The 127,233-nt window shown below is 44.3% G+C and overlaps 2 protein-coding genes across 6 annotated transcripts; both read left to right on the top strand.

Moving 5' to 3' along the window:
* Positions 1 to 20,905: 20,905 nt before the first annotated feature.
* On the top strand, positions 20,906 to 90,969 carry SMIM14 (small integral membrane protein 14). Of its 4 annotated transcripts, none has more exons than XM_075859293.1 (5): positions 20,906 to 20,993; positions 62,745 to 62,844; positions 64,251 to 64,299; positions 75,372 to 75,520; positions 86,028 to 90,969. In XM_075859293.1, exons 2-5 carry the CDS (start codon positions 62,770 to 62,772, stop codon positions 86,064 to 86,066), a joined length of 312 nt encoding a protein of 103 aa, XP_075715408.1. In that variant the 5' UTR covers positions 20,906 to 20,993; positions 62,745 to 62,769; the 3' UTR covers positions 86,067 to 90,969. The 4 variants fall into 4 exon arrangements, with proteins under 4 accessions (XP_075715408.1, XP_075715400.1, XP_075715417.1 ...); XM_075859285.1 differs by lacking the exon at positions 20,906 to 20,993 and adding an exon at positions 21,174 to 21,477; XM_075859302.1 differs by lacking the exon at positions 20,906 to 20,993 and adding an exon at positions 41,082 to 41,121.
* Positions 90,970 to 99,804: 8,835 nt separating this feature from the next.
* On the top strand, positions 99,805 to 119,042 carry UGDH (UDP-glucose 6-dehydrogenase). 2 transcript variants are annotated; one of them, XM_075859272.1, is made up of 12 exons: positions 99,805 to 100,028; positions 104,604 to 104,772; positions 108,390 to 108,491; positions 109,149 to 109,349; positions 110,276 to 110,473; positions 110,827 to 110,974; positions 112,368 to 112,462; positions 113,666 to 113,796; positions 114,651 to 114,784; positions 115,321 to 115,412; positions 116,025 to 116,135; positions 117,928 to 119,042. In XM_075859272.1, exons 2-12 carry the CDS (start codon positions 104,611 to 104,613, stop codon positions 118,036 to 118,038), a joined length of 1,485 nt encoding a protein of 494 aa, XP_075715387.1. In that variant the 5' UTR covers positions 99,805 to 100,028; positions 104,604 to 104,610; the 3' UTR covers positions 118,039 to 119,042. The 2 variants fall into 2 exon arrangements, with proteins under 2 accessions (XP_075715387.1, XP_075715378.1); XM_075859263.1 differs by lacking the exon at positions 99,805 to 100,028 and adding an exon at positions 103,569 to 103,692.
* The last annotated feature ends 8,191 nt before the right edge of the window (positions 119,043 to 127,233 follow it).

The raw sequence follows: 127,233 nt of genomic DNA, 5'->3' as shown, positions 1-127,233 counted from the left end.
GGGCCCAGTCTTTCCTAGTTACGCCCCTGCTGCCCATTACCAGGTAGTAGCGGCGCCACGGCACATAAAGGGTTAAATCATTAGTGCGCTGTGTGGCAATGGGGGCTTAGGGGCCCATCGCAACTGCGACCCCTATAGCTAAGCCACAGCTCCCTGTGTAAACAGGGGTTGTGTTGCCGACAAGATGCAAATGCACGGGGTGTACTATCGTATAACTCTTGTTCGTCCCCATACTCCCGATAATTGTCAGGCTTCACAAGCTCTATTGTCAATCAGCGCTCATTAAGGGTGGTTAAACATGGGAAAATTTCTGCCCCTTTAAAGCCACCTTAAGAATATAGTGTTCCAGTAAGGAAATCTGAGATGAACTTAGTCAAGAGGCAGAAGTTATTCTCTATAGCACGAGTGCAAGATTCCAGATAGGAGCAAGAGATCTGACATAAGGCCTCAACAGCTTTAAAAATATCTGAACTCTTCAGACAAGATGAGAATTTGAAAATGTAATGTCCATAAAAGGCCCCATGCACACGGCCGTAATTTTGACCGTAATGGCTGATCAAAGTACGGACCCATTTATTACAATTGCCAGGCCGTACATAAGACCCGCAAAAAATAGGACATGTCCTATTTTTTTATTTTACGGACCATGCTCCCATCCTTTATAATGGGATCACGGACCGGGGACGTCATGTGTATTCAGAATCCTGACACTTCTGAATCTTTTCTGTGAGATTTCCAGCAAGGGAAACGAAATCTCGTTTACCTCCGTAATCTCGCGAGATTTCGTTTCCCTTGCTAGAAATCTCAAAGAAAAGAGTCAGAAGTGTCAGGATTCTGAATACACATGACGTCCAGGCTGGATTTCATGTGTATTCATTATCAGGACACTTGATTAACGTTAATCTCTGTTTATGTGGCTGCACATCGCTGCTGTGTAAATCAATGGAGATGAGTGTATGATGCTGACTGGTCACTGATTGGTCAGCGTCATACGCGTAAACACGCCCAGTTAAAAACACAATACATGCCCAGTTGGACATAACGGAAAAAAAACGCCCAGTTGTCCATTTCAAACCTCATTTGCATATATATAAAATAGCTCATAACTTGGCCAAAAATGAACGTTTTAAAAAAAACAAAAACGTTACTGTTATCTACATTGCAGCGCCGATCACATGCAATAGGAGATAGGGATTTTAGAATCTGGTGACAGCCTCTTTAATGATCTAATTTGGCGGGGTAAACAAGTACGTGTCAAACTCCAACAACTACAGTTACCCATAGAAAGGGGAGGATTGGGAATTCTAAATATGAAAATGTATTTTCTGGCCTCCCAACTAACATATATTATGGACTGGGATAATTTGGCATTTAACGATTTAATTAAAAATAAGTATATAGACACTCAATCATGGAGTATCTTTCAAAGATTAGAGTCGGGTCAATTCCAGGGTTTGGTTTATAGTGGTTATTGTTTTTGTTTGTTAATGGTCAAAGTATGGTATGAAGTTAAAAAAGGACTACAGCAGTCTGAATTCTTTTTGGATTCATCACCCCTCTGGTTTAATATTTTTTTTCCAGAACTTTGAGATGTTGATCTAGCCAAATTCTTGGAGGAAAAAGGGGTTCTTAATATCTCAGATGTATATAGAGGGGGTAAAATTAGCGAGTTGGCAGAGATCCTTGAAGCTGAAGTAATTACACGGAATACCAAATTTAGATATATACAATTATCTCATGCACTTAACCACATTATAAGAGGGAAAAAATAAATAATTAGTACATTTGTGGCTTTTGAAATTTTAGTTGCACGTGTTAATAAGGGTTTTATCTGTAAGGTATATGACTGTTTGATGGTTAAAAGAATCACAACAGATATCTATTAGTTCACGTCCTAAATGGACAGGAGATTTGGGTACTGTCTCAGATGAGGAATGGACATAAATTTATAAAATTTCACATAAGGTTATTTTAAATGGGGCACATAAAATTACTAAATTTTTGATTACACAACGCCTTTACTACTCTAAATACTTTCTACACAGAATAGGTTATTCTGACTCTCTGAATTGTCCTAAGGGGGAGTTCACACAGAGTTTTTTTACCTAGTTTTTTGACGTGGAAACCACGTCGGAAAACACGCCAAAGAACGGCCAAAAATGCCTCCCATTGATTTCAATGGGAGGCGGAGGCGTTTTTTTCCCGCGAGCGGAAAAACCGTCTCGCGGGAGAAAGAAGGGATATGCCCTATCTTTGGGCATTTACGCCTCTGACCTCCCATTGACATCAATGGGAGGCAGAGAAAGCGTATTTCGCTGCATTTTTTGCCCGTGGCGCTCAATGGCCATGGACGAAAATCGCGGCGAAAATCGGCGTGCAGGCAGAGCAAAATCTGCCTCAAAATTCCATTTGGAATTTGGATTTTCCGCCTACAAAAAACTCTGTGTGAACCCAGCCTAAATGTGATTTCCCTGATTCTAAATGGATACATTTAATTAGTTGCTCGCTCAGATATTGGACAGATATAACAAATTAAATTAGTTGGATCTATAAAATAAACCTCTGTATGTGTCTAAAAATCTATATACTGGACGATCCAGGTCAGCTTGCGGTTATTACTCCAACAATTTTGGGGATATTAAAACTTCTGTTTGTTGCTAGAAAATTAATTGATTCTGATTCTGTAAGAAAGTTACAACTCTTAGGCCAGATTCACACAAACGTGGGCAAAGTGAAAAATTTGATGTTTCTCACGTCCGAGGTGCCCCGTGTGAGTTCCATTTTCATGGATACCCATAGACTTGAGTCTATGGAGGGATTTGTGAAAACGGAAGAAAATAGGACATGTTCTATCTATCAACAGACACTTCACACGGTCCATCGAAACAACGGCCATGTGAATGGCCCCATTGATACACGTGCGTCCATTGATACACGTTGTTTACTCTACGTTCGTCTGAATTCAAACTATGGAAATCTGGAACCTCTAAGTTGATGTTATACGAGTTTCATATTTATAAATCTAGAGGGTGCCTGCAGAATTTTTGGAATATTTGGGAAAAATGGACTGATATTGTCAAACCTTATGAAATGGTTTTTTTTTAAATTATAAACTGGAGAAATTATGGAATAATTTTCCTGTGGTATGGAGGGTGGAGGGAGGTAGGGGTGGAGTAATGTATAATCTGTGGTTCACTTATTATATAAAAAATCTTGAAAAATAAAGATAATAAAAAAATATATAAAGTACAGTATTACATACTAAATACATATCTACAAATAATGCAAAATACTCTGTGGAAAAAAATAAAAATGCATACTCAAAAAAACAAAACAAAGGAACAAAAAAAAAAGTTTAATGTTGCTCCTGGAAGCTATTAAGTCTATTGTAGGCAGCTTCCACTTTTTGGTGATCATCTGAAAAAATGTTGTCTTCAGCTACCATTCTCCCGGTAAGGCTGTTTTCACATCAGCATTGGTTTCCGTTGAAGGGTTCCGTCTGAAATTTCTGTTGGAGGAACCCCTCAACGGAAAGGCATACGCAAACCATAATAGTAATGCTTCTGTTGCTAATAATTTCCGTTTGTCACCGTTGTGTAAGGTTTCAGTTTTTTGACGGAATCAATAGCGCAGTCGACTTAACAAACACCAATTTAAGGCCTGTCTGCTTTGAGTAGGGACTAGAATCTGATAATCTAGAAGGGCAAGGTCCTTGTCCTAGGAATGATTGTAGAGGTCTGAGATGGGCTTACGGCATTAATCGAGAAAGTCAGGTACCACAAAATTCTCATCACGGACCTGAGAGATATCTGGGGTTTTGAATTAGATAGGTGCAGGAAGTTAAGGTCAGAATCTTTCTTTGTGGCAGAAAGAGTTTCATGGCCCCTCAGTTTATGATAAGGCCCAGTAATTTCACATATTTAGCAGGCATTAACTGCAACTACTGAAGATTTATCAAAAAACCTGGATGTGGACTAGGAGAACTGCTTTGGAGGGAGGCTTTATGAACACTGTATGTGTATCTACAGGGGCCACTGTGTGGCACTCTCTACATGGGGCACTGTGTGGCACTCTCTACAGGGGGCACTGTGTATGACAATCTACAGGGGCACTGTGTGTGGCGCTTTCTACAGGGGGCACTGTGAGTGGAACTCTACTTTCTACGGGGGGCACAGTGTGGTATTTATTATAGCGGGAACTGTGTGCCACTCTCTACAGGTGCAGTGTGTGAGGAACTCTACAGGAGGCACTGTGTGGCAACATACAGACGGCACTGCATGTGGCACTCTTTGTGGAACTCTAGAGGGGAGCTGTGTGACACTCTACAGGGGCACTGTGTGTGGCACATTTACAAGGACACTGTATGCAGCTGTCACGGTGCAGGGGTGGACCCACTGAGCCATACCGCGTAGCGGGATAGCAGCTGGCCAAACAAGTACAGTACAAAGTCTATAGTCCAGAAAGGGTACCTGAGGCAATGTAGACAGTAGTGGTGATTCAGGCTGAAGATAAGGCTCCAGCAGTAGATTGACACCCGGTGGTGTGTGACACAGTAGATGCAGCAGAAGACACAACTTGACTTCAACTCTAGACGGCACAGAGGCATGGTAGCACGGGATACAGGGTACAGGCAGCAGGAACGGGTAACACTGGGAACTGGAAAACACTAGGAGACCATTTGCAAGACAAACTTTAGGTACACAACAAAGCTCAGGCAATGATCAAGAGGGCAGAACACTTTTTACAGTCCAGCAGCATTCTGGACTGATTGCAGACTTCCTGCAATTGTGTGCGCACAGGCCCTTTAAGGCCATGCACGCGCGGGCGGGCACGTACCCTGCGGGAGACAGTATCAGATCCAGGAAGTGAGTGTCGGCGTCTCACATGAGGGAGACGCCGCAAAGAACTCACGTGTCCATGGCCGCGGCCGTCTGAGGGTAAGTCAGAACGACGGGCCGCGGCCATAGACGTAACAGTATCCCCCCTCTTACGCCCCCTCCTCTTGGGGCCAGAGCGGGAGAGAAACTTCTTAACAAGGACAGGAGCATCGATTTTCTCCTCTGGCTCCCAAGACTTCTCTTCTGGACCGAATCCCCTCCAATCCACCAAATAAAACGTCCTTCCTCCCACTATCTTGGTGGCCAGGGTCTCCCTTACTTCGAAAGTCCCTGACGAGCCGCCAGGAGCCACTGCAGAACTAGGAGTCCTGGAGTAGCGGTTCAGGACCATGGGCTTCAGCAGGGAGACATGGAAGGAGTTAGGGATCCTGACTGTAGGAGGCAGCCGAAGCTAGTAAGACACAGGGCTAATTTGTAGCAGAATCTCGAAGGGTCCGAGGAACCTGAGAGCAAATTTGCAAAACGGCACCCTCAGCTGGATATTCCTGGAAGACAGCTATACCTTCCTACCTGGAAGAAACTGAGGAGGTTCTCGTCTTCTAGTGTCTGCCTTTCTCTTCATGCGGTCCACCACCAGCAGAATAGAAGATTGGGTCTGTTGCCATATCTGCAGAAAGTCCCTGAAGGTAGAGTCAGCTGCAGGCACCTGGGCAGTGGCGGATTAAGTAGACCATGGGCCCTGGGCTGTTACCCAAACTTGGGCCCCCCTTCCAAACCGCCGCCCTGCCGCGCCGTAACTATTTTTGACACTACTTTTTTGGGCAAGCATTAACAGTGTTACGATTTCCCTTGTCACAGGGCTGTGTCCCTACATACTGAGAGTATCACACTGTGCAGGGACACAACCTCCTGACAAGGGGAATTGTCTATCAGTCCTGGACTGCAGAAAGACTTTTTGTGAAATACAAGGATTTCCTATAATAAACATGTCAGGAGAGGTGACAGATTCTCTATAAATCTAGTGACTCACAGGTGACGACGTCTCAGATTCTAGTCGTTTTTTTCCTCTTTTCTTCTCCATCCGGTCCAGCGCTCATGACGACTTCTCCCGGCCATGAATCATTTCTGCAGAATTTGCCACTCAGACGTCTCCTCACTTTTCCAACATTTCCACACCTATAAACGAAAATAAAGTTATCATGGTGCCACATACTATGCCCCTAAATATAATAGCACCAAACACTGCGCGCCTGAATATAATAATACCACACACTGTAAAACACCACATACACACAGCCCCCTGTACATAGTGCCACACACAGCCCCTGTAGATATTACACACCCCCATAGATATCGCCATACACAGCCCCCTCTATATATCACACATCCTCCCCGTAGAGAGCGTTACACACAGCCCCATATAGATAGTGCCATACAGCCCCCTGTAGAGAGCGCCACACAGCCCTCCCCCTCTTGTAAATAGCACCAAAAAGCCCCCCCTATAAAGAGCGCCACACACATACCACTGTGGATAGCACTACACAGCCCCCCCCTTGTATATAGTGCCACACAGCGCTCCCCCTTGTATATAGTGCCACACAGCGCTCCCCTTGTATATAGTGGCACACAGCGCTCCCCCTTGTATATAGTGGCACACAGCGCTCTCCCTTGTATATAGTGCCACACAGCGCTCCCCCTTGTATATAGTGCCACACAGCGCTCCCCCTTGTATATAGTGCCACACAGCGCTCCCCCTTGTATATAGTGGCACACAGCGCTCCCCCTTGTATATAGTGCCACACAGCGCTCCCCCCTTGTATATAGTGCTACACAGCGCTCCCCCTTGTATATAGTGGCACACAGCGCTCCCCCTTGTATATAGTGGCACACAGCGCTCCCCCTTGTATATAGTGGCACACAGCGCTCCCCCTTGTATATAGTGGCACACAGCGCTCCCCCTTGTATATAGTGGCACACAGCGCTCCCCCTTGTATATAGTGGCACACAGCGCTCCCCCTTGTATATAGTGCCACAAGGTTATGTACACATTTAAAAACTTTATATCATAATTTTATATATATATATATATATATATATATATTACCCAATTACCCTAATATAGACATGTAATATATTACAATTTACGGTAAACAATGACGATTACAAATAAAAGGTCTATTTTAGGGTAAAACTATGTTATTACCAAAAAAAATAGCTGAAACGTAAAAAAGCTTATTTGTTTACTATTATTTTCAAACTTTATGAATAAAAATTGTAAAATAGCAAAAAAGGTGTGTATAAAAACGATAAAAAACGAAACCTGCATTGTCTACGGAAAAAACGTCGCAAAAATCACGTCGTTTTTATTTATTTTTTATAAAAATGTGTGTTTGGTGCAACTTTGTAATTACGTTTTATTAAAAAATATTTTCACTTTTTGAGATACAGCTGCTTTGTATCCTGTATCCGTCAGGTCAGCAGGACTGATAGGATCAGTGACACGCAGGATCCACCTCAAATCTATCACATCTAAGATTATAATTTAGCGCAGGGCCCGTTTCACTGATCCCGTCAGTCCTGCTGACCTGACGGATACAGGATACAAAGCAGCTGTATCTCAAAAAGTGAAAATATTTTTTAATAAAACGTAATTACAAAGTTGCACCAAACACACATTTTTATAAAAAATAAATAAAAACGACGTGATTTTTGCGACGTTTTTTCCGTAGACAATGCAGGTTTCTTTTTTTTTATCGTTTTTATACACACCTTTTTTGCTATTTTAGAATTTTTATTCATAAAGTTTGAAAATAATAGTAAACAAATAAGCTTTTTTACGTTTCAGCTATTTTTTTTGGTAATAACATAGTTTTACCCTAAAATAGACCTTTTATTTGTAATCATCATTGTTTACCGTAAATTTTAATATATTACATGTCTATATTAGGGTAATTGGGTCAGCGCTAGCGTTACAACAATGATTGGCGGGGGGGACGACGGTTTTTATTGGGGTGGGTATTTTATGTGTATTTATTATTTCATTTTTTTTTGCACTTTACTTTCCTATTTTTTTATTACTGTGGTCTGTTCCTCAAAGGTCAAAAAAGACCTTTGGGGAACTTTATATATATTTTTTCTTTCTTTTACACCATGTTTTTCCACTGTAACTGGAGCTGCACAGCAGCCCCAGTTACAGGGGAAATCAGCCCTCTCATAGTGACGATTGTCACTAATAGGGCTGTGCTGGGTCTAGTTAGACCCAGCAGCAGCCTGTCAGTAACGGCACCCGGCGATCATGTGACCAGTCACATGATCACCGGGAGGAATAGAGACAGCGCCGCTGCTGCTGTCTCTATTCCTATACACAGCGTTCATTGAACGCTGTGTAAGAAGACATCGGAGAAGACAGAAGCAGCGAAAGCTGCTTCTGTCTTCTCCTCAGGGTCCCCGGCAGTCACTGACAGCCGGAGACCCGACATTCAGCTGCCCGATCGCGCGGGCAGCAAGTTAAAACCCGAGCCGTAGAAAGTCTATGGCTCGGGTTTTAAGGACCCGTCCCTGACCGCTGGCCGTAAAAATACAGCCAGCGGTCGGGAACCAGTTGGGCAGGAGGATAAGCCTGCTGTACTGACCTCAGCACCGGTGACCGACCGCCCGGCTCTTGTCTTGCAGATTCGGAGTAACAGAACAGCCGTCCGTCGCTGTTCTGTTACTCAATGGCGGCGGCCCGCACTTGTCAGGGAGGCGTGTCCTACCCCTTTCCCGGCCAATTCCCTGCTCCTCCCCTCCTCATCTTCGTTAGTTAGCAAGATGATGTGCGATTCGGGCTGCCATGGGCCCCCTGGGAGCCTCGGGCCCCGGGCGGCCGCCCGAATCGCCCATATGATAATCCGCCACTGCACCTGGGACATAGTAGAGACAGGAAGAGGTATTTGAGGATGTTTGCCGTAGACGATGAAGAACGGACTGGAGGTGGTGGACTCACTAGTATGGTTATTATAGGAGAACTCAGCCCACGGGAGCAGCTGCACCCAGTCATCATGCTGCCTGGAGACAAAGTGCCGCAGATAGTTCTCCATAATCTGGTTAACCCTCTCGATTTGTCCATTTGACTGGGGATTATAGGCCGAGGAGAAGTCCAACTTTACACCGAGGAGGCCGCAGAGTGCTCTCCAGAACTTCGAGGTGAACTGGACCCTTCGATCCGAGACAATATGCAGGGGAAAGCTGTGCAGACAGAAGATGTGTTGAACGAAGAGGTCGGCCAGTCGAGCAGCAGAAGGCAGGCCAGTCAGGGGAACAGAATGAGCCATTTTGGAAAATCGATCCACCACCATCCAGATCACACTGCATCCAGCAGAGGGAGGCAGATCGGTAACAAAGTCCATCGCAACATGCCACCAGGGGGCATCGGGCACAGGCAGTGGCTGAAGCAGACCAGCTGGTCTGAAGGGGGCAACTTTATTTGCTGCGCATACCGTACAGGAGGAGACAAAGTCCATGACATCTTTGGGCAGTGTGGGCCACCAGAACTGATGGGCAATTAGGTCTCGGGTCTTACGGGCATCCGCGTGACCTGCCAGCTTGGAACTGTGACCCCAGCGAAGGATTCTTCCTCTGTCTGCCAGCCATACGAAAGTTTTTTCCTGGAGGAATGTCTCTAACCTGCAGAGGGTTAACAGAGTAGATGCAGGAAGGATCGATAATATTCTGTGGGGACTCCACAGAGTCCTCTGTCTCAAATGACCTAGACAAGGAATCGGCCCTCACATTCTTGTCGGCACGTCGGTAGTGGAGTTCGAACCGGAACTGGCAAAGAACAGCGACCACCTGACTTGACGAGGATTCAGCCGTTGAGCCGTCTGAAGATAGATCAGGTTCTTGTGGTCCGTAAAGACCAGGATAGGATGAGCTGCGCCTTCCAGTAGGTGTCTCCACTCTTGCAGGGCCAGCTTGATGGCCAGTAACTCCCAATCCCCAATCGAGTAGTTGCACTCTGCGGAAGAAAACAGCTTAGAATAGTACCACAGTCTTGCCTTTCGAACCTCTTTGGAACAAAAGTGCACCAGCACCAACAGAGGAAGCGTCCACCTCTAATGAAAACTGTAGGGATACATCAGGGTGATGAAGAACAGAGGCTGACGTGAATGCCTTTTTTAGGGTTTTAAATGCGGCTTGTGGATCTTCTGCTTCCGGAGTCCACACCTTGGCATTCATGCCCTTTTTAGTGAGGGTAGAGATGGGAGCTGTCAATGAAGAGAAGTTGGGGGATGAACAGGAAGCGTTGTATGGCCCTTAAGCCTTGGGGGCGTGGCCATTCCAGAACCGCCTTTACCTTCTCAGGGTCCATTTTGAGACCTTGATTGGAGATGATATAGCCCAGGAAGGGTAGAGACTTTTTCTCAAATACGCACTTCTCCAGCTTGGCATAAAGGGGATTCTCTCTTAATCGAAGCAACACCTGGCAGACATGACTCTGATGAGTTACAAGATCTGGGAAAAATATCAAAATGTAATCGAGATACACCACAACACAGACATAGAGGAGATCATGAAAAATGTCAGTGACAAATTATTGAAACACAACGGGTGCGTTACACAGGCCGAAGCGCATGACCAGGTATTCATAGTGACCATCACGAGTATTAAATGCAGTCTTCCACTCGTCACCCTGACTGTAGGCCCCCCGCAGGTCTAGTCTAGAAAACGTTTTTGCCCCCCGTATGCGATCAAATAGTTCTGAGATCAAAGGCAATGGGTACCTGTTCTTCACTGTGATCTGGTTGAGACCCCGGTAGTCAATGCATGGCTGGAGGGATCCATCTTTCTTTTTGACAAAGAAAAACTCGGCCCCGGCCGGGGATGAGGATTTACGTATGAAGCCCCTCTCCAGATTCTCTTTAATGTAGGCCAACATAGACTGGGTTTCAGGCAAGGGGAGCGGGTATACTGTACCGCGAGGAGGAGACAAATCAGGAACCAAGTCGATAGGACAATCATATGTTCGATGTGGTGGCAACGTCTCTGCTTCCTTCTTGTTGAAAACATCTGCGAACAGAGAGTAACAAGGAGGCAACCCTGCCAGTAACTGATGCTGAGGAGACTGAGGCGGATGGATATGCCCCAGACAGCGGTCGAGACACTTTGGACCCCACTGAAGAACTTCTCACTAGTAGTCTCAACGGCTTGGTCACAGACAAAACTGGGTCAGGCAATGGCAGTCCATCTACTGAAGCAACGATCAACGGCCTTTCCAGCAGAACAGTGGGCAACTGAAGAAGATCCACAAGGTCTTGGCAGATGAAATTGGCTGCAGAGCCAGAGTCCTGGTAGGCAGAGACCGGATGGGGCCTCTTGCCAGCGACGATGGTCACAGGAATGAACAGTTTGGAGGAGAGTTCTCTATTAAATGCTGTGACGCCCAGGGTTGTCTCTCCAAAAAATCCTAGGCGTTGGGGTTTTTTTGATTCTGGGGACACAGATGCACGACATGGCCAGCGAGGCCGCAATAAAGACAGAGTCCAGAAGTGCGCCTGCGCTATTTCTCCTGAACGGACAGTTTAAGCTGATCCACCTGCATCGGAAACCTCGGGTGGAGAAGTAGAAGAAGGCAAGAGGGGTTGCTGGAAGTTGGGCGCCAGTCTAGGAAGCCATCTCTCCTGTCGAACCTCTTGTGATCTCTCTCTGAGCTTTATGTCCACTCGAGTAGCAAGTAGAATCAGGTCGTCCAAGGCAGATGGAAGCTCTCGAGCAGCAAGTTCGTCCTTTATCTCGGGCGATAGGCCATGCCAGAAAGACGCTACCAATGCCTCATTGTTCCAGGACAGTTCTCCTGCCAGGGTCCGGAACTGGATGGTGTATTCGCCCATGGAGGCATCCTCCTGGCGAAGGTTAAAGATAGCAGTGGCTGCCGCACGAACCCCTGGAAGTCTCAGGTCCCTGTCATTGCCAAATTGTGTTCGCCCACGCCAGGGCATTGCCGGCAAGTAAAGACATAATAAAGGCGATTCTGGCTCCGTTTGAAGGAAATGCTCCGGCGTGCAGGGAGAAGTGGATATGGCATTGGTTCAGAAATCCCCTGCACGTACTTGCGTCTCCATGGAAACGAGGTGGCAATGGCAGCGAGAACCGAGGATCCGAACGTGTGTGTAGCAGTGTACACAGTGCACTGTGTATGGCACTCCCTACAGGGGGCGCGTTGTGTGTGTTTGTTTAGTTACTTGGTGAAAATTAACATTGGGAATAATTTAGCTTTTCCTGTCAGGTTTCATCTGCAGCCTTCTCACCATTATCAAAACGCCACCCAAGCCCTGTGTTATGGCCAGCAGGTTGTGAACCAACGGGCTACTCCACCAGTTTGGCTTAGGACCACCTCTAAGGGCGTTATCTAAGTAGCCCCCCCCCCAGTCTTCACCCTTTAACCCCTATACAGGGATCTGGTCTTCACTGCGGGGAGGCTACCTGGTCGCTACCTTTTGAGGAGGTCCCGGCGGAGTAGCTGCTGGCCAAGTGGACTAGAAACAGGCACTGGCTGATGGTAACTTAAAGAGGCTCTGTCACCAGATTTTGCAACCCCTATCTGCTATTGCAGCAGATCAGCGCTGCAATGTAGATTACAGTAACGTTTTTATTTTTAAAAAACGAGCATTTTTGGCCAAGTTATGACCATTTTTGTATTTATGCAAATGAGGCTTGCAAAAGTACAACTTGGCGTGTTGAAAAGTAAAAGTACAACTGGGCGTGTATTATGTGCGTACATCGGGCGTTTTTACTTCTTTTACTAGCTGGGCGTTCTGACGAGAAGTATCATCCACTTCTCTTCAGAACGCCCAGCTTCTGGCAGTGCAGACACAGCCGTGTTCTCGAGAGATCACGCTGTGACGTCACTCACAGGTCCTGCATCGTGTCAGACGAGCGAGGACACATCGGCACCAGAGGCTACAGATGATTCTGCAGCAGCATCGCGTTTGCAGGTAAGTCGATGTAGCTACTTACCTGCAAACGCTGATGCTGCTGCAGAATCAACTGTAGCCTCTGGTGCCGATGTGTCCTCGCTCGTCTGACACGATGCAGGACCTGTGAGTGACGTCACAGCGTGATCTCTCGAGAACACGGCTGTGTCTGCACTGCCAGAAGCTGGGCGTTCTGAAGAGAAGTGGATGATACTTCTCGTCAGAACGCCCAGCTAGTAAAAGAAGTAAACACGCCCCGATGTACGCACATAATACACGCTCAGTTGTACTTTTACTTTTCAACACGCCCAGTTGTACTTTTGCAAGCCTCATTTGCATAAATACAAAAATGGTCATAACTTGGCCAAAAATGCTCGTTTTTTAAAAATAAAAACGTTACTGTAATCTACATTGCAGCCCCTATCTGCTGCAATAGCAGATAGGGGTTGCAAAATCTGGTGACAGAGCCTCTTTAAAGGGTGGAGGCTTTAGGCTTGACAATGACGGTAGGAGGCAGCTGGACACTGGCAGACAGCGGATAACTGGATACTGGCTAACAACAGACAGCAACAGTGGACTGGATATTGGCTGATAGCGCATAACTGGATACAGGCTGACAACAGACAGCAATAGCAGACTGGATATCAGATCCATACAGGAGCCTTCGCAGGATACAAACAAGGCTGTTCCAACATTGCTCAGGCACCTTGTTGATAGTGGAGGTGCCTTAAATAGTCCTGGGGCAACATGGATTGGTTTGGTGACTTTTAAATTTCGCATAGTGGCCCTTTAAGAGGCCGCTAGCAGAGAACAATAGTAGACGCTGGCAGCCTGGAAAAGAGGTACCTCTCTCCCAGGCTGCAGGAGGAGGAACGAGACCCAGCGGGGGCCACTGGCAGGAGCGGGACTTGCCGGCTGTGTTACACCCTACTGCTTTTAGAAATAATGCTATTGCTAATGGCAGTGATGCTGGGTGAGCCTGCCTTTTTCCTGCTTCGGCTGCCCATAACATTCAGGATGAGATTCTGGGATCAGACAAATGCAAAGTTCAACAGGAACAACATGACTGGCCTAAGTAGAGTCGTGTGCTAATTGACCATGTTAACCTTTTATTCCCCTTTCCCTTCCAATAAAGACACGTGACAACCGAGGTTGGATGTGAAATGGCCACAGCAGCCGTTTATTAACTGACATTATTTTTAAATGCAATTTAATCCGAAACATTCGGATAACTCCTTTAGGAATTCGACCAGAGAATTCCTCCTATAATTCTCATGACCCAACATGGGTCAGAATCAGAAATAACAATCAACATCATTAACACTTATCAGAGCAGGGGAAGTCCTTGAAGCCCTTTTAACACCGGATTTCCTTTAAGTTAGCCATCTGCAAACCACCACCAACTCTTTACCTCCAGCCGTAAACCAGCTCGGAGGCACCGCTCACCTCTGCAGATGGCTCCAACCACCAGAAGACCACTTCAAAGGGATAACACCCGATGAAGTCTTCAAATGATATACCTTCCACCAGAAGACCACTTCAAAGGGATAACACCCTATGAAGTCTTCAAATGATCTACCGTTTTGGGGGACGCATACCCCCGATGCGCCCCCCCACCATTTTGTACTGACCAACCTCAAGGACTCCCCCCGCCACAGCGAAACAGGCCTTGACCACCTTAAGACTGTGAGTCCTCCAAACCACCACCACCCTCTCAATTCCGTCTGCTAAGGCCAGGCTCCCCAAATCAATTCCAACCTCGGTCAAATGTACCCCATCACTCCTCCAATGATTTCCGACTCCTGACTCCAGGTCCCTGTGTCGACACAAATGCCCCCGTTCTTGGCAACAAAACGTGACACCGCCCGGTTTACCTTAATGCGGGCTTTGTTCACCCACTCGGCTGATCTTGCTAAATGCCAAAACTTCCTCGGAACTATGTCCGACCACACAATCACTAGGTGAGGATAAGATGCCCATAAACACAATAAATCGTGTTTAATATCCCGCACTGACTCCCGAAACGGGCGCACCCCCAGATCATTCCCAGTGCACAAAAGAGTGTCCTAAAAGCCACACTAAACAAGGGCGATGATCTGAAAAGAAAAACAAGCACCTCATATGAAAACAATCAAAGCAACATTACCCACACACAACAAATGAGGGCGCACGTAAGTCCGAAACCTATCGGACTCCCATCGGCCAATGCGACGCACACCCTCATCATCCAACCCCCAACCCCCGCTTCAGTAGCAGCGCCGATCCTGAACGAGTGAGACGAGTACTACCCCTGCCCCACGCCAACCTCAGCCAAGCATTTTTAACATATAGCACCAAATTGATACTCGGACAAAAACGAGCATGACGGAGCAATGGCAACTCCGGCACCCCACCCCGTGGCTGAAAAGCAACCATACAAGCAACCGGACACATCGCCGACCCCGGAGGGGCAGAACACTACCGACCCACTTGATCAGTCTTGGACCGCCGCAAAACAACTCTAGTCCATCCCCCCACGGACCCACATCTGGGTTATATCTTGGACACATCCTGGAAACATCCTGGAAACCCCGTCATTTAAATCCAAACGCCAAACCAGCAACAAAACGATTCACTTTAGCCAGGGAAAAACCCCGCCTCCCCATCATCCCCCCAACCAGTACAACCATGCTACCAACCTGTCCTTCTCCGTGCTGACGTTACTCAAACTCTTACCCACTCCTCCCACTGCTGCCAACAAGCCGAACAAGCCCTCCAAGTCGCACTAGCCAGCGACCGCCCAATCAACCGTTCCCCGGTACCAAAATCAGATCCCAGAGATGCTCCGGGCAAGCCAAACCGAACAGCTCCACTGCCGGTGCCAATTGATGAAATTGATCCCACTGCGAAATCGATCCCACTGAGAAAGAGCATCAGCAATACAATTGGAAACCCCTGGTACATGCACCGCAACTACCCGCGGGTTTAAAAACAAGCACACCAAAACTAGGTGACCCAAAAACTGAAACCACAGGTGGAGAAGAAGCTGATAAGTTGTTAATTGCTAACCCACCCCCATGTTATCGCAGTGGACCCAAACCTTTTTATCCCTGAGCCTGTCCCCCCAAATGGTCAACGCAACCACCATGGGGAACAGCTCGAGCAGGGCCAGATTCTGCGTAAGACCACTGTTCACCCAGCTGTCCGGCCAGTTCCCCGCACACCATTGACCTCCTGCATATGCGCCAAAACCACCGGCCCCGCCGCATCAGTAAACGGCTCCAACTCGCTCATATCGTGTACCGGTGACATCCACAGCGATCTACCATTATATTGCCCTAGGAACGCACCCCAGACCTGTAGCTCAGCCCTGTGATCCAAACCAATTCTCACAAAATGGCGGGACGCCCGGATACCCGCCGTCGCTGCCGCCCATCGCCTACTAAAAATTCTACCCATTGGCATAATCCGACAGGCAAAGTTCAACTTCCCCAGCAGCGACTGGAGATCGCGCAAAGTGATCTTCTTCAATCATCAAGCCCGCCTCACCTCCTGCCGCAATGGCAGTAATTTTTTCTCAGGACGCCTGCACTGCATTGCAACTGAATCAATTTCGATCCCTTAAAAACAAATGGTGGAAAACCGGGCCCTCAGATGTACCAGGCGCCAGAGGGATTCCAAACTCTGCCTCAACCTTCTGCAATGAATACCATACGTTACCGCAAACAGGGGAACCACTAGGGCCGACGTACAAAAACCATCAAGCTAATATATTAATGAATCCACCCCAACTACGCCCTTCGTCACCCATTCCACGAAACTACTAAATTCCTCGAAGCATGCGCAAGAAAGAGAGCATCCCATTGGAAGACACCTATCGACATAAAACCACCCATTCCAGAAGCAACCCAACAGCCGTTGGCTCTCTGGATGTACAGGCAGCAACCGAAAAGCCGCCACGATGTCAGTCTTTGCCAACAATGCCCCGGGGCCCGCCTACCGCACCGCTGTGTTGAATGACCCGTAAACAACCGAGAATAAGTCGTTATCTATCCCGTCATTCACGGACGATCCCCTGGGAAAAGACAAATGCTGAATCAGGCGGAATTTATGAGGCTCCCGCTTTGGCACAAATCCATAGGGGGATACCACTAGATTCTCTATCGGCGGCTCGGCAACAGGCCCGGACCTGCGACCCAACGACACTTGATTCAAAAGTTTTCCCGAGACGACCGCCGAGTGCAAATAAGCCAATTTAAAGTTGCGTCGGGTAACCGGAACCTCATGTGGAGGAGGAGGGATAACAAAACCACACAAAAACCCTTCGTAAATTAACCTGGCTGCAACTCTATCCGGGCACTCACTTAGCTCCTGGGCCATCCTTTCCACCCTCACCGGCAACTGCCCCTTGACCAACGGCATAAGACTGAGGGCCCGACCGCCTACCTTTCCGCATGCATTTTTGTGGCCCCATGCGAGGACCCGTTGCACTCCGAACAGATGTGCTTAACTCTACACGTGGCACCAAACTTACATTGGCCATGGTTGAATTGCCAGCAGAACCCCAACTTTGACCCAGAGCCCTGTCCGGACTGACTAGACTGACCACCTTGGCCAACGCTCCCGGGAAAGGACTGCTTAACCGGGGCCGTAACTCGTAACCACAATATCCTTTTGATCCCACCTGATCGCCGGCCGGACCGCCTTCCGCTGGCGAAATTGCTCGTCGTACCGCAACTAAGCCTGACCCCCGTACGCCCGATAGGCCTCCCCGATGGCATCAAAATAACAAAACAACGCCGAGCAATTTTTCGGCGCCTTTTCTCCGATCACGCTTGCCAAAATAGCAAAAGCTTGCGACCAATTGACGAACGTCTGCGGGATAAGCCTATACCGCCGACGTTCCTTTTCCTCCTTCTTACTCTCATCCCGCTTGCCCTTATCCAAATTGAATTTAGCAAGCGGCAGAAGAGAAACATATTCCACGTACTCGTCCTTCAAAATCCGGTCACGGACCTCCTGCTTAAGGTGAGCCCCTAAAGGGCCCTCAAAACAGACATAAACCTCGCCACGAGCCTGATCGTCAAGCCGAACACTATCCCCATCCTTCGGCGCCTCGGTTTGGACAGACACTGCTACCGCGTCCTTGGCCACCCCGGAACGTCACCACCCACGGACCGCGACTGTACCTCCCGAGGACCTTCCCAAACCACCACCGGGGACCCCCCCGGAACTACAGGCGCCGCTGCCTATCTAAGCGCCCGACCAACTCGCGCAAACAACCCACTAAATCTGATAAGCCATCGTGCCCGATCACGCCACCACCGACAGCCGATACTTCCACGCTCGCTGCCCCACCCCCAACACCCGACATGAAAATTGCTGGATACGGTAGAGTAGGAGTTATACACTCACCAGGCTGCCCAGGCGCTGTGTTCCCGCCAGCCGGAAAATTCTGACCACGTTGCGACTCATCCAGCTCTCCATCTTCCAGATCCTCTCTTGCTGCCGATTGGTACTCGCACCGACATCTCCGACACGGGGATCCAGGCACGCTGGCAGAGGGGCCGACAACCTGCCGCCCGACCTCAGGGACCCAGACTTCCGACCGAACCTGTTGCCGCGTCGTCGTTGCCGATCTTGACGTCCTCACCGATGCTCTCGAGGAAGCCTGCCCCCTGGCCGAAACATCACCATGCGGGGCGGCCGTGGACTGCATTCCGACAACTGTCTCTGAAGGTGGAGGCGTGACAGGGAGCCCGGCCTGCGACTCCTTGTTAACCGCCGAGCTCCGTCGCGGCTGGGGATTCCTGCCAGGACGCAGGCCCTGGGAGGAGGCGCCCGTCCCAGCAGCCTGGCCTACAGCGTCCTTAGAAGGGCTCCCCCTGCGACGCCAGGCCCGCGGGGCCACATCCGGAATCAACCGTTCAGGTGGGTGGGACCTCCGGGAGCGGCGGGGTGACCTAGCCTGAGCCACTGCCGCTCCCGCCAACACCCTCTGCTTTATCGGAGCAGGGGCAGTAATCATCAACTCTCCCCCCACCGCCCTGTGACCAGCGTCTGAGAAAGGGGCGGGGGAGGGGAGCGCATCCACGCGGGCCGCCGACACAGAGCGCCGGGCTCGGCCCGAAGACGGGCCCGCCTGAGGGATCCGGGCCAGCGTCGCCACTGACTCCTCCAGCCAGCCCGGATCGTGATACACAGCTGCTGCCCGCAGCTGCTCAAGCAGCAAGACCAGAGACGCCATCAGGTAAGCAGGAGCAGGGGAGCTGATTATCTTACTTGTTGTTCCTCCCGCTGCTTCCGGCTCAATGCCGAAAACAGCGGGAGGAACGGATAACACCCCCGGCTCCTCCCCGCTCCATCTCCTCCCTCTCCCTGCCTCAACTAACCCTCTCTTCGCCTATTGGCTGTCCCTCCTATGGCAGTCATGGAGGCTTACCGTTAAGCCCTCCGTGCTACCGTCCAGCCTCTTCTAGAGTCTTTCGAAAAACAGCAGCTTTTCTCTAGCCAAAGCCAGGAAGCAGAAGGTGAAATATGAGGAAATCAAAGAGACACCTCTTCGGAAAATGACAAGGAGAAAATAGGAGTAGAGTCACCTGTGGTGACAGGGTTTAATTGCAGGCTTAAGGGCTGGGGTCTTCAACCTAGACCCTGACCTCTTCTGCTATCCTCCTCACGGGTTTCAGCACGCAGATACAGTTGAATCCAATGGTTGAGCAGGAAGCCGTCAGCTCCCTGCTCCACCATTCACTTTGTAACGCCAGCCTTCAGCAACTTGGAGCGGAAAGGCACAATGCAGTGACATCATTGGCCCATCTGCGCTGAGCCACACATAGCACAGACTGGAGGAGCAGAGGGATCTCCACTCGTCGTGGGAACGGGGCTAGGTATTTGTTTTATTAGGCACTATGGGGGCATTATACTTGGTAAGGGGAGGCACTATGGGGCATTATACTTGGTGAGGGGAGGCACTATGGGGGCATTATGCTGTGTGGGGAGGCATTATGAGAGCATTATACTGTGTGGAGAGGCACTATGGGGGCATTATGCTGTGTGGGGAGGCATTATTGGAGCATTATACTGTGTGGAGAGGCACTATGGGGGCATTATACTGTTGGGGAGGCACTATGGGGACATTGTACTGTGTGGAGAGGCACTATGGGGGCATTATACTGTTGGGGAGGCACTATGGGGGCATTATACTGTTGGGGAGGCACTATGGGGGCATTATACTGTTGGGGAGGCACTATGGGGGCATTATACTGTTGGGGAGGCACTATGGGGGCATTATACTTGGTGAGGCACTATGGGGGCATTATGCTGTGTGGGGAGGCACTATGGGGGCATTATGCTGTGTGGGGAGGCACTATGGGGGCATTATACTGTTGGGGAGGCACTATGGGGGCATTATACTGTTGGGGAGGCACTATGGGGGCATTATACTGTTGGGGAGGCACTATGGGGGCATTATACTTGGTGAGGCACTATGGGGGCATTATGCTGTGTGGGGAGGCACTATGGGGGCATTATGCTGTGTGGGGAGGCACTATGGGGACATTATACTGTGTGGAGAGGCACTATGGGGCATTATACTGTGTGGAGAGGCACTATGGGGCATTATACTGTTGGGGAGGCACTATGGGGGCATTATACTGTTGGGGAGGCACTATGGGGCATTATACTTGGTGAGGCACTATGGGGGCATTATGCTGTGTGGCGAGGCACTATGGGGGCATTATGCTGTGTGGGGAGGCACTATGGGGGCATTATACAGGGGCCCAGTAGGTAAGGGGGGCCACAGTCACCTTAAAACAGCATTTTTTCTGTAATTAGATTTCATGTAAATGCCTGAGCCAATGAATTGTATGGCTAACAATTACTGATAGATTGTTAGAGACATAGGGGTGGGGGTTATGACAAGATATTGGAGAGCAAGGGGCCCATATACTGTTCCTGCACAGAGGCCCTTAGCTGTCTGTGTCCACCCCTCGGGCATGATACTATGTGGGGGCACTATTAGGACATGATAATGTGTGGGGGGCACTATACTGAGGGAGGGTATGATGGCGACATAATACTGTATGGGCTGAACTGGGTGTGTATGAGCGGAGATAAGGCGGAGTTGTGGACGTGGCTCAAAGAAAAGAACAGCAGTGCGCACTTCAAGCGCTGCAGGAGTTGTCCCTCTTTGTAATGCTTGAAAGTTCGGTGGTATGCAGATGTAAGGCTACTACTTTTTCATTTCTGTATTATTATATTGAGATATTCCTCTGTTATGTCATTGTTATGATATCTGGGATGTCATGCAGCTCTTCTGGTGACATTGCTCTCCTGTAGGACGGTATTAGCCCTGCCTAGGTGACAAAAAAGCGCCTAGACATTGCACACAATCCACAGCGACCCCTTGTGGACAGATGTCAAAGCCCAGTTCGGTCCATCCAGCTCTGGCAACCTCTGATTGGTCGCTCTCAGCCCCTCCCATACGCACAGCCCCTCTTACCAGTTGCCTGATAGGATTGGGACAGCAGAAGCGCATCACATGCAGGGGGCGTAGACGAGCGGCAAATGAAGGCAGCGGGGTCGCGCAGGCTCTGAAGGGAGTGCGCGGGGAGATCCGGGTTTGAGAACGAGCATGACGTGTACAACCAAATCAAAACAGAGCAGGTGCTGCACACTGGAGGCTCCCGTCTGAATCTCGCAAACAGGTGAGTGGCACATTACCCGGTCCCGGCTGGGCATGCATGTCAAATAAACTGGGGTGTGGGAAGGTCTTGGTATATTGGAGTAGTCGGGAGTCGTGCTTGCCTGTAGAGCGCCACAATTCTCTTCTGCATCACGTAACTTAGTATATAGTGCAGCATTAACATCTGGTTACGCTGGCGTTTGCGTCGGGTGTTTACTTGTTGTGATGGTTCTGGTTGTTCTCTCAATGCTTTCCTTCACAATGAGGATTTTCTGTCATCTCTGCATAGTATGCATACGGGGTGTGCCGGGCATTTTGCAAATCAGATGGCATCTTGTGCACTCCTGTCCCCTTATGGACTCCTAATGAAGAATATACCTGTCATGTCTATTGAGAAATTACAGGCGTTTTATGATGCCATAGAAATATGTCTGAAATAATGGAGAACGGTTAACATTTTCTTCCCCGGGTGGACCGATCATTGGACATATTGGCTGGATTTTGTCTAAGTATCCGGATGACTTCACTCACAAGCCGGTAGTAGTTTGCCACCCATTTTTTTTTTTTTTTTCCCCTAAACCCGGATCTAACCGGGAAGAGACCTATAAAACAACAATACCTCTCTACCCTTTTGGATCAATTCCCAGTTCTGGCACCGCAACCGCCAGTGTGTGCCCACATCTTCAATCAGCTGATCGTTATTTAGGCTGTTACCCCATCATTTGTATTATTGGTAGGCCAGTTTTTATTGGGTCAGTAGCTTTTTGTGTAACAGAACTTTTTACTTTAAAAAGTCTTTTGAGATGCAACTATTGGTAGGACGCAGAGGTTTGTATTGGTGGGATTATCACCGGAGAAGAACGTGCTTCGCTATACCGGCCCTGGTCTGAAGAAAACACCGGGACCTCTAGGGAAACTGGTGCGAAAGGAGTTGATCCTCTGCATAACTAACACCAAATTTATCAGAGATCCCATTTTTTTTCCTACTTGAGTGTCTTTAACCGGAGCCCTAAGGCACAGAAGAGATGTCTTCATTTTTAAATGATGATGTTCTCCCTTTAAGAGATCACGCGGTGCGATTAAATCACGGTTTGTTGCTGGGATTGCTGTACGATGCTATAGTGACCTGTAAGAGGAAAAAACGGAGTGGTTCCGTTCGGTTAAGGGTTGTACCGCGGTTATATAATTCATTTATGGGGCACAGCTGTTTTGTCTAGAGCTTTGTAAGGAATGTTTGTGTCTCCTTGGGAAGTATATGTCTTTTTCTTTTGTATAATACTAGACTTTCTTGGCCGATCTGTACTGTTTGTTTGTGATCGTTTTGACATTTACCTCTCATTTGTCCAATCTTTTCACAATATTGCAAAAAGAAGAAATACTGAAAGTTCACAATAAGGCAGAAAAGAACGCCATATGAAAGGGTACATGCATCTTATTGGCATTGGTGGGCTCCAGTGAATTTAATGGAAAGTTTATGAGGATAGTTTGGAGAGTGCAGAGAGTCAAAGTGGCCCTATACTCAGAGTGCCACGACTGCTTGGTCGTTGGTAGGGTCCCAGCACACACTATCTTTTGACGTATTCCTGTGACTTGTAACAACAACGTTTCAAAAGCGATAGAATGGCCACCATTATAGTTTCCATATGTCAGAGTTTTCCCAAACATCTGCGCAAAGAATCCCCCCCCCCCCCTAATTATGCTGCCAGGGGAGCATAGAAAATGTAAATGCCTCCTGGTAACTATTTTCCGTTCGGGAGTCTGAGAAAGCTGGATGACGACGCTTGTGGGAGTTGTCACCGTGGCCATATTCGCTGTCTCAAAACTGCTCCTGAAATTTATATAACCAAGAAATAGCAGAGAATGGTTTTTAAGAATTTGACAGGACAAGGACACCTCTAAAGGCGTATACAGACGAAAAAAGACATGCAGCACAAAACATGACAAAACTGCACCGTGTGAATACGTCCTAAGGCTGGATTCACACGAGCGTGTGCGTTTTGCGCACGCAAAAAAACGCTGCATTTTGCGCGCGCTAAAGGCACTTAACAGGTCCGTGTGTCATCACCATATGATGCGCGGCTGCGTGATTTTCGCGCAACCGCCATCATTATGACACTGTTTGTATGTTTGTAAACAGAAAAGCACGTGGTGCTTTTCTGTTTGCAATCATAGTTTTGACTGCTGTTGCGCGAATCACGCGCGTCCCACGGAAGTGCTTCCGTGTGGTACGTGTGATTTTCACGCTCCCATTGACTTCAATGGGTGCGAGAAATGCAGAACTATCGGACATGTCGTGAGTTTTACGCAGCGGACTCGCTGCGTGAAACTCACGGACAGTCTTCACTGCCCCATAGACTAACATAGGTCCGTGCGAGGCGCGTGAAAATCACGCGTGTTGCACGGACGTATATCACGTTCGTCTGAATAAGTTCTAAGGCTGAGTTCACAAGTCACAGATTTTCAATGCAGATTTTAATCTTTGCAATGCAAAAATATGATCTGCTGAAAAACTTGCAACGAATCTGTGATGTGAAAACTCAGCCTAGGTATCTTTATTTGCTGGGGATTATTTTTTTTTCGGTTAAAAAGCTCTATATTTTAAAGGGGTTGTCCAGTCCCTAAAAATAGATGGCCTATCCTTACAATATTTTTATTATGTGTGTTCTTTCTTCCCTTTTTTCTCTATTTTGTGACATGAATGATTTAGTGGAATACAGTCATTTTTTTTTTTTTTTATTACTGTCTTTCATTCCTTACACTCTGGTTTTAGCCTGACATCTGACATGATGCATTTTATTAGATTGCAAAGTTGTTTGTCCTTACAGAAGATGAATGATGCAACTTAGTTCCGGGAGCAGATTTCATACGTGAGAGACCTGTGCAGAATTGGTCAGTATTTTGCATCCCTTTTTCTAAACAAGGACTGAAAGTTAGAAAACTTATAATGGAAAGTTTTATACTTTCTTTTTTTCTTCTTTATGCTCTCCTGGTTTTGGCTTAAAAATATGGATGCAAAATACTTTAAAATTTGACACTGTGAATAAAGCCATGGCAGAGCCAAATGCACAGAGGATGTCAGCAGCATGGGGAATCCCTTCAGCTTTGCAATGTGGCTGGTAGGCACTCGTGTGCCGCCATATAATGCATCCTTGAGGCACTGTATTGGCACATGGAAGCTTCTAGGGAAGAATATCCCCACGGTAAAATAAACCGTGTTGCATATCGTAATTTTTTTTCCCCCATTCATTTATACGGAAGCAGACTAATGTGCGCCATAATATGGATCTGTAACACACCGAGGCGTTATGTGGCAATGTGTATGAAATCCTAAAGCAATATTTACTTGGATGTGGCTTAAAGAGACTCTGTCACCACATTATAAGTGCCCTATCTTCTACATAAGGAATGTAATGTAGGTGACAGTTAGGCCTCATTCACACGACAGGGTCCGAGTGTCGGCCGGGAAAATCGGCCGTTTTGCATCCGGTTTGCTTCCGTTCCGGGCCGAGTTGCCGTTTTTACCGGCCGATTTGGACCCGATTTGCATCCGGTTTTTTCCCTGACCGTTTTTTAATCGGATTAATTTTTTGCACTTTACTTATTTTTTTATTATTATGGTATGTCCCTCAAAGGTCAAAAAAGACCTTTTTGGAACTTTTAATATTTTTTTTCTTTCTTTTACACCATGTTTTTCCACTGTAACTGGAGCTGCACAGCAGCCCCAGTTACAGGGGAAATCAGCCCTCTCATAGTGACGATTGTCACTAACTGGGCTGTGCTGGGTCTAGTAAGACCCAGCAGCAGTCTGTCAGTAACGGCACCCAGCAATCATGTGACCAGTCACATGAACACCGGGAGGAATAGAGACAGCGGCGCGGCCGGCCGCTGCCTCTATTCCTATACACAGCATTCATTGAGCGCTGTGTACAAATCATCAGAGAAGACAGAAGCAGCGAAAGCTGCTTCTATGTTCCCCTCAGGATCCCCGGCAGTCACTGACAGCCGGAGACCCGACATTCAGTTGCCCGATAGCGCGGGCAGCAAGTTAAAACCAGAGCGGTAAAAAGTCTATGGCTCAGGTTTTAAGGACCCTGACCGCTGGCCGTAAAAACACAGCCAGCGGTCGGGAACCGTAACAAGCAGGGGAAGGGAGCCAGCGCAGCGCTCCCTTCCACCTGCTGTACACCCCGGCCCTGCCACACAGTGTATCTCCAGCGTAGCCATTCGTCTGAATGGCATCAACTCCTCCTCCTCCTCACATGCACTCTGCGCTGTGAGGAGGAGGAGAGCGTGCAAGAGCGACGGTAGACCCGGCCATCACTCGGGGCACATTCCGGTGATGGCCGTGTATTACCCGGCCCCATAAACTGCTATGGTGGCCGGGTACCCGGCCGAAAATAGGGTATGTCCCATTTTTTTTGACGCCCGGTTTTCCCGGCCCGTCAAAAAATCGGTCGTGTGAATAGCCCCATTAGGGGTGTATTATTCCTAATGCAGCCGGGTGCCGGCCGATTTATGAACGGCCGGCACCCGGCCGGGAAACCCTGTCGTGTGAATCCCGCCTTAGGCCTCATTCACACGACAGGGTCCGAGTGTCGGCCGGGAAAATCGGCCGTTTTGCATCCGGTTTGCTTCCGTTCCGGGCCGAGTTGCCGTTTTTACCGGCCGATTTGGACCCGATTTGCATCCGTTTTTTTTCCCTGTCCGTGCCACCCAGCCCCCTGGTAGGCGATGCCACCCAGCCCCCTGGTAGGTTGCACCCACCCCCCCCCCCCCCCCTTCCAGGAGAAGTCACTGACTTCAATGTCCATATATGGACAGTGTAGTCACTGACTTCTCCTGGAGAGGAATTCCCTGCCACAGGTCGGGAATTCCGCTTCAGAAGTGAGTGACGTCACTGTGTCCATATATGGACAGTGTAGTCACGCACTTCTCCTGAAGCGGAATCCCCGGCCATAGAGTCGGGGATTCCGCTGCAGAAGTGAGTGACTTCGCTGTGTCCATATATGGACAGTGTAGTCACGCACTTCTCCTGTAGCGAAATCCCCGGCCATAGAGTCGGGGATTCCGCTGCAGAAGTGAGTGACTTCGCTGTGTCCATATATGTAGGCACCCGGCCGAAAATAGGGCATGTCCCATTTTTTTGACGGCCGGTTTTCCCGGCCATCAAAAAATCGGTCGTGTGAATAGCCCCATTGGGAGTCTGTTATTCCTAATGCAGCCGGGTGCCGGACGATTTATGAACGGCCGGGAAACCCTGTCGTGTGAATCCCGCCTAATGCTTTTTATTTAGAAAAAAGATCTATTTTAAACCACTTTATGAGCGATTTTTAGCTTTATGCTAATGAGTTTCTTAATGCCCAAGTGGGCGTGTTTTTACTTTAGACCAAGTGGGCGTTGTACAGAGGAGTGTATGACGCCGACCAATCGGCGTCATACACTTCTCTCCATTCATTTAGGGCTTATTCAGACAAACGGGATATACGTCCACGCGCATTGCACGGACCTATATTAGTCTATGGGGCCGTGCAGACAGGTGCGTGATTTTTATGCTGCGTGAGTCCACAGCGAAAAACTCACGACATGTCCGTTCTTTGAGCGTATTTCGCGCATCACGCACCCATTGAAGTCGATGGGTGCATGAAAATCACGCGCACCACATGAAAGCACTTCTGTGGGACGCGCGTGATTCGCGCAACTGCTGTGAAAAGGGTGAATGAAAACAGAAAAGCACCACATGCTTTTCTGTTTACAAACATCCATACGGAGTATCATAATGATGGCGGCTGTGCGAAAAGCACGCAGCCGCGCATCATACGGGGCTGACACACGGAGCTGTCAAGTGTCTTTTGCGCGCACAAAACACCGCATTTTGTGCGCGCGCAAAATGCACACGCTCGTGTGAATCCGGCCTTACTCTGCACATAGTGATATATCTATATCGCTATGTGCAGCCTCATATATATATACACACACACACACACCTGCAGTGTCCTGACCATGAATATACATTACCTCCAGCCAGGACGTGATGTCTATTCAGAATCCTGACACGTCTGAATCTTTTCTGTGAGATTTCCTGCAAGGCAAACGTAATCTCGCGAGATTACGATGTAACCTGTCATTTCAAACGAGATTACGTTTGCCTTGCTGGAATCTCACAGAAAAGATTAAGAAGTGTCAGGATTCTGAATACACCACGTCCTGGCTGGAGGTCATGTGTATTCATTATCAGAACACTGCAGTAATGTTAGTGTGTATGTAGCTGCACACAACGATATAACTATATCGCTAGTGCAGTGTAAATGAATGGAGAGGAGTGTATGACGCTGATTGGTCAGCGTCATACACTTCTCTGTACAACTCCCACTTTTTCTAACGTAAAAACACACCCATGTGGGCATTAAGAAACGAATTACCATAAAGCTAAAAATCGCTCATAACGTGGTAAAAATAGATCATTTTTCTAAATAAAAAGCATTACTGTCACCTACATTATAGCGCCCATCTCCTTATGTAGAGATAGGGCACTTATAATGTGGTGACAGAGCCTCTTTAAAATCTGCGTGAAACATGCAGATTTTATGCCATATCCAAGTAAATATTTGTGCAGATTTCAGCCTATGCATAGCAAAGGGTGAAAACTGCAGTGAAAATCACCAACAGAATAGACCCGCTGCGGATTAGAAAAGTCGCAGCATGCCTTCAATTCTGTGCTCATTTTTTTTTCCGCTTTGTGTGGATGAGGTTATGAAAACTCTATACACATGTATTGTACTGTAAATTGTCGTGGATTTTCAGTGCATAATCTGCATTGAAAAGGTTTCTGCATTTTAGAGGTTGGTAGCAGATTGAGACTAAAGAATAATGAAAAAAAAGTTGTAAAATAAAGTTTCAAGTATTAAAAACAAAACGCAATTGCCGTTTTTCCCTTATCAAGTCTTATTAAAAAAAAATAAAAAGAAACCATACCTATTTGGTATCACCGCATCTGTAACGGCCTGGTAGATTTTATGACCCCATTAAATCCCCCCCCCCAAATTTCAACCCTCTAACGCATTATCTAGGGCTGTGTCGCATTATCTACACAGTGTCCCCTGTAGATACTCCCACACACCCACCCATAGTTAATTCCGCAGTGCCCTCTGTAGGTTTTTTCCCCAGTGACCTCTGTAGGTGGTGCCAGACACCCCCCCCCCCCAGTAGATGGCTCAATTGGGGCTCCCTCTAGGAGTGGAATCACCAGCCAGAGCATTGTCAACGCTTTGGCCAGGAATTCCTCTGCTGGGGGAGCACCTGACATCACTGTCCATACACAGTGATGTTCGGAGATCCTCCTCGACCGGAATATGTCAGGGGTAACCCCAGAGCCGGTGTCCCAGAGCGGAGCATCGGAACTCTGGGGAAGCCACTGACATCAGTGTCCATATATGGACAGTGATGTCAGGGTCAACCCCAGAGCTGGAGTCCCGGGCATATTGTTACTAGCGCTCCTACTGGGATTCCAGCTGTGCTCCTGACATCGCTGTCCAGCTCTGGGGAAGCCCTAGACATTGCTGTCCATATGTGGACCGCGATGCCCGGGGATTCCACAGAGTCCCGGAGCAGAGCCTATACTAGCGCTCTGCCCGAGACTCACTATGTTTCTGGTGTGGCAGTATTATTCAGTAACCGTATGGAGATATTATTCAGTCACTATGTGGTTATGGTGTGGCGGTATTATTTGGACCATATAGTGTTATTATTGTTCATATAATAGTTAAGTGAGTTGTGTTCAGTAACCGTATACAGGTAATATTTAATCTGGTATGATGTAATAACTGTATATTTTATATAGATAATTGTTTTTGTTTGAGGTGGGGACAAATGCTATTTGGGCTTGCAACACTCCTGGATGCACTAGAAATCAGCGATGCAGTATGCTACACCACCTTCTGAATTGACTATTCTTGATACAGTTAGTGTGTGTTCACATCCGTTGATTAGTGTCTGTTTCCGTTGATGGGTTCGTCAGACCTTTCCGTCGGAGGAACCCATCAACGGAAAGGCAAACGTAAACCATAGCTTCCGTTTGCATTACCATTGATTTCAATGGTAATGCATCTGTTGCAAATGGTTTCAGTTTGTCTCAGTTCCATAAGGTTTCCGTTTTTTGACGGAATCAATAGCGCAGTCGATTTTTATTGGGTTCCCCTGACGGAAAAGTCTGACAGAAGCCATCAATGGAACCCCGACGCAGATGTGAACAGGCCCTAATTCAGCATTTGGGGCCCCTCTTTTAACTTTGCCCAGCGCCACACTTTGTCTAAAACCAGCCCTGGTCCTGGGAGTCGGACCCCGACCCATCAGCTATTGATAGCCTATCCTCAGGATATGCCATCAAATTTACTGGCTGGAAAGCCCCTTTAACATTGTCACGATGTTATAGTTACCTTACCTAAGTTTCTATACTTTTTGCTTATGGCAGTTGAAACTTAGTGAAATTTACCACATTTTGTGGTCTATGTAAATTACTTTTTATTGTCTGTTAATTATCAAAGCTGAAAAGAGGAACTGGTGTAATAGTATATGAGGAAGTTTTTTGTTTTTTTTTGGTCCTTTGCGATACTTTGTGTGTGTGTATTGCTTTTTTTCAGACTTGATGATCAATAATAGGATAGTGCTACTCTCACATCCTCATAGTGAGTAGGGTTTTCTATCCAGCTGCCTTGTATTAAATTTATGGTGAATGCTGTTTAGGCTCAATTCACACTGGCTTTTTTTTCTGTTACCGATAAAGGGGTTCTCCCAAGATCAACCTTTCTCACCTATCCCATGTAAAAGGGCCTCAACTTTTGAAGCCAGGAAATAGTTTACTGCAATCTTGAAAGGATCTTAACCCTTTCCTGACATTTGTCGTATGGATACATCTTGGGAAGTGCTTCCCGCATTTTGCCGTATCCATACAACAAATGGTGGACACCGGCTCAGAAGCTGAGTCCGTGCCACCATCCCTGGGTGTCGGCTGTATGTTACAGCTGGAGCTAGCTCAGATTCCTGCCATTAACCCCTTAGATGCAGCGATCGCTTTCGATCGCTGCATCTTAGAGGTTGGTAGCAGATTGGGACTAAAGAATAGTGAAAAAAAAGTTGTAATAAAAATAAAACAATCGCCATTTTTCCCTTATCAAGTCTTCTTATTAAAAAAAATAAACCATACCTATTTGGTATCGCTGCATCTGTAACGGCCTGAACGATAAAAATATATATTTTTTCCACGCGGTGAAAAGTGTAAAAAAACAACTTAAAAAACAATGACAGAATTTCAGTTTTTTTGGTCACTTTACCCTACAAAAATTAAAATAAAAAGTGATCAAAAAGTCGCAGATATCCAAAAATGGCACCTATAAAAACTATGGCTCGTCTTGCAAAAAAATATTCCCTCATACGGCTCCGTCGAGGAAAAAATTAAAAAGTTATGGTTCTCACAACATGGTGACAGCAAAAATACATTCTTTTTACAAAAGTAATTTTATTGTGCAAAAAGTCGTAAAACATAAAAAAGTGCTATAAATTATGTATCGCCGGAATCGTACTGACCCGCAGAATAAAGTTAACATGTACTTTATAATGCATGGTGAATCCTGAGCCTGGTCGAATGTCCAGGCAAAAGATTAGGGCCATATGTAGGGTGATTCTAAAACCAGGAAACACTGCATAATAATTGAGAGCTGTCTTGTTATGGTGGCACAAGCTGGGCACCACATATTGGCATATCTATGGAAAAAAAATCCCATTTTCACTATGCAACATCGAGTGCACACTAATTTCTGCAAGACACCTGTGGGGTTAACATGCTCACTACACCCCTAGGTGAATACCTTGAGGGGTGTAGTTTCCAAAATGAGGTCACTTCTGGGGGGTTTCCACTGTTTTGGTCCCACAGGGGCTTTGCAAATGCAACATAGCAGAAACCAGTCCAGCAAAATCTGTGCTCCAAAAGCCAAATGGCGCTCCTTCTCTTCTGATCCTTGCCGTGTGCCCAAACGGCCGTTTATGACCACATATGGGTATTTCTGTACCCCAGAGAAGTTGCTTTGCAAATGTTGGGGTTCTTTTTTTGCTTTATTTGTTGATAAAATAAAAAATTTTTTAGCTAAAGCTACGTCTTGTTGAAGAAAAAGGATTGTTTTTATTTTCACTGCCCAATTCTAATAAACTCTATGAAACACCTGTGGGGTCAAAATGCTCACTACACCCCTAGATGAATTCCTCAAGGGGTGTAGTTTCCTAAATGGAGTCTCTTTTTGGTTGATTCCACTGTTTTGGTCCCTCAGGGGCTTTGCAAATGCGACATGTCCTCCGCAAACCATTCCTGCTAAATTTGCACTCCAAAAGCCAAATGGCACTCTTTCCCTTCTAAGCCCTGCTTTGTGTCCAAACAGACATTTATGACCACATGTGGGGTATTCTTTTACTCAGGAGAAATTGCTTTGCAAATGTTGCAATGCTTTTCCTCCTTTACTCCTTGTGGAAATGAGAAAAAATTGCTAAACCTACATTTTCTTTGAAAAATTTTTAGATTTTAATTTTTACGACTAACTTCCAATAATTTCTGCAATAAACCTGGAGGGTCAAAATGCTCACTATACCACTAGATGATTTCCTTGGGGGGTGTAATTTCCCAAGTGGGGTCACTTTTGTGGAGTTTCCACTGTTTTGGCAACGCAAGAGCCCTTCAAACCTGACATGGTGCCTAAAATATATTCGAATAAAAAGGAGGCCCAAAATCCACTAGGTGCTCCTTTGCTTCTGAGGCCTGTGTTTCAAACCATTAGAACACTAGGGCCACATTTGGGATATTTCCTAAAACTGCAGAATCTGGGCAATAAATATTGTGTTTGTGTTTCAACGTCTCTAAAGGGTTAAGAAACGTTGTAAATGCTGTTTTGAATACTTTTGAGGGGTGAAGTTTTTAAAATGGGGTGACTTATTGGGGGTTTCTAATATATAAGGCCCTCAAAGCCACTTCACAACTGAATTGGCCCCTGTAAAAATAGCCTTTTGAAATTTTCTTAGAACTTTAGCAGCAATTTCTCACATTTTTAATTCTTTGTAACGTCCTAGAAAAAAAAAAAAGGATGTTAAAAAAAAAAACCATGCCGATCTAAATAAGACATATGGAGGATGGTAATTAGCAACAATTTAGTGCGGTATAACTGCCAGTTTTACAAGCAGATACATTTACATTTTGAAAAATGCACATTTTTGCATTTTTTTATTTTTTGGGCCAAATTTTGGTGCTTTTCACAATTAGATACTAAATGTATCGAGCAAATTTTGCCAGTAACATAAAGTCCAATGTGTCACGAGAGAACAATCTCAGAATTGCTTGGATAGGTAAAAGCATTCTGAAGTTATTACCACATAAAGTGTCAGATTTGAAAAATGAGGCTCTGTCGGGAAGGTCAAAAGTGGCCAAAGCGGGAAGGGCTTAAAAGGCACAAAGTTTCCAGATAAACGGAGGTGAAAAGTGCAGACCTTAGATACACCAAGAAGAATAGGATTAAAGGTGTTCTAAAAGTACAAAAAAAATCCACAAAATCTGAAGTAATAAACTAAAAACATTACTCATGTGGTCCTCCTCCAGTCTTTGTTTATATTCCAGCAGCGATGATATCCCGTACCAGCACGTAATGCTTCCGCCAATAACTGGCCTCAATGGTCACATGCCGTACTTACCTGCATCACTGGTATTAACATTTTCTAGTGCAGTCTTTTTTTTATTTTATTTTTTTTGGACTCTGGAATACCCCTTTAAAGATTTGTGTTTAAAAAGGAATACCGTTTTATAATAGATTTTAATGTTTTTGTTAAAATGCCTTGTTCTACTAAAATCAAGTATTTTTAGTAAACTTGCCATTAACTTGCGTTTTTCCTCTGCAGTTTTACACGTTTTTAATGTATGAAGTGAAATATGAGAAACTACATACATAGCTTTTTGGGGCCGGACAGAGACACAATTAAACACTCCTCCTGGAGTGGAATGCCCCCATGACGACCCTGTCGATATATTCTGGTTTGATCTGGGTAGTCGTTTTGAGTTATTCCAGGACTGCTGCTTGCCGAATTCATTAGGAGTTCAGCCGAGATATCCCGTGCAGGTTCTGCTGACCCATCTAAAGCTCCTAGCCTGGTAAGAATGTGGTTATATTTTCTATATAACCCTCTCCCTCTGTAAGCCTCAAAATATTTGACTGAAAATACTTTATGTTTGTTTTTCAGGGAGGTAAAGAGAATTAAAAAGATCCAACCTATTAAGAAGTGTGGAATTTGCAAAAAATCGCTTCCTACCACACATAAGAAAGCGCTATGCCAGAAATGTTTGGAGAAAGTTGAGCGAGGTGTCCCCGTCACTTCTACAAAATATCAGAAGTATGATACCAGAGGAGATGGATATAGCGCTGTCTCAAAGCCGCCCACCATTTCCCATGCCCTCTACTTCTAGATCCATCCCGCAGGAAATGTCGGACTCTGATATCCATCAGGAAGAGGGGGAACTAGATTCTGACGATTCATCAGATGATAATGGTGGAAGACCTTTATTTTTAGCAGAGGACATCGATCTGCTTCTCAAAGCAATCAGGGCCACGATGAAGGTAGAGTATATCAAGAAGCACAGGTCTGTACAGGATCAGATGTATGAGGGACTGGATTCTAGAAGGAGATGAGTTTTCCCAGTCAACAAGAATATCAAGAAGTTGATTAAAAGAGTGTGGACAGCGCCCTGAGAAAAGGCTATTTATTCCCAGGAACTTCAAGTGTAAATACCCATTTGCGGATGAAGATTCAGAGAAATGGGATAAAACCCCCAAAATTGATGCCCCGGTAGCGAGAATTTCAAAACTCACTTTTCTACCCTTTGAGGACATGGGATTATTAAAGGACCCTATAGATAGGAAGGCAGAGGGTATCCTTAAACGAACTTGGGAGGCAAGTATTGCTGTGACATGTACTGCAAGATCTTTAAAGATTTGGATGGAGCAGCTAGAAGATCATCTAAGATCCAAGACTCCAAGAGATCAGATTTTAGCCTCCATGCCAGTACTTCAGAGGGCAGTCGATTTTTAATTTCTGATGCATTGGCCAATTATGTCAGGCTTCATGCTAGAACACCCGCTCTCTCCAATTCTGCCAGAAGAGCTATCGGGTGTCGTTCCTGGGCAGGTGACACCGCTTCTAAATCCAGATTGAGTTCCATAGCCTGTGAGGGTGATGGGTTATTCGGCTGCAGGCTGGACGAAAGCCTCGGACAGAAAGAAGGTGTTTCCTTCTGAAACCTGTTTCTTCCATCAAAGACGGCCCTTTGGAACCAGAGGAGAAACCCTCAGGAGGTTAAGAAAAGAGTGCAATCCAAGATGGCAAAATCAGAGGCAGAAAAACAGAGGGTTTATGTTTAATGCCAACGCCGGTGAAAGCCCCTTCAGAAATACAAAATGACGCCAGAGAGTTTGTGGAGGGGGGGGGGGGGGGAGATCAAGATTCTTCCCCCATACATGGTCAGGGATTTCTTGATGTTCATGGATATTGAAGACTGTATCTCAGGGTTATCAACTGGAGTTCATTTCCCTTCCCCCAGAGAGCTTTATATTAACCCCCTTTCCACGTCCGCACGAGTTGGAGAGAGAAATGTAAATCCTCCTGCAGAAACGGGTGGTGATTCCAGTCCAGACTTCACAGCACAGCCAAGGTTATTATTCCCCTTTATTTCTAGTCCCCAAATCAAATGGGAGATCCAGAGTGATAATAAACCTGAAGCGTCTGAACGTACATATCCAGTTCAAGATGGAGACTATTACTTCCACCATCAATCTGCTTCATGGCCTCCATAGAGCTACAGGATGCGTACTTCCATATACCAATACATCCAGACTCACCGATGTTACTGCAAAACTCAGGAATCTTTAAGAGGAAGATTCATCATCTTCAATTCCAGGACAAGCCATTTGGCCTCTCGTCTGCCCCCAGGATCTTCGGATTATGGTGGCAGTCACGGTTTATCTTCATCACTAAGAGATATTAATCAGCCCATACTTGGACGATTTATTAATATCAACAGAATCTCATCAAAGATTAAGTTACCATCTAAAGACGATGCAACAGCTTTTGTCATCCTTGGATTAACCTAGAAAAATCAGACCTGACACCAGAGCAATCAAAGGTATTTCTAGGGATTCTCTTGGATTCTCAGGTCCAGACTTCGTTTCTTCCAAGGGAGAAGAGAGTTGTGTTACTCCAGACGATCACTTTCTCCATTTCTCGAACAGCCGCTTCTATAACAGAGATCATGTCCGTGTTTGGTTTATACTAACATCTTCCATTGCAGCAGTCCGATGGGCCCAGGCACACGAGAATTCTCCAGCGCTTCCTTCTGTCATGCTGGGACAAGAAGCAGGAATCTCAAAATAACAAGAGAAGGATTCCTTTCAGGGTAAAACAATCTCTGATGTGGTGGACACAAGAAGAAAATTTATCAAGAGGTATCCCGTGGTCACAGAGGTACCAGGTAGTCCGAACATGATCCGGGGAGCATGGAACCTCTCTCTATCAAGAGCTTCATCAAACTTAAGGGGCTCTGTCACCACATTATAAGTGCCCTCTCTCCTATATAATCTGATCGGCGCTGTAATGTAGATAACAGTGGTTTTTATTTTGGAAAACAAACATTTTCGAGCAAGTTATGAACAATTTTAGATTTATGCTAATTACTTTCTTAATAGACAACTGGGCTTGTTTTTACTTTTTACCAACTGGGCGTTGTAAGGAGAAGTGTATGTTGCTGACCAATCAGCATCATACACTTCTCATTGTTCCAGCCCAGCTTCTTTCACTGCACAATCACACTGTAACAATCATGCTGTGCAGTGAAAGAAGCTGGGCTGGAACAATGAGAAGTGTATGACGCAGATTGGTCACTGATTGGTCAGCGTCATACACTTCTCTTCACAACGCTCAGTTGGTAAAAAGTAAAAACACACCCAGTTGTCTATTAAGAAAGAAATTCGCATAAATCTAAACTTGTTTATAACTTGGTCAAAAATGATAGTTTTTCAAAATAAAAACCACTGTTATCTACATTACAAATATATATAGAGAAAGAGGCAGCACCATTGGGGATTTACAAGTCGGATCCCTGGAGGCTTGCACCCGGATACCCTGGAGGTTCTGCTGTGCTGCCCATATACCTTTCTTTGGTTATCTACATTACAGTGCCGATCAAATTATGTAGGAGATAGGGCATTTATAATCTGGTGACAGAGCCTCTTTAAGAGAACTAACTGAGGTCTGGGAAGCTCTGAAAGCCTTACATAGTCTACTAAAGCGCAAAGACATCCGAATATTCTCCGACAATGTCTTTACGGTAGCATACCTGAACAAACTAGGAGGAACGAGAAGCCTTTGTCAGGTATCAGAACAAATTTTCATCTGGGCCGAGCAAAATGCGAACATACGTCTAAGAGGAACAGAAAATCAGGTGGCAGACTACCTGAGCAGACCGACCTTGTTTCCAGGAGAGTGGTGTCCAAATCTGCAGATATTCAAAAACCTTATCAGAAGATGGGGACAGCCAGAGATAGATCTGTTCACAGACAGGAAGAACAGAAAGGTAATAAAGTTATTTTCCCTGTCCTACAAGAATAATCTATCAGGAGTAGATGCCCTGTCTCAAACCTGAAGGGCAAACTCCTATATGCTTTTCCTCCATTCCTTCTCATCCCCAGGGTACTGAAGAAGATGTTGGAGGAGAAAGTGGGAGTTCTTCTAATAGCCCCATATTGGCCCAAGAGGTCATGGTTTCCACTATTGCTGAGGATGTCTCGAAGCCCCCTGGCGTCTACCTCCCAGGCGGGACTTGCTGTTCCAGGGACCATCCTTCACCCAGAGGTGAACCAACTTCATCTTACAGCTTGGATGTTGAACAGAACATGTTACTGGAGATGGGGCCTTTGAAAAGATACATTATTGAAGAGCAGGAAAAAGGTCACCTCCAAGATTTACCACAGGGTTTGGAGAACCTTCCTCTCCTTCCTGAAGCAAACCGCTTCAACTGATTCTTTTCTCCAACCCAAGATATCCACTATCCTGGATTTTCATCAGTCAGGTCTCGATTAGGTTTAAGAACCAGTACCTTGAAGGTCCATACTGCAGCTCTCAGTGCCTTCCTGGATCAGAGGCTAGCAGACCATCCGTGGGTCAAGAGATTCTTCAGAGAAACTTCTTGTATGACGGCCCCAAATGTTTCCAGAGTCCCTCCTTGGGATCTGAATTTAGTATTGACCGCACTTACCAGACATCCTTTTGAACTAATTCAGGATGCTTCCTTGAAATTCCTAACATTGAAGACTGTTTTGCTTCTAGCATTAACATCTGCTCGCAGAGTTGGAGAGATACAATCCTTCTCATCATCTTATCCCTATTGAACATCCTGGAAGATAGAATCATTCTAAAGCTCTTACTATCTTTTCTTCCAAAGGTAGTGTCCAGATTTCATTGTCCGCAAGAGATATCACTTCCTTCTTTCTGGTCTTGCACTAAAAATGAAAAAGAGGCAGAATTTCATACATTGGATGTCAGAAGATGTATCCTCCCCTATCTAGACCGAGCAAAATCTTTCAGATGTCAGGAGCAATTGTTAAAGTGTAGCTAAACGTTTGACAAACTTCTGACATGTCATAGTGACATGTCAGAAGTTTGGATTGGTGGAGGTCCGAGCACTGAGCCCCCCCCTCCCCCACCAATCGCCAGAAAGAATCAGCTAAAGCGCTCGCGTGAGCGCACAGCCACTTCGTGTCTGTTCGGCTTTTTCCGGAAAGCCGATGTATCGGAGTACGGGCTCATAGACTTTCTATTGAGTCCGTACACCGATACATTTATTTCCGTAAAAAGCCGAACAGACACTAGCGATTGGTGGGGGTCTCAGTGCTCGGACCCCCACCAATCCAAACTTCTGACATGTCAGAAGTTTGTCAAACGTTTAAGTCGTTTGCACGGCAAAAACGGAGGTCACAAGGCAAGCAAGATTTCTATTTCAATATGGATCAAGGAAGATATCTCCCATTCCTACAAAGTCATGGAAAAGTCTCATCCCCTGCTGCTTAAAGCTCATTCAACCAGAGCGGTTTCTACTTTCTGGGCTGAGAGTGCTTTAGCCTCAATTGAGCAGATCTGTAAGGCTGCGACATGGTCTAGTCCAAATACCTTTTTTAAACACTATGGATTGGAAGTAATGTCCAACCAAGACCTTCGCTTTGGCCTTAAAGCTTTACAGGCCATTGTCCACCCCTAGAAAAAAATCTGTTAATCCTCCTGGTGGTGCTGTCGTGGAGGTGCAGAGGGAAAAAATTATTGTTACTTACCGGTAATTTGATTTTCCTTTTAACCTCCACGACCACACCGGGTTTTTTCCCACACTTTTCCATAATTTTATTAAGAGAATTTTAAGATTCTTAGCCTGCATATTATCAAGTCTTCGGTATTAACTGTCGAGGGTAAGGACAAGGGGGAATTTTAAACTGCTTCCTGTCACTTGGAGGTGGGGAGTCCCTCCTGGTGGTGCTGTCGTGGAGGTTAGAGGAAAATCAAATTACCGGTAAGTAATAACCATTTTTAACCGCACACAAACAAATGGACCAGTGTGAAGCCGGGGAACTCTGCTATTCTATATTATAAAAGTATATGTCTATTTGTCTGTCCTCTATAGGCATCCAATCTCCTGAACCATTTGACCCCAAATTTGGCACATAGCTACGTCAGATGTTCAGGAAGGTTTTCATAAAGGTCCCGACCTTGCTTTTCTCTGTTATCAGCCATTATCACATGATCACGATCCAATACTATAAAAGCGAATACAGACATTTGCTTTTATAGTAAAGCTGTTTTTATCTGGCAATAGCAGGTAGTGCACTTTACAAGATAATCCTAGATAGGAAGGTACAGGGGAGCGGTTACCCATAGCAATCAGATTACTGATGGCAGGGAGGAAAGCTGCATTGCGAGCTGCAGAGACTCCTCTTGCCCACCTGCAAATTGATCAAATGCATCATACTGCTGCTCGAGCTGATGAAACTCCTCAGCAAACTCAGGTTTTCTCAACAACAGATCAAACCGGTGGCTCTTGGAAGCGCAGAGACTCCTGCCCGAACCGAGGCCAGAAAGCAAGTTGATAGAGCACATCGTGATGTACAGCGTGCTAATGAGTGAGCTTTCATGCATGATCTGTTTTCAATTATGAACCAACCATAGTCTATGGCCAACTGGTAATAAAACTGCCAATGTTAATCAACAGGCTCTCACAGTCTTATGACTCCATTTCCTTCCAGTTTAGCTGTTAGGTATTTAGGAAGTTAACATTGAAATAAACCGTGTAACCGCCGGGGTATATAGCGCTACTGGCGATTTTCCCCGTAAACCAAGAAAATACAAGGGCATGGATTGGCCTCCTGGGCACCCTTGAAACAAATCCAATCAACACACAAACAGGCAGACCAACGTGTTATACCCGGGCAGTGCTTGGTACTTCTAGTTACTTATAAACTTTTATGATTCAATGTAGTTTTCAAAATTATCTGTAAAAAAAAATGCTTGCTGTCCATGATTTATAGAGTTGTCCTGAAAAAAAAAAAAAAAAAAGGATCAGGTTGCCAACTTTGCCCCTCTCCCCATTAAAACCAAACATAAGTGAATATAACAAAAGTGTGTCGTAAATGTCCATGTATCTATGGTTAAGCGCTATCAGATTCCACATGTCACTAAATGGCAATACTTTACTTATCATATAAAGGACATAGTAACCGTGTATCTTGTCCCTTTAATCCGTTCCTAGTCCGTTAAATCTGGTTCCTATACAGCCTGCTTACTTTGTATTATTTACTATGTATACACTCCAGTCCTTCACACACCACAGAAGTAAGGGCCCTTTTACACGGGGCAATTTATCAGGCAAACGAGCGTTCACAGAATGCTCGTTCTTGATCATTGGGGGCAACGATCAGCCAATGCAGGAGCAAATGTTCACGTGCTTGTTCATTGGCTGATCTTATGTTTTCAGCAGCCTAAAATAATATTGTTGTCGGCAGCACATCTCCCTGTGTAAACAGTGAGACGTACTGCCGACATGATAGAAACGTATGAAGATGAGTGATCGGAGTAACGAGCGCTCGTCCCCGTATATAGCTCCTTGTGAAAGAAACGAGAGCAGATCCATGAGCTGTCTCGTTAATCGGTGCTCGTTTACACGGCCAAAATGGGCCGGTGTAAAAGGACCGTAGTATAATACCCTCACAGACAGATATCATAGCAGTGACGGAGTATATAATTACATCAAGATACAACAGAATATATAGATCATACAACCACACACCGCTGCCTGCACTGGGTACCAAGCAAATGTCTAGCAGTGTGTGTGTGTGTATATATGTGTCTATATATATATATATATATATATATATATTCAGATCCCAACGCTACAGCGTCTCCTGGAACTACATTTCTAACCAAAACCACATCCAGCACCTGATCATTAGTACATGTAAATTATAGACTCCTGCATAAATAACATCTATCCTCTTCTGCCCTTATGTACAGGACACAGGATCCACAGATCCATCTGTAAATGTGGGTTTAACAGGTAACAAATTTAGTGTGTATGTGTGTATGTGTATATATATATATATATATATATAATTTATTTATTTTCGCACTACGGCACATTAATCCTGTCAATGAGTGTGCTTATGTTTATGCTGCCCCCCCTCACAATATCATAGGATTTATATATTTTCCTACATTTGCACAATAGAAAACCCTTTTAGAAAATCTTTACTTTGTTTTTGCATCGCCGCATTCCAAAAGCCGTAACTTTTTTTTTATTTCTCCGTCAATGTGGCCTTACGTGGGCTTTATTTTTGCGGGGGCAAGGTGTAGTTTTCATTAGTACTATTTTGGGGTACAAGGGACTCATTGATTAACTTTTATTTTTTATGGGGTGGGGGGGGAGAGAATAGGAGAAAAAATGTTGACGTTTTTATTTTTTTGGATGCCATTCATCCGGCGGTTTAATGTGTTAATTTTATTGTTTGAGCCGTTACGATCGCGGCGATACGATGTGTATGTGTTATTTTGTTTTGACACTTGTACTAAATACGCTTCTTGGGGGGGAGGGGGGAGTGGTTTTATTTTTACTGTAGTCTTTATTTAACTTTTACTTTTTTTGCCTGTCCGTGTAAAACTGACAGGCAATCTGTTAGGCCCCCAGCTGCCATAGAAACTCAACGGCACCCTGCGATTTATTTGCGGGGGCACCGATTGGGTGACAGAGGGAGCTCCCTCCCTTTGTCAAACACATTAGATGCCGTGTTGCTATTGACAGCGGCATCTAATGGCTTAAACTGGCGGAATTGGAGAGCGCTTCGATTCCGGCAGCTGGGGCAGGAGCCAGGCCGTGTATAACAGCCATTCTCCTGCTGCTGATCGCGTGGGTGCATTGGTAGTACCCACGCGATCAGCGGACGAATATATCCGTCCTTCTGCGGGAACTAGCTCCTGCATAGGATAGATTTATCTGTCCTTCGTCGTAAAGTGGTTCATGTTTTTATACATATACAGAAAGCACACATATAATGTAACTTGTCCTGTTCCTGATGTAAGTTCTTTTTGTCTAGGGGTGGTAGGACCCCCGAGCTTCACATGGCCCAAATGTTTCTACCTCCTGAGTTGTCTTCCCACTTTATGGACTCCAACCTAAGACTACACACATACCTTCCAATGTGCATAAGGCCTCGTTCACATCTGCATTAGTGGCCTCAGTTGCACATCCGAAAACAATCGCGCAGCTTACAGGGTGTCCGTAGTGACCGGTAAAACTACGTACACTCTGACGGAAACCGACAGAACCCATTATATTGACGGTGCAGTAATATCCGTATTATCTCCATTTACCAGGTGTATATTTTATGTGGTCATAAGGCCATGTTTGGATGGGAACGATATTTTTCTTTAAGGCACACGAACGTGCTTTTGCGGCCGCAATTCCCCCGAAAATCCACGGGAGAATTGCGGCCCAATTCTTTTCTATGGGGCTATGCACACGACCGTAGTTTTTACGGTCTGTGCATGGCCCGGGAGCCCACACCGCAGAAAGAACGTACATGTCTTCTGCGGTCCGGGTTCATTGAAAATAATGGCTGCGGCCATGTGCATGTGCAATTTGCGGGCAGCTTGCGGCTGACAGTCCGCTGCCGGCCGACCTGAAAATCACAGGCGTGCACATGGCTACGGTCGTGTGCATGAGGCCTAACATGATATTTATAGATCTTTTTTCAACTTCTGATCCCTCTCATACATTTGTAAACTTTTGTAGCATTATTTTATGTTTTATGTGCATAATGGAATTATAAGAAAAAAACCTGTAGAAACACAACAAAAAAACAAAAACGGTTTATACTTAACCCCTTAATGACCAGCCTATTTTGGACCTTAATGACAGGCCATTTTTTTAAGTTTTTCCATCGTTGCCTTCCAAGAGCTATAACGTTTTTATTTTTGCGTCGACATAGCTGTATAAGGTCTTGTTTTTGCGGGACAAGTTGTACTTTTCAATAGCACCATTTTGGGGGACATATTATTTATTGATTAACTTTTATTTGGGGGGAAATAGAAAAAAACCTGAAATTTCGCCACTCTTTTTCGCGTCTTAAATCTACGCCGTTTACCGTGTGATATAAATAACACAACTTTATTCAGCGGGTTGTTACGATTGCAACGATACCAAATTTGTATAGTTTTTGTATGTTTTACTACTTTTACACAGTAAAAACGCTTTTTTTTCAAAATTATTTGTTTTTGTGTCTCCATATTTGAAGAGCCGTAACGTTTTTATTTTTTCGCCGATGCGGTTGTATGAGGGCTTTTTTTTTGCGGGAAGACTTGTAGTTTTTATTGGTACCATTTTGGAGTAGATGCGACTTTTTGATCACTTTTTATCAAATTTTTTTAAAGTCAGTATTCACAGAAAACAGCAATTTTTCCATAGTTTTTTATTACATTTTTTACGGCGTTCACCGTGCGGGTTAAATAATGTAATAGATTTATAGTCGGGGTCGTTACGGATGCGGCGATGCCAAATATGTGTAACTTTTAACTTTATTTTGTTTTTTTAATAGTAAAGCATTTTGTGAGGGGAAAAGCTGGGTTTTTCATTTTTTTTTTTTTTTTTTTTTTTTTTCACATTTTTTTTAAAATTAACTTTATTAAACTTTTTTTTCACTTTTTCACTAGTCCCATTAGGGGACTAATAATATGCGATTCTGCGATTGCATTTATAATACACTGCAATACTTTTGTATTGCAGTGTATTACTGCCTGTCCGTTTAACACGGACAGGCATCTGTTAGGTCATGCCTGCGGCATGATCTAGCAGGCATTCGCTCTAGGCAGACCTGGGGGCCTTTATTAGACCCCCGGCTGCCATTGGAGACACAGACACTCGGCGATCGTATCGCCGGGTGTCGGTGGGGGAGAGAGGGAGCTCCCTCCCTCTCTCCAAAACCACTCAGATGCGGTGCAGCTGAGAGCAGGGAGATTTGACAGCTCCCTGCTCTGTAAACTTATTCCGATGCCGCGACGTAAAAAGTCTATGGCATCGGAATAAGGCCCGTTAGTGACCGACGTAGAAACACGATGGGCCGGTCACTAACGGGTTAAATGCGTTTTGTCATACATTTTGTTTTTTTCCAAGCCTTTTATAGTGGCTAGTTGTGCATCTTTCCTTTCTCTTTGGGAGACATCCACTTTGCACCAGTTGAGAGGTACAGGCGACTGGTCTGCTAAATGCCATATGAAAAGTGATTGAATGTGTTTAAAATATTATTACGATCTCATAAAGCAATGGCATATCCCATCACTCTGATTGGTGGGATCCAACTTCTGGGACTCCCACCGATCCTGAGAATTATGTGGGCCCAGTTTAAGCTGCAACCCCTTTACTGTATTTCACGTAAATGGGGCCATGTTGCAGTGCCCTGCACAGCTAAACGGTTCGGGAGCATCACTATGCTAGCATGAACATTTTAAGGGGGTGCATCTCTAGACCAGCGCTGCAGCCTCTTCATTCTCAGGATCACTGGTGGTCCCAGAGGTCAGACCCCACTGATCAGAAAGGGATGGCATATCCTAGCAATATGCCACCCCTTTATAAAATCGTAATAACGCCATAGTGATATGTGCAGCTGGTAAAATAGACCCTGCACCTCTGATAATAGGTGACTGCAGCTGGTGAGACAGACCCTGCACCTTTGATAATGGGTGACTGCAGCTGGTGAGACAGACCCTGCACCTCTGATAATGGGTGACTGCAGCTGGTGAGACAGACCCTGCACCTCTGATAATGGGTGTCTGCAGCTGGTAAGACAGACCCTGCACCTCTGATAATGGGTGACTGCAGCTGGTGAGACAGACCCTGCACCTCTGATAATGGGTGACTGCAGCTGGTGAGACAGACCCTGCACCTCTGATAATGGGTGACTGCAGCTGGTGAGACAGACCCTGCACCTCTGATAATGGGTGACTGCAGCTGGTGAGACAGATCCTGCACCTCTGATAATGGGTAACTGCAGCTGGTGAGACAGACCCTGCACCTCTGATAATAGGTGACTGCAGCTGGTGAAACAGATGTTTTACATGTTATCATAGATTCTAAGCTCTTGCGAACAGGGTCCTCACTCGTCAGGTTTGAATTGTAAATTAACTTTGTCACTATGTAATGTCTGATATTGTTTGTTTCATGTTCCCTCTAAATTGTAAAGTGCTGCGTAATATGTTGGCGCTATATAAATAAAGATTATTATTATTATTATCATCAATGTTTGTGCTGGGAAGACCAGAAGATTTGAAGGGAAATGGTTTGTCTTTCTATAGGGACTGTGGCTGCATTCTGAGAATATATGTTGTGAATAGTGGAGAAAACGCTCTAAACACCTCAGCGGTTTGAACAAGCAGTTATGTCGTCTCTTGAAGCAAATTAAGTGATTGGTTCCTCATTATCCTACAGAACACCTGACAAGTTATTTGAGGCTGACACAGGCCAGTTCCCATGGGTCATTTTGGAAATTGTTCCATATTACTCCTTTAAAAAAACAACAACTCTGCCACACAGCTGCCAAACGAGAAGGTTGCAGTAAAGAGAACTAAGGTCAAGAGCTGCTTCGTGTGCACAGACTTACTGTCTGTTACGGTGGGTTCACATATTGTGGCATTGTGCCGCTCTGCAAAACCGCACGTGTTTTACTGTGAATTGCCGCAGTTTTGTGATGCTGTAATTGGATGCTCGTTTTTTTTTTACAGATTAAAAACGTGCCGCAACATGTGACTTCAGCTGTATAGCTGCAACAGGCAGTCCTCATATATGAAAACCTTTTATTAAACCTTTCACTGCAAGGACGTATGTAATGCGTCATGACTTTAAACACTTGCCTGGCCTAAAATATAAGGGCTAAAGCTTAGATTTTGGTTATCATATCAATGCCCAGAATCTCCACTTTCAAAGTCTTTACCAGGCTCAATATGCTAGATTCAATATTTGGGGTGCAGGACTTGTTTAAAGTTGGGAATCGGCATGAAAAGTTTAACTTCCTGGTTTAGTGTCTATGTAAGCGGCAAGCATACCTCCCAACTTTCAAGTATCACAAAGAGGGTCAATTTTTTTTTTTCTTTTAAGCCAAGCCTCTAATCACACCCAATCCCCGCCCATACACATCCGATTCAGCTCACACAGTATCCTGCTCCCATAGAGCCTCCCACACAGTATAATACCAAATAGCGGCCCCTAAACATTATAATGCCCTCTAACTGCCACCATACAGTATAATGCCCCATAGATGCACCCATACAGTATAAAGCCAACACAGATGCCCCCATGCAGTATAATGCTGAAACAAATTTCCCCATACAGCATAACGTCCCCATAGCTTCCCCCATACAGCATAATGCCCCCATACAGTATGGCCCCCTTAGCCGCCCCTAGCTCCAGTGCCCTTGTAGATAGTGACACAGTGCCCATGTAGGTATTGCCCTCTTGCTGCCACCATACAGTATAATGCCCCCATACAGTATAAGGCCAACACAAATGCCCCCATACAGTAATGCCCACACAGATGCCCCCATGCAGTATAATGCCCAAACAAATTCCCCCATACAACATAATGCCCCATAGCTGCCCCATGCAGCATAATGCCCCCCTACAGCATAATGCCTCAATAGCCTCCCCATACAGTATAATGACCCCATAGCTACTCTATACATTATAATGTCCCCCTAGCTGCCCTTATACAGTATAATACCCCCAAAGCTGCCCCTAGTGCCAGTGTCCATATATAAAGTGCCAGTGCCCTCTCGATAGTGCCACAGTGCCCATGTAGATAGTGCTCCTATGTAGTGCCACAGTTTCCATGTTAATAGTGCCACCCCCCTGTATCCAGAGCCATTGAGACTCCCTCTAGAAGCGGAATCCCCAGCCAGAGCATAGGCCGGGGATTCCGCTCCTAGAGGGAAGCCCTGATGTTACTGTCCATATATGGACAGTGACGTCAGTGGATACTCCTTGAGCGAATCCATGTTGCCAACTCTGGCCGGGGATTCCGCTCCAGGAGAAGCAACTGACGTCAATGTCCAGATCATCGGCAACGGGGATTCCGCTCGAGGAGTCAAGGAGTAGCCACTAATTCTGAAGCAGGAAACTATCAGCTCCCTGCTTCAGAATTTTTTCAGAGCAGAGGGAGGTCCTCAGCTCGCCGAAGACTCCCCGTCATCGTTGCCAACCTCCACTTCAGAAATTTCTGGACAACTGAGAGAAAAATCATGGACAGCCCAAAAGTTTTACGGACACATTACAAAATCAAGAGTAAGGCCCAATGCACATGACCGTAGATTTCGTCCGGAATCACGGACCCATTAATTTCTAAGGCCATAGAAACCTTCCGTAAAAAATAGGACATGTCCTATTTTTATTTTCTGGGTCATGGTCCTATACTTGATAATGGGAACACGGTCCGCAAATGCGGATGACTGTCCGCAGACGTCCGTGCCATAATCACTGATTGTAACTACGGGCACGGTCGTGTGCACGAGGCCTCGGTGATAATGAAGAGCATAACTAACACCTTTTTATAAGTGATCACACGAGTGGGATAGTAAAAAGAAGAGTACGGGCACAAGTTGAATTAAAAAACCATTAAAGTAAGGGCCTGTTCACATCAGCGTTGGCTTTCTGTTCCGCGGTTCCGTCTGAGGTTTCCATCGGGTGAACCCCACAACGGAGAGTCAAACTGAAATCCCAGCTTCCGTTTCAGTCACCATTGATATCAATGGTGACGGAAACATTACTAATGGTTTCCGTTAATCACCATTCCGGCAGGTTTCCATTTTAATGACTGAATCAATAGCGGAGTCGACTGCGCTATTGATTCCGTCGGAAAAACGGAAACCTTCCGGAATGGTGACTAACGGAAACTGGTTTCAGTTTGACTTTCCATTGCGGGGTTCACTCGACGGAAACCTCTGATGGAAACCCGGAACTGAAAGCCAACGCTGATGTGAACGGGCCCTAAGCCTTCTTTCACACTAGCGTTTCTATACGTTTACCTCCCTTCCATCAGAGGAAGAGAGGATCGATACATTAAACGGAAAAGCAACGGTTCCATTAGAATTGCCATTGAATTTAATGGTAATTCTTTTGTATCAGTTGCTTTCCGTTTTGTCTCCGTTTGCTAAGTTTCCGTTTTTTTTTTTAAAGGAAACAGTAATGCAGTCTGCAGAACTTTTATTTCCGTTCAAAAGAACGGAAACCTAGCGAATGGAGACAAACAGAAAGCAACTGATACAAAATAATTACCATTGAAAGCAATGGTAATTCTAATGGAACCGTTGCTTTCCGTGTAACCTATCGATCCTCTCTTCCTCTGACAGGAGAGATAAACGTATATTAATGCCAGTGTGAACAAAGCCTAATACAATTAAGATATTAATAATATTTAAAAAGAAAATAAGCCCTGCCAGATTTTGAACCAGCGACCTTCCATATGTACGGCAGGTAAGCTGACCACTACACTATAGACGCCGTCATATTCAATGCCTGCGGAACATAGTAGTTGAGGGCCCAGTCAATAACGACAGGCACTATCTCAGTCTATCCTGCTGGCAACGTCTGTCTGCTGCGTGTGGGTGGTGACTTGTCAGAGACTCAGTCAGACTGGCTGCCGCCGCATGCATTGTGCACTGGGAGTGGCTGTGAGACTCACCAGTCACAGCCCTGCTTGTAGCTTTCCCACGATAATTATGCACAGGACAGCTACAAGCGAGGCTGTGGACATGAGGTCATGAACAGGTGACTCATACGTTACTGGTCCCAGCACCGACCCAATGACTGTCTGTGTGTCTGTGACTGAGGTCACCCCAGTCAGAGACTGTTGGCAGCCCTGCTCCCCGGACACAACGCTACTTTAAAGAGGCTCTGTCACCAGATTTTGCAACCCCTATCTTCTATTGCAGCAGATCGGCGCTGCAATGGAGATAAGAGTAACGTTTTTTTTTGTTTTTTTTAAAACAAGCATTTTTGGCCAAGTTATGACCATTTTTATATTTATGTAAATGAGGCTTTCTAAAGTACAACTGGGCGTGTATTGTGTGCGTACATCTGGGCGTTTTTACTTCTTTTACTAGCTGGGCGTTGTGTATAGAAGTATCATCCACTTCTCTTCACAACGCCCAGCTTCTGGCAGTGCAGACACAGCGTGTTCTCGAGAGATCACGCTGTGACGTCACTCACTTCCTGCCCCAGGTCCTGCATCGTGTCGGCCGAGCGAGGACACATCGGCACCAGAGGCTACAGTTGATTCTGCAGCAGCATCGGCGTTTGCAGGTAAGTAGCTACATCGACTTACCTGCAAACGCCGATGCTGCTGCAGAATCAAATGTAGCCTCTGGTGCCGATGTGTCCTCGCTGGTCCGACACGATGCAGGACCTGGGGCAGGAAGTGAGTGACGTCACAGCATGATCTCTCGAGAACACGCTGTGTGTCTGCACTGCCAGAAGCTGGGCGTTGTGAAGAGAAGTGGATGATACTTCTATACACAACGCCCAGCTAGTAAAAGAAGTAAAAACTCCCAGATGTAACGAACACAATACACGCCCAGTTGTACTTTAGAAAGCCTCATTTACATAAATATAAAAATGGTCATAACTTGGCCAAAAATGCTTGTTTTTTAAAAAAAATAAAAAAAAACGTTACTCTTATCTCCATTGCAGCGCCGATCTGCTGCAATAGGAGATGGGGGTTGCAAAATCTGGTGACAGAGCCTCTTTAAGCGCTGTGCTCAGGGAAGCCATTGACAGTACTGTCCATATATGGACAGTGATGTCAGTGGCTAATCCTTGAGTGGAATCCCCGTTGCTGACTCTGGCCGGGGATTCCGCTCATAAATGTACAGTACCGTCAACTGCTTCCCCGAGCACGGCGCTTAAAGTAGCACTGTGCCTGGGGAGCCCTCGGCGAGCAAAGGAGCTCCCTCTGCTCCTCTGCTATGAACTGATGGTTCCCTGCTTCAGAATTAATTTGACAGTGGGACATACCCCCGACCGTCAGGGACAGCGGGACACCGCCCGGAATCCAGGACTGTCCCGCTGAATCCGGGACGGTTGGGAGGTATGGCTGCAAGTGACATCAGGAAGAAACGTCACAGCCACGGTTGTGAGTAGATTTAGCGGGTACGCTGTGAAAGCTCCTGATGTAGATGCTGAACGTGTCTATAGTTACATTATCCCAAAAGAGCCCTCTAACATTATTTAGGCTGGGTTCACACATCGCAGTCAATTTGTGTTCTTGTTTTTTTTACATAACTTTTAAAAAAAATACAGTTTTACATGAGTCTTTTTCATTGTTTTCTTTTTTTTTTCCTGCAATTTTCCTAATTGCAGCAAAGTGGTACTTTTTTTATTTTATTATTATTTTTTTTTAATGTAGGCGGTCTTTAGAAAAAAAAGCAACTTACTGTTCGACAAAGTTATGCTGGATTCACACCTTGGGGTTGTGTGATGGGCAGTAAATTCGCACACGCTTTACAGCAAATTGCTGAGGTTTTGCAATATTGTTATAGCCTGCACGTTTTTTTTTTTTGTTTTTTTTTACAGGTGAAACACATACTTACATGATTCATTTTGTTTTTGGCAGTGGGGCACACTAGCGCAACATATGAATCCCGCCTAAGGAGGATAATCGCCTGCACCCATCAGCTATTGCTAGGTGGCATTCCTAGTCATAGATTCCTGCAAACTCTTAGCACAGCATCAAATATACACAAACCTGATACATTGTGGCCTTTTCTGAGTATATATTTTTTTATTATTTTTTTTTAATGTGGACTTAATAATACTATAATTCTGTTCTAATACTTTGCTCAGACGTTAAGGGCTCTATTTGTTTGCTGCAAAGCTCAATTCCCCCTCACATCTCGGACCTATTAAAGCCATATACACCTGCAATGCTCATGCAGCTGCTTGGACTAGAGCTGCTATGTGTATACGAGTGCTGCCACTAGAGGGTGCACACAGGTCACAGATTCATTCTTCAAGTTTTTAGGAGGTTGTGAAGAAGGAGCTGCAAATCACTTTGCATGGCCTTGTTTAAAAGAATGACCTGGTTGTATGGAAACCATTATTTATCTTGTCCGCTCCAGCATAGTTTGATTTAAAATAAAAAAATAAGCTCTTATCAGCCACCATATGTTATTTTTGCATTGTGTATTAGTGGAGCATTATTGTACAGTTATGTTCAGTATGCGTCATTGTAGAAGAGCATGGAGGTATGTAGCTTAGGTATCACAGATAAGGAGAAATGTATATCTCTTTTATTAAGAAAATTATAGAAACATGAATATTAACCCCTTAGATGGGTTTTCCATGTTCTGACGACTTGTCCACCGGATAGGTCATCAGTATATGATTGGTGCGGGTCCAACACCTGGACCCCGCACCGATCAGCAGCTGCCTCCGGGCATCGGATGATCTTGCTGGAAGCAGAGAATAGCGACCGAGTTGCAGTACTGCAGCTCTGCTCCTGTTCAGGTGAATAGGAGCAGAGCCTCAGTTCTGCCGAACGGCTGCTATGCAATTGTCGGAGCCATATGCTTCCGGCTCCAACTACGGCATCCAGTTCAAAACATCCGGTACCCATGGGCAGCTGGATCAGCTGATCCATGCAGGGTCCGGGTGTCAGACCTGCACCAATCATATACTGATGACCTAACCGGTGGATAAGTCATCAGTTATCAGAACATGGAAAACCCCTTTAAAGAGGCTCTGTCACCACATTCTCTCCTACATAATGTGATCGGCGCTGTAATGTAGGTGACCGCAGTGGTTTTTATTTTGAAAAATGATCAATTTTGACGGAGTTACGACCTATTTTAGATTTATGCGAATGACTTTCTTAAGAGACAACTGGGCGTGTTTTTACTTTTGACCATTTGGGCGTTGTAAAGAGAAGTGTATGACCAATCAGCGTCATACACTTCTCTCAATTCATGTACTCAGACATCGTGATCTTGTGAGATCACAATGTGCTGTCACTTACTCACACATTAACGTTACTGAAGTGCCTTGAGGGTGAATAGAAATCGCTTCCAGCCAGGACGCGATGTCTATTCACAATCCCGACACTTCGGTAACGTTTGTGTTTGACTTAATGACTGCAAGCGTGATGTCGCAAGATATCACGCTGGAAATGACAGCACAGCGTGATCTCAATGTGCTGTGCTGTAAGTCCCACACAAACGTTACCAAAGTGTCGGGATTGATCGTTTTTCGAAATAAAAAACACTACTGTGATCTACATTACAGCGCTGATCACATTATGTAAGAGGGCACTTATAATGTGGTGGCAGAGCCTCTTTAACCCCTTAACGAACGACCGGCGTATAGTGTTTACGTCAGCCGTTGAGGGTAGTTCTTCTGAAGCGCCGCCTTTTCATGTCGGCACTTCAGAAGAACTTTCCTCGCATCGTGCGGGGATCTCCTGAAGCCCGTGGTGTTGCTAACAGCCTCGGGCTTCAAGGCAACGATCGGAGACCACTAGCAGTGTTCTCCGATCATATTTAACCCTTCAGATGCGGTGCTCTATAGTGAGCACCGCAACTGAGTGATTTTAGAGGAAGGGGGCTCCCTCTCTCATCCCACTTTCATCCCCGCGTACATCGCCGATGGGTTCTTTGGCAGCCTGGGGGGCCTAACAAAGGCCCCCAGGTCTGCCTTTAGTAATTGCCTGTTAGACCATGCCAGAGGCATGACCTAGCAGGTGCCTGTCAGTTTTACAATGACCGGCAGTAATCCACTGCAATACAGAAGCATTGCAGCGTATTATAATAGCGATCAAAAGTTTGCACAGAGAAGTCCCCCAGTGGGACTACAAATAAAGTTAAAAAAAAAGTTAAAGTTTGAAATTAATAAATGTCCCAAGTAAAAAATAAAATAAACCCCCCCCCCCCCCCACTTTTTCCCCTTACAAAATACTTTATGAAAAAAAGTAAAAAGTTACTCATATTTGGTATCACCGCATCTGAAACGAACCCAACAAAAAAACGATTACATTATTTAACCCGCACGGTGAACTCCGTAAAAAAAATATAATCCCAAAATCAACGCCAGAATTGCTGTTTTCTGTTCATCATTCCTTCAAAAGAATTTGATAAAAAGTGATCAAACTGTCAAATCTACTCCAAAATGGTACCAATAAAAGTCGTCCCGCAAAACAAAAGCCCTCATACAGCTGCATCGGTCAAAAAATAAAAAAAGTTATGGCTCTTAAAATATGGCGACACACAAGCAAATAATTTTGAAAAAGTGTTTTTAGTGTGTAAAAGTAGGAAAACATCACAAAATCCATATAAATTTGGTATCGTTGCAATCGTAAAGACCCGCTGAATAAAGTTATTTATACCACACGGTAAACGGCGTAAAATTAAGAAGCAAAAAAAGATGGCGAAATGTATGTTTTTTTTTTTCCAGTACCCCTCTAAAAAAGTTATTAAAAAGTTAATCAATAAATGATATGTAGGATTAACACTACACAACTGACGTTGTATTGATAATAATATATATACGTTAACTTGTGTTCAAAATGAGTATCACTGCCTATATGAACGATTAAAATTTAATTTTATTGTAGACATCAATGACTAAAAATGGGCTAAATAGCCAACAAAACTATTAGAGGCGTAAGCACGGCGACCAGTCGGGGGGGGGGGGGTGCAAAGGGATATTGTATTTATCTGTATACACCTCCAAATGCCTGAAGAATTCTACCCCTTCAAATTAGAATATAAACACCTGGTCATCCATGCCACTAGAACTATGTCCCAACGCGTTTCAGCACCCCTTGTTAGCAGGGTTCATCATCAGCGGTCACAATGTTTATTAGTTCAGAACACCAGAGGCCGGTTAGCACCAGTTGCGTGCTTTAACATTCACCCGGCTCGTGCACGACACTGGTCAGCTGGTCGAACACGAGCGGAGTGAACGCCGGCCATATATAGTAGTAGTCCCTTCCACCATACGAGGACACGGCGCCCGGCTGGCCAATCCCATGCAAGCACACGCCAGTGACGTCACCTGCACGAGGCGAGCTCCCGGATGCACAGTGAGGCCGCAAGTGAGCGGAGCAAAAGGGTCCCTAGTAACAAGGGATCATTAGGCGGCCATGTAGAGAACTGGTGGACAGTTGCTGGCAATAAATAGAATGAGAGACACTTAAGCATGAAGAAGAGGAACTAAAATCATTCTATTGAAATTAATATGGAAAAATGTAGCAAACAGCTACTACAAGGCTGCTCCACTAAACATCGGGGGTAGGATGATGAACATACAGTGGCAGACAACTGGAAATATATAGATGGTCAGGGGGACTAAGTATACATGTGTATGTAGGGACTGTAGGTGCCCTAATGAAACACACCAGGAGGAATAATCTGATGGGGGTCGGATTATAAGAAACAATTAAAGGATAACTGTTCATTGAGGCCCGCAGGTTTCACGGTCTGCTTGTGAAAAATCTATTGGGCCTCTTTTTGCCGAATCCTCTTGTCCAGATCCCCCCCCCCCCCCTAGCTGATGGCCGTACATGTTCAATCCCCTGGAATTTGATGACATTCGTGTTAACAGCATGGCACTCCCAAACATGCCTTGCCACCAGAGTATCCTCATTTCTGCGGATATCACCTATGTGGACCCTAATCCTTCTCCTGAACTCTCTGGAAGTCCTGCCAATGTATTTCAGCCCACAAACACATGAAATAAAAGATAGACAATTCCCCTTGTTTTACAATTAATGAAGGACCTATTATTAAAAGTCCTCCCTGTAGTGTGACTACGAAAATTATTGCGGCATAGTATGGAGTCACAAGCCTTGCAAGATCCGCTTCTGAAAGTGCCCTTAATGCCATGTGTAAGTCAAGACGTAGGAGAGGTAGGATGCAGGTGGCTATGTACCAAGCGGTCCCTGATATTTCTACCCCTCCTGTAGGTCACCAGTGGTCTGTCACCCACCAAACTTCCAATGTCAGTATCCGTTTTAAGAATCCCCCAGTAGGCTTGTAGGACCCTCATCACCTCCTTATGCACCTTCGGTAGACTGTAGAAGGTGGCAAATTGTGGATGATCAACACGGATGAAACGTTGTTCATCAGTACTCAGCTGATTCAGGGATTTGCCTCGATTTTATTAATTCCTTCAATGTATTACCAAAGGTCTTCATTGGGTGACTCGGTAAAATACGATAGCAGGCTAGATCACCCAAAATGCGATGGCACATGATCTTATACGGACTCCGATCCATCACCACAATATTACCACCTTTGTCAGAAGGCTTGATGACAATAGTCTCATCTTGTTCAAGTGCTTGTAGACCAGCCATCTCCTCTCTAGAGGTATTGAATTGCATGGAGAGAATCCACTTTCCTTAATTGATCCACCACTACCTCTAGGGTACTTCTCCCCTGAAGGGTCGCCCCATTGTATCAGGGGTTGATAACTTGACCCAAAATGCCGGTCTCTATATTGGTCCCTAGCTGATGGTCGTATATGTTCAATCCCCTGGACAAGAGGATTCGGCAAAAAGAGGCCCAATGGACTTTTCGCATGCAGACCGTGAAACCTGCGGGTCTCAATGAACAGTTATCCTTTAATTGTTTCCTATAATCTGACTCCCATCAGATTATTCCTCCTGGTGTGTTTCATTAGGGCACCTACATTCCTTACATACACATGTATACTTAGTCCCCCTGACCATCTATATATTTCCAGTTGTCTGCCACTGTATGTTAATCATCCTACCACCGATGTTTAACGGAGCAGCCTTGTAGTATCTGTTTGCTAAATTTTTTCATATTAATTTCAATAGAATGATTTTAGTTCCTCTTCTTCATGCTTAAAGAGGCTCTGTCACCAGATTTTGCAACCCCTATCTCGTATTGCAGCAGATCGGCGCTGCAATGTAGATAAGAGTAACGTTTTTTTTTTTTTTTTTAAACGAGCATTTTTGGCCAAGTTATGACCATTTTTATATTTATGCAAATGAGGCTTTCTAAAATACAACTGGGCGTGTTTAACGTTGAAGTACAACTGGGCGTGTATTGTGTGTGTACATCGGGGCGTTTTTACTTCTTTTACTAGCTGGGCGTTGTGAATAGAAGTGTATGATGCTGACGAATCGGCATCATCCACTTCTCTTCGTTAACACCCAGCTTCTGGCAGTGCAGACACAGCGTGTTCTCGAGAGATCACGCTGTGACGTCACTCACTTCCTGCCCCAAGTCCTGCATCGTGTCGGCCACATCGGCACCAGAGGCTACAGTTGATTCTGCAGCAGCATCAGCGTTTGCAGGTAAGTAGCTACATCGACTTACCTGCAAACGCCGATGCTGCTGCAGAATCAAATGTAGCCTCTGGTGCCGATGTGTCCTCGCTCGTCCGACACGATGCAGGACCTGGGGCAGGAAGTGAGTGACGTCACAGCGTGATCTCTCGAGAACACGCTGTGTGTCTGCACTGCCAGAAACCGGGGCGTTGTGAAGAGAAGTGGATGATACTTCTATACACAACGCCCAGCTAGTAAAAGAAGTAAAATCGCCCCGATGTAACGAATACAATACACGCCCACTTGTACTTTAACTTTAAACACGCCCAGTTGTACTTTAGAAAGCCTCATTTACATAAATATAAAAATGTTCATAACTTGGCCAAAAATGCTCGTTTTAAAAAAAACAACAAAAAAAACGTTACTCTTATCTACATTGCAGCGCCGATCTGCTGCAATAGGAGATAGGGGTTGCAAAATCTGGTGACAGAGCCTCTTTAACTACATTCCAGCGCCGATAAAATGATGTAGGAGATATGGCATTTTTAATCTGGTGACAGAGCCTCTTTTAATATGAGGAGGAGCATGGCAGGCCTGGGGACCTTCATCAGACTTCCACGATAAAAATCAGCACCCTGCGATAGTGTCATGGGTGGGCTGATGGGATGACAGAGAGGGCCTTCCCACTCTTTCTTGCGGCTGAGAATACATGGTCGTTATTGACTGCGGCATCTAAGTGGTTAAACGGCCTGGATCAGAGTTATCTTGTATTAGAACTCAGTAAAGGGTTATCTCTAGGTGGTGTTTGAACATCATGTTCTAGGTGCATGTAGTTATTAACCCATTCCTGACATTTGCCGTATGGGTACGCCATGGAAAGCAATGACTTCCCGCATCTTGCCGTACCCATACGCCGAATGTTTGGGACCGGCTCAGAAGTTGAGTCGGTGCCATCATCACTGGATCTCAGCTGTATCTTACAGCTGACATGTAATGGCGGGGACCGAAATTGGCTTCGATCCCAGCCATTAAACCCTTAAGTGCAGCGCTCAAACGCGATCGCTGCATTTAAGGTGTTTGCAGCTCATCGGAACCCCAGCAATGAAATTGCCGGGGTTCCGGTGGCTGCAATGGCAACCGAAGGCCTAATACTGGCTTCCCGGTCTGCCTAGCACGGAAACCGGTCAAGATCCGCCCGGCGGCGGAGCCTGATCGGCTTCCGTAGCTGCCGGCAAGATGGCGCCGGCTCAGGAGCTGATTCGGCGGTGGAAGTCAGCTGTATGTTACAGCTGACATCCACCTGTAACGGCAGGAACCGGAGCTAGCTCCGATCCCTGCCATTAACCCCTTCGATGCAGCAATCGAAAGCGAATGCTGCATCGTAGCGGTTACTAGCAGATCGCCAGCCCTGACAGGCAATCGGGACTGGCGACTGCTGCTATGGCAACAGGAGACACAATGGTCTCCTGCTCTGCCATTACGGAAGCCGATGCCTAATTGGCTTGCTGTCAGTGAATAACTGACACATCGAATACATTGCACTACATAGGTAGTGCAATGTATTAGAAAAAAATAAATCTGACAGCTGGACCTTCAAGTCCCCTAGTGGGACTTGAGAAAAAGTGTAAAATAAAAAAAGTATAAAAAAAGTGAAAAAAATAAAAGTTTGTAAACAATAAAAGTTTCAAGTAATAAAATAAAACACAATCCCCCTTTTACTCTTATCAAGTCCTTTATTATTGAAAAAAAATAATAAACCATACGTATTTGGTATCGCTGCGACCGTAACGATCTGAGGTATCAAAATATTATATTATTTATTGCACGCGGTGAACAGCGTAAAAAAGACCTGTAAAAAACGATATCAGAGTTTCTGTTTTTTGGTCACTTTGCTCTATAAATATAGGCATAAAAAGTGATCAAAAAGTCGCACGTATTCCAAAAATGGTACCTATAAAAACTATAGCTTGTCTCGCAAAAAACAAGCCCTCACACAACTCCGTCGACAAAAAAAATAAAAAGTTATGGTTCTCACAACTTGGCGACAGAAAAAATACATTATTTTTACAAAAGTAGTTTTATTGTGCAAAAAGTTGTAAAACAAAGTCCTATAAAATAGGTATCGCCGGAATCGTACTGACCCGCAGAATAAAGTTAACATGTAGTTTATAACGCATGGTGAACGCTGTATAAAAAAAACTAACTAAAACGATGCCAGAATTGCGTTTTTTTTGTTTACCTGACCTCCCAAAAAATAGGATAAAAGGTAATCATAAAGTCGCATGTACCCCAAAATGGTACCAATAATAACTACAGCTCGTCCCGCAACAAACCAGCCCTCATACCACTACGTCTATGAAAAATAAAATTAGTTATGGCTCCAATAAGTCAGGAAATAAAAAATATGCAGTTGTGCCCGAGGGGAACATTTCTTCTGTTTTGAAGAGGCGATTTATCAAGGACCTAAAATTAGGGAACCAGGAAAGGGAGGGCCCAAACATATCCGCTGGAAGCGCCGGTGCCCGTATTATACCAGGAAAACACTTCCCAGCAAAATTCCCCAAACTGCAAAGGCGCGGAGTGTGGACCAAAAGGGGGATAATAAAGGACGCCATATATCCGTGCGACACCGGCCTGTGCAGAAAGGATTGAGCACAGCGTAACACACATCTATGGATCATTTTATTGTTTTTTTTTTACCCCATTATTATACCACCTGACTATGCCCCTTATATACTCCGCCCAGCTTACATGTACCGCCACATTATAAACGGAAACACCAGCAATACTCAAACAAATCTACTACCAAGCAAAATCCGCTCTCCAAAAGCCAAATGGCGTTTCCTCCCATCTGAAACCTACAGCGTCCCCAAACAGCAGTTTCCTTCCACATATATGGCACCGTCATACCCGGGAGAACCATTTTAGCAATTTTTGGGGTGTGTGTCTCCAGTGGCATAAGCTGGGCACGACATATTTGCCACTGAAATGGCATATCTAGGGAAAAATATAAATTTTTAATTTGCACCATCCGCAGTGCATTCATTTATGGAAAAGACCTGTGGGGTGAAAATGCTCACTACACCCCTTAATAAATGCCTTGAGGGGTGTAGTTTCCAAATGGGGTCAGTTCTCAGGGCTTTCTTTTTATTATTTCACATCTGAGCCTCTGCAGTTGTGAACCAATACTTTGTAAATCTCCAAATTAGGCCTCAATTTTACATGGTACGCTTTCACTCCTGAGCCTGGTCGAATGTCCAGGCAAAAGATTAGTGCCCCATGTAGGGTGTTTCTAAAACCATGAAACCCAGCATCATAATTAGAGAGCTGTCTTGTTATGGTGGCACAAGCTGGGCACCAAATATTGTCCACATATCTGTGGAAAAAATCCCATTTTCACTCTGCAACATCGAGTTCACACTTAATTTCTACAAAACACCTGCAGGGTTAAAATGCTTACTACACCACTAGGTAAATGCATTGAGGGGTGTAGTTTCCAAAATTGGGTCACTTCTGGGGGGTTTCCACTGTTTTGGGCCCACAGGCGCCCAGAAACCAATCCAGCAACATCTGCACTCCAAATGGCGGTCCTTCCCTTCTGAGCCCTGCCGTGTGCCCAAACAGTAGTTTATGACGACATATGGGGTATTGCCGTACTTGGGAGAAATTGCTTTACAAATGTTGGGTTCTTTTTTTTTTTCCTTTATTTGTTGCGAAAATGAAAAAATTTACGCTAAAGCTACATCTTATTGAAGAAAAAGGATTGTTTTTATTTTCACTGCCCAATTCTAATAGATTCTATGAAACATCTGTGGGGTCAAAATGCTCACTACGCCCCTAGATGAATTCCTCAAGAGGTGTAGTTTCCTAAATGGTGTCACTTTTTGGGTGTTTTCATAGTTTTTTCCCCTCAGGGGCTTTGCAAATGTGACATGGCCTCCGCAAACCATTCCTGCTCAATGTGATCTCCAAAAGCCAAATAGCGCTCTTTCCCTTCTAAGCCACGCCGTGTCTCCAAACAGCCGTTTATTACCACATGTGGGGCATTGTTTTACTCGGGAGAAATTGCTTTACAAATTTTGTGGTGCTTTCTCTCCTTCAGTCCTTGTGGAAATGAGGAAAAAATAAGCTAAACCTAAATTTTCTTTGAAAAAATGTAGATTTTTATTTTCAGGGCCTACTTCCAATAATTTCTGCAAAAAAACTGTGGGGTCAAAATCGCTCACTATACCCCTAGATAATTTCCTCAATGGGTGTAGTCTCCAAAATGGGGTCACTTGTGGGGGGTTTCCACTGTTTTGTCTCCTCAGGGACTTCGTAAATGTGACAAGGCCTCCGCAAACCATTCCTGCTAAATGTGATCTCCAAATGGCGCTCTATCCCTTCGAAGCCCTGCCGTGTGTCCAAACAGCCGTTTATTACCACATGTGGGGTATTGTTTTACTCGGGAGAAATTGCTTTTTCTCCTTCAGTCCTTGTGGAAATGAGAAAAAAAATCGCTAAACGTACATTTTCTTTGAAAAAATGTTGATTTTAATTTTCACGGCCTACTTCCAATAATTTCTGTAAAAAACCTGTGCGGTCAAAATGCTCACTGTACCCCTAGATAATTTCCTTGAGGTGTGTAGTTTCCCAGATGGGGTCACTTTTGGGGGATTTTGACTGTTTTGGCACCGCAAGAGCCCTTCAAACCTGACATGGTGCCTAAAATTTATTATAACAAAAATAATGCCCCAAAATCCACTAGGTGTTCCTTTGATTCTGAGGCCGGTGCTTCAGTCCAGTAGCACGCTACGGCCACATGTGGGATATTTCCTAAAACTGCAGAAACTGGGCAACAAATATTGAGTTGCATTTCTCTGGTAAAACCCTCTGTGTTATAAAAAAAAAATTGTATTGAAAATTTATTTCTGCAAAAAAATATGACATTTGTAAATTTCACCTCTACTTTGCTTTTAATTCCTGTGAAATGTGTAAAGGGTTAAGACATTTTCTAAATGCTGTTTTGAATACTTTGAGGGGTGAAGTTTTTAAAATGGGGTGACTTTTTTGGGGTTTCTAATATATAAGGCCTTCAAAGCCACTTCACAACTGAACTGGCCCCTGTAAAAATGGCCTTTTGAAATTTTCTTGAAAATGTGAGAAATTGCTGCTAAAGTTCTAAGCCTTGTGATGTCATTGTTTGCCAATCTAAAGTAGACATATGGGGGATGTTAATTAGCGACTATTTTGTGTGGTATAACTGCCTGTCTTACAAGCAGATACATTTAAATTGAGAAAAATGCTAATTTTTGCAATTTTTCGCAACATTTTGGTGTTTTTCACAATTAAATACTGAACATATCGAGCAAATTTTGCCAGTCACTTAAAGTCCAATGTGCCACGAGAAAACAATCTCAGAATCGCTTGGATAGGTGAAAGCATTCCGGAGTTATTACCACATAAAGTGACACATGTCAGATTTGAAAAATGAGGCTCGGTCAGGAAGGTCAAAAGCGGCTAAAGAGGGAAGGGGTTAAGGAAGAATTAAACTTAAAACGAAAACGATCTAAACCTGGCGCAGCTATCTGTATCAAAGCTTTGTGGTTCTTTCATGTATAAGTGATTCACGTAATCAAACCGAAGTCTCTAAGCAATGTTTACGAGGACCAACCTGTCCATTGGGCATTGCATTTTGGAAGTCTGTTTTCGAGAATACTGACTATTCTCTCAAATTGATGTATCTCTTTAATTTTGTTCAGTGTCCTCAAAAATGGAATAGTTCGGGATTTCCAGCTTATTGCTACTGTCCATTTTGCTGCAGACAGAATATGTGAAATTAATTTTCTGCTTTTGTTTAGGTATATCAGGGATGTCTGCGTTCAGCAACGCCGACCAAGGAGATAACTTGACTTGTAAATTTAATTTAGAGTTAACTAGGCGTTCTATTCTTTTCCAGTGAGCCTGTACCACTGGACAGGACCACCATATGTGGGCCATAGTTCCCCTCTCTCCACAGTTTCTAAAACAAATATCCGGACTACCCGGGAACAATTTGGCTATTCTATCAGGAGTAAGATACCATCTTGTTAAGATTTTATACGAGGTTTCATGGCTAATTATTTTAAGGTTATGTAAATGACACAATCGTCCTCGTGTATTTGAACGATCATTTGGTGTAAATGGCCATTCTGGCGATCTGTACATCTTGGATGATAAAACATCCCCTATAAACACAGCAGAAGGATAATACAACATATAAGATTCCATACACACTGATCATGGCTGTAAGGAAAGGTTAGGGGGACTACATTATGTTTTCTATGTGTTTTATATTATTCTGAGATTAAAGTATCCACATCCTCCACTTTGACAGGTTGCTGTAGACCCGAACAGTGAAGATGGCGGATGACAATTTTGATCCCTGCGAGTGCATTTGCTCCCATCAATATGCAATGCGGAGACTGATTAATTTGGTAAGGATAATACCCGATTGTTTTATTAATATTTTATCTTGGCAGCACCAGCATAATGTAATATTTCTGCATTTAATCTGTTATTAGAAATGATGAATGGGCTGATTTTACATTATTCAGCTCTCTTAGGAATTTGAAATAACCTGCAGTTTTGCTGGAGGCTTGTCTGTTTTATGGGGCCTGTAATCTGGAGTTTATTGACAAATTGCTGTTGACTAAAGGGAGTTTTACACTGGGCAATTATCGGGCAATCAAGCGTTCATAGAACACTCCTTGCCGATAATTGCCCTATGTAAACAGGGCATCGATCAGCAGATGAACGAGCAAACGCTCTATCGTCGTCTGGTCGTATAGGTTTAAAAAACTGAAATATTATCTTTGTCGGCAGCACATCTCCCTGCGTATACAGGTAGACTCGCTGCCGACATGATAATGTATGGGGACGAGCGATCGGAGTAATGACCGCTTGTCCCCATACATGGCTCCTTGTGAGAGGAGCAACTGAGCGCCGATCAACGAGCTGTCTCTTCCTCCTCCATTTGGGGTCTATTGTTTCTACTGCGGCCGTGTGAATAGGGTTTAACGGGTCTGCAGAAAAACGTAAGTGACAATAATCCTGTATATGGTTTCCTGTACACATATTGGGAAATCATACTTTAAAGGCTGTCTCATCTGGACAACCCTTAGGGTATGTGCACACAACCTATTTTCAGGTGTAATGGAGGCGTTTTACGCCTCGAATTACGCCTGGAAAGATGGCTCCAATACGTCGGCACACATCTGCCCATTGCTTGCAATGAGTCTTACGATCTGTTCAGACGAGGTGTAATTTTTTGTGTCGCTGTCAAAAGACGGCACGTAAAATTACGCCCGCGTCAAAGAACTGCAGGACACTTGAGACGTTTTTGGAGCAGTTTTTCATTGACTGCAATGGAGAACAGCTCCAATTACGTCCGTAAAAGACACAGCGAAAAACGCGAGTACACGCAAAAACGTCTGAAATTCAGGAGCTGTTTTCGCCTGAAAATGACTCTGTAATTTCAGACTTATTTTGTGTTGTCGTGTGAACATACCCTTATTCTAAAGTAAGATGATCTGCTGATCATTGTCGGTCTGGACATTGAAACCCCTGGCAGTCTACTGTGGGTGGCCAAAATGGATCCGCCCAGCAGGAGCTGGTTTTGCAATGGTTTTTAGATCTGGTTACTAGAGGGGACGATCCCTTTTAATTTAAAGTGACATCAAAACTGCAGCATCACTTTTATGGGAGGTGCACTAATACTTTATAGCAATATTTGTTCTGCGTTTCGGGGCAATGTTTACCGCTTTCATTTACTGGGGAAAAATACTATTTTGGAAACTAGTTTATTATACTTTAACCCCTCTGTTTTTTGCCTTTTGTACAGCTAAGGCAGTCTCAGTCTTACTGCACTGACACAGAATGCTTACAAGAAAGTGAGTATATTTACCTGTTGCCTCCAGAATAATTTTTCTGTCTGAAATGATAAATAATGACATAACCTTGTATGAGCAGTTAATAGGGTTCTGTCATGAAAAGCTTCCACATCCACTAATAGGGGCCAAAATGAAAAGCCACTATGAGGGACCTGGCGCGTTTATTCATACACAGATGGCCATTTATTTGAATAGCTGACAAGTAATACTACATTTATGCTGCTGCAGGGTACATTTATAGCCAGACACGGCTGATCGCCGGGGGTTGGAGTACAGCCGATCACCTGGAATTGTTGTGGAGTATAAATTTTGCATTATATATAGTTACATAGTTAGTACGGCTGAAAAAAGACACATGTCCATCAAGTTCAACCAAGGGACGGGAAAAGGGAAGGAAAAATTTCTACACATAGGAGCTAATATTTTTTTGTTCTAGGAAATTATCTAACCCTTTTTTAAAGCCATCTACTGTCCCTGCTGTAACCAGCTCCTGCTGTAGGCTATTCCATAGATTCACAGTTCTCACGGTAAAGAAGCCTTGTCGCCTCTGCAGGTTGAACCTTTTTTTTTCCAGACGGAGGGAGTGCCCCCTTGTTTTGTGAGGGGGTTTTACAAGGAACAGGATTTCACCATATTTTTTGTATGTGCCATTAATATATTTATATAAGTTAATCATGTCCCCCCTTAGTCGTCTTTTTTCAAGGCTAAATAGGTTTAATTCTTTCAATCTTTCCTCATAACTGATTCTCCATGCCCCTAATTAGCTTCGTCGCTCTTCTTTGTATTTTTTCCAACTCCAGGGCATCCTTTCTATGAACTGGAGCCCAGAACTGGACTGCATATTCTAGATGAGGCCTCACTAATGCTTTGTAAAGTGGTAATATTACATCCCTGTCCCGCGAGTCCATGCCTCTTTTAATACACGACAATATCCTGCTGGCCTTTGAAGCAGCTGATTGACACTGCATGCTGCTATTGAGTTTATGATTTACAAGTACACCCAGATCCTTCTCAACAAGTGAATCCGCCAGTGTAGCGCCCCCTAGGACATATGATGCATGCAGTTTGTTGGTACCCAGATGCATAACTTTACATTTATCTACATTAAACTTCATCTGCCAAGTGGAAGCCCAAACACTTAGTTTGTTTAAATCTGCCTGCAATTCATGAACATCTTCCATAGACTGAACTATATTACATAGCTTGGTGTCATCTGCAAAAATAGAAATAGTGCTATTAATCCCATCTTCTATATCATTAATAAATAAGTTGAATAATAGTGGTCCCAGCACTGAACCCTGGGGTACACCACTTATTACCGGGGACCATTCAGAGTAGGAATCATTGACCACAACTCTCTGGATTCGGTCCTTTAGCCAATTCTCAATCCAATTACAAACTATATTTTCTAAACCTATAGTCCTTAATTTACCCATTAGGCGTCTATGGGGGACAGTGTCAAATGCCTTTGCAAAGTCCAAAAACACTAAATCCACAGCGGCCCCTCTGTCTAGACTTCTGCTCACCTTTTCATAAAAACAGATTAGGTTAGTTTGACAACTTCTGTCCTTAGTAAAACCGTGCTGGCTGTCACTTATAATGCTATTTATTGTCACATAATCCTGTATATAGTCCCTCAATAGCCCCTCAAACATTTTCCCCACGATGGATGTTAAGCTTACTGGTCTATAATTACCCGGGGAAGACCTAGAGCCCTTTTTGAAAATAGGCACCTCATTTGCGCTGCGCCAGTCCCTTGGCACTATACCAGTCACTAGAGATTCTCTGAATATTATGAAAAGGGGGACAGAAATAACTGAACTAAGCTCTTTAAGAATTCTAGGGTGTAACCCATCTGGTCCCGGGGCCTTGTGCACATTTATTTTATTTTATTTTATGGCATACTATAATAAAGTAAGAATATCTCTCCGTCTGAAATAAAAAAAAAAAACATCTACTGGGTGAAAAATCTCAAAGCTGCTTCGAAATGATTTCTCTCGGCATTGTAAAACATGTTCAGATATACCATTTATTAATTATTTTTTTTACCCAGATTAGAAGACACACTTTTTAGCAAGAGAAAATCTTTCTAAAACATGTGTGCATCTGAAGTCAGGTGGTCTGACCGCTAAGATCCCTGACCAGTAATGAATAGAGCAGCGGCTGCTAATAGGGCATAGGGACAGGGGCTGTCTTGAGTCAACCCATCCACTGCCCTACACCAACAGGGACAGTGGCAATAGCGCTTCCATTTCTTTAGACCACTAGAGAAGCTGGCATGAACCCTAAACCATAATGGAAGCAGGCGTTAAACTCTCCACTACCCTAGACCATCGGGGAAGTTGGCATTAACCCTTCTGTCCAGGTCCCCCATCGCATTTCTGTTTACAGGCCTATGTAATGACATACCGTTCATTGGGAATAGGGAGAAAAGTGGGCACCACTAACGAATACTGGAAGAGTGCCAGTCAACGTTTGCGATAAACATGTAAAAAATATGTATAGCAAAGTCGCGCGTATAGCAGACTGCACATCTAGATATGAATGAGATCCCTTTATTACCACAATACAAAGTATAAAGCAAACAGACCAAATCTTAAAACACTTGAAAATGCCCCAATGTGTGTGGGACACCAGTCCTGGCCCCTGGTTAAGCCACACGAAGATCAGTCATGGGAAAGACTAATTATGCAGCATACATCACCAATCCGATAGAAAACCATGTATAAGATATGCATGCTGGGTTAGAATACCCCTATTACACAAACATGTCTCCCTACACCAGGGGTCTCAAACTCAGCCAGGTAAATGGGCCGCACATAGACAAAATGTGAAGTTGACGGGCCGCATTACTTTCAAATTTGATAAAATACAGTATTATTATTAATCCATTCGTTACTTGAACTACTATAACAATACTACGTTACTACCGTGTTTCCCCGATAGTAAGACACCCCCGATTGTAAGACGTATCGGGGGTTTCAGGGGGGTCGGCTAATATAAGCCGTACCCCGAAAGTAAGACATATGTCTTACTTTCGGGGAAACACGGGGGTATTGCCGCCTCCTGCCCACTTCCGCGCCGCCCCCCTCTCCATACGTCACCGCGCCGTCCCCTGCACTTGCTCCTGCTGCAACTGCCGGAATCGAAGCGCGCGCCGATTCCGGCAGTTTAACCCATTAAATGCTGCTGTCAATAGTGACAGCGGCATTTAATGTGTTTGACAGAGGGGGGAGCTCCCTCTGTCACCCGATCGGCGCCCCCGCAAACAAATCGCGGGTCGCCGTCGGGTTTCCATGACAGCCGGGGGTCTAACAAAGACCCCCAGGTCTGCCTTCAGCATCTGCCTGTTAGGCGATGCCGGAGGCATGACCTAATAGGTTGCCTGTCAGTTTTACACTGACAGGCAATAATGCTTCGGTATACTAAGTATACCAAAGCATTATATATGCGATCGGCACATCGCATAGTGAAGTCCCCTGGTGGGACTAAAAAAAAAAAATGTAAAACAGTTAAATAAAGTTTGTGAAAAAAAAAAAAAAAAATTCGACAATTTTTTTACAATATAAGACATACCCCGAAAGTAAGACATAGTCGGGCTTTTGGGGATAAAAAGAAAGTAAGACACTGTCTTACTTTCGGGGAAACACGGTATAATAATACTACATTACTAGAATAATAATACGTTACTATAATAATAGCTCTAGGTTTAAACTTACCGGAAGTTTGCGAGTTTACTCCACGTACTTATTTTAACGATCCAGTTTAAGTGTCGCTAAATGCAGTCTGGCTGCTCAGTTGGCAGCGTTTGGCAGACACAAGAATGTCCGGATTGGGCAGCCCCTTTTTAGATAGTGCCCTCTGTAGATACTGCCACCCTCCTGTCGATCGTGCCACACCCTCCCTAGATAATTCTCCAGTGCCCTCTGTAGATCGTGCCACAAACATCCCCCTATAGATAGCTCCATTGGGGCTCCCCCTAGGAGTGAAATACCCAGCCAAAGCGTTGCCTGCACTTTGGCCGGGGATTCCTCTCCTGGAGGAGCCCCTCACGTCACTGTCCATATATGGACAGTAACGTCAGGGGATTCCTCTCCTGGAGGAGCCCCTGACGTCACTGTCCATATATGGACAGTAACGTCAGAGGCCTCATCTATCAATGGAATCCCCGACCAGAGCGCTCTGGCTGGGGATTCCACTCCTAGAGGGAGCCCCAATAAAGCTATTTATAGAGAGCGGGTGTAGCGCTGTCCAAAGGTTTGGGGTGTGTGGTACTATCTACAGGGGAGGGGGTGCAGTGCTCCTCCTTCGGCCTGCTCTCCCGCTGTCGGCAGCCGCAGATGACCGCTTCAGGAGCCTCTGCCCTACACCGATGTATGATGTTAAAAAACACCTATGACAAATCAAGGTATCAAACAAATGCATATACAATGCACTAATAAAGTATACCAAAATACAACCGAGGGTGCTGGTGGTGGCGGCTAGATCACCATGAGGACCAAAAGAAACCATGCAATTCGCCGGACTGCCAGCCTCGTCAGTTTTTGGGCCAAAATTTTGTCACATTTTTTGCCCCACGGTTTCCCATTTTTAGGTCCCTTCTGTTTCTGATTGACCGCGCCACTTTAAAGTTAAGTTATGCCCCTTGTCGAGCGTGTGAAAAAAAAGTGTCTAAAACCGTTAATAAATGTGGCACACCGCATGTATGCCAGAATTGTGGCGCTTTTTGGGTAGTAAATCTGCCCAGTGTTTAGTGCAGTATAAAGAAAGGAGGGCTAGTGTGGCTACCTGTGCTTTGGAGAGTGAGGATGACGTTAGTCACACACGAGTCTAAGGTGCGATCAGGAATGTGAGACTTTTCACCAGAATAAAGAACAAGATGTACTGGTTTCCACTCCTGTTTTGAAAGCGGTGGGAGCTCCTTTTGTTAGTGACATCACTGACATATCTGTGGACTGACTAAAATTAAGCTTCTTACATCTATAGTGTCTTCAGGTTATTAACTCTTGACCAGATTTCATTCCGGAGTGGTTTCTCCTCGAGTTGTGACTGCATGACCTCTCTCTGTAAATGACTAATAAAACCACTGGCAAGCGACAAGGATATAGCTCATAGTCACACAATTGTGTAATCGATGAAATCTGCATCATCTCAGATTAAATGTAACTAAAGGGAATATAAATTATATAAAGGATTACCAAAAGGAAAAGTCGTTCTATAAATGTCACATATTAGAAATCCAAAGCTGCACATATACTGCTACACATTTCTATGAAATTTGAACATTTCTTATATCCCATTAAAGAGACTCTGTCACCAAATTATAAGTAACCAATACGGAGGACAACCTAAATACCCCTTAAGAATAATGCAAAATAAATTAAATTGTTTCAAGTACTATGTCATATATTGGGGGAGGGCAAAAACCAATTGATGCCCATGACTATTAGTAGCGTTAGTTATGACTCCTAATTATATATTAGAACAAGAACCAAAGAACAGAGTCAAAACCACGATATTATAGATAAAATTGCAAATTTTTATTAATACATAACACAAAAACAATGAATATAAATGCTCATATATTAAAATCAAGGATGACTACCCCAGTGTGGAAAAAATGGAGGCCAGACACCTGTATGTGATGGGCTAATGTAATGGCATATGCATAAGGTAGATAGTACAAAAGTACGTGAATGAGAAAGCAAGCAAGTCACTGAAAACAGAAAGACCATCAAAAAGTATGTGTCATGTTTGTGAGGTTGTAACTATTGGTGCCCCTTGGCACACATAGGTCACTAATAAAAAGAAACCTATGCAGCTTGATGTGAATAGCTTACCCATAATGTATAGCACTATTTGTCTGGCGTCACACCCAGACAAATAGGTGTGACGCCAGACGAATAGTGCTATACATTATGGGTAAGCTATTCACATCAAGCTGCGTATGTTTCTTTATTAGTGACCTATGTGTGCCAAGGGGCACCAATAGTTACAACCTCACAAACATGACACATACTTTTTGATGGTCTTTCTGTTTTCAGTGACTTGCTTGCTTTCTCATTCACGTACTTTTGTACTATCTACCTTATGCATATGCCATTACATTAGCCCATCACATACAGGTGTCTGGCCTCCATTTTTTCCACACTGGTGTAGTCATCCTTGATTTTAATATGAGCATTTATATTCATGGTTGTGTTTTATGTATTAATAAAAATGTGCAATTTTATCTATAATATCGTGGTTTTGACTCTGTTCTTTGGTTCTTGTTCCACCACATTATAAGTGTCCTATCTCCTACATAAGGAGATCGGCGCTATAATGCAGGTGACAGATTGTTTTTCTAAATAAAAATCACTGCTATTTTCACCACGTTAGGAGCGATTTTAGCTTTATGCTAATTGGCTTCTTAATGCCCAACTGGGCGTGTTTTTACTTTAGACCAAGTGGGCGTTGTACAGAGGAGTGTATGACGCTGACCAATCAGTGACCAATCAGCGTCATGCACTTCTCTCCATTCATTTAGTCAGTGCATAGTGACACTGGGTTATTCACTATGTGCTGTCTTATACTGACATATTAACGTTACTGAAGTCTTTAGACAGTGAATAGACATTCCTTCCAGCCAGGACGGGATGACTATTCACAATCCCAGCACTTCATTAACGTTTGTTTGGTACTTACAGCAGAGCAAAGCGTAATCTCGCTGTAACCTGTCATTTACAGCGAGATTACGCTTGCACTGCTGTAAGTACCACAGAAACGTTACCGAAGTGCCGGGATTGTGAATAGACATCGCATTCTGGCTGGAAGAAATGTCTAGTCACTGTCTAAACACTTCAGTAACGTTAATATGTCAGTATAAGACAGCACATAGTGAATAACGCAGTGTCACTATGCGCTGTCTAAATGAATGGAGAGAAGTGCATGACGCTGATTGGTCACTGATTGGTCAGCGTCATACACTCCTCTGTACAACGCCCACTTGGTCTAAAGTAAAAACACGCCCACTTGGACATTATGAAACTCATTAGCATAAAGCTAAAATCGCTCCTAACGTGGTGAAAATAGATCGTTTTTCTAAATAAAAAGCATTACAGCGCCGATCTCATTATGTAGGAGATAGGGCACTTATAATGTGGTGACAGAGTCTCTTTAAATACTGCCAGACATTAGGCTTTGCCCCTGATCCAGCCGGGCACGCCCACAAAACCTCATAGAAACACCTACTTTTGGTCATATTTGCATTATATACGCCCCCTTTAGAGGTCCTGCAAAAAAACAAACCAGGATGGATGTAAGGTGTGCCATGATACGTTTGTGGTTGTCGGTAGGAAATGTTTCTCTATATTCCTCAGCTGGGATTAGTAGGGAATTCAGGTGGCACACATGCCAAAAATACAGCAGTGTCCTCTGCCCTGGGTTGTGTGTAGAAAACTTTTTATATTTAATCTCCCAACCACTTTACCTGGGTATTTATTTTTTTTCCATTTATGATCAGAAACAACTCCGCTATCTCTATATACATTTCCATCATGTCTGCAGCACATCTCCCTGTTTACACAGATGCGCTGCCGACAACGATAACTTTTATTGCTGCGTAAAAGAGCAGATCAGTCGAACGATCGTTTGCCCGTCCATTGGCCTGTGTAAAAAGGGCCTTTACAGATTACAGTAAATGCTGCCATGGTGTTCATTTTGTATCGGAGTTCTAGACTTTTATATCCCTTATATTCTTGATTCAATATGGTTTTCCAAATTATCCATAAATCTCAGACGGCCAACATTTTTATGGACAAGTTGTCCAGGTTAAAAACAAACCTGGCACAACCCCTGTGTAATATATAAAAATAGCCATACTATAAAGAGGAACCCACTTTAAAACTCTATTTTAGTGCATCTTTAGTGACTTGCTTCTTGTAACACCAGCAGCTCTGACCCATAAAGGGTGAGTAATAAGCTTTGCTGCTGTCTATATTGTACAAACCGGCATGTATTTATCCATCAGGTAGGTAGAGATGGTAATAAACCGCCTCTGGTTTCAGTCTTTCTAGAAGACGTCTGTTACTCTGATCGCCAGCACTTGCCTTCTGTGACTGTACAATAAACCTTTAAATCCGTCACTGATGATTCGTATGCAGACCATCCTGATGTTTATACGTATTCTGCAGTCCACAAGTGGTTAACTAAAATTTCTCTAAAAATGCCCAGTACAAAATCTGACAGTATGTGAGGAATAGTAGGTGACAAATGTTTGCCATTTAACTCAGGTGTGTTTGTGTGTGTGTGTTTTATGTTTAACAGTGTAGGTGTGTTCAAAAATGTGTGAACTTTGCTGATTCTGAGTCTTTAGGGAGAGGTTTCTTTTGTTTTTGTTTTTTTCAAGTGTATCTGGAAATGTAAACGTTTGACAAACTTCTGACATGTCCTAGACATGTGGGGGTCCGAGCACTGAGACCCCCAACAATCGCTAGAACGAAGCAGCTGAAGCGCTCGTGTCTGTTCAGCTATTTCCGGAAATAAATGTATCTGTGTACAGACTCCATAGAAAGTCTATGAGCCCGTATACAGATACATCGGCTTTCCGGAAAAAGCCGAACAGACACGAAGCGGCTGAGCGGTCACACGAGCGCTTCAGCTGTTTCGTTCTAGCGATTGGTGGGGGTCTCAGTGCTCGGACCCCCACCAATCAAAACTTCTGACATGTCTCTATGACATGTCAGAAGTTTGTCAAACGTTTAGCTAGACTTGAAGCACCAACCTATTCTGCAGCGCCTTACAATCAGGTAGGTAAAAACACAAGTAAGGCTGGACATATATACAGCTATTCTTCCCGGCTCCCCCATACACATGCACGCTCTGCTCGGCTGAAAGCTCATGTGTTCACTGAGAGAAAGCCTTTCCCAAACTTGTCTTGCAGAGGCTTATCTAATAAGATACAAAAGGAACGGGCATGTTAACCTCTCCCCCGTCATCTGCCATCGGGGAAGAGTTGGGTCGCCGCCATACATATAAGGGCCTGTTGACATCACCGTTTCCCTTCTGTTGAGGATTTCCGTCTGAGGTTTCCGTCGGGTTAATCCCTCAACGGGAAGGCAAACGGAAACCTAAGCTTCCGTTTCCCTCACCATTGTAATCAATGGTGACGGAAACCTAGCTAATGGTTTCCGTCTGTCACCGATGTGACAGGGTTCTGTTGTTCTTGACCGAGCCAATAGCACAGTCGACTGCGCTATTCCGTCAAAACGACGGAACCCTGTCACATTGGTAACAGACGGAAACCATTAGCTAGGTTTCCGTCACCATTCAGTTCAATGGTGAGGGAAACAGAGGCTGAGGTTTCTGTTTGCTTTCCGCTGAGGGGTTAACCCAACGGAACCCGGACTGTGATGTGAACGCAGAAAAAGGCTTTGTTCACATTTGCGCTAGGGCTACGTTCCGGAGCTCGGAAAGGAGACCTGACAGATAAAAAAACCAAACAAACAATAGGTTTCTGTTTCCATCACCATTGATGTCAATGTTGACTGATCCTGTGCCAATGGGTTCCGTTTGTCTCAGTTGTGCAAGCGTTCTGTCATTTTGAGGAAATCAATACCGTAGTCGTGTGTTTTTTGTTTTTTTTTTCCTTTTATGGATTTCGTATGAAAGTTTTTTGTTCTGCTCCACCTGTATAAAACTACATGTAAGAGTGTACAGGGTGATTGAATATGATTTTCTGTACAAGCCTTAGAATGTTGTGACAGAGCCTCTTTAAGTGCCCTATCTCCTATATAAGAAGATCGGCGCTATAATGTAGGTGACAGTAATGCTTTTTATTTAAAAAATTATCTATTTTAAACCACTTTATGAGCCACTTTTAGCTTTATGCTAATGAGTTTCTTAATGCCCAAGTGGGCGTGTTTTACTTTAGACCAAGTGGGCGTTGTACAGAGAAGTGTATGACGCTGACCAATCAGCGTCATACACTTCTCTCCATTCATTTACACTGCACTAGCGATATAGTTATATCGCTATGTGCAGCCACATACACAAACACTAACATTACTACAGTGTCCGATAATAAATATACATCACTACCAGCCTGGATGTGATGTTTATTCAGAATCCTGACACTTCTGAATCTTTTCTGTGAGATTCCAGCAAGGTAAGCGTAATCTCGTTTGAAATGACAGGTTACATCGTAATCTCGCGAGATTACGCTTGCCTTGCTGGAATCTCACAGAAAAGATTCAGAGGTGGTCAGGATTCTGAATAAACATCACGTCCTGGCTGGTAGTGATGTATATTTATTATCGGACGCTGCAGTAATGTTAGGGTTTGTGTATGTGGCTGCACATAGCGATATAACTATATCGCTAGTGCAGTGTAATTGAATGGCGAGAAGTGCATGACGCTGATTGGTCAGCGTCGTACACTCCTTTGTAAAACGCCCACTTGGTCTAAAGTAAAACATGCCCACTTGGGCATTAAACTCATTAGTATAAAGCTAAAAATCGCTCAAAGTAGTTTAAAATAGATCGTTTTTCGAAATAAAAAGCATTACTGTCACCTACATTACAGCGTCGTTCTCCGTATATAGGAGATAGGGCACTCATAATGTGGTAACAGAGCCTCTTTAACATAGGATGACTGTCAGCTGAACGCTTCTTTGGACTGTAGTTATCAGTAGTATTTCCCCCCTCTTTTTCCATTAACATGCATGGTTGGTTTGGCCCAATGTTCACGTTATTTCTTGAGTAGATGGATAATTGGCTTCTAGACGCTTCTAGCAACATTCATCTCTAGGAAAGTCAGACAGGAAGAATCCATGTTGTTGAATCACGGTTTCCCCCTTCTACAGATATTGGCCAAGGGTCTATAGACCAAAGATGCCATTGAAACCATCAAAACATTACTGGTTATGGCCTGTAATGTGGCCCTTTTTTAATCTATTTTGTCTCCTTTTATTATGTTCTCTCACCATAGTTTTATGTTTTACCCCTTTTAGTCGTAACAATGGTCATTGTTACGAGAAATTGGAAAAAACTCTTAAGACTGATTTAATCATATTCGCTTTATCTACTCTACAGTACCAGGACCAAATCCTTCTAGTGATGGTGGAATAAGTATCGCAATGATCGTCATGGCCTGGCTTGTCATCGGTTTCACCTTATACCTGCTGAGACCCAGGAGTCTCCGAGGATCAAGGGCCACTGGAAAACCCACTACTCCACATAATGTAAGTGCAGAATCCCAAGTGTACAGGCAATTTGAAGAGTTTCTGTCACTAGAATAGTAATGCCCCATCTCCTAGATAATCTAATAGCCGCTGTCACACTGATAAATAAACTTTTTGGGACACAATTTTCACTAAGTTATGAGCTTTTTTCTAAATATTCAAATGAGCCTAACTAGACAAGTTGGTGTCAATACCAGCGGTTCTCCTGAGGTGGAGCCTCCTCACAGCCTCTGATGCTGTCCAATCAGCATGAAGCTGCTTCACACAGTGTGAGAGACTGAGGCTGGAGGGAAGGGCGATCACTCAAAACAGCCATATCTTGGGGCACCAGTATCGCAGTTCTAGCTGTGACACAACCGGAGATATCCCCAGTTGAAAACCCAGTCGGGAATGGAAGCTGTATACTATATGATCACGCGGTGTTGCTGGGCAGGGAAGGGGGAGAAGCTGTATGCTGATTGGACAGCGTCATACAGAAAACATTACACCACCCAGAGTAAAAAAAAGTCACCTCCTATTTGACTATTATGGAAAAATGCTCAGAAGTTTGCAAAATTGTTCTTGAAAAAAAAAAAAAAATCACACTAGTTATCATCAGCAAAGCGCCTATTAGATTAGTTAGGAGATAGGGAATTAATAAACTGGTGACAGATCCCCTCTAAGAACCAGGTCCAGATTTTCCACCGTAAATGAGACCACCTCTGAACATGAAGATATATTTTTCTGTTTCTAAATTATTGCCGTTACAATTCATGAAAATATGACATTGTAATTTATTACAAAAAACACAATATTTTTAAAATACATATACATCCCCTAATCTAGGGTTGCAAAAATGTGTACACCCGTGATTGAATGCAACACATAGGCAACCTACTAGTACTTCCTATGTCCTCCGTTACTTTTTTTTTTTTAAAAGGCTTTATTTTCAAAAACTTTTGTTGTACAAAACACGCACCAATATATAGTCAAGACAAAATAAAGGACATCCAGAAAGGCAAGTATCAGAGAGAAATGACAATCCAGAGTAAATACGTTACAGAACATATGCCAAATAAATGAGATTATCATTCCTGAGAGCCCAACTGAGTCCAACTACTATACACACACATTAATCCTGTTGCTCAACCCCCCCCCCCCCCCACATTTCCAAGTGATGCTTTAACCGCAGTCCCAAGAGTCTCCAACCACCTCAACCAAATTTTCCCAAATTTATCTGGGCACTTCCTACTAAGGTAGAGCTTCCTATACATAGGTACATACTTCTTTACTAGTTGCAGCCGGTGTGTCAAACTCGGGCAGTCTGTGCTCTTCCAACCCATAATTACAACCTTCCGAGCACAAAACATGACAAAGCGAAAGAATATCTTATCATAGTGGTTGTTTATAACGTCATCCATAATGCCCAAGAGGCACATCTGAGTGGTAAGCAGCTGCGGCAGCTCATAATGGGTATGAAGAAATTCCACCACCTCTGACCAAAAGGGGGCAACTCTGGGACACATCCACACACAATGTAGGAAGGTGCCAGCATCTGACTGGCAGCGAAAACACCTATCCGAAGCTAATGCTCCCATCCGCTGAAGCCTAACTGGTGTGTAATAGATCCTATGCAAAAACCTAGACTGTATTAGAAAATCCCTTTCACTCACCACTGAATCAAAAAAGGAAGATTCCACCTCCCGTCAGTCCAGGTAGGGACATCATCCCTCCATCGCAGAAATGCCTTATCAAATGGTCTAGTTCCCATGGATGTAATGAGGGTGTATAATTTAGTGAGGACCCCTGAGAGATCTGGAGCACTGAGCAGGTCCTCTAATCCAGAGAAACCCAACTGAGGCGACGAAGAGCCAAATTGGGCACAACACGCATGTCGTAGCTGGAGATAATTAAAAAAAACCATGTCCCTGAAATGTTCTATCTCCCTTGAAGTTCAGAAAAGGATACCAAGTCAGAATCTGCATTACATATCTGCCCTAGAAATTTGACCCCTGCCCCATACCACATCACAGCTCCCGATGATGATTCCAGATGAGGCAACCAAGGATTACTCCATAGTGGATTCCCAGGGGAGTAGAGGGGACCGTAGTAACCTTTAGCAGAGCATGCGCTGTCCTCCAGCTACCGACCGACGTGAGAGTGGTAAACAGCTCGGAGATTTAAATCTGTAGAGCAAATTTGTTAGACTTTCATAAGATGTCATAAGCGCCCCTACTAGTGCAGTGGCTGCGTTACTCAGATCTATATCCATCCACCAGCGGGCAATCACCAGTTGAGAGGCTAAATAATAGGAATAAAGATTTGGCGCCGCCATACCCCCCCCCCCCAACGTTTAGGGGCTTGCAACAGACTCAGGCTAAACCGAGGAACTCCACCCTGCCAATAGAATGTTCGCAGTATACTATCCAGCTGCTTAAAAACATTTTTTTGTAACACAACAGGACAGGCTCGAAATAGATGTAAAAATTTAGGTAAGTATATCATCTTAAATAAATTAATCCGTCCATACAGTAACGGAGGAAGAGTCCTCCAGGTATGCAACTGTCTCTCAGTGGCCACCACCAAAGGGTCAAGATTCAGCTCCCGATATCTTGTTAAATTAAGGGAGATCTCAATCCCCAAATATGTAAATTGGGAGACTATGTGCAATGGGACAGCGAGGCCCTGTCTGGAGCAATAACTAGGAGAAAGTGGAAACATAACGGATTTAGCCCAATTTACAGATAGACCAGAAAAACTACCAAATGTGTCAATCAACTCAAAGAGCGAAGCCAAGGAAGGACCATCATCCGCCAAATACACCAAAGTATCATCTGTATATAAAGACATTTTTTTCGGTTATGCGACCTCTCATTATACCATATAGCTCAGAGGAGTGACTGATAGCCACTGCCAAGAGTTCGATGGCCAGGGCAAATAGCAGCGGAGAAAGTGGGCATCCCTGACGGGTACCACGTCCCAGTACAAAGGTATATCTAGATTCGTTCTCACCCTAGCACAGGGCCCTTCATAGAGACGACGAACAAGTGCCATAAACCTTGGACCAAAATTTAACCTGGAAAGAAGCATCCAGAGATATCGCCACTCAACCGAGTCAAATGCCTTATATGTATCCAGAGAGAGAACGAACCCAGGAGACTTACCTGCAAACGCCGATGCTGCTGCAGAATCAACTGTAGCCTCTGGTGCCGATGTGTCCTCGCTCGTCCGACACGATGCAGGACCTGGGGTAGGAAGTGAGTGACGTCACAGCGTGATCTCTCGAGAACATGCTGTGTGTCTGCACTGCCAGAAGCTGGGTGTTAACGAAGAGAAGTGGATGATGCTGATTCGTCAGCATCATACACTTCTATTCACAACGCCCAGCTAGTAAAAGAAGTAAAAACGCCCCGATGTACATACATAATACACGCCCAGTTGTACTTTTGCAAGCCTCATTTACATAAATATAAAAATGGTCATAACTTGGCCAAAAATGCCCGTTTTTAAAAACAAAACAAAAACGTTACTCTTATCTACATTGCAGCGCCGATCTTCTGCAATAGGAGATAGGGGTTGCAAAATCTGGTGACAGAGCCTCTTTAAGTGCACTAGAATAAACGTCACAGAGCCTCGGCACCAAAACCTCTCTGTTGGCCCTATACCATTCACCTCCCAAACCATCAAGTCCCGGTGTTTTACCTGAAGGCAAGGATTGAATAGCGGCATCTATTTCTTCCGCTCTGATGGGGCTATCCAACTCAATAGCCTGAGCAGCTGATAGACTCCACAAAAGAAGGGAGTGCAAAAAACTCCACAGTGCTAACTGGGCCGTTACATTTAGAACTATATAGGATGGAATAAAAATCACAACATATCTGATTTATCTCCTTCGGGGTAGTTCACAACACGCCTTCCAGGGAGAGAACAGATGGAATGGACACACAGTGGCGTTCTGATCGCGATAGGTATGCCAGGAGTTTACCTTTCCTATCCCCAAATTCAAATATAGACGCCTCAGTAGCTAACACCCGCTTCTTAGTCTGAACCTCTCCTTGACCCCTAGTGTCTTCCTATATTTTTCCACTCCAGCTACAAACGCTCCTCTCACCGTAGCTTTGTATGCATCCCACATAACTAGCGGGTCTGGGTGGGAAGAATTGTTTTCCCAATACACCACATGAGAGGCCGAAACCTCCACCACTACCTCTTTATTATACAGCCACGCTGGGTGTAGCCTCCAGACCCTAGAGGCGATGGGAGGACCCGCTGAAAATGTTAATAGGAGAGCCGAGTGATCAGATATACCCGTAGGAGTAATAGTAATGGAATTTATTGCAGGTAAAAAAATTCTCTCGCCCATTGCAAGGTCAATCCTAGAGAAAGATTTATGAGTGGATGAATAATACGTATAGCTCTATCAGACAAACTTCCAACGCCACTGTTCTCCTTTACTTTTAAAGGGATTTTCCCATAATTAATATTTATCACCTATCCACAGGATAGGTCGGACCCCCACCGATCAGATATTTATCACCTATCCTGTGGATAGTTGATAAAGGGGTTTTCCCATAATCATTATTTAAGTACTGCACTGACCCTTCTTCTTCTTTTTTTTTTTTTATAAATTTATTTTTATTTTTCAATATCACGCAAAAGATAATAAAGTGCATACATGAGGAAGCACACACATCGGCACGCAGGCCAACAAAGCATCAACCGCAGAAGCGAAAAACCAGCGTTGAGCAACTGAGAAAAGCACTAGAAACATAGCCCTGTGCACACTGATACCAGTAGACCTTTACAGGAACCTGTAAGAAAAACAGGGCAAAAAGAGGGTAGAGAGAGGCAGAAAGATGATGGGAGGGTGAGGGAAAGGAGGAGAGGATAGGAAACTATCATAGAGAACAAGACCAGAGGAATTGAAGTCCAGAAGCAACAATGGTCCTAAATTCCGAAGAAGATTGAAATCGAATCCAATGATACCAGGTTTTGAGGAATTTAGCATGGGTCCCTCTCATAGATGCAGTGAGATCCTCCATTCTCATGATCTCCTGAATTTTGCTTAACCACATAGCAATCGACGGAGGGCGAGATTGTCTCCACAGCGCAGGAACGCATGCTCTAGCTGCATTCACCAGATGGCGAACCACCGAACGCCTGTACGTAGTTAATGGGATATCACACAGCTGGAGCAGGAAGAAGGCTGGGGAACATGCAAGGGGGAAGTCAGTACATTTTGAGAAGATGCGCCACACTTCCGACCAAAGTCAGTCAACTTCGGGCATTCCCAAAAGGTGTGTAAAATCGTGCCCACATGCTCTCCACATCTCCTGCACTTGCCCTTCTTGGCATGAAGTGTACACATCTTTTCAACTTCTTCTTGATACTTGATGGGAAGTGCTGCTGAACATGTATCTTCAGAATTCCCCACATGTACTCCGTAGAGTTCAGGTCATACTTGGCCCTTTTCACCTTATTCTTCCTTTTAAAATGCATCCGTGGCCTTAAAATAATGTTTGGGGTCATTGTCATGATGAAAAAGTGTCCGACGAGGCAGGGTGTGCAGAGAGGGTAGCATCTTCTCTTTCAAGATTTTGCAGTACATCTAGAAATTCTTGATGCCATAGATGAAGTACAACTTCTTCTCCACACTCTTGGCACTCATACACCCCCATATAAGAACTTAAAGGGAATGTGTTGCCAGCAAAACATGTATTTTTTTTTTTAGTTAAACATTTAGTGTGTAGGTGATTAAACATTGTTCAAATTTTTTTTCTTTTTTTTCACGAGTCAGGAAATATTATAAATTAGATTCTAATTTATAATATTTCCCAGTGCTGGTCACTAGATGGAGCTATTCCCAAAATTGCAGCATTGCATGTGGTAAAGCAACCACATTGCTTTTTGCTGCAAAATTGGGAAAAAAGCACTCGCTCTAGTGAGCTCTGAGAATCCCCCCCTCCTTTATCCTGGCTAGTGCCGGGATAAACGAGGGGATTGAACGGTCTAACTTCCTACACTGTGTGTCGCCATTTTTTGAGCTAACACACAGTGTAGTAGGTTTACATACAGTAGTAAACACACACAAACACGAACATACATAGAAATCTCTTACCTGCTCCTGCCGCCGCGGCTCCCTCCGGCCCGTCCGCTCGGTCTGCTGCCGCTGGTCCAAGTGCACAAGTCCGGAAGCCGCGACCGGAAGTAGTAATCTTACTGTCCGGCCGCGACTTCCGGTCCACAGGAAAATGGCGCCGGACGGCGCGCATTTCAAATTGGACTGTGTGGGAGCGGCGCATGCGCCGTTCCCACACAGACGGCGTACACAGAAGTGGATGGGACGGGCCCCGTTCGCAGTCCCTATGGGACTGTGGCTGCCGTATTCCATGTCTGTATGTGTCGTTAATCGACACATACAGAAATGGGAAAAAAAATGGCAGCCCCCATAGGGAAGAAAAAGTGATAAAATAGAAAAAAGTAACACACAAATAAATAAAAACGTTTTTAATAAAACACTAACATAAAACTGACATGAAAAAAAAATTTTTGGTGACACTGTTCCTTTAAGAGACCACCGTACATCACTGTGGGGCTGTGCACTCCTCACCGTATTCCTCCCCTTGCAAATCCATACATTTTGGATGCCATCTGTTTCGAAAAGAGCAGCATGGATTGCCAAAAGTCTTGACATTTAATGATATGAGACTTGGGAAAAGCTAAACTGGCTTTCTTGTGCTTTGGCTTTAGAAGTGGTTTCCGGTGTGGACAATAACTACGCATTTCACTTCTATGCAGGGTGCGTCTTATTGTGTGAGATGAAACGGTCATTCCAGTTTGGCTTGCCACAGTTTTTGCCAGCTACGGTTTTCCTGATTCAGAAAATTAAACTTCTACAATTTTCCAATCTGCTTTCTGTATTTAATTCCTCAGGGTTTTCAAAATCTCTGCTTGTTGTTCAGTAGGAACATTCATGGTTTACTGCTAGTGGATAAAATTCTGTCCATGGTCATGTGATGGACACACAGGTGCTGGGATCGTTAGACACAGCTCTGATACACATACTGTAACCGTAACGAGCCGTGCACCTGTGTCCATCACATGACCATGGACAGAATTTTATCCACTGAAAGTAAACTATGAATGTGCCTACTAAATTAACAAAAAGCAGAGATCTTGAAAACCGTGAGGAATTAATACAGAAAGTATATTGGAAAATTGTCTAACTTTTTATTAACTAAAAATTCACATTTAATTTACAGAAACTGGACAACCCCTTTAACAAGCACCAGAAAACATTTTACTAAAGGCCCTGTAAAAAATTGGCCAATTATCGGGCAAACGCTCGTCCCCGATAATTGCCCCGTGTAAACAGGGCCACGAACAGCAAACGCTCGTTTATCGGCTGATTGTATAGTTTTAAATACTGAAACAATTATTGTTATCGGCAGCACATCTCTGTGCTGCCGACATGATCATAATGTATGGGGACGAGGGATCGGAGAAACGACCACTCGTCCCCATACATAACTCCTTGTGAAAGGAGCAAACGAGCGCCGATCAACTAGCTGTCTCGTTGATCGGCGCTTGTTTACATGGCCCACGTTGGGCCGTGTAATACTACCTTAAGGCCCCATGCACGTGTTTTTGCGGTCCCATTAATTTCTATGGGCCCATGCACACGACCGTGGTTTCCAGGACCGCAAAAAGATAGGACAAGTCTTATTACGGCCGTGTTTTGCAGTCCAGGCTCATAGAAATGAATGCACGTGGCCATGTGCACGGCCCGCGATTTGCGGGCGGCCAGCGGGTGACACTCCGCGGCCATCTGAGCCGAAAATCATGGTCGTGCACACCACTACGGACTAATTTGTATTTTGTACTTTCAGGAAGGTGTGTTCCTTTCTGCAAAATGGCCTTTAATCATTTTGATAAGAAAATCCAAAATTCTTGTTTACTACTCGTTTCATTGGTAACTGATAAACCAGAGTTGCTGCTTCTTATATTACATCAAATAGGAACCCCAAGTATGTCTTATTTGTACAGGTTTTAGAGGGGTGTACTCATTTATGATGTGTCCTGTATCTGTGGCACATCCAAATCTTAGGAGCCCGTAGGTACAAAATGCTCTCTATTAAGGGGAATGGGTCGCTAGAATTATTATTATTTTTTTGATTACACATTGTTCTAATTTTTTTAATTAGTCAGGAAATATTATAAATTTAGATTCTAATTTATAACATTTCCATATGCTGGTCACTAGAGGGAGCAATTCCCAAAATTGCAGCATTGGCATGTGGTAAAGCAACTTCATTGCTTTATGCTGCAAAATTGGAGAAGACACACTCGCTCTAGTGTGCTCACAGAATCCCCTCTCCCTTATCCTGGCTAGTGCCAGGAGAAAGGAGGGGGTTGAATGTAGTAGGCTTACATGCAGTGGTAATCACACAGTAAAACACGAACATAACTTACCTGCTCCTGCCGCCGCCGTTGTTGCTCCCTCTGCTCCGTCCGCTCCTGGTCCTTCTGAACATATGTCCGGAAGCCACGACCGGAAGTAGTCATCTTACTGTCCGGCCGCGGCTTCCGGTCCACATGAAAATGGCGCCGGATGTCGCTCGGCCGAAGACCTTCCTTTTGGACTAAGTGGGAGCGGCGCATGCGCCGTTCCCACACAGACGGCGTACGCTATAGTGAATGGAACAGCTCCCGTTCGCATTCTCTATGGGGATGTATGTGCCGTATTCTATCTCTGTATGTGTTGTTAATCGACACATACGGAGATGAAAAAAAAAATGGCAGCCCCCATAGTGAAGTAAAAGAAAGAAGTAAAACACAAATAAATAAAATGTATTTTAATAACACACTAAAAGCAAATTGATATAAAAAAAAAATATTTTCGCGACACCTGTCCTTTAAGATGTAAGACAGGTGCTGGTTAGAGCTGCAAAAGGAGGAAAAGAGGGGAAAAAAAACTATCTTACATTTAATATGAGCTATGCAAAAAAAATTCTTATAAGCGTGGTAATAAACTGTAGCCGTAAAGTGGAACTTATCTAGCCGACAATGGCAGTCATTGAGACATCGGGCTGTGCTTAGACTGATATGCCCCTCTAGCGTCATCTCGTCGATCTCTCGTATATCATACCATCCTCCTCACTCCTGTAAGAAAAGGGAAGGTCTTATTGATCACGGGGAGCATCTTCCTGCAGGGCTTTATCTTCCCCCAGCTGTTGAGTCCGGACTACGTGTTCATTGTCAATGTGAAATAGCAGAGAACAATGTGACAGAGTACAGGCTGTACATTGGTGACACATTCCTGTCATTCCTTTCCTCTTTGTCTGTAATTTCACACCTTAATGATATCTAAAATAAATTTTTACTTTTTATTGTATATTCTGTACAATGGAAATAAGTATGCTACTTATCTTACCCAAACAACCGTTGACGTTGGGTTTTTTTTAACGATGCTCAGTGTTTTGGTTTGTATTAATACAATGTAACAAATGGGATTATGTCTGCTGAAGTGTCAATTGTTATTTTCTAGCAGCTAAGGTTCTGTTCACATTGTATGAAGGACCCCATTGACTTATAATGGGCTTAATGGGGGTTCATCGTGGTTTCTGTTGGTTTGGCGGCAAGAATAGCACTACATGCTGTGCTATTCTTGCCGTCAAATCTGACGGAACTGCCGACGAAGGCTCCAACAGCAGTGTGAACAGTATATTAGCACATATGAGAAAATAAAGGGAGAGGATATGAAACTGCGGCGCTCCTCCAAGATTTTTGTGGTATAATTAATGTCTTTGCCGGCTGCCACCCACTGCGGTCCCTCGGTGGATGAATCCTCCTGGCAGGAAACAAATATATAGTGAAGAGATGGGTAAAAATGCAGACTATTGTGCGGTATCAGCGCCAGGCCTGAAGGAAAGAATGGTTCTTTACGGTATTTTTCTTGCAAAGGTACTCTCTTCTTTGCAAGAAAAATACCGTAAAGAACCATTCTTTCCTTCAAGCCTGGCGCCGATACCGCACAATAGTCTGCATTTTTACCCATCTCCTCACTATTTAACTGTATATTACACACTGCAGCTGCTGAAGAGGGAGCACTCTAAATGTCAATCAATTATTGGTTGGCACAGGAAAAGAAACTTGGTGAACTGCCACATACTGCTTCTGCAGGAAGGGATAAGCAGCGCCTATTTATCGCCATTCACCTCTGTACGATCGTCCGGTTCTGATTATACAAATATTTACAGACCATGACTTGCATAGAAGAGCAAAATTAAATTCAAAATAGGCCCCTCCACTGCTAACCATGCAGTTCTTCTTGAAGGAGAGTTCGGCAAGTAACAAAGGCGATGGGGCTGAACCCCCCTCCCCCACACACACACTTAAAGGGCCTTGTAGCAGCTGCATTGTCTCCCTCTATGATATCTCTACACCCTTGTTTACAAACCTCAACGGAAAATTGCTATCGACTTGTATATGATGTATAATTGGAGTAAAGCTGTTACATTATTTGCAGGATCGCAGCCATGAACCTCCAGCACCACCAGTAGACTAGCACTTCCGGGGATTTCCATAAAAGATTTGCACGACCAAATAAATCCAGAATGGCCAGACTACTCTGAAGCGGATGATTATTCTTTCTTTTTTTTTTCTTCTAATGCTGACAACCTTATCGGTATTGGGCCTTCCATATCCTGAGATACATGGCTGATCTACGATGTTTGGAGCATGTTGCCTTGTTCCAGATCTCCTTGCAGTAAAATAATATTATTTTTTTTTGTAAATGTAGGCCGAATACAACGCTGTAAATTTCCTAATACTTTTATGTGGACTTTACAGCCTTAATTTAACTCTTTATATGCATTACAGTGAGTTTTGTCATACTACGTTTTATATATGTCAATGTTTACTATGATGTGAATGCATCTCCTTTTTATGAAGGAATTCCCATATAATAGGAGGTTACACAATTCCTAAATGACCACAACATTTGATTGTCATATTGGCTGTTTACAGTATTTGCCCCTCACATGATTTCTTCTATTTTTGCTAATTTGTCACATTAAAATGTTTCAGATCATCCAACTGATTTTAATATAAGAAAGTCATCAGTAAACACTAAATTCAGCTTTTAAGTGATCATTCCATTTATTGAGGATAAAAATGTATTTAAAATCTCCATTACCCATGTGAAAAATTGCCCCCTAAACCTAATAACTGGTTGTGCCACCCCTGGGCCTAACATCTCCATTTCAACGTTTGAGTCTTTTACATCAGTGTGGAGGAATTTTGCCGCACTCTTTGCAGAATTATTTTGGAGGGCTTTTGAGAATGAACTGCCCGTTTTAAGGTCTTGCCACAACATCTCAGTGGGATTCAGGTCAGGTCTTTGACTTGGCCACTCGAACCCTAATTTTATTTCTTTTGAGCCATTAGTAGTGGACTTTTGTGCTTCGGATCCTTGTCCTGCTGCATAGCCTAACTGCGCTTGACCTTTAGGCTACGATCTGATGGGTGGACATTATCCTTTCAGGATTTTCTGATAGAGAACAGAATTCATGATTCCATCACAGGTCGTCCAGGTCCTGCAGAAACAAAGCAGCCCCAGACCATCACACTACAACCACCACCATGTTTGACTGTTGGTATGATGTTCTTATGGTGGAATGTAGTGTACGCCCAGGTAAACCCAGATGCAACGAGACCTTTTTGGTCAGCCGTGCTCTGCACCTTATCAACTCTTCCATGAATGTAATTTTTTTCCCCAGTGTCTCTTATTATGTACGTTGACCTTAATTGACGTGAGGCCTGCAGTTATTTTAGATGTTAATCTGGGTTCTTTTGTGACATCCTGGATAAGTCGCCTATGTGCTCTTGGTGAAATGTTGGTAGGCTGGTCGCTCCTGGGAAGGCTCACCACTATTCCCTTTTTATTTTCTATTTGTGGCTCTCACTGTGGTTTGCTGCAGCCCCATAGCCTAAGCAACGACTTTGTAACCCTTTCGAGACTGGTAGATTTCAATGACTTTGTTTCTCATCTGTATTTGAATCTCTTTAGAACGTGGCATCATGTGCTGCTTTTTCTAGCTACTTCACATATCCAAACAGGTTCAATATAAGTGATGTTTAGTTTCAACAGGTCGGCAGTAATCTTTGTCAATTGAATTTGGTTACCCGGTTGAATTTGGTTCCCTTTTTAGTAGCTAAGGGGGGGATTACTTTTCACGTAGGGCTGAACAGCATTTTTCATTCAATAAATGAAATCATCATTTAAAGAGGATCTGTCACTAGTTTATTATTTCCCTAACTAATCTAATAGGCGCGATGATGCTGATAACTACAGCGTGATTTTAGACATGCAGTTAATAACCACCTGAAAGATTTTAACCAAGCTATTTCTTCCGCTCATTCTGCGGTGGATGCGTGCGTTGGCCAGTGGCTGCAGTGTTACCGCCAAAATCACGAGGTCATTGGCCACCGCATGTGGGTGTGTTTTCGTGTGTAACACATGCAGATTGTGCTGCAGATTCGCGCTGGAAAAATCTGCCACGTGTAAATTCACCCTTAGGGTCAATGCACACGATGTGTCTTACGTGCGGTTTTGCTGCACGTATTTGCGTAATACATTACCGGCATAGACCATGAGATTCCAGGTAATCGCATGTCCACGCTGCAATATTTTTCTGGATGTAAATTGACCCGTGGTGCGTATTTTCGAAACCGAGGCATGTCAATTTATCCCGCTTGCGAATTCTATCCCTGTAGCTCTACAGAAATATGCAGCAAAACCCACAGCATGAAAACACCTAAATTTACGCAGCAAAACTTCAAAAACGCATCAAAGTACACTTTTTTTTTCTCCCTCTGAATTTCTTGCGGTTTTGCTGCGTATTTTCCGCAGCAACATATGGCAACGTGTGCATGTAGACTTAGAGTGCAGTCACATGAAGCAGATTTTGTTGCAGAAATTTCTGCAAGTTCCATTCAGATGAATAGAACAGATTTTCAATGTGCTTACTGCAGAAACCACCTCATTCAGATGAATGGAACTGATTTTCAGTCACAGAAATTTCTGCAAAACATCTGCCGCGTGTGAATATATCCTTATAGTTTTCAGAGGAGAAACGTACAAGCCTGAATGAGGAGGTTATAAATGCGAGATTAATAGAACCGAGTGATACAGACAATGGCAGTGACCCAAAAGGGCATCCAGCACCCCTCACATGTCCTCTAAATGTACAAATACATTACCCGCAAATGCACCTTGTGGACTCATCTGCTGGTTATGTTTTTGATGTGTTTAAACATCCGATGACATGTTGGGTGTGCTGGATATATGCAATTTTGGGTCACGACCATTGTCTGGTTACTATTAGGTTAACTAAATATTACACGCTAAGGCTTCGTTCACATCTGGCCAGGGCTCAATTCCAACTTTCCATCTGAGCTTTCCGTCGGAACGGAGCCCTGACACACAAACGAAAACCATAGGTTTCCGTTTTCATCACCATTGATTTCAATCATGACGGATCTGGTGCCAATGGTTTCCGTTTGTCTGTTGTGCAAGGGTTACGTCATTTTGACCGAATCAATCAGTCACGTCAGTTTGTGTCAGTCAGGCCTCCGTTCCGACGGAAAGCTCAGACGGAACGGAGCACTGGCGCAGAGGTGAACATATCCTAACAAAGAGAACCCCAAAAACAATTACTACTTTTGGAATACTGAAGGCTGAATCTTCGTTGTAAAAGTGGCAATCCCAATAGATTATTAGAGGGGAGACGATTGAATAGTAGACACTCTGGTGCCACTTCGCTTCAGGGAAGACAATAGTATTGGGAATAATACAATGACTGGTTAGCCGACAACTCTCGTGTATGATTAGCTTAACTGTGGGAGTCAAAGTGCGTTATCAAACTTAGACCATTTGCCATTGGACCATTAGCAGTAACTTCAATTAACTAGGTAACAATCCCTTTTAACACATCAAGGGATAACAGCAAATAAGCATGTGATAGCATTCACTGTTGTGGTTTTTTCTCCTGTGTATAGCAAACTCTTAACCAACAAAACAATAGAAAGACTAGAATTTGCATAAATATATTGTTTGGGGATCTGACAGACCCTCCCTTTTGAATGGCCGTCTGGGACTACATGTTGACATAAATTGGATCCTGCGGTTCCCCTGTGAGATAAAAAGTGGCAAAGTCGTCTCACAGCCACTAAACTTGCATGCTCCATTAAAATAATATGTGATTTATTACGGCTTTCAACTATTTAATCTACATTGAGAGGTATACTGACAAGACATTTATCACATTTCCATAGGATGCCACCTCTGGAACCACCACCTTCCGTGAAAGTTGTGGTCCTGTTACACCCACTAAGCAGTCAAAGCCAAAGTATGTCTAACACAAAGTGGGTGAGAAGCCAGGGAGAGATAGTCACCCAATGGGCATAGATCTCTGATAGACGCAAACATATTTTAGCATCCGTATCCTAGCCGCAAGACCCAGAATTTCCGCGCTTCAAGTGAACTTCGCTTACCATAGGGTGCTGGAGGGATCTAACTTCAGTTCACTTGAACTGCGGGGAGTCTAGGTTTTCAGGCCTATAATTATGTCCAACCTACATTTCAGCAGATATCTGTCATGTGTTGGAATATTTCCACATGGCCTCTCAATATATAACCGGTCGATGTTGGCCATTTTGAATTGTTTCTATTTACTGTATATGAGCATCGTAAGGGTGGGGTGTTTTGGTAAATGCAGTAAACTTTAGTTTCAGCCAAAGTTTCTTAACTTGACATAAGTACAGGCCGGAAGGCATTAATATTATACTGTATCTACAGCAGTGGTCACCAATCGGTGGCTCACCAGCTGTTGTGAATCTACAACTCACGTGCAGCAGCTTGAGGGTCACAGGTTTGGAACCACTGCTCTGGAGTGACTTAATGACTACCACATAACTGTTCGCATAGATTAAAAGTCTAAGCCAAACCAACTGAAGAATGAGGACAGTTTGGCTGTAGACTTGAAATAATCTGTATGGTCAAATTGGGGAGTTTCCTTAGTTTGTGGCCATTAGAATCCAAGTTTATCATGGTTTAACAGAACATGGTTATGACCGAATTTATTCCTAATTTTTGCCTACAAAATGTGTCTAAAACTGTCGCAGTGACTCTGTTCTGTAGAATCATCACAATTTGGTTGCTGGTTATGGAAACTTGCAATGATTTGCTCTCATGGTCTACATCCTGCCATGTCTGTTCATCTTATGTGTAGCAACTGCACCGCTGTGTTAAAAAATAACTATCATTGTTACGTATCTGATTCCATGTGCTTACAGTAATTATGCCAAACAAAACCTGCTGATTGTGCCATGTAGACTACAAATAATTCAGAGTAAAGGGCTTGTACTATGCACTTTTTATTGACTTAATAAACAATGATTACACTTTGGTCCTGTGTCTCTATTTTTTTATTTTTTTTGCGCTTAAAGAATAACTATGCTTATATTAACTTTTGATAGATCATGCAGATATAAGACGTTTGGATCAGTGGGGGTCCGGGTGCTGTGACTCCCACCGGTGCTCAGCTGACCGTCCTGCACCTTCGTCTGTAATAAGCGCTCCCTGTCAAGCTGAAGATTGTTTCCATAGACGTTCTATGGAAGCCGTCTTCAGCCTGACGATGATCACAGACGAAGGTGCAGGACGGTCAGCTGAGCACTCTGCACTTTCCGTTCAGCAACGGTGGGAGTCTCTGCACCCGGACCCCCACTGATCCAAACTTCTTATATCTGTATGATCTATCAAAAGTTAAACGTTTAAAATATAAACTTTGCTGAGTTCAGGATGATGTCTGTTTAAAAAAAACAACAAAGAATAATAGAACGGGCTGTTCTTTTGCCTGTTTTCACGTATTTATTAAAGGCTCCATTTAGAGCTGCTGTAGCCAATACTTTTGGATTTCACTGCAAGAATAGCGCAGCATGCAGCGCTATTCTTGCCACCAAAATGCCGGAAACCACAACAGAACTCAGACTCAATTATAAGTCAATGGCACCACTGGGATCCATCGTATGTCGGATCCAGCACAATGTTGTGGCTTCTATGAATGGAAATCACAGATGTGAACATTGCCTGCTATATATATTTCGCTCTCGTGAAGTGAACAACAATGATTATTTTGTTACAATGGCACCTATCTGGGTAAGATATATATTAGGCATCAAGTGATCACTCAGTTCTTGAAGTTGATATGTTAGGGTTTATTCAGACGAACGTAAATATCGTATTATGGCAGTGTTTTTTTTTTTAGGGTTTTTTTTAACGGCCGTCACACGGCTGCGTGTATTTCTATGGGCTGTTCACACGGCTGTTGTTTTAAAGGACCGCGTGATTGGCCCGTAAAAAAAATAATCCTATTTTTATCTATTTTTACGGTTCCCTCAAACTCAATTTTATGAGGGATCTGTGAAAACGGGTCCCGCGCAAGTGCGACTCTAATGTGAAAAACAGCCGTTTTCATGTCTGATTTTTACACTCGTTCGTCTGAATAAGCTCTTAGAAGCAGGAAAAATGGGCAAGTGTAAGGATCTGAGCAACTCCCGACGGGCCAACTTATGATGGCTAGACATGTGGGTCAGAGCATTACTAAAATGACAGGTCTTGTGGGTTGTTCCCTGTACACAACAATGAATTTTTGTATTTTTTCTTTGTATGCAAAATATTTCAAAACACAGACTGTAATTGTATCAAACAGTGTATGGTCATAGTGGCTTTCATTATTCATCTCATAAGTTCTTAGTCCATAAGGCTGTGTTCACATCACCGCCGCATTCCGCTGAGGAGTTCCGTCGGGTTAACCCCCTCAGCGGAAAGGCAAACGGAAACTTCCGGTTCCCTCACCAGTGATCTCAATGGTGACGGAAACCTAGCTAAGGCCTTGTTCACACAGTTTTTTGCAGGAGGAAAACTTGTTTAGGATTTTGAGACAGATTTTGTCCTTCCTGCATGTCGTTTGCCGCGTTTTTCGCTCGCGCCCCTTGAGTGCTACAGGCAAAAAACTCAGCGAAATACCCTTTCTATGCCTTCCGTTGATGTCAGAGGCGTAAACGCGTGAAGATAGGGTATGTCCCTTCTTTCTCCCGCGAGGCATTTTCGGCCGTTTTTTGACAACTTTTGCAGAGCGGTTTCCGCTCCAAAAAGCTCGTCAAAATACTCTGTGTGAACAGGACCTAATAGTTTCCGTCAGTCACTGTTGTGACAGGGTCCTGTCGTTTTGACGGAAGGGCAACGGTGATGTGAACAGGCCCTAACAGTGGCATTATATTCCCTGGCCAAATAAGGGTGGATTCACACGAACGTGTATTGGGTCCGTGCGGTTTTCACGCGCCACGCACAGACCAATACAAGTCTATGGGGCAGTACAGACAGTCCGTGCTTTTTGCGCAGCGTTTGTCCGCTGCGCAAAAAACGCGACATGGTCAATATCTCCGCGTATTTCGCGCATCACGCACCCATTGAAGTCAATGGGTGCGTGAAAACCACGCAGGTCGCACGGAAGCACTTCCGTGCGAACTGCCTGTTTCGCGCACCAGCTGTCAAAAGGATGATTGTAAACAGAAAAGCACCACGTGCTTTTCTGTTTACAAACATCCAAACGGAGTGTCTTTGAGATGAGCGAACTCGGACAACCAAACCGAACTTCACCGGGTTCGGCCGAACTCGGCAAAAAAAATTCCGGTACGCGACGTCAGGAGATAGTCACTGTCCAGGGTGCTGAAAGAGTTAAACTGTTTCAGCACCCTGGACAGTGACTTCCGATCCCAATATACATGAACGTGTAAAAAAAAAAAAAAGTTCTGACTTACCGATAACTCCCGGCTTCTTCCTCCCGGGATGACAATTCAGTCCAAGTGACAGCTCCAGCCAATCACAGGCCAAGCACAGGCTGCAGCGGTGACATGGACTGCGGCGTCATCCAGGGAGGTGGGGCCAGATGTCAAGAGAGGCGTGTCACCAAGGCAACGGCCAGGAGGGAAGTTCTCGGTAAGTACGAATTTATTTTTTTTTAACAGGTTTCTCGATATTGTGATCGGCATTCACTGTCGAGGGTGCTGAAAGAGTTAACTGACGTCGACTAGACTCATCTCTATGACGGCGGCTGTGCGAAAATCACGCAGCCGCGCATCATACACGGATGACACACGGAGCTGTCAAGTGTTTTTTGCGCGCGCAAAAACGCAACGTTCGTTTGAATAAGCCCTTATACTGGTTTTTGCTGAATACACCGCTCCTGTAGCATAAATGGCTGAAAAAGTCCCTGCTGGCTGGGATAGAAGGGGGTCAAAACGTCACACAGTGCAATACAGCTTGCGGTGTTTGGAGCTACATATCTATTGGAGTGCTGCTTGATACAAGAAAACTGTTTCAAAAGAAAGGAGATGCGTCAATCTTTCTTTATACCTTTTCTTTCTTTTGGATCCACTTCTGAGTTTGGCTAAACAGACGGAGCCAGAAACTGCATCAAAACTGTGTGTGTGTGATCCTGACCTAAGGCTGGGTTCCGACGTAGAATAAACGCTACGGAATTCTGTGTGGAAATTCCGCAGCATTTACAGTAGCAGCAAAGTGGATGAGGTTTAGAAAATCTCATGTCCACACTGCGGTAAAAAAAAAAGCAGTATAAACGTCAATAAATTGACCTGCGGTGCGGAATTTGTAGCCGCAGCATGTCAATTTAGGCTGCGTTTTCGTTGATGATCTGTTGCGGTTTTTTCCCATTGAATTCAATGTGGATGCGAAACCCGCAACAGAAAGTCAAGTGTTGCGACTTTTGTGGTGGATTCGCAGCAATTACGCTGCAAAATTCGCAGCTCTGGAAAAATAAATAAATCATACTTACCCAGAAGTCTCTCCTCCTTCCTGTAGTCTGGCTTCCTGGGATGACGTTACTTCCCATGTGACCACTGCAGCCAATCACAGGTTGCAGCGTCACATGGCCTGCAACATCATCCCAGGAAGCCGGACAGCGCGCAGAGTAGAGGGAGGGGTTACGTATGAGTACCGATGTGGTGCGGTTTTTCGGACGGAAGGTGCTGCGGGTTCCAGGTCGGATAAAGTGCATTGTTTTTACGCAGCGTATCCAACCCATGGGAACCCAGCCTAAGGGTATGTTCACACGGCCTATTTACGGACGTAAATCGGGCGTTTTTGCCCCGAAATACGCCCGAAAATAGCGCCTCAATAGCGCTGACAAACATCTGCCCATTGAAAGCAATGGGCAGACGTTTGTCTGTTCACACGAGGCGTATATTTACGCGCCGCTGTCAAAAGACGGCGCGTAAATAGACGCCCGCGTCAAAGAAGTGACCTGTCACTTCTTTGGCCGTAATTGGAGCCGCTATTCATTGACTCCAATGAATAGCAGCGCTAATTACGGCCGTAATTGACGCGGCGTTCAAGCGCCTGCACATGCCGGTACGGCTGAAATTACGGGGATGTTTTCAGGCTGAAACATCCCCGTAATTTCAGCCGTTACGGACCCCCGCCGTGTGAACATACCCTAAGGCTGTTTTATGCACATAGTTTTTCAGAAAAATGCCACTTTTTTTGTGCCATTTCTCATTAAATTTATTCAGGTGTTTTTTCTTGGTCAAAAACGCTGCAGCCAGATGTTACAATAAAGTCTATTGTGAAAAATAAAACGCACCACAAACAATCCATGTTTTTTTTTCCATTTTGGTGGCCTTTTGCTATTGTTTTCGGGCTAGTGTTGTTTATAGAAAAATAACAGCATGCTCTGTGTGTGGCGTTTTCTGTTATTTTCCATAGGGATGTGACGTGACTTCAAGACAACCTCTGTCCGTATTGCCTATATGGGCATATGAATGTTCGGCCTGATTTACACGAGCGTGTGCGTTTTGCGCACGCAAAAAACGTGGTGTTTTGCGTGCGCAAAAGTCACTTAACAGCTCCGTGTGTCATCAGCGTATGATGCACGGCTGCGAGATTTTCGCGCAGCCGCCATCATTATGACACTCCGTTTGGATGTTTGTAAACAAAAGCACGTGGTGCTTTTCTGTTTACATTCAGAGTTTGACAGCTGTTGCGCGAATCACGCAGTTCGCACGGAAGTGCTTCCGTGCGGCATGCGTGGTTTTCACGCATCCATTGACTTCAATGGGTGCGTGATGCGCGAACAGCGCACAAATATAGGACATGTCGTGAGTTTTTTCAGCGGACTCACGCTGCGCAAAAATCACGGATTATCTGCACTGCCCTATAGAGTAAGAGTAATATAGGTGCGTACGACGCGCGTGAAAAGCACGCGCGTCGCACACACGTATATCATGCTCGTGTAAACGAGGCCTTATAGATGGGTTTCCTGGCTTGGCCATGCTGATACTGATCTGAATGATTAAATTCTGCGTACAGCGCTGCAGAATATGTTGGCGAAGTACTAGTGATGACAAATAATGAATCATGACATTAGGATGTTCTATGCAATCCTTCTGGATTTTATCTGTCATTTGGTCACTATAAAGTTCCTTAAAAAATATCAATGGTGGGATTAGCTTGGCTTTATTTTTCTATGAATCTTAATAATTTTGAGCCATTAAAACTGCTGATAGCACAATATAGAAGAGGGGGGGGGGTGTAGCGTCAGTCATGCAGGTCGCATGACTGAGAATTCGCCGTTTAATGCTCCCGGTGCCGCAATTACCATAAAGATGGCCTCTTGATGTTCTAAAACATGTGCCCCAGGCTCTCCTCGCTGAACGCTGCCCGCCTCTCCCTTCTGAGTGACTGCTCTAGCGGTCTCCTGAGTGGACGGTAAAACTGCACTCAGAGAAGAGTGACACTTGTGACCGTGGGGCCGGGCACATAAAAACATTGATTTCTCTGTTAAACAACTTACATGACTGACACAACAGGTATCGTTACACTAGCGCTGCCACGAGGGTTAAAGGGGTTATTAGCAGTGTAGTCACTGCAGTATGAGATACACTCACTAATATACATTCCAGTCCCCCGTCGCGCTGATTCTGAGATTTTCATCACTTTTTATAGCGCTGCCGGGGGGGACTGGAAGTCTAGTTGCACAGGATTCTTGGATGACGATACGACTGTTCGTCATGTGACCGATCCCGCTGTCCTCTATGTAATTGCTGTACGACTGCTTGGGCTGGTTAGCATGTCAGCCTGGCCCTTCACATCACACTAAATGCCATCTCCACCGAATAACAAAAATAGTAATGGGTGACGTTAGATGACACTAATAGATGTCAACATGTTACTCACTTCCCCTCCCAGGTTCTGATGGATTATTGACAGTGAACCTCGGATAATGAGCAAGAGGAAAGAAGTTCATACAAGCCACAAGATCCCTGCTGAGAAAATCCTCCTAGGACCGATACATAAGGGTATGTTCACACGAGGGCGTCCGTAACGGCTGAAATTACGGGGATGTTTCAGCCTGAAAACATCCCCGTAATTTCAGCCGTAACGGCATGTGCAGGCGCTTGAAGGCCGCGTCAATTACGGACGTAATTGGCACTGCTATTCATTGGAGTCAATGAATAACGGCTCCAATTACGGCCAAAGAAGTGACAGGTCACTTCTTTGGCGCGGGCGTCTATTTACGCGCCGTCATTTGACAGCGGCGCGTAAATATACGCCTCGTGTGAACAGACAAACGTCTGCCCATTGCTTTCAATGGGCAGATGTTTGCTATTGAGGCGCTATTTTCGGACGTAATTCGGGGCAAAAAGGCCCGAATTACGTCCGTAAATAGGCCGTGTGAACATACCCAAAATGATGTGCGAGAGCTGATCCTCATAGATACATATATACAGGGCCGGCCTTACGAGTGTGCGACCTGTGCCATTGCACAGGGCGCATCACGCCAGCAGGTGGAAGGGGGCGCTGCGCTCGCTCCCTTCCCCTGCTTGTTTCAGAAGTGCCCGTGCCCGGCGATTCAGCAGCCGCCGTTCTGCCCGGGTGCTTCTTCACTCAATGGCGTCGCTAGTGGCGACAGTGGGCATGAGGGCACCCGTGCCGCATCCCCCCCATAGTCGGCGGCGCTGCGGCTGCTATAGCGGTAGCGACTTCACTGTAGCAGAGCAGGGAGGTATTTTCCTGCTCTGCTATCTACTAGCGCCACTGCAGCTCCCTGAAGGAGAGGAACCCCGTGTGGCAGGGGATTCCGCTCCTGGACGGAGCACTTCACGTCTCAGTCCATTTAAGTGGTTTTCACCTCTAAGCTCCAATTGAAATTAATAGGAGGCAGAAAATACCTGTGGCACCCGTTTGGTGCTTTTTTTTTGCCTGCGTCTTTTGCATTTGCTTCAATGGCTTAAAAAAAAACGCACGAAAAAAAAAAAAGTCAAACAATGCTGTCAATTCAAAATCTGCTTCAAAATTCCTGAAGGAATTTTGATGCGTATTTTTTTTGCCTTACAAAAAACGCTGTGTGAACATACCCTAAGGGGCCTCACACACGAGCGTGTTTGGTCCATGATATACGGTCCGTATGTCGGCCGCATTTCCAAGCCTGAACGCACAGCAGGGAGCCTGACTCCTGTCATCAGTTATCTATGACGCTAGGAGTCCCTGCCTCGCTGCGGGACAACTGTCCCGTACTATAATCATGTTTTCAGTACGGGACCGTTTTTAGCCATTTTCTGTCTTTCTCAAAACAATATTTGGTAGGGGTGCCCTGAGTCCGAAAAGGTCGGGAAACTCTGTACTAGGCTACGGGATCACGCCATGGAGCAGCTCAGTTCATTGTGGGGACGAGGCCTAGGTGAGTCCAATTTTTTTTTGGGGTTTGGGCACACTGTCTACAAGGTGGAGGTGGGGGCTGTATGGCACGATCTACAAGGAGGTGGGGGATTATAGCACGGTCTACAGGGGGGCACTCTCTACAAGGGGGGGCATTATACTGTGTGGGGGCCACTAAGCGGACATTATACTACAGTGGGCAATATACTGTGTGTGGCACTAAGGGGGCATAATACTGTGTGGGCACAATTGGAGGACAAAATACTGTGTCCTTGAAGGGGTTATAATATATTACTAAATATTATTATACTGTATTGGGGGTGCTAAAGGGGCATTATACTGTGTGGGGGCACTATATAGGGCATTATACTTTATTATGGGACATTTTCTTTTATTATGATAGGGGTGGGGCGCCATCTATCCGAAGGCCGGCCCTGCATATATAAACGTGGACCTGTAAACAAGCAGTGCTACCCCCTTAAGGCTACTGTTACATGGCGACTTTGGCTGCAACAGCTGCGTACATCGCAGTAACGTGACTGAACGTGGAGATGTTGGGACCGGCAAGTTGTCGCGTCTTGACAGAGAAAAACAGCCGCAGTTTACCGTGAATAGTTTTTTTTTGCACTTCACCTGTACTTGGCTATTAGCAATAAACTGTGTGCATTTCGTGGTTCTCACCTGCGCTGCGGGTAACGTGGCTCGGCCGCATCTTGTATGGAAACGCTTAGGGCAGGCTCATATGTGGCGGCAGAAAACCGCACTAAAAACTCAGTGTAATGCATTGTAAAACCGCATGATTATTAAATAAATGCTGCGGTTCCGAAGTGGTTTTATTAACGCATTGTCTAATTACACCGCTGAACCAAATAGAAAAATAGACTGGAACATCACGCCAAAAAAAACCATATTTAAATACAATGCAGTTGCGGTTTTTATAGTTTATGTCAATGGGATAATACTTCAAATAAACCGCGTAATCAACACGTCAGAACGGACATGCAACCACATTGCAAAACCGCATGGTATGTAAATGCAACATTCAGACGATTCAAGGCATAAAACTGCAACGATAAAAAAGTGCTACCTATAAACTCAGCCCTAGATTCTTATGTACTTTACTTTCCTCAAAATAAATTCGGCTGACTGCAGCCTGGACTGAACGGTCTGGTGAATGGCTTGCTTTTTTTTTTTTTTTAAATTATTTTATTACAGATATCACCCCAACCACAGGTCAGTAGGATAAATTATTACAGCGTCACGTCATTGTTAGAAGTGATACAATTGAATCATTTTCTTGCTATCATTCCTTCACATTAAGCAACAAAATAGAAAATCGCAGCAATAAACAAACGGTGCGTGTAAATACACCCTGACTGGAACGTCAACCAGCACACGGAGTCCGTGAACTTTCAGATCGGACTCTGGAACGGGCACAGACTGGTCTCTGTATACCGGGTGTATAGTACACATGCCCGGTGCAGTGTATGGGAGGGATCTGCCATCTACATCCGGAGCAAGAGACGCCGCTCCATTCCTCTCTCCCAGCACACAGCGCCTCATCTTCTCCTGCACCCCCACCCCCTCCTCAGCACACCCACCGGGCTACTATCCATCCCCGTCTCCTCCCTTGTGGGTGGGCCTGCTAAGGGGGTATATGAATTTGCAGCCCATGCCCGGCACTGGGTGAGACTGACTCTGTGCTTCACTCATCTCTGCGCTCTCCAGGTAAGTGCGGGCAGGAGGGTTATACCGGGTATTCCGCTGGGCACAGGTATGAGGGACCCTCCAGCTCAGCTACATGGTGGGCTGTGTATACTGGGTCTATATACCGACAATGTGTCTGTCTGATACACAGAGGAAGTTCTCGTTTTCCAGCTACTTCTGGATCTGCCTCCTCCAGGCTCCATCTGTTCCTTATTATAGATCATGGTTGAATCCATATTATCTGATCACTTTCATATGGAAACATGAGCCCCAGGAAATGAGGACTGATCAGATCTGTACATTGCTCAGTCCCCAGATGTGAGGCTGTAGGGACAAGATACATTAGTGGATTGTTATAAACTTTAATGTGATAAATATGGAACCAGTAATAACTGATCAATACATTTGTGGTGCCAAAAGTGATGGGGAATAATCTGGTTCATACAACCAGGTCACTCTGTATTGAGATGCCCCTGAAGATGTGATTCAGATGGGTATATACACATGGAATGAAGGAGATGTGTGGCTGCCGGGCGCCGCTTATCTCTGGTAATGCAACAGAACTGGTAAAAATCCCACTTGGGCTATTCTCGTAGATCCGTGGGATCTGCAATATCTCCTGTCAGGGCATCTTTACTCCCTTGTACAATAAATTGTTACAGCTTCATTCATTATAATGGAGTTGCCTTCAGCAAACCCCCAACATAAAGAAATCTCTTATCTAGAAGATTAAGGGGCGCAGTGATCTGTAGAGCTTTGCAAACCTCTACATTGGGGTATATTCACACCTGGCAGAGTTTTTCCCGCAACAAATCTGCCATGTGTGAACATATTCTTTTTAGGATCCGATTGTGAAGTCCATGCTTCTATATCTGAGCTCTGCATACGTTATAAGGCTATAATATACTTTATGTTGTATTGTGATGGTGTTGTTTATGTTGTACGTTCATATAGCTGTGTATACGGGGCTCTGAACTACACACGCAGCGGTCTTGTATTCTGTAGCTGTGACTCTCCTTTACTCTTTCCCTATTAACCACTGACATGATACACTGACCACAACCGTAGATATTTGCCAGGTCCAATATGATGCAACCTAGATTAAGGGTTAATACGTTAACTACTTACCTTCCAGAATCAAAGTGCTTTCCAGCTTCACATCCAATTGTCCCTATATGGCCACCATAAAATGTGGCCGGGGTATTCACGAAACCTGCGCACTCAGATCACAACCGTTATCTCGTACAATATTGATCGCACGTTTTCCAAATCATTCTTTTTGGTTCCATAGATTCAACATTTTATCTTTATCAGGGCCCAATACCGCTTGCAGATTATAAAAGGCAATGCTGTAACTTGTAGTTCTACAATGTTCTGGGCTTTACTGACAAATCTGAGGCCGCATAAGGAATTCGCAATGGACAAGGTCCTGATGTTCCATTGAATGGTCCCTATTCAGTGAGTGGATGAAAGGATCCATTTAGTACCTGCACACGAGGCAGTCTGGGGGTCTCCCGGCCGTACGTGTGTTCATGGTCTTCTTCTTTATGGCTGCCCATCTTTATTTCTGCTCAGCAGTGGGGATTCCGAATACATAATTTTACTTTCTAAACTTTATTTTTATTCAGTTTAGTCGTTTTCTTTTAGAGCCCCCACATTTGTTATCCAGTTTTCCATACTAAGCCACAAATCCTATGCGATGCTGGATAAGATTTGTTATTCTAGAAAAGTTATGAGATGTTTAATGTTCGTTGCCACCCAGCTTTCCAAGATAGAGATGTAACTAAGGCCTCGTTCCCACTTCAGTTTTTTTTGTCAGGGTGCTATCCGTTGTTTTAACTGACTTCACCCTGACACATTCATTTCATTGGGGCCATGCACACTTCCGTGGTTTTAATGGAACCGTGTGGTCGTTCCATCAAAAATAGGGCAGGTCCTTCTCCTGTCCATTTTTGACGGAGCAGTCTCGGCCTTTGCATTGACTTGGTCCGTGAAACAACGGGCTACACACGGAAGCCATCCCTGTGCGGTCCGTGATTCACGGAACCGTCATTAGCGGCCATTCAACGGCCGGCGGGAGTGTGCATGAGGCCTTAGAAACAGAATAGCTGCCAGACAGTCCCCAAGTCTAAGGGCTTGTCCACACGTAACAGAACTTTTGCAGCAATCCTGTTGAAAGTAGCAGACATTCCGCTGCGGAAAATAACAACACATTTTTATGCGTTGTACTGCAGAAAATGCTGCGTATTTTGCTGTGTTTTTCTCAATCTTGGGAGATGGTGACTGACATCTCCTCTGAAAAACGCAGCATTTTTCAGTCCGCTTTCCGCAGCAGGAATTGACATTCTGCGATGCGTAAAACACGCACCACAGGTAAATTTTTGGACGGAATTTTTACGCAGTGTGTGGATGAGATTTGTTAAATCTCACCCACTTTGTTGCTACTCTATTTTCCATCCAGAATTGCGGACGGAAGAAACTCCGCAATTCCACTACGTGTGGACGAGCCCTAAATGTAGTGGAAACCACACCGCAAATCTGCTGCCACGCCCTGTTCACAGGGTGTGTATTTGATGCATATTTTGTGCGTTTTACGCAACTAAATAAGTGTCAAAAAAACCGCTTGATTAAGCTTCCGATGCAAATTAATGAGACAGCGCCCCATTAGTACATGCAACAGATATATTTATTTTTTTTACGCGATCATATTTAAAAAAAACGCATCCAGTAGAAAAAAAGTAGAACATAGAAAGCGCTGACAACGTGCCAAATGTTCCCATAGTCAATGGGAGTCCTAATTACCCCCAAAAAAGCACGCTAAAAACTTGTAAAAAAGGCCTGTATTTTTAAAAAGCGCTAAACAAAAATGCTAGCATATATGATGCGTTTACACGTCTGTTTTTTTAGTGCCGTGTGAACATGCCCTTTGCTGTCAATTGGATTGAACTGAGCAGTCCCTTTTTTTTTTTTTTCGTTTTTAGCTAGCCTGTTTTACTACCTAGAAGTTTAACCCCCCCCCCCCCCCCACATTCCATCGCCTCCACTGGCGCAATAGGGGTACCTCGGGTTACTATATGCCTCCCCTTCCCCCACATCTATGACCTGCTTTGCAATTGTAATATCCACCGGCACTTCTTGGTGATTGCTCAGTGTTACGAGACCTTCCATTCCATATGATATCACTCCGTATTACACGTCAAACAGAAAAGACTGCAGCGCTCCATATTCATTTGACATGTAATATGGAGTGATATTCTATGTAATGGAAGGTCTCCTAACACTGAGCAATCACCAAGTAATGTCTAGTCGATGAGGATGTTTGTGGAACTAGGATGTCGATTGCTTTGCACCCCTCTGCTTAAATACTGGACATTGGGTGCTGCTTTGGTCCATCTTACATGTAATATATCGGGTCCCTCACATGAAATCCCTGTAGTAGACTGTTCTGAGTTTCCAGTGCTCCCCCCCCCCCTCCTTATTGTGACGTACATTTCCTTTTACTGAACCCACACAATGATAGAGATGCTGGTAAGTGTAACGTATACACCAGGCCGGGGGGTGGGGGGCACGTTACAGATGTGCAGAGTCTCTGAGCAAGGAATGTGAGCATTGAATCATCGGCGGCATGGGGTCCCTCAAGCCTTGTAAAGGCGTCTACCTCATGGTGTAGAATTGTTGTCGCAATGTAAGACTTTTATCTATGCACAAATGAGGGCTGAACATAATAATGTTTATTTACCTCGTCTGGAGATCTAGTGCAAGATAAAGATCATGTCTCACGTGTAAATGACATTGCGTTGTTTTGTTAATTAGTTAGTTTTTTTTTTAGTTCAAATCTAACCGAACCCAGCAAGTATCGGGCACGACCATATTTCTAGGACCCGATACTCGCTGGGTGTTGTACTCGGTGGCTTTGTTACTGTGGCTTTCCACGCCCAATGTCAAATCGGGCAGGAGAGTATAACATTGGAGGGACACGTTAAACTTTTGTAAGACCCTAAAAATAGCGAAATAATACATTGATTTGCGCTAATTAAAGTAACCATCCTGTAAAAAAAACAATACATTGGAAAAGGATAGTCCACTTAACTGCTGCCCCGCTCCTGAATGATCCATCCTCCGGTCCCTTGTTTTAAGGCTCTTCAAGATGGCTGCCACGTGCTCGGACTTTGTTATGGAGAGCTGCTTTGGAAGTCTTGAGACAATCCACACCGCCTCCAATGTCCTCCCATGGCCGAGCGCTGATGATGTCTACAACAGCGCCAAAGTAATCAGCGCTTGTCCATTGGAGGGCAGTAGGGTGACTCAAGACTTCCAAAGAAGCTCTCCATAGCAAGTCTAAAACAGTGGCAGCCATCTTGGAGAGTGGAAAACGGGGGATTGGAACAGAGGCCGGACCATTCAGGAGTGGGGCATCTGGTAAGTGGACTGTACATTTCAATGTATAGTTGTTGTTTTATCGTTTGGGGGATGGGACTGGAGAGTCACTATAAACCCGGCTCTGCTGGTGAAACATTAAGGGTATGACTGTCTTTTATAGTCTGCTGTACTAGATACATTGCTCTGTGTATTAACAATCTTATATCTATTTTGCAGGATCATAATGTTTCAAATTAAGAAGATCTGCTGCATTGGTGCCGGATATGTTGGTGGTCCAACATGCAGCGTCATTGCTCACATGTGCCCTGATATCAAGGTGACCGTGGTGGATGTTAATGAGGCCCGAATAAATGCATGGAATTCAGACACCCTCCCCATTTATGAGGTAAGGACCCTCCCATGTATGTGACTTGTATTTATAGTGGATCTATTAGCTTAATATGTTGCCCTATGTAAGGTCCGTACTCCTAGTAGCCGAAGCGGAAAAAAAAATTCTAGTTGTATTAATGAGGGGAACGCTCCCCCCTCCATCCCTCTCCGTAGTGACTGTCAGACTTCTCTGTATGCACTTATATACAGCAGCTGTCAATTACGGGCCTGCGGCTCAAGGAGAGTTGGGGGGACAACTCCCCTCATAAATGCAGCAAACTTTAAACTCTGATTCCACTGTAATCTTTCAGCGCTCGGAATAGCCTAACGGCACAAATATTATTTTGTGGCGTTTTGGCTACTAGGAGTGCCGACCTGTAGCTGTTATTTTCCCCTATTATACCCCTACATATTAGGCTAACCGATCTGCTTTATGTTGCTGCTAGATTTTACTGGAGTTCTTCCTTACACGACTAATTTAACTTTCATCTGTATACGTGACTCCTTATGTCAGATATGGTATTTACATACAGCGAGTATATTGGACTTCTGTACGGTTTGTGTGGAGGTGTATGTGACGTTTTCACTGGGTGTACTTTAGCACTTCTTTATGCTTTGTCCTGTATACTTGCCATGTTTAGTTAACTCTGCTATGTTGCATATATGAATACGTGGCTGTGTGCTGAATGTTGTGTAGGGCCTCATGCACGCGACCCTGCAGCTGCGGCCGTATACAATCCGCAATTGTGGATAGTATAAAACATATGTTAACCTATGGGCCAATGCACACGACAGTGGTTTTCATGGTGCGTGGACTGCAAAAAAAATACTACATGTCATTATATGGTCTGGATTTGCGGTCCGGGCCTATTAAAATGTGTGGCACGGTCTGTGAATTGCGGATTACTCCGTGGCCTGCCGGTTCTGCAATCACTGACTGTGCACACTGCTATGGGCATGTGCATGAGGCCTTAGGTTTCCAGTAACGCAAAAATCGCAGATTTCACCACTGATGGTCTCGCATGTTTCTGACCTATCATGAATCTGTCCAAACATGGCAATGACTGCACGGACACACTGAAACTGAACACATTTTTAACATTGGGGCAGATTTACTAATGTAATTGCACCTAGACCTTGTCAAAAAAACGTGGCATCAAGCTTTAGACCGATTTTTAATTTATTTTTTTTTTATTAAGAAAATGCACAAAGTCACAGATGTTTGCGCCCCACTGAACGCCTTTCAAAGGATTCAGGTGGCTTAAAATGTATCGTGCAGTGTGCGCCATTATGATGAATTTGGCTCCTCTTCTGACTGCCTGTTCTAGGTTTACGCTGTCTAAATAGCCCGATTTGTTTACTTCGTGATCCTTTGTAAATTGATAGGTAGGATTAAACTATCGTTGTGCCAATGGGCCACTGTTTCATCTGGGGTCGTCTGAGAGTGGGAGACACCTTGCCCACCATAGGTTTTATCGAGGTGGATCTCTGAATGTCTGGTTCCTACTTTCTTACCTATGTGATGAGGGTGGAGAAGGATTCCACGGATATAATGGGAGACGCCGACCAGATTATTTAAAAGGCAACCTTTTTATACAACTTCCTCAAATTAATTAACCATTTAAGGGCACAGCTAATTTTTGCATTCACAAGGCAGGAAATCTTTTTGTTTTTGCCTCCAGTCAACCATAACTAATTTTTCCATCAACCTAGCTGCATGTTTTGTTTGTTTTTTAGGTGCTTATAACTTGATTTTTAGCCCCCTGAACTCCAGTTTGGGAGGCAGTGTAGTGGACGGTCCCAGCACCCATTATCTTTACTCTTGATGGACATTTCTTTTTTTCGAGGGCACCGAGTAATCTGTCAAGAAAATGATGCTGCTAGGAAACTGCTGACCTAGATAGAAACTTTTCACTACATTATAATGGCCACATGCAATTTCTTCATGCTAAGTATGACCAGATATAATCTGCTGTGATAATAATTAACATGCAGCATATCACAGGAGTACAGGATCTATCAACACAAGGGCTGTCTAACCGAAAATAAGATTATTACCGATCAATATCATAGAAAGCCACCAATTAGTTATTTTAAAATAAAAAATGGCTAAAAAAAACCAAAACCGTTCACGTAAAATCTTAAGCGTCTGCGTTTACATAAATTCTCTGCAGATCTTTACGAATATTCATAATCGCTCAGATTTGTCAAACCTATTCATCAACGTACGGAATTCTATAGCTCCATGGACACTTATTAGTGATCGCTTTTTATGCACTATTCAGTGGTCCTGTAAATATGAGGATGTTTTGCACTTTAATAACCCCCCCCCCTTTTAAGAATGCCATGCATTTACACAATCCAGCTTCCTTGCGATCTCTGTACATTATAATATTGCTTTTCCTAGAACTGCTCCTGTATAGTACCTTGCTATTTTCCTGCTGACCTCTAGGGGCAGGCTTGTAGCACTTCCTCTGCTGAGCTGGCACTTCTGAGCTCACAGCTGTAATCACTCTCCTAAAGAGAATACAGGAAATGTACTGAGGCTGCGCTGCACCGAATATCCTCCCTGTAAGAGACTTTACCTTGTGTCCAGGCAGCAGCACAATGGTTAAATTGTTTGTTTAGTACAAAAGGTAAAATGGTGAGAGGGTCATATGAACTTTTGACTCCACTCCCAGGTGGTATAATCGTCACATGGTTTCATTCAAATAAATTAGAGCAGCGTTCTCGTGTTTTAGGGTGCAGTTTTACGAAAGCGCAGAAGTTTGCTATACAACTGCAGCATGTGAATACACCTTTTAAGATTTTAAAACTTTTTGATGCGATCCAGATGGCAATTCATAGTTTGTGAAGATTACCTAATTTAAATCTGGCTACAGATCACTTCTGAATCACATCCTGGGGTAATCGTGAATTACTAAAGGGCGAAGGGTTCTCCTTTTAATCGAGAGAAGGCCTGGAACATTCTTCCTGAGCCTAGGGCCCGGTTCACACCTGCATTGGTGTTGCTCTGTCAGAGGAGCAGAACAACAAAAATATTGGAGTCGCCGGTTCTATTGTATGACAAACGCAATCACGCCCGACGGAACCCATTATCTTTAATTTGGTTCCTTCGGGTTTCTGTCATGGTGTCCGTGGTAATTTCGGCCGTATCTTTGACAGAGGCCCCTAACGGAGCCTCCAATACAGATATGGATAGGCGCTAACTGATAGGACAACGGACACAAAACGATATCGGTGTCAATCAGTTTTTGGGTTTAGTTGTTTCTGAGAGCCCAAAGACCTAGCATGCCACAAAAAAAACACCCAGAAAGTGCCACATGCTATTGCCTCATCTACTTCTGGGCCCTGCGATCTATGCATTTTAGCAAATGTGGCACTACATTGTCTGTGCGTGGCACATGTTTAAGTGCAGCCAATGCACCACAGGACTGTGAACCTGCCACCCCAACAATGCCACAGCTGTAGTTTTAGTTTGCAGACTCTTTCACGAAACTTACCAGCAGCACCTCTATTTTCTTGTTTACATGGTTCTGTTCTTTATATTATTTGTGTATGGTGTGTTTTTTTTTGTTTGTTTTTTTTTACCCTTTTCTAATGGAATTTATCTATATATTTTTTTTTGTGCAGCCGGGACTGAAAGAAGTGGTTGAGTCTTGCCGAGGAAAGAACCTATTTTACTCCACTGACATTGATAAAGCAATCCAAGAGGCTGACCTCGTGTTCATTTCTGTAAGTATTTTTATTTAAAGGGGCCCTACACTAATCAGGCTTACGTAGTGTATGCGCAGGGGGTGCTGACACTTTGTTTATCATAGATCTTATTAAAATGTCGCTTTGTGTGGATATAGAGGATCCTGGGTGAGGATGGAGAAGGCTCATCCATGCTGATGACTGAAGCCAATCCTGATGATATAAAAATGAATAAATGAATACGGCCACCAACCTAGACATGCCAACTCCCCCCTTACCCAGTCCTCTATAGCTGCTCTCAGTGGCATTATTATAACCAGGTACATATTACCGAGGCGTTCTCCAATCAGTCTGATGGTATAAGGTTTATTCATAGTGCATGCAATTCATGAGCTTCCCAAAAACCAGGATCCTTAATTCTAGCGATCTCTCCATACTATACAGTAGCCATTTCAGCAGTGTGCATAGGGACTTAACAGTATGTGATGAAAGGTAAGGACATAGTCGAAGGTATCGGTGATCAGTTCGACAGACTTGTCTTTCAGGAAGCTCCATAGCAATATCTCCACAGACAAACCCCTGAAGGTAGATGAACATGTCGGACACATTCCCCTGTTATTTGCTGACATTGTGTATTTCTAAATTTTATATTCTAAAATATGCAACTGTCATTGGTTTTAACTTTTCCTTGGGCAGGTTAATACCCCAACAAAAACATATGGCATGGGAAAAGGCCGGGCTGCGGATCTTAAATACATTGAAGCTTGTGCCAGAAGGATTGTGCAGAACTCCAATGGATACAAAATTGTGACGGAAAAGAGCACTGTGCCTGTGAGAGCCGCAGAGAGCATTCGTCGGATCTTTGATGCCAACACAAAACCCAATCTCAATCTCCAGGTAATTTTCTAACCATACACAAATGAATTTAGAAGTCCATGTACCCATACATCTAGCAATTTTTTCCCATTTCATCTGCTTAGACTCTGTTCACATCCGCGTCAGGGCTTTCCGTTGTTCTGCACCGCCATAAGAGCAGAGCAATGAAAAATTAGAGCTCCCGGATCTGTCACATAATGGAAACCAATGGCTCCTTTTCACCACGGTGTCCATTGTTTTGTCTTGCAAAAATGACGGAATCTGCAACGGAGGCTCCACCGCAGATATGAATAAAGCCTAAGAAAGATTCTGCTTTAATTACATAAAACCCAGAAACCTTTTATGTAATGAAATGTTTTGCAACATTCTAATGTACTTTGTTTTAATTTCACAACCACTTCAAAAGATCTCTGGATGTAATGAAGAATGTTTCCATACACTGACAGAAAGCAGGAGCTTAAAACCTGCCCTAATCATGTATAACTAACGTTAGGTTTTCAAGCCTCTGAATTCAAATCCTAATGTTTCTGGTCACTGACGGCAAGCTGAGGTGTTGAAAATGATGATGTATCTGAGTATATTTGAAAGTTTTAGAACTGATCATTCTAGGATGACTAGGCTTTATGTAAAACTCCTTTCAGCATGACATAGGTACAATTGGGCTAATGATTAGACTGCAGTAGAGTCTCCCCACTGAACAATGATTTGGCAGGTTGACACCCACGTTTCTCCAAACATCTACTCTCTGTAGGCCTCATACACATTACATTACTATTTCATGCCACCAATTATTATTCCGAAGTGTATGCACAGTATTATAAATGACTGCAGGATCAGACTACACTAGTTTTGTAGTCTGTAACCATGGAGACACAATAGACAGCCATAACAAATGGTTGCAAAAGTGCACACTGCCTTGTTTGTAACAATCTCTTTTATTCCTCAAGGTGCTGTCTAACCCAGAATTCCTTGCAGAAGGAACAGCCGTCAAGGATCTTAAGAACCCTGACAGGGTCTTAATTGGAGGAGATGAGACCACTGAGGGACAGAAAGCAGTGCGTGCTCTGTGTGCTGTATATGAACATTGGGTGCCTTCTGAGAAGATTATAACCACCAACACTTGGTCCTCTGAGCTTTCTAAACTGGTAGGTGTTCACAAATACAAGAAATTTCCTAAGTAGAAATTGACTTTCGTGTTTTTCACACAAGTCATTTTGGCGCACGCCATTGTTGCGCTAAAATGTAAAATTGTCAGAAGGGTTGGGGTTTCAACCGGATTGACAGATGTATCTCTTAACCGGTGTAGGATTGGACCCAAATTGGGTGTAGATTTGCATTTCTGTCGCAAAGATGCGCCACATATATTAGGAGGGGTGCATTTCTTAATATATTTGACGCATTTTTCACCACTGTAAATTTAAGACTCCCCTTTTTACACGCCAGTCTTAATATATTTCTCCTATTTCCTAATTTGGTGTTTTTCACCCCTTTTTTGTAGGCTGCTAATGCGTTCCTTGCTCAGCGGATCAGCAGTATTAACTCTATCAGTGCCTTGTGTGAAGCAACTGGTGCAGATGTAGAAGAAGTAGCCAGGGCTATTGGAATGGACCAGAGAATTGGAAACAAGTTCCTTAAAGCCAGCGTTGGTAAATATGACCCTGAGAATGTTTGTCATGTATTATTGTTTCTGTACAATAGATCTTTCTTGGTAGGTAGTTATGATCTTACTGTAGTATTGCGAGGCATGGTGAAGCTTAGAATGTAGAATTACCCCATGCAGGTGTCTATTCTATAATATGAAGCATTAGTGTCAAGTGTCCCTTGAGTCACATTACCACGTATTGTGAAGTTTGTAAAGTGTACCTTCAGGTGTAGAGGACTTCTCACGGGTCATAGAGGCTTGAAGGTCGTGTGCTGTGAACCCCCCCCCCCCCCCAGCAATAGCTTAATAAAAAGTGGCTGCAACACTCTGCAGAACCTCCTACCACTTCAGCTTCCATTGGCTTCATGAAGACCGGATATAGACTTGAATGAAAATCTAAGGCATGGTTCCCACGTAGCGTAAACATTGCGGAATTTTCGCAATGAAATTCTGTGCGGAAATTCCGCCGCATTTACCGTGGCAGCAAAGTGGCTGAGACTTAGAAAATCTCATGCCCACGCAGCGAAAAAAATGCAGCATATATGTTAATAAGTTCACCTGCGGTGCGGAATTTAAATACACCGCATGTCAGTTTATGCTGCATTGATTTTCCGTTTCGAGTTTTCCCCATTGAATTCAATCGGGATGCAAGTCCCACAACCGAAAGCAAAGTGTTGCGACTTTTGCGGGGTATTTGCAGCAATTACACCGCAAAACTACGGAAAAAGAAAGACATACTTACCCAGAAGTCTGTTTCTTTGTCCAGTCTGGCTTCTTGGGATGACATTGCATCCCATGTGACCGCTGCAGTGTCATCCAGGGAGGCAGGACTGGCCTGCACAGCGACGTGTTGCCATAACAACGGCCTAGGGTAGTATGAGCGGTTGTTTACCGCTGCTTTCCACCGCGTTAAATCCATAGGAAAAAACGCACCAAAATGTGGTTTATTTTCATATCCGACCTTTGGGAACCCGACCGAAGGGCTTTCTTCACCTTTTACGGCTCGTGCGCACGACCAAGTGTGCCATCCGGGTCCCGTCAGTGATCTGAGGAAAGATAGGACATGTTCTATTTTTCCTCGGATTGGAGACTCTGACCATTTTTCACAGACCCGATTCAGCCGTCCGAGTGAATGGGTCCATGAAGACTATCGGGTGCCACTCGGATGCTGTCAAAAACGGCCTGAGTGGCACATCCCTGAATACTCCTAGCCGCCTTTGTTCGTTTTGAAGCTGTGAAACCCCAAGCAAATAATTTGGCTACATTTTATTCCAAATTCTGACTACTGGATATGGGTATAGCTCACTAGGATCTTTAATGTATAGACTTAGAATATTGTCACATATGGAAATCCATGATGAAGTTCTCATGTAATTTTTTCCTATTATCTCTCCCAGGCTTTGGTGGCAGCTGCTTCCAAAAAGATGTTCTGAATTTAGTTTATTTGTGTGAAGTTTTAAATTTGCACGAAGTCGCAAGATACTGGCAACAGGTATTTATTTATCTGCCCTGGTTAGATGCCAATGCTGTGTGCATGTACTATTTTTATTTTTTTTGTATAGACTGGCAAGACATGCAACCAAAATGGTTGGTATGCCGGGCACATGCTGTTGGCCACTTGGTATTCGCCCACGGTAAAAGAATATCATTCTGACTTTGTTATGCACAGAGTTGGACTAAGGCCTCATTTACACGAGCGTAACATATGCGCGTGCGACGCGTGTGCTTTTCACGCGTCTCGTACACACCTATATTACTCTATGGGGCAGTGCAGATGATGCGTGAATTTTGCGCAGCGCGAGTGCGTTGCGTAAAACTCACGTCATGTTCTATAATCGTGCGTTTTTCGCGCATCACGCACCCATTGAAGTCAATGGGTGCGTGAAAACCACGCATGCCGCACAGAAGCACTTCCGTGCTGTCAAACTGAATGTAAACAGAACAGCACCACGTGCTTTTCTGTTTGCAAACATCCGAACGGAGTGTCTTAGACATGAGCGAAACGAACTTTACCGGGTTCGGCCGAACTCGTTTTGACCGAACCCGGCAGGAGACAGTCACTGTGCAGGGTGCTGAAAGAGTTAAACTGGTTCAGCACCCTGGACAGTGACTTCCGATTACAATATACGTGAACGTGTAAATAAAAAAAAAATTCTGACTTACCGAGAACTCCCGGCTTCTTCCTCCAGTCTGACCTCCCGGTATGACAATTCAGTCCAAGTGACGGCTGAGGCCAATCACAAGCCTAGCACAGGCTGCTGCGGTCACATGGACTGCCGCGTCATCCAGGGAGGTGGGGCCAGATGTCAAGAGAGGCGCGTCACCAAGGACGCGTCACCAAGGCAACGGCCGGGAAGTTCTCGGTAAGTACGAACCTCTTCTTCTTTTTTTTTTTAAACAGGTTACTCGATATGGTGATCGGAATGCACTGCCGATCAGTTAACTCTTTCAGCACCATGGACAGTGACTGACGTCGACTAGCCTCATCTCTAAGATGGCGGTTGCGCGAAAATCACGCAGCCGCGCATCATACACGGATGACACACGGAGCTGTCAAGTGCCTTTTGCGCACGCAAAACACAGCGTTTTTTGCGCGCGCAAAACGCACACGCTCGTGTAAATCAGGCCTAAGTTTGACCATTCAAATGTAACACCACGGTCGGCTTCACAATTTTATTTTTTATTTTAATTCCAGGTCATTGACATGAATAACTACCAGAGACGTAGGTTTACCACAAGGATCATCGATTGTCTCTTCAACACAGTAACAGACAAAAAAATTGCTTTATTAGGTTTTGCATTCAAAAAGGACACCGGTGACACGAGGTAATTGACGACACTAGAACACTGACCATAATGCATTGTGGTTGGCTGTTACAGATTTACAAGGACTATAACGGAATTGTCAGCATAGCATGTGCTAAATCCCCCCCCCCCCCCCCCCCATTTGCACGCCATCATTAATTGCCTCTACACCTGCTATTGTCAGTGATATATCCTAGTGATGCCTGTTGAGGACTACTTACTTACACGAGCCAATGATAGGGCTTCAGTTCTTAAGAACGCTTGTTTGGCTGATTTTATTGGCTCCTGTAAAGCAGGCAGGGAATGCTGGTTTATAAGCTGCATAAACTATATGATCAACAGACAGTCATGGTTGTCGGCAGCACACCTACCCGTGTAAGCAAGGGATATGCTGCCGACAATGATGCAAACTGATGAGGACCGAACATTCGTTTGTCCCCATAGAGTAGCATCGACCTGTGTAAAAGAGCCTTTTAACAGGCACCGATAGTCAATCGCCAATCGGCACTTGTTATGCCATGTCAACCTGCCTTTACTGTGTAACCGTCCATGCCAATGTGACTCCACCATCCCGGTTATCTTCAAATCTCCATGTAATACATACCTTACGGAGAAAAGCTAAGATTTGTACTTTTTTAAAGGCTGATGTATCAATTCCCATCACTTAAATATTCATTGATATTTGTTGATCATATTGGCCTTCAAGGTCCGTTGCCTACCAGCAGATTTGGTTGAGACAAAACACGGGACGTGTAACTCTATGAACTTGCATGTTTATTTAGCCGTAGATATCGTTGCACGCAGTTGGATCTATTGATGTGTGTGTTTGGTATAGGAATTACCCATTTACTGAAGCTGTCTGTCTACTTCCACAGAGAGTCCTCCAGTATCTACATTAGTAAATACCTCATGGATGAAGGTGCCAAACTGCACATATATGATCCCAAGGTGCCAAGAGAACAAATAGTCCTAGACTTATCCCAGCCTGGTGTAGCTGCTGATGATAGAGGTATGTGATCCGGGACGACCGTAGAAATAATTTGTTTTCCGATACAGGAGCCATTCATATGGGCGACATTAGCAGCCAACCATTGCACTGAGTGATATTTATTGTTACCATTAAAAGGTTTTGTACTTTCTGGTCTAATTGGTTGGTTGTTCCTTCCTGAAATCATTTGTAGATTTCACCGTTGGGCCTTGTTCACACGGCGTGTATTCGACGCTTATATGCCGTTTTTTAACGTGCGTGTTTAAAAAAACAAATGTGTCGTGTGTAAAAAAAAAAACAGCATCAGATCCGTAAAATGCGCCAAAAACGTGCCTAATTCCCATAGTCAATAGGAGTCCTAATTACACCCCCATAAAGGCGGCAAAAAACGCTAGCGTTTTTGACTCTTTTACACGCAGTTTTTTTTTTTTTCTTTTTTAGCGTTGTGTGAACAAGACCTCATTATGTGGGACATAAACAAAAATCTGGAAAGAATTTGGTGTTATTAGCCGATCTAATTTCTAATTCTAATGAATTTTTTATTTTTTTTCCCCCAGTGGAGAAGCTGATCCATATCTCCACAGATCCATACGAGGCCTGTGAGGACGCTCACGCTATAGTTATTTGCACTGAGTGGGATATGTTTAAGGTGAGCAAAAAGTTGCAAATCTGTTTTGTTATTTTATGATATTCCTATAGCGATTCTATTTAGCGTTCAGTTGTTTTGTATATTAGTAGTAACATACCGTAGTTCCCCAAAAATATGTGAGGATATTTCCAGCCACAAGTCCCGACAACTTCTAGTTGTACCAATACATCGCGCTTCTGGGTCCACCATGTTGAGGGTTACCTTATCTATAGTCAAATATAAGAGTATGTTCACACGGCTTGTTTTCAGCCGTTTTTCAGGCCGTAGACGCCCCGAAAAACGGCTGAAAAAATGGAAGCTGAACGCCTCCAAACATCTGCCCATTGATTTTAATGGGGAAAAAAAGGCATTTCGTTCCGATGAGGCGTTTTTTTTGTTCTTTTTTACGTAGCCGTTTCAAAAAGCGGCACGTAAAAAAAGTGCATGTTACTCGAGACGTTTTTCATTGGGTCAATAGAAAAGCAGCTCCAAAAACCGTCCGTAAACGCTTGATGCTTTAAAAAAACCGTCTGAAAATCAGAGGCTGTTTTTCCTTGAAAACCGCTCCGTATTTTACAGCAGTTTTGCTTAGCGTGTGAACATACCCTTAAAGCTGTGTTTCTGTCGTGGTAGGAACTGGATTTCCATCGCATCCATTCCAAGATGTTGAAGCCTGCATTCATATTTGATGGCCGTCGGGTTCTAGATGACCTTCACGGGGAGCTGCAGAACATTGGCTTTCAGGTACGTCTGTGTGATTACATTATATACACTATAAATAATATCCATCGCAGGAACAATCGATGCCATTGGATTTTTTTTAGATTTTTAAATAAGGATATGTATGTAGACAGGCAGCAGGCTGCGATAAAGCTTACAATGAGATGACAAAACCATTCAAGTGAAGCTTTACCTTTTGCAGCCATTTTAACAAATATTTTGGGAAATTGTTGTATATAACAAAAAACAATAATTGACAGTCTTCTCTACAGTAACTTGACTCCTAGTCTTCATTAGCAGTCCATTTAACGCATGGTTAGGCCAGGTCTGTCATAGAGGGGAACTCTTTGCTGTGACGTCCGTATTCCCTAAATGTATGCGCACACACCATAATTATGCTATCAGAGTAGGACCGCCCACTGGACTCTTAAGCCAAGCATGAGCAAGACTGTACATTGCAAGTTAAAAGTTCTTCTACTGAGTCATTTCCAACAAAGCTATATATTAGTCTTCCCTGCATTTTTTTATTTGACCGGTTCCCTTTTAATATTACTATTCGGGCTGCTTTTAACTCCCCGATCCGGTTTAGAGCAGGCGGCAACAATAGCAAATATTCTTTGTGTAAATAATTGTATTAATTCTACGGCTATCCTGTCAGAGGTTTAGCCAACGCTATGGCTATCCCTGAATTGAGCTACACTAATGACCTGTGCATGATTTCTTCTATAAAAAGACCCCACTTCTCTTTTAGACCTCCCTTTGAGTCATAGGGGTAAACTCCACCTAAAATGTCTTATATTTCCAGACCGTGTTGATGTAATGGGTCACTGCTTTAGCTGAACTGTATCTCTTGCTGTCATGCCCATATAGCTGTATTTTTGCATTTTAAAATTGCCTAAATGTCCCATTTAGAAATCCATGTTATTTGGATACACGCAGCTTTTCGCAATGAGACATGTGGGTGACGCAGACTGTTGCGTGGGTGTAATCGTGCAGACGTTCTGCAATATCCACATAAGTGACCAAAGGGAGCAGGAGAAATTATATGTTCTTTCCTCCCGGCATGACTCATACAGAAGAGTCAGAACATTGACCTTAATGACGTTCTAACCTCCTCATCATCCATGTTTTTCTACGTTCTCTATTATGATTGCAATATATACACTTACAGGTTTAAACACAAGTCAAGACACGGTTTTTTGTTTTTTTTTACGCAGAAACAGTGTTGGAAAATGTGCCAAAAAATGTCTGAAAACTCCTATTGATTTCAATCGGCGGAGTCTTTCCTGCGAGCCGTAAAACCGGCTCACGGGAAAAAGAAGCGACATGCCCCATCTTCGGGCGCTTACGTCTCTGGCCTCCCGTTGACATCAATGGGAGGCAGAGAAAGCGTTTTCCGGCTCAATGGCCGGGGGCGAAAAACGCGGCAAACGGCATGGCATGCAGGGGGATCAAAATCTGCCTCAAATTCCAGACGGAATTTTGAGGCAGAATTTTCTGCCTGCAAAAAACTGTGAACAGGGACTAACCCTCCTATAGCATTTACAAACCACATATCTGTTATGCGTACATGCTGGGTGGCGCAGTTTATGAGCTGTACGGACAGTAGCACAAATTTCTTTTGTATACACTGCCATCTAGGGGCTAAAATCCTGGAACTGCACAAAAAACAAAGTATAATCTCGAACGGATGTTGGGCCTTTCAGCGTTAAGATGACCACATAGCGTAGCCATATTGTCCTTTTCATCAAGCATTTTACATGTCCAATAGACTTTCTATAATTTAATAATTCCTTGTATTATATTTTATTTATAGGTTGAGACAATTGGGAAAAAGGTGACTTTCAAGAGAATCCCTTTCACGCCGACAGCCGACATGCCCAAGATTAGTCTTGCGGATGTGCCTCACAAGAAGGCCAGAGTATAAATACTGTGCTGACCATGGCTTCACATGAACGCAACTGTATACAAGCATGTAACTTATCTGTCTAGTACATTTTCAGTATTCCGCCCGCCGTACAGAGCGACATTTTTCTATAGGTTCATAGTAATTCATTAATTACTCAATGTCACCAATAGATAATTTATTTGTAAATAATTCACTTTATCCATTACTTAGTGGTTGATCTCTTCCAAAAATTCGCAAATTAACTTTAAAGACCAAACAAGCATTTTTTTATACTCTTATAGAACTACAGATTGTAACCATTTTATTTGTTTAATGGCTCGCGTATAAGTGGGCCCTGCAGTAACGGTGTCCGCCCCTTATTTCACATGACAGCGGGAGTGGATTTTGTGCATTCTTTTTTGTATGTGGTTATTTATAAGGGACACTTTTGAAACAGATCTATTTTTGGAATGTTTTTATATTTTTATAATCGGTGATCACATGGATCATGCTTGTTCTGTTCATCAAAATAGGTTTCTTATGTAAGAAGTGTCCGCTTTGTAGTCTGATCATGACGATCTAGCAGTATTTCAAATGCATTGCTGAACTTTCAGCCTCGTGTATCAAAATCCTTAACGAAAAGTTAACCCTGTGTCTGGTTTATATGGACGATATTTCATTTTTCTGGTGCGGTTTAGAAAGTGACAGATAATCTGATTGGTGGCTATGGATAACTAGGCCAATTTACATCCTCCATGTAAGTGGGATGAAATGGTTTTTAATAAATATAAATTCTTCCTCTAATCTGTGTAAACCGACAGTATATAGTTTTTTTTCGTTTTGTTATCCATCTACTTTGCTATTGTTAACTGTTTTTTAACCATATATTTTATGCAAAATTCCTACTTCATATTGAGATGCGCCAAGTTTAAATACACAATAGCCAGTGAAAACTGATAAACTGCCAATTCCGACATTAAATAGGTCCGATTTCCTTGACTATCTTCTTAGATATTCCAGACCATCATCTGAGAACAAGATAGACAAAAAAAACAAAACAGAAGGAATTCTGGATATGAATCTAAAATTCTAATAACTGAGAAACCAGTAAACCAATTTCCATAGGGTTTTTATGGTGTGGTGCACGTTGAGTCCACAGGACTATTCGGTGTCACACAAATAGAATTTTAATCTAAACTAGTGCAGTTGCTCATGGCAACCTATCCGGGTGTTTTTTTTTTTTCCCCCACAAAGCTTTTGAAAAATAAGAGCTAACAAGCTGTTTGGTTGATATGGGCAACGTCACGTTTTTTAACACCACCATTTATTTTAAATTTGTCATGCTTTTCTGCCATCAGCAGATATAATACAGCTTTGAGCTGAACAACTTAATCACTTGAGGCAGGCTGGTTGCTATGGATATTGAGCGTAAGGCTGGATTCACACGAGCATGTTTGGTCCGTAAAGGACGGAACGTATTTCGGCCGCAAGTCCCGGACCGAACACACTGCAGGGAGCCGGGCTCCTAGTATCATAGTTATGTACGATGCTAGGAGTCCCTGCCTCTCCGTGGAACTACTGTCCCGTACTGAAAACATGATTACAGTATGGGACAGTTGTCCCGCAGCGAGGCAGGGACTCCTAGCGTCGTACATAACTATGATGCTAGGAGCCCGGCTCCCTGCAGTGTATTCGGTCCGGGACTTGCGGCCGAAATACGTTCCATCCTTTACGGACGTAACATGCTCGTGCGAATCCAGCCTCACTTCTACAGCCTTTCATTTAGGGTTTATGGGCAGGATGTCCCTAGAACCAGTCTGCCTCATTATTTAGGTTTTCTGTATAGGGCCATGAAAACACTAATTTGAAGCAATTGATAAGGCAGCGAAGCTTGGCGGACCGCAACATGGTTTTCTGTCTTACTGCCAGATTATTCATTGTTTTTGTAAAAGAAAATAATATATATATATATCTCTCTGAAGGAATACATTACTTAAACACATTTTTTTTTTTCTTTGATAACCAAGGTGGGAGTCACTGACGGTAATGTGTTCTTTTTATTCTGATCACGGTCAAAATAATTATTTTTTGTGTCAATGTAATTTCTAAAATAAAGAATGTGCTGAAAAACTTTGTCATTTATGTCCTGGTTCAGACCTGATGGTAAACGTAATTACTTTGTATTTCTCTCCGAAATAACACAGGGTATAGACTACGAAGCCTTGTGTGTCTGTACTACGGCGTGGCCGGGCCTGTGCATTATATAATTTTCTGTCTATGTCTGAGACTAGCTCTGTGCACACGGGATCTGATGGAGCGTGCCACATTTTTTTTTTCTTGTCTGATTCTGTGTAAAATCAGAGTCTAACATCCACGTGCGCCTCCTATGTGTGTCCTATTATCGCTTTGTACAACACTGAGCCATAAGACGGGCATGTGCATGAGGCCAAACTTCTAATAGCTGGCAACGCCGTAGACTCGTATTCTTCAGGGCTTTGGCAAATGGTAGATATCTATGTTGTCTAGTCTTGGGTTATAATTGGGCACTTCTCTAAAAGAGACACAGCTTGGCCTATATGCAGTTTATTTAACGAAGAGTCTTCTGCTTCATGCTTTGGTAGGCTGACATTTCTGGTGGAACGGATCTGCTAAAGTAAAGGCCCTCTTATGAACTCCAATCGGGCAAACAAACTCCCTTTCGAATGCTTGTTCTCAATCATCGGCTCGTCTGACATGCATTAACGATTGTTTGTCTTCATACACCCGATCATTGCTCCATGTAAATAGAGCAAACTAATGCTGATCGGTGCTCGTTACCAGCCATGAAATCTAGCAGTGTTAAAGGCGCTGAGGCACACCTGCTGAACGTTTTTCTGCTTGGAAATTGGAGGATTCTTCAGATTTTCAAATCCTCCGCTCCATTCTTTTCTGGATGTTCACCACAGATTTCACAATTTTCAATGTAGAAGGGGCGAAATCCGCACGTAACTTGTGCAGATTTTGCGGTGTAAGGCTAAAGCCCCATGTAGCGGAATTGCACTTGAATTCCGCTGCGGACACTCCGCAGCGTTAATCCGCAGCGGAGCCGTTTCTCCATTGACTAACACTTCTATTTAGCAGTGTTCGTTTAGACGATGCGTAAAATTCCGCTGCGGAGCGGAATTTGGTGTCCGCAGCATGCTCTGTCTGTTGCGGACCAGTGGCGGAATTTCTCCATTGACTTCAAGTTCAAGCTTATCCGCAGCTGTCATGCACATGTTATGTGTGCTGCGGATGCGTCTTGCTTTTTTGACATGACATTTCTTCATTCTGGCTGGACCTATGTATTTCTAGGTCTACAGCCAGACTGAGGAAGTCAATGGGGCTCCCGTAATTACGGGAGCGTTGCTAGGAGACGTCAGTAAATAGTCACTGTCCAGGGTGCTGAAAGAGTTAAGCGATCGGCAGTAACTGTTTCTGCACCCGTGACAGTGACTACCGATCCCAATATACAGCAACCTGGCAAAAAAATAGAAGTTCATACTTACCGAGAACTCCCTGCTTCTGTCTCCAGTCCGGCTTCCCAGTCTAAGTGACGGCTGCAGCCAATCACAGGCTGCAGCGGTCACATGGACTGCCGCGTCATCCAGGGAGGTCAGGCTGGATGCCGAAAGAGGGACGCGTCACCAAGATAACGGCCGGTAAGTATGAAATTCGTTTACTTTCACTAGGGAAAGTGCTGTCCCTTCTCTCTATCCTGCACTGATAGAGAGAAGGGAAGCACTTTTCCCGCAGTCCGCAGCAGCTAGTCCGCATCAATGTACTGCACATTTTGGGCAGATCTGCCGCAGAATCTGTAACGCAGATTCTGTGCGGCATTGATGCGGACAGTTGCGGAGGAAATCCGCCACGTGGGGGCATGCCCTAAAAGTCACTATGTATATGGGTACTTCCTAACCGCACAGAACATTATGACACTGCCGGTTTTGTACTATTCCTACACCATGGGGGTCTACTGCTAAAAGAAAAACAAATGGTGTTTTGCTAATGAAAGATTTTGTGGAAAAAAATAAAATCTAGTTATGGTCCACCGCAATATATATACACTACCGTTCAAAAGTTTGGGGTCACCCAGACAATTTAGTGTTTTCCATGAAAACTCACACTTATATTTATCAAATGAGTTGCAAAATGACTAGAAAATATAGTCAAGGCATTGTCAAGGTTGGAAATAATGATTTTTATTTGACATAATAATTTTCTCCTTCAAACTTTGCTCTCGTCAAAGAATGCATTGCAGACCTTTGGCATTCTAGCTGCTAATTTGCTGAGGTAATCGGGAGAAATTTCACCCCATGCTTCCAGAAGCCCCTCCCACAAGTTGGATTGGCTTGATGGGCACTTCTTGCGTACCATACGGTCAAGCTGCTCCCACAACAGCTCTATGGGGTTGAGATCTGGTGACTGCGCTGGCCACTCCATTACAGATAGAATACCAGCTGCCTGCTTCTTCCCTAAATAGTTCTTGCATAATTTGGAGGTGTGCTTTGGGTCATTGTCCTGTTGTAGGATGAAATTGGCTCCAATCAAGCGCTGTCCACAGGGTATGGCATGGCGTTGCAAAATGGAGTGATAGCCTTCCTTATTCAAAATCCCTTTTACCTTGTACGAATCTCCCACTTTACCAGCACCAAAGCAACCCCAGACCATCACATTACCTCCACCATGCTTGACAGATGGCGTCAGGATCTCTTCCAGCATCTTTTCAGTTGTTCTGCGTCTCACAAATGTTCTTCTGTGTGATCCAAACACCTCAAACTTCGATTCGTCTGTCCATAACACTTTTTTCCAATCTTCCTCTGTCCAATGTCTGTGTGCTTTTGCCCATATTAATCTTTTCCTTTTATTAGCCAGTCTCAGATATGGCTTTTTCTTTGCCACTCTGCCCTGAAGGCCAGCATCCCGGAGTCGCCTCTTCACTGTAGACGTTGACACTGGCGTTTTGCGGGTACTATTTAATGAAGCTGCCAGTTGAGGACCTGTGAGGCGTCTATTTCTCAAACTAGAGACTCTAATGTACTTGTCTTGTTGCTCAGTTGTGCAGCGGGGCCTCACACTTCTCTTTCTACTCTGGTTAGAGCCTGTTTGTGCTGTCCTCTGAAGGGAGTAGTACACACTGTTGTAGGAAATATTCAGTTTCTTGGCAATTTCTCGCATGCAATAGCCTTCATTTCTAAGAACAAGAATAGACTGTCGAGTTTCACATGAAAGCTCTCTTTTTCTAGCCATTTTGAGAGTTTAAAGAGGCTCTGTCACCAGATTTTGCAACCCCTATCTGCTATTGCAGCAGATAGGCGCTGCAATGTAGATTACAGTAACGTTTTTATTTTTAAAAAACGAGAATTTTTGGCAAAGTTATGACCATTTTTGAAGTTATGCAAATGAGGCTTGCAAAAGTCCAAGTGGGCGTGTATTATGTGTGTACATCGGGGCGTTTTTAATACTTTTACTAGCTGGGCGCTCTGACGGGAAGTATCATCCACTTCTCTTCAGAACGCCCAGCTTCTGGCAGTGCAGATCTGTGACGTCACTCACAGGTCCTGCATCGTGTCGGACACATCGGCACCAGAGGCTTCAGTTGATTCTGCAGCAGCATCAGCGTTAGCAGGTAAGTCGATGTAGCTACTTACCTGCAAACGCTGATGCTGCTGCAGAATCAACTGTAGCCGCTGGTGCCGATGTGTCCTCGCTCGTCTGACACGATGCAGGACCTGTGAGTGACGTCACAGCGTGATCAGGCAGAAGCTGGGCGTTCTGAAGAGAAGTGGATGATACTTCTCATCAGAACGCCCAGCTAGTAAAAGTATTAAAAACGCCCCGATGTACGCACATAATACACGCCCACTTGGAGTTTTACTTTTAAACATACCCACTTGGACTTTTGCAAGCCTCATTTGCATAAATACAAAAATGGTCATAACTTGGCCAAAAATGCTCGTTTTTTAAAAATAAAAACGTTACTGTAATCTACATTGCAGCGCCGATCTGCTGCAATAGCAGATAGGGGTTGCAAAATCTGGTGACAGAGCCTCTTTAATCGAACCCACAAATGTAATGCTCCAGATTCTCAACTAGCTCAAAGGAAGGTCAGTTTTTTATAGCGCCTCTAAACAGCCAAACTGTTTACAGCGGTGCTAACATAATTGCACAAGGGTTTTCAAGTGTTTTCTAATCATCCATTAGCCTTCTAACAGTTAAGGGTATGTTCACACGGCGGGGGTCCGTAACGGCTGAAATTACGGGGATGTTTCAGCCTGAAAACATCCCCGTAATTTCAGCCGTACCGGCATGTGCAGGCGCTTGAACGCCGCGTCAATTACGGCCGTAATTAGCGCTGCTATTCATTGGAGTCAATGAATAGCGGCTCCAATTACGCCCCAAGAAGTGACAGGTCACTTCTTTGACGCGGGCGTCTATTTACGCGCCGTCATTTGACAGCGGCGCGTAAATATACGCCTCGTGTGAACAGACAAACGTCTGCCCATTGCTTTCAATGGGCAGATGTTTGTCTGCGCTATTGAGGCGCTATTTTCAGACGTAATTCGGGGCAAAAACGCCCGAATTACGTCCGTAAATAGGCCGTGTGAACATACCCTTAGGGCTGATTCAGACGACCGTGGCGTTTTTGCGCACGCAAAACACGTGGCGTTTTGCCTACGCAAATGCCACTTGACAGCTCCGTGTGGCAGCAGCATATGATGCGCGGCTGCGTGGTTTTCGCGCAGCCGCCATCATTATGACACGCCATTTGGATGTTTGTAAACAGAAAAGCACGTGGTGCTTTTCTGTTTACATTCATCCTTTTGACAGATGTTGCGCGAAACAGCCAGTTCGCACGGAAGTGCTTCCGTGCGGCATGCGTGGTTTTCACGCACCAATTGACTTCAATGGGTGCGTGATGCGTGAAAAACGCTGAGATATTGAACATGTCGCGCTTTTTACGCAGCGGACAAATGCGCAAAAATCACGGACTGTCTGTACTGCCCCATATACTTCTATTGGTCCATGCGAGCCGCGTGAAAACCACGCGGCCTGCACGGATGCAATTCACGTTCGTGTGAATCCGCCCTTAGCAAACACAATGTACCATTAGTACACTGGAGTGATGGTTGCTGGAAATGGGCCTCTATACACCTATGTAGATATTGCATTAAAAACCAGACATTTGCAGCTAGAATAGTCATTTAGCACATTAACAATGTATAGAGTGTATTTCTGATTAATTTAATGTTATCTTCATTGAAAAAAACTGCTTTTCTTGCAAAAATAAGGAAATTTCTAAGTGACCCTAAACTCTTGATCGGCAGTGCATATATATATATAATTATTTTTTTTCCCCCTCTTCACAAGTCTTTCTACATCAACTCAAGTACACAATATGGCCAAAAGTATGTGCACACCTCACCATTTTACCTAATGAGCTATTTCGACCGAATTTCACATAAATCCCCATGCATTCCGGTAGGTAGAAATTTCCTGGCATCTGCCAAGCCCAGATTCATCCATGAGGCTGTCAGATGGTAAAAAGTGAATCGGCACTCCAGAGAACAATTTTTCCCTGCTCCAGAGCGTTACATCACTCCAGGTGACACTCGGCACTGTGCGTGGTTATCTCAGGCTTGTGTGCAGCTTCTCGACCGTGGAAACCCCTTTCATGAATCTCCCGGTGTACAGTTCCTGAGCTGGCCCCATTCAGAGTTTACATGGTCTACCCCTTCAGGGCTGATGTGGTGTTTGTTATTCCTTTTACAATAACAGCACTTACAGTCGACCGGGGCAGATCAGAACTGTAAGACCGGATTCCTACAAGTTGAAAAACCGCATCCACATTTTTGGACAGAATTTCTGCTGCGGTAAGCAGCGTAGAAATTTTTTATTTTTTTTTAAAAACCACTCCCATACTCACCTAGGCTGTTGTCATGGTAACGCATCCCTCCTTTGCCGTCTGAGTCCGGCCTTCATTTATGACGCTACAGCACATGTGACCGCTGGCTAAAGCGGTCACATCGGATAAAACGTCATCCCAGGAGGTCGGACTAGAGGAAGAAGCAGGGAGTTCTGGTTAAGTATGAATTTTTTTTTTGTGTTGCGATTTTTGCAGTGGACTGCGATTCCATCGCAAAAGTCGCAACATTGTTACGGGTTTTGAATCCCCTTTGAATTCAGTAGGAAAAACCCGCAACTAGCATAAAGTGACATGCTGCGGATTTCTATTCTGCACTGCAGGTCAGTTTAGGAACGGTTTTGCTGCATTTTTTTTCAGCAGCGCGTGCATGAGATTTTCATCATTTCATTAACTTTGCTGCTACTGTAAATGCTGTGGAATTTCCGCACAGAATCCCGTTGCGGAGAATCCACAGTATTTACGCTACGTGTAAACTGACTGTAATGAACTTAATTGTGGCAAAATTAACACTTATGACCGTGTCATATTTTAAAGTCCCTGAGCTCTTAAGTACGACTTTTATTACCACCAATTTTTGTCTATTTTACCCTTTTCCTATTAAATTTAAAGGGTCTCTTATAGTGTAAGGCCTCATGCACACAAACGTGCTTTTGCGGGCGCAATTCCCCCGAAAATCCACGGGAGAATTGCGGCCCTATTCATTTCTATAGGGCCATGCACACGACCGTAGTTTTTACGGTGCGTGCACGGCTCGGGCGCCCGCACCGCAGAATGGACGGACCTGTCTTATTACGGCCGTCTTTTGCGGTCCGGGCTCATTGAATATAATGGCCGCAGCCATGTGCATGTCCGGCGATTTGCGGGCGGCTCGCGGCTGACAGTCCGCAGCCGGCCGACCCGAAAATCACGGCCGTGCACATGGCTACGGTCGTGCGCATGAGACTTAACTGTTGCAAAAAATATGTATATTGTCCATTCTATACTAAACTAAGTAAAAGAGGCGTTGTTGGCCATATGAACTTTATGCAATTTGGGTTTTAGATGCAGTTACCTTTAGGCTGGAGTTACACGAGCGTGTGCGTTTTGCGCGCGCAAAAGGCACTTAACAGCTCCGTGTGTCATCCCCGTATGATGCGTGGCTGCATGATTTTCGTGCAGCCGCCATCATTATGACACTCTGTTTGTATGTTTGTAAACAGAAAAGCACGTGGTGCTTTTCTGTTTCCAATCATAGTTTTGACTGCTGTTGCGCGAATCACGCGCGTCACACGGAAGTGCTTCCGTGTGGT

This window comes from Rhinoderma darwinii, chromosome 1, assembly GCF_050947455.1.
Source record: "Rhinoderma darwinii isolate aRhiDar2 chromosome 1, aRhiDar2.hap1, whole genome shotgun sequence".
NCBI classification, from domain to species: Eukaryota; Metazoa; Chordata; class Amphibia; order Anura; family Rhinodermatidae; genus Rhinoderma; species Rhinoderma darwinii.
This window is presented reverse-complemented; position numbering and strand designations above follow the sequence as displayed.

Excerpts from the sequence above, each read along its gene's own strand:
- UGDH (XM_075859263.1), top strand. Across the intron at positions 108,492-109,148 it reads CTGACCTCGTGTTCATTTCT|GTTAATACCCCAACAAAAAC; the intron begins GTAAGTATTTTT and ends TTCCTTGGGCAG. Across the intron at positions 109,350-110,275 it reads AACCCAATCTCAATCTCCAG|GTGCTGTCTAACCCAGAATT; the intron begins GTAATTTTCTAA and ends TTATTCCTCAAG.
- SMIM14 (XM_075859293.1), top strand. The coding sequence starts at position 62,770 with ATGGCGGATGACAATTTTGATCCCTGCGAGTGCATTTGCTCCCATCAA. Across the intron at positions 64,300-75,371 it reads CACAGAATGCTTACAAGAAA|TACCAGGACCAAATCCTTCT; the intron begins GTGAGTATATTT and ends TCTACTCTACAG. Across the intron at positions 75,521-86,027 it reads AACCCACTACTCCACATAAT|GATCGCAGCCATGAACCTCC; the intron begins GTAAGTGCAGAA and ends CATTATTTGCAG.